At 35.1% G+C, this 111,243-nt stretch overlaps 13 protein-coding genes across 17 annotated transcripts in view; 7 read left to right on the forward strand and 6 right to left on the reverse strand.

Annotated features, from left to right (window-relative positions):
• The window catches only part of LOC104890552 (diacylglycerol kinase 2), a 7,289-nt gene extending 1,635 nt beyond the window's left edge, over window positions 1-5,654 (reverse strand). For 2 of the 3 annotated variants that reach the window (XR_007273604.2, XM_048643419.2), the window contains exons 1-7: window positions 5,361-5,654; window positions 2,675-3,873; window positions 1,721-2,093; window positions 1,558-1,634; window positions 1,289-1,408; window positions 988-1,152; window positions 355-492 (exon numbers count right to left, since the gene is read on the reverse strand). Coding sequence is in view for 2 of the 3 variants with exons in the window: in XM_048643419.2 (XP_048499376.1) it covers window positions 355-492; window positions 988-1,152; window positions 1,289-1,408; window positions 1,558-1,634; window positions 1,721-2,093; window positions 2,675-3,793 (1,992 nt within the window). In the remaining variant the exon portion in view is untranslated. The remainder of the gene's footprint in view (window positions 1-354; window positions 493-987; window positions 1,153-1,288; window positions 1,409-1,557; window positions 1,635-1,720; window positions 2,094-2,674; window positions 3,874-5,360) is intronic. The other variant, XM_010676081.4, reaches the window with a different exon arrangement.
• Window positions 5,655-6,685: 1,031 nt separating this feature from the next.
• On the forward strand, window positions 6,686-11,268 carry LOC104890709 (magnesium transporter MRS2-F). Its single transcript, XM_010676286.4, has 6 exons — window positions 6,686-7,976; window positions 9,021-9,308; window positions 9,390-9,518; window positions 9,877-10,028; window positions 10,137-10,272; window positions 10,909-11,268. The coding sequence occupies exons 1-6, from the start codon at window positions 7,611-7,613 to the stop codon at window positions 11,188-11,190; spliced, it is 1,353 nt and encodes a 450-aa protein (XP_010674588.3). The 5' UTR covers window positions 6,686-7,610; the 3' UTR covers window positions 11,191-11,268.
• Window positions 11,269-20,313: 9,045 nt separating this feature from the next.
• Window positions 20,314-23,354, forward strand: LOC125496780 (MADS-box transcription factor 2-like). Its single transcript, XM_048642355.1, has 3 exons — window positions 20,314-20,536; window positions 20,927-20,993; window positions 23,195-23,354. Exons 1-3 carry the CDS (start codon window positions 20,314-20,316, stop codon window positions 23,352-23,354), a joined length of 450 nt encoding a protein of 149 aa, XP_048498312.1.
• A 3,627-nt stretch (window positions 23,355-26,981) lies between these two features.
• Window positions 26,982-29,036, reverse strand: LOC125496781 (serine/threonine-protein phosphatase 7 long form homolog). The gene is made up of 4 exons (XM_057394150.1): window positions 28,654-29,036; window positions 27,659-28,556; window positions 27,492-27,579; window positions 26,982-27,407 (listed from the first exon to the last, which is right to left on the reverse strand). Exons 1-4 carry the CDS (start codon window positions 28,760-28,762, stop codon window positions 26,982-26,984), a joined length of 1,521 nt encoding a protein of 506 aa, XP_057250133.1. The 5' UTR covers window positions 28,763-29,036.
• Window positions 29,037-31,055: 2,019 nt separating this feature from the next.
• LOC104890708 (agamous-like MADS-box protein AGL23) lies at window positions 31,056-31,880 on the forward strand. Its single transcript, XM_010676285.2, has one exon. The coding sequence runs from the start codon at window positions 31,056-31,058 to the stop codon at window positions 31,878-31,880; it is 825 nt and encodes a 274-aa protein (XP_010674587.2).
• A 6,244-nt stretch (window positions 31,881-38,124) lies between these two features.
• Window positions 38,125-39,562, forward strand: LOC125496782 (uncharacterized). Its single transcript, XM_057394151.1, has 3 exons — window positions 38,125-38,278; window positions 38,383-39,391; window positions 39,487-39,562. The coding sequence occupies exons 1-3, from the start codon at window positions 38,125-38,127 to the stop codon at window positions 39,560-39,562; spliced, it is 1,239 nt and encodes a 412-aa protein (XP_057250134.1).
• Window positions 39,563-49,534: 9,972 nt separating this feature from the next.
• On the reverse strand, window positions 49,535-50,231 carry LOC104890550 (hypothetical protein). Its single transcript, XM_010676080.4, has 2 exons — window positions 49,904-50,231; window positions 49,535-49,750 (listed from the first exon to the last, which is right to left on the reverse strand). Exons 1-2 carry the CDS (start codon window positions 50,119-50,121, stop codon window positions 49,618-49,620), a joined length of 351 nt encoding a protein of 116 aa, XP_010674382.2. The 5' UTR covers window positions 50,122-50,231; the 3' UTR covers window positions 49,535-49,617.
• An 821-nt stretch (window positions 50,232-51,052) lies between these two features.
• On the forward strand, window positions 51,053-56,528 carry LOC104890548 (hypothetical protein). The gene is made up of 10 exons (XM_010676078.4): window positions 51,053-51,589; window positions 52,374-52,494; window positions 52,976-53,061; window positions 53,483-53,888; window positions 53,982-54,082; window positions 54,525-54,591; window positions 54,814-55,041; window positions 55,244-55,720; window positions 56,027-56,099; window positions 56,252-56,528. The coding sequence occupies exons 1-10, from the start codon at window positions 51,165-51,167 to the stop codon at window positions 56,497-56,499; spliced, it is 2,232 nt and encodes a 743-aa protein (XP_010674380.2). The 5' UTR covers window positions 51,053-51,164; the 3' UTR covers window positions 56,500-56,528.
• Window positions 56,529-56,595: 67 nt separating this feature from the next.
• On the reverse strand, window positions 56,596-57,380 carry LOC104890549 (hypothetical protein). Its single transcript, XM_010676079.4, has 2 exons — window positions 57,133-57,380; window positions 56,596-57,052 (listed from the first exon to the last, which is right to left on the reverse strand). The coding sequence occupies exons 1-2, from the start codon at window positions 57,261-57,263 to the stop codon at window positions 56,641-56,643; spliced, it is 543 nt and encodes a 180-aa protein (XP_010674381.3). The 5' UTR covers window positions 57,264-57,380; the 3' UTR covers window positions 56,596-56,640.
• A 1,374-nt stretch (window positions 57,381-58,754) lies between these two features.
• Window positions 58,755-63,012, reverse strand: LOC104890547 (hypothetical protein). The gene is made up of 3 exons (XM_048643420.2): window positions 62,713-63,012; window positions 61,469-61,647; window positions 58,755-61,245 (listed from the first exon to the last, which is right to left on the reverse strand). Exons 2-3 carry the CDS (start codon window positions 61,514-61,516, stop codon window positions 59,065-59,067), a joined length of 2,229 nt encoding a protein of 742 aa, XP_048499377.1. The 5' UTR covers window positions 61,517-61,647; window positions 62,713-63,012; the 3' UTR covers window positions 58,755-59,064.
• Window positions 63,013-70,625: 7,613 nt separating this feature from the next.
• Window positions 70,626-82,094, forward strand: LOC104890546 (hypothetical protein). Of its 3 annotated transcripts, XM_010676076.4 has the most exons (10): window positions 70,641-71,036; window positions 72,784-72,863; window positions 74,032-74,219; window positions 77,065-78,019; window positions 78,493-78,599; window positions 79,215-79,274; window positions 79,587-79,637; window positions 80,254-80,324; window positions 80,678-80,905; window positions 81,777-82,094. In XM_010676076.4, the coding sequence occupies exons 1-9, from the start codon at window positions 70,891-70,893 to the stop codon at window positions 80,883-80,885; spliced, it is 1,866 nt and encodes a 621-aa protein (XP_010674378.2). In that variant the 5' UTR covers window positions 70,641-70,890; the 3' UTR covers window positions 80,886-80,905; window positions 81,777-82,094. The 3 variants fall into 3 exon arrangements, with proteins under 3 accessions (XP_048499380.1, XP_019104490.2, XP_010674378.2); XM_019248945.3 differs by lacking the exon at window positions 79,587-79,637 and having other exon boundaries at window positions 70,636-71,036; XM_048643423.2 differs by lacking the exons at window positions 80,254-80,324; window positions 80,678-80,905 and having other exon boundaries at window positions 70,626-71,036.
• Window positions 82,095-82,417: 323 nt separating this feature from the next.
• On the reverse strand, window positions 82,418-90,384 carry LOC104890545 (CBS domain-containing protein CBSCBSPB3). Its single transcript, XM_010676075.4, has 14 exons — window positions 89,915-90,384; window positions 89,522-89,696; window positions 89,284-89,416; window positions 87,893-88,063; window positions 87,196-87,274; window positions 86,950-87,063; window positions 86,790-86,856; window positions 86,563-86,668; window positions 86,425-86,483; window positions 85,452-85,558; window positions 85,258-85,385; window positions 84,201-84,283; window positions 84,034-84,123; window positions 82,418-82,884 (listed from the first exon to the last, which is right to left on the reverse strand). The coding sequence occupies exons 1-14, from the start codon at window positions 90,049-90,051 to the stop codon at window positions 82,708-82,710; spliced, it is 1,626 nt and encodes a 541-aa protein (XP_010674377.2). The 5' UTR covers window positions 90,052-90,384; the 3' UTR covers window positions 82,418-82,707.
• Window positions 90,385-95,900: 5,516 nt separating this feature from the next.
• Window positions 95,901-97,814, forward strand: LOC104897505 (uncharacterized). Its single transcript, XM_048642358.1, has one exon. The coding sequence runs from the start codon at window positions 95,901-95,903 to the stop codon at window positions 97,812-97,814; it is 1,914 nt and encodes a 637-aa protein (XP_048498315.1).
• Window positions 97,815-111,243: the final 13,429 nt, after the last annotated feature.

Raw genomic sequence — 111,243 nt, forward strand, 5'->3', positions numbered from 1 at the left:
AGAAAAAGGCTAGTGAGTCCAAAATCCAAAGAGGTAAGCTCTTCAAAGGAACATGCAATAAACACAGTAAAGGAAAACAACCATGCAAGAAATAGGCCACGTAAAAGATAAGACCAAGAAGGAGAAAAGAGACGTTGGATATAAAGCTTGTACAAGTGGAAAAGAACGTTGGCGTTAAAGCTTCTAAGAAACCAAAAAGGGATAAGAAAAAAGTTTCACGTTATCATGGGCTGAAACAAATGGACTGGGAAGACATGATCCTATGATCACAGGTTGCATCGACCTTAATATGGTTAGGGTGTCCGTGTGACAGAGTAAATTAAAGTATTAAACTTACTAAATGTCAGAACATACCTGCTTATGGTGTGTTATTTCTAGGTAGCCAGGCTGTAGAATAAATGGTTCCCCATCTATCTGAACAGGGAAAGCGCTGGAAATATGTATTTTTATAACACTCCCTTGGGCCATCCTCCTGGCTTGAGAAAGACCAACCTGTAAAGCATTATGAATTATAAGGCTATTTAATGCACGGGCCATAATCAGATCACATGGGCAAGTTAAGGATGAAGTGAAGCTGGTTTAATTCATCTTGACAAAACAATACTACGTGACATAAACCCATCTCTCTCAACCCCCATACCCCATCCTCACTTCTGGCACAAAAAAACGTGTTTCAATTCTCTCAGCTAATAACTTCACATTACTCTTAATACTAAAATTGGGCTTTTTTACAAATGTATCTGAGGCTAAAATACAGAAATCAATTATAAAAGTGTCAGAAACTATAATAGCATTGTACGTTAAAAGAAAAAGAGAGCTATTGATTGGAAACTGTTAAAGGTCCTTATGCTGGGAGGAAAGAAGAGCTTAAAAGTTAGATAAACACAGCAATAACTTAGCAACTTGTCCATTATTTTATCCCTTCATTTTCTATATAATTGCAGGGAGTACCAAATTAAACAATTCAAAAACTTTTTAGACACAAACCTGCAATTTTCCAAGGTGCCATGCTCCGGAGACGCATACAACCTCAAGCATCTTATCATGCATCGATTGACGAGTGAAATGATCATCATGCTCACCATCACTTTGCCAAAGATCTACACCACCCATGTAGCTACTAATATTGAGAACTATCAGACCTTCCGCATCCTGAAAAAAACAAGTGGTTGCATCATTAATCAGACAGCAAATCCGTAGTTGAATATGGTAAAGGACAGATGAAGTAACTTGCACAACCAACAAGGAGTATGATATACTCCATTTAAGCTAAAAGGTTACCACATACCTTCGGAATCGGGATGTCTTTCCCATCTACTTCAAGCCAAACTTGCCACGGTAAATCTGCACAAGCCCTGTCCATCATGTCTCTGGCACCTTCCTTGGCGTACCGCAACTTGTTCACAAACTGCCAGGAAGTTTTAATCAGTTGACATGTGATGGAGTTACAATAAGTTCAGAGGTGGCCTTGAAGACCACCTTTGACAGTCAACAAAGACCAAGCGCACACATAGACAAAAAATTGCAAAATGCTATCCAGACTGGGATGTTTACTACCTGACTATAGTATTTCTCAGGATTTTCCTCCCGGTTCACATGAAATTCATATGCAACCTTGGCATCACATCCAATACCTGTGAATTTACAAGCAATAATTTAGAGTTCGAAAACAGAAGATACAGAACCACAAAAATCAATAACCTCTCTGTTACGGTGTTACCTAGATAGTTCATCATAAATTTTGAGCGCAATCTATCTGAATTGTCACTCAGGTTTTCTTCTTTAATATTAACTTTCCAGCGATCCACCATTGTAACAGCTGCATGATTAACTTCATGTAAACTATTGCTTAAACCAGGTCCATCAACTTTTGAAAAGCCCCCTCCCCATTGTAGGACCCTTGAGAGATCGTTTCCGGTGCCCAACGGAAGAATAGAAACAGGTGGAGGTGACTCGAAATTAAAATGCTCAATTACATCAAGAACCCATGCAACAGTACCATCTCCACCACATACTAATACTCTAAAATTTGGCACATTGCTAAACAACTTCAGACCAACCTCAGGACCCTGGGAAGAATTCAATTCAAACACCTGCAGTAGAAAGGAATATCAGCCAGGAGCCTAGAACCATAAAAGATGAAATGATGAATATAAAGTGGTAAACTGATATGTCAGCTAAAAATGAAAAAAAGCTCATTTAGTCAATAGCAGAGTACGAGGAGATCACACAGCATTCTGTAGATTTCAAGGCACCCTCTTCTTTTACAAATTTGTCATTACCCTATATCAATTAACAACTAAAAAACCTACATATATGAATCTATTCATAATGCAATACAAAGGTATGAACATTTGCAACAGCTAAAGGGGATGCAAGACAAAGCATGAAACACATCCACGGTTCACAAAATAAACATCTTATTGATGTAGATAATTGGAGATAGGACTAAACAGGTACATTTGAGCAATACAACATAAAAGAGGAAAAAAAATCCACAATATATCAACCACACTATATCATGACTTTTACTTACCTCTTCTTTCAATTCCTTTGTCTTCTTGCTAGTTAGTCATTAGTCAAAGTAAAACAGCAATAAAATGATAATCATGCTTATCAGCCTATGCATTATGCAAGTGAGAGATTGACAAATGCTGAATAGGTTATTAGTTACCTGTGCAGGATTTAACAGCATGTTCAGTCTCCTCCTGAGAGAAGGGCCATTTTGCGCACCACTTCTAGTATTTATAAACACTAAAATAGGTCTAGCATCCTTCGACAAGTCTACTAACTTGTATTTCTTGGTTTGGCCATATGTTACTGTCCCACCCTTTTTCTTTATCAATCCAAGATTGGTTCCCTTTGAGCCAGAAACTTTGCTAGTTCTAGACAAAGAGTCAAAGTTTTTCTCACTGTAGCATTTTTTCAAAGAAGTTATACCTTTAAGCACATAACCAAGTGGGGAATCAGAAGCCGGGACATCCTCAACCTTGCCACTAAGACTACGACTTGATCCATTTCTGTTTCGATGCCGCCTCCGCCGCATCTCCCCACGGACAGTAGATGCTATCATTTCTTCTCTAATTGAGCTTAAACTTCTCATGGATTTTATATCAGTTTCTTTCACACACAGAGGAGAAAGAATAATACCTCTGTGAGGACCCAGATCACAGATATCCCCTGATTCTTTGGACATCTTAGCATGACAAGTGACGTGTATGAGGCGCTGACACCACATACAGTGCCATGTAGGAGAAGCGTCAAGCAAAGGTACACCACAAGGCTCATCACAATAAGAACAAAATGCAGAAGTGTCAGGATTATCATCCATCTTAAACCATCTTTCTGACCAATGGTGTTGCACATGGCTATGACCAGCTTGAGCAAAACATTTACAATCCTTTGCTGCATACTGAGAGCAATAGAAGTGTGCGGCTACACCACAAACAGCACAACGATGAACAGGGGTGTGGAACACTGTCTTTGTCCCTAAATTCTGTGAAAATGACAAAGAAGTCAGGCAAACACAACATGTGGACAGCTGTTCACCAGAACCATAATCTTCAGCCCATGTATGATTTGAAAATGGAACTTTTAGCTTTTTCCATGCTTTTTTCTTTGCTCTAGCAGCAGCTTTAACCCAATTTAGAGATGTTCTTCTCTGCCATTTAAGAAGTGCAAACACAAGAGCTAAAAGTCCAAATGATCCAGTAACCAGCCATCCCAATACATCAGGGCCAAAAGAATCTGATATAGCTAATAGCCTTGAGATTGAAAAATCAAAGTCAAGCATTTTGTATCTGACTTGCACAAATCAGGCTTTGATTATAAAGTGTATATAAGAAAGTCTCCCATAACAGATTTCAACATAACCTGAAGAGAATAAATCATATATAAGAAGCATGGTAGCAATACAAAAAAAGAGCAATGGAATAGAAGAAACAATAAATAGAATTCATTCTTTCAACAAATCTAAAAGAAAAAACCTTATAAATCAAGATACAAAACCAAAGTTTTAAATTCCAGACTTTTAAAATTGATGCTAAGCCATAAGGTCAACAAACACAGAAAAAACAACACAAATTTGTTAAGTAGATGAAGCCAGGGCTGATGTCTCAGTCCTATATTGATTGGCCAAAATCGATAAGCCAATATGCTGATGTCTCAGTCCCACCCCGGTCATCGGAAAAAATTGTCTCGGCAGTAGCATGAACCTCACGATTCACAATCCCAAACAGCACATCTCACAGCTAGAAGTCTATGACCAGTTCAAGTTAGAGACTAAGGATTCAGAAGTTAATCATTTATCAAAGATCCCTAGCATCATACTTATGATATCTTCATTCAAAGTTTCGTAATAGAAAAAAAAGCAGGAGGAAATACCAAACTCAATAAGTTAAACTGACAGCTCTCTGATGTAAACAACTTAAACATGGAGCTCTAAGTTGCTAAATACATATCCAAGCTTCAAACATCTAAAAGAACACTCTCTCCGCAACTAAGCAAAAGCTCAAAATTCAGAACCCCTTCCCACTACCAGTAATGGTAATATCAAGTGCACAGAAATTTGCCGGATTCACAACACCTCTCGTCCATCCTAAACAAGAGCTTCATCCGAGCGATTTAGGGGTAACGACAACATATATATGGCTCCACTGACTAAGTTACGCATCTTCCTAATTGAGAATACTGATTCACAATTAGCTTGTGACTCATTGCCTATGATCTCTCATTCACTTACTAATTTCTGTTTTATTATCCCAAATCCATTGATAAATCGATTCTTTCGCACAACCTCCAACCTTCGAATCGCAATCCTACCGTCCTAAACTATTCAATTCATCAAAAAACAGATGTGTAATAAGATAGGACCAGATTACCTAATAATGCAATTTTGAATTCAAACAGCTGATATCACCAAAAACTCAATACATCATCATTAATAGCTTATCTTTCACCAAATAGCGGCGAGTTCCTAATAATTCCAAATTCACCATTAAATGACTCCTGTCATATAGAAAGGCTAGAATAACCTTAAACAAAGCAATTTCCCTAATAAATAGAATGAAGACGATTTCATTTCCTCCAAAAACAACAGAAATAATGATATCTTCAATATTTTTACAAATTCAGTATGTTCATCTCCTCCGAAAACAGCTAAAAAAACCTAATTACATTAACATTGCAATTTTACGAAGACAAATCAATAGAAATCGAAAAAAAAAATGTCATTGATCTCGAAAAATTCAAACGAAATTACTACGCAATACCAGCAGATCTAACGATTAATACAACAGATCAAACATGAAAAAAAGCAAGAATTAATTAAAAAATTAATAGCGCAGAAAAAGTAGACGAACCTGGCGAAGAATACGTGAGAAAGGAGAAGAAAGCGAGAATCTAGAAAGAGAGAAGAGAGAGAAAGCGTGAAGAGAAGAATATTAGAATGATATTTGAATTGGCGGTAAAAATAGTGTATTAAGAGTGTAAAATTAATAATATTTATAAAAAGTGCTTTGTCAAAAGAAAACGAAGGTTTAGTGCGCAATTAACACGGCAATATTTGAGGGAGGAGGACTGAGGAGGGCGTGGTGACTGGTGTGGTGTGGTGGTGGGTGACCTTCTATGACTTTTATGGCACCGTAATGTATTCGCTCGTTGCTTCGTCTTCCACACTTTTGCAACACGCCCTTCCCCCTTTATATATGGAGTTAAAATGCTATGTTTAGTTCACCTTATTTTTGCTTATTTCAGATCTAATCAGATCAAATCAGATTAGATTAGATTAGAAATATCTATAAATGTCATTTTGCTCAAGCAAATGACAATAAGCTTTTATCAATCAGTTAATTGTTACCAAACACATTTACAAAAAAAATGTCAAATCAACGGTCAAATCTACTGAACAAAAAGTTAAAAACTCTAACATCAAACTCTAAACTCTAACAGCTAAAATCTAAACTTTATTTGTCAAACAGGATCAGCATAGTCCCTCCATCTCAAAAAGAACTCATTTGTGCTACCCTAGCACAGTGCCCACATTTAGAGGCCCATTATAAGCCAAACACCCCCAACCCTTCTCTCTTTAAATCCTAAACAAATGTTTGAGAGTAGGATTTAAACCCTAAACTTTTTTAGGAAAGATAGAAAAACTCGCCATTTAAATCAATTCCAATTCTTACAAATTAATGTTTAATGTTAGAGGTCTTTATTATATAAGCAAATTCCCTTACATGTATAACTACGGTTTTGGGAAGCTTCCTTTTTCTTTTTGAAGGGTTTAGGAAGCTTCCTTGTGTGCATAAGCTTGCATAGAGTTGTCGACACTTGTCGTTCCCAAAGTAACTCATGTACTATAAAATTTGAAAGCATGCATGCATAATAGAATGCACAATAAACTATTTTACAAATTTTTGTCACCTTCTGTAGCTTGTATTTCTTTTCCTTTCCTTTATCAGAAAAAGATGGCAAAAAAAAAAAGTTTGTTAAAGATGATTTGGTGATTCTACGTTTATCAATTGGTTGATGTCTCGCTGATTGTTGTTGTTGGTTGTCTCAATTGACTGGATTGCCCTGTTGATAATGGTACTCCCTCTGTTTCGAATCACATGCAACAAATCAATTTTAATACATCATGAGGTATTATTTTAATCACAAATATTTATAATTATATATAAATAAAAATTATAAAAATTACATTTTATGAAAGTACGTCAATATATAACCTAAGTGGGGTGCCTAAATATATCTAATCAAAAAAATGAAACCCTAAATATAACTTAAGGGCCTTTTCTCCCAGCTTATTTTCAGTTCAGTTCAGTGGGGTGCCTCCCTCACTCCTATTTCTCCCTCTCAAATCTCGCTCCCAGCTAGTCGATCTCCCTCTTCCCTCTCTCTTATTTCTCCCTCACATCTCACTCCCAGTAATTAAATACTCGCTCCGTCCCAAAATATAGTTCCTATTTTCATATTTAGTTCCACATTTTTCCGTAATTTGTCTATGTTACAATTAATGCTCTTTCACCAATTATTCTCCACTCTCTCCCCAAAAATCATCTTTTCCCATACAACATTTATTTAAATAAACAAAAAATCTTTATTATCCCTCTTATATTTTACTTGCATAAATTACTGTGAAAAAAGGAAAATGGGAACTATATCTTAGGACGAACGGAGTACTACTTAGTGTGATAAGGTTTAAACCAATTTTTTCGTAGATTGCTACATCTATTTATTGGACAGACTAATTATTAAAAATACACGATTAAAAAAAAAAGTAATTCTGTTGAGTTGGACTCCATTGATTGTTAATATTTATCTTTAGTAGATAGATAACCCGGACAAAGTTTTATCCAATTTCTCCTTAGCAAAATAAATCGTAAAACGATTCAGTCCTCTTCTAAGAGGTGGAATCCTGTCTTTACATATTTACTTAATCACACTTTAACCGCCGCAAAACTGGCGGGAAGTTTTCCAACTAAAAATAACTGTCATACGTTAGTGTTTTGCAAAACAAACAAAAACAAATTTTACATAAATAATATCCAAAACATATAAAGTCCTAACATAAACTGATCCAAAAAAAAAATTATAGCACAAATAGTAGAAGAATGGAAGAAGAAGCAGGGGCAACGAAAACGACGCCGTACCATCATAACCAAGCAAGGAGAAGGCAGGGTATAGGGACCAGGGTTTGGCTAGTGGTCACAGATACAGGGGATTGTCACCTCAATGAGGTTCCAAAACATCAAATCATGCGTCGGACCGGGCTCCCGGCACGTGATCTCCGAGCATTAGACCCCGTGTTGTCGTATCCGTCGTCGATTTTCGGTAGAGAGCGAGCCATTGTCGTCAATCTTGAGCACATCAAGGCCATCATCACCGCCACGGAGGTGCTTATGGTTAACTCGTCTAATCCTTTGATTGTTGAGTTTGTTCTTGATCTTAGAGACCGGATTTCTGGTGCCTCTCAACGGGTATGTATCGCATTATTATGATATTATTTGTGAGATGTAAAATATTCAATTGGTGCAGTTATTGATAGAGTATAAATCTATTCCTGGGGTCTCAACCAAAAGTTTAAGCTGATGATTGAGCCCCGGGAATATATCTATACGCTATCAGTTATTGTGTTACAGTGGTTGTTTGTGGACAATTATTGGTGGGTGTTTGTAAATTGTAATCTTGTGGCTTGCAACCTTCCAAATTATGTGTGTTATGTCCAATCCACTCTAATACATTTATGTGTTTGTTTTCCTTAACAAGTTAACATAAAGAAGCATGGGAGGTAGAAAATTGTGTGAATTGTGATTGTTTTACTTTAATTTCTACAAAATGGAGAAAATCACTTACCTAATTCGGAAATTTTCTAGGCAAGTGCAACTTTCCCATGGAATTATCTACTTTCAGAACTTAACCAAACAACTACTTACACTACAAAAACACTAGAACGTCCTTGCTAAGGGAGACATTTAGATATGGATGAATGATGATGTAGTACACTTTACTAATCACCTCCATTCTTTAAAATTTCTGCATCCTTTGTTTTCGTACTGAAATAATCACTTTATTAGTGGATTAAGACCGTGACATATCTCTTAACAACTAACATACCTAGAAATTCTAATAGTTTATACTTCCCTCGGTATTATATTAATACCACTAGTAGAGAAAGGATGATTTACACCTGAGACTCTTATTTGTGTCGAACAAGGTCCGACGGCGCAGGACGGCGCAGGTCTCGACGCAAATGGCCAATGATTGATCTGCGTCGGACAAAGAAACGACGCAGATCTTTTAGCTATTTGCGTCGAACAGAGCACAAGGTACGACGCACATGGCAACGTTTACCTCATGGAGGATTAAAATTATTTTCCGCGCAACCAAACAGAGTCGTAATTAACCAAGCTCGATATATGTCTACATATGTAATTTTTTATTTGGCCTTTACTCCCCAGCACACTACAAGTTTAGTGACAAATCCTTGTTTAGTTTGATTTATTGGATTTTCAATTGTGAAGGCCAAGGAGAGTAGTGATCCATACATGGAAACTGGGGGAAGTAATACTACTTGGAGCACACCTACATCGCACCACACCGATGCTTCTACACAACCTTTGATTAACTATAAGAAATCCAGGGGACTAGGAAAAGCAATGGATGCACTAAGTGCAGCAATTAAAGGAAGCATAGGTAAAAATACAGTTGATGAATCTTTAAGTTCATCTGTTGATACTAAATCAATGCCATTCGAGTTCAGGGCTCTTGAAGCTTGTCTAGAATCCGCTTGCAGGTGCCTTGAATCTGAGGTATCTCTTACTTTACATCATTCTGTTTTGCTTTAATCTTCTGTGTGTATCTTTTTTTAATGTGTTGTTCGTCTTTTTTAGACTCGAACATTGGAGCAGGAGGCTTATCCTGCACTTGATGAACTAACTTCTCAGATTAGTACACTCAATCTTGAGCGTGTTAGGCAAATCAAGAGCCGTTTGGTTGCAATGTCTGGTCGCGTACAAAAGGTGATCTTTATTACTACAGTAGGAGGATGATCATGATTGTATACTTGAGAAATTCTGTATAGTTCCCTTCGTTTTATGTAACAAAAAGAGTACGCTTCTTAATTCTTATACATATGACTTGTAATTTTGCTTTTGTAAGTTAAATTAGACGTATACTATTAGAGTAACATTATATGTAAAGGATAGAGTGGACTTTTACTAATCGTAGGCCTGTATTATATACATTATATATATTGAATGCCAGAGCTAACTTAATCAGGTTAAGACAATTATTCTCCACACTTGTACCTATACAATACCACATTTCCTGGATCATTTGTTCCATAAATTGTAGCTTACCGGAATTTAAACTTCACAGGTTAGAGATGAGCTCGAGCATTTGCTGGATGACGACAATGACATGGATGAGATGTATCTGACAGAAAAGCTTAGGCTAACTATGGAACAGGTTTCCATGAGAACAGAACCAGATCAAAGTGCGCGAATGTATCAGGTTGAGGATGATGAAATGTGAGTGTTTGAATTGAATTATCATATCCTACATACTTCATCTTTAACTTTGTTATGTTAGGACTAATTAGTGCTTAATATACAAGTTACTTGCTAAAACTAATTTAGGGATGATGATGAAGATTCAAAATCTCATAGAGGTTCTGAAGCATTCACGTTTTTTAAGCCAAATGTTGAAGAGCTGGAAATGCTCTTGGAAGCATACTTTGCACAAGTAGATGGAATTTTACAGAAATTATCCACTGTAAGTCCTTTATTTTACCACTTCTTTGTTGCTAGACTTGTTGGAAGTCAACAATGTGCTACATATTTAGACTCACCCCTGATTCATTTTTTCTGTTTTTTTTTTTTTGTATGAACTTATGAGTTATGACGAACTATGTGCCTGCATATAATCTTCTAAGTTCTAGTTGCATATTGACATCAAATGTTACTCCGACTCTTTATTTTACCTAGTATTAGTTAGATTCTAGGCACTTCAACATATACATACAAAGTGTTTGACATTAACACCTGAGTCCACATATTCATTGTGTTTTGTAGTTGCACATGTAAGTGTGTAACTGAAACAAGAATCAGAATCAAGTGAATATATATACAAGAAGAAAAGAGCCCTGTACACTTTTGTCCAACGGCGTCAATTAAGTTTCATTCTGCATCCCTCGAACTCCTTAGATCAACCATTAGGCTTTGTGTTTGATCTGAACGTTATAATATTACAATAGTAGTGTAACATAGCAAATACTCTGAAATTTGCTTGTTTTTCTTCATGTGTAATTCTATATCACCACTATCATTTTCGGTGGTTGTAGTTTTTGTTATGACATCTCACTTTCGGTGTTAGAACTTATATGATTGCGCATCGTTGATTTAACCTTAGATGAGCGAGTACGTAAGAGATACAGAGGACTACATCAACATAATGCTAGACAAAAAACAAAACAAGTTGCTGCAAATGGGAGTAATGTTAAGTACAGCAAACATGATAATCAACGCTGGAATTGTTGTTGTTGGGATTTTCGGAATGAACATTCATATCTCTCTCTTTGATGGTGAAAACAGACAGTTCTGGGAAACTGCCTTAGGTACTACAGGAAGTTGTATCATCTTGTATTTACTTGTTTTAAGTTGGGGCAGGAAGAAGTATCTCTTGTCCTTGTGACTTGTGAACTTGTGAGTTTCATTTCCTCTCTAGACACTACTTAGATATATGTAATTTTTGGTAACAAAGCAATTGAGATGTCTTATGGACTTTTAATCTCTTTTTAACATTAAAAAAAGAAAGGGTTTTTCTACATAGAACCCATGTGTTTTACGAAATTCTATGTTGTATCCGACGTTTTTGAAATTTCCACGTTGTATACCTAAGATTTCTTAACGTTACACATAATACCCTTATACACGATATCAAACAATAGATTTTTGGACTTTCTTACCATGTGAGAATAGAGTAGGATTTTTTAGCCTTGTTCGTTGATTGAGGTTTGGGTAATGATGATCTGATAAATTGAAAACTAAGTAAGGTTTGGAGTAGGATTTTCTATTCATAAGGGTATTTTGTGTGACGTTTAGAAAATTTAGAGGTACAATGTGGAGAGTTCAAAAGAGTAACGTAAAATTTCGAAAAATATAGGGACATTACGTAGAAAAACCCAAAAGAAAAGAAAGGAGTAACTTTTTGTGTGTGTGGGAAAGGGGGTAACTATGAAGTAAACTAGTAATAATATAGTAACGTAGCTTATTGTTATTGTCATATCAAGGATCCTTTTCAGACCTAGTATTGCTTTTTGATGTGTATGTAATCCCTTTATATTTGGAAAAGGATAGGGTAATTTTGGAATAAACTTTCACTTGCTACTCAAAATTCTTTTGGATTATCTATCGTCGTTTGGACTAATTCTCTATCGTAACATTTCGTTAAATAAAAGATTAGTTGAGGTTTAATTAGGGTAGGGGTTTGCTTCGTTTTGCGTGCTTAGATTTGCACACCAGGAGAATCGATCGGCTAAAATTTGGGGGGATTTTTGCGCACAAGGGTTATTTTTTAGGTTGATATTAGAAAAAACAACCGAAAATGCTTCGGTTTACGCAATAGAAAATAACAACTACTCTTTCCTCATATGTAAAATGAGGTTTTTTGTCCTTTTTTTTTTCCAATTGCGACTTCAAGTCTAACCTATAGGCTGTAAGGGGTTACAATGACCACCAAAACCTTAATCGAGTTTTTTAGAGGCAACAAAACTAAAACATGCAAACCGAGACAAAATCCTAATCCTATTTGACCCACAACTAACTTTTTCTTTTACCAGTACAAACTACAATGGTATCATATAGAATACAATATAATTTTGGTTATCAAATGGAAAAGCCGAAAATTTAAAAGTATAGTGGACCTTACCATGTAGAATTTTCGTAATAAAAATTATTAACAGAGGCGATCTAATTTTAATATAAAAATAAACCTAGTCACTAAATGTATTAAGCTAGTCACTGAAACAAATTACCCTAGTCACTATTGGGATAATTCTCTTTTTAATATTGGACTTACCATTGCCTAATTTTAATTTAAAAGTAGGCGGTCTTTTACAAAACAAACTCTTTTTGTAAGTATATATTTTTCTTCATCTAATTTTGGTAGAAAATGAGAATAGTATAAAAAGGGAAAGTAATTAGTAATGATTTATTTCTTTAAGAGGCCAACAATATATGGCCATTTTTTAAAGTAATTAGGTATTTTGGACAACCAAAACCAGAATGATGTTATATAAAGCATAGAGCCGAGACATAATAATGTATTACAACAATTACAATTTACAAAGTGAGAATATAACAAAGAAGTCGAAGAATTCCAACAATGGGCTTTCCACCCTGTGAAAATCCTCTCAAGTGTCAGGATTCACCATGCTGCACTCAAGGTAGTAAAATCAGTTGTTAGCATACATTTGAATTCTTATGATTTTCTAAACCTTCTTGTCTTATATTTGTTAGTAATTCAATATTTCATTTCAAGTTTGTTGATTGTAAGCACTTTATTAATATTTATTTCTAAAAAATTTACATACGTATAAAAAACCTAGTAAAAATTTACTTTATACATTTGTACTCACCAGAGGATATAACAATTTGGTTAATTTTTATTCAATCGAGGGGGAGTTTGGTATAGTCAATATAAATAGAATAAAAAGAATTTAAATAAGGAGGGGAAATGGAAATAATAATTGGATGTTTAATAGTTGTTTGGTATCCTAGTGGAATGGAAACAATTGAGAGGTTTATGATTGAGGAAGGAAACATAATTTGTTTCCACTAGTTTGATAAAGGTAACGGGGGGATTATGTTTTCCTCCGAAAATGGTATTTGTTACTTAACACTCCTACCAAACAATTAGAAATGAAAACGCTTATTTGAATCCATTTCCTACATCAAATTCTCCCATACCAAACACCATCTCAAGTTTTGTCTCTTGAGCTAATTCAGTAGAGGTGGGCATAGGCCGGCCCGGCCCATTGTCCGCTACGTGGGCCGCGGGCCTGTCACAGTCAAAAAAATTTATTTTAGGCGCGCACCGGCATGAGCCCGCCTAGATGGCTCGTTGACCGGCCTGCTGGCCGAATGCTACTTTCCTTTGTTTTTAGCCTATAACTGTCAGAAATCCAAATAAAACAACATAAAACATGGGTCACGCCCGCAGGAGGCACGATCCCAGCCCCTGGACAAAATCCGTAAATTTCAAGCACGGCCCGCCACTCACGAGATTGAGCCCGGCCCTACCCATGCCCAGGTCTAGCTAATTGGCAGATCTCACTATGTGTAAGAATTAAGATCCATCACTCACCTATTTCTTATTTAGCTAACTAAAATTAGTCATAGAGTAATCGAAAGCTAATTAAATAGACTGGGATTTTTTTAACATAGTAAAGCATGAAACATTAAGTCTTGCGGAGCTTAAAGGCTATTCTATTTTGTAACTTCATTGACATTTTTTAATTTTCAAGAAAGCTTTGTTCAATAGTTTGATCATTGATGTATGTACAAAGTTCATCAATAGCTCATACATATGCTCTATGATTTTGAGTTTTTTTTTTTCCTTCTTGTGAAATATTGTAGGGAAAAAGTATGAGTGGCCCGAGTTACTAGGCAAACCAGGGACGTTAGCCAAGAGCATCATTGAACGTGAGAATCCTGAACTAACGGCTGTGATTGAGACTAAAGATTCTATTAACTTCAATCCTGACTTTTGTTGCAATCGTGTTATTATATTTGTCACCCATGGTTCTGTGGACATTCCACACCCTCGTGTTGGATAAACAAATTATAAGTGCATTGTTGTAATGCTGCATGAAAATGCTGAATAAGGATTGTTGTTTTCAGCCAATTTCCACACTTTATCAATGAAATCATGTACTCTCTTACAATTGGCTCTGATCTTTATTAATTAAACACTTGTTTTTATTGAGGGTAAGCCCAATTTTGTTATTTTCATTGCTTTAAAGATTTGTTAGTCTTCTAATTTTGTGTGTGTTAATAATCTCAATATTGAATTGTATAATTCATGTTTAGAGAGAATAGAGAGAAACGAGAGAAAAGAGAAAGAGATTTGATTTCAGTGAGAATAATTATGAATGAATACAATGAGAATCATCTAGAGTATATAACTAGTAGCTACTCGGAATAATAGCTTCAGACTTAACTAACTCTAACAAATAATAATGCAAGTTGAGATAAATAATAACAAAATCTTATGTATTGATGAATCAACAACATTGCTTTGATCAAGAGCTTCAGTTGAGCTGGAATAGGTAGTCTTAACATCCCCCTCAAGCTAGGCATGGGATAAAACATGCCAAGCTTGGATAAGAGCTGATTGAACTTAGCTGAAGGCAAGAATTTAGTAAACACATCTGCTAGCTGATCAGAGGTAGGTAAATAAGTTGAAGAAATGAGACCTTCCATACCTTTTTCTCTTGTGAAATGGCAGTCAATATCTATGTGTTCTATACACTTATGAAACACAAGATTTCTTGCAATATGTAATGCTGACTGGTTATCACAATGGATAGTAACATGTTGTAACTGATTAACTCCCAATTCATCCCACATTCTTACCAACCAAGTTACTTCAACGGTAGCATGAGCCATGACCCTAAATTCAGATTTTGAGGAATATTTTGAGATTGTTGCCTGCTTTTTTGACTTCCAACTGACGGGAGAAGAGCCAAACAAAACAACATAACCTGATATAGATTTTCTTGTGTCAGGACAAGCACTCCAGTATGAGTCTATAAAAGCCTGGAGAGTGAGCTTATTATCACCTTTCATTAAGATCCCTTGACTAGCAGTACAATTAATGTACCTTAAAACATGTGTGAGGGTTGTCATATGAGCAGAAGTGAGAGAATGCATAAATTGAGAAAGAGTTTGTACACAATAAACCAAATTGGGCCTAGTGTGTGTGAGAAAGTTTAGTTTCCCAACTAAGCATACACCTGAATCTAGTAGGATCATCTAATGGATGACCATCATCAGCAGCAACCTTAAGGTTAAGAGAGAGAGGGGTGACAACAGGTTTAGTGTTGTTAAGATCACAATTAGCTAATAATTCCTTAGTAAACTTGGCTTGAGTAAGAGCAATACCTTGGGGTAGGTAGGATACTTCTATACCTAGGAAGTAACTAAGCTCCCATAGGTCGTTGATGTTGAATATCTTGTCCAAATTTTGCTTTATGTGAAGAGTTGTGGACAAATCACTACCAGTCAAGATGATATCATCTACATAAACAACTAGGATGGCGAGGAGAGAACCATTAGGCTTTAAGAACAAAGAATAGTCATTTTTATACTGATGAAGCCTTGTTTAGTAAGTTCAAACACCAACTTAGCAAACCACTGCCTCGAGGTTTTTTCAAGCCATATATGGACTTATTAAGTCTGCATACTTGATTAAGAGGGTTAGGGAAACCTTCTGGTAGCTTCATATACACTTCATCATGGAGATATCCATGGAGGAAGGTATTGTTAACCTCAAGTTGGTAGAGTTTCCAACCTTTGTAAGCGGTCAAAGCAACAACACATCTGACAGTAGAGAGCTTTACAACAGGTGATAAAGTCTCTTGAAAGTCAACACCATATTGTTATGTGTAACCTTTTGCAACCAACCTGGCTTTATACCTTTCAACTGCACTTGTGGATTTCAATTTAATTTTAAAAACCCACTTGCAGCCAATAGGAGACCTGCCATCAGGGAGATCAACAACATCCCATGTATTATTGGAAGCCAAAGCTTCCAGTTCTTTGCCCATGGTTGCTACCCATTTGGGATCTTTTGAAGCTTGGTGATAAGTAGCAGGTTCTACTAAATCAGATGAGTGTATGAAAGAAAAGCTTTGTGTGTATAGGGAAGTGAATCATGGCTCACTATATTACAGCAATGTGTAGTAGTATTACACACATGATAGTCTTGTAAGTAGGCTGGAGGAAGATGAGTGTTTGAGAGGAAGAGAGAGAAACATAATCTGTGGGAATAGACAAAATAGTAGAGGAAGAAGAAGTAGAAGCAGGAGATGGATTGGAAAGAGAAATGTGTGAAGGAGAAGAAGAAATGGAAGTAGGATTATAAGTAGATGACAGGAGAAGTTGTGTTTAATGGTGATGTAAGAGTGGTAGATGAAGAAGGAATTTCAGGAGTAAGAGTGCCTGTAGAAACAGAAGTAAAAAGGTCAGTAAAAAGGTGATCATTATTAATAGTAGGTAGGAAAAACTGAAATGGAGAAGTAGTAGAGGTTGAAGAAATATGAAAGGGGAAACGTTGTTCATGAAAAACAACATCCCTGGATATGATAATCTTCTTTGTAGCCAAGTGATAGAGTTTATAAGCCTTCTGATCAGTGGGGTAGCCAAGGAAAACACAAGCTTCTGCCCTTGAATCAAACTTAAGGCAAAGCACAAACAACCAAGGCTTCTGAAATGAGATGTATTTAGTTTGTACCATACATTTTCTGATAAGTAGAGATCTTTTTAAGGATTGAAAGGATAGTGCACGAGCTATTTCAAGCAAGCATGTGCTTTCTCTCAATAGTACCATTCTGTTGAGGAGAATTAGCACAACTCTTCTGATGGACAATACCATGGGAAAGATAACATTGCAACATAGGACCTTCACACAATTCCTTAGCATCGTCTAATCTAATGCATTGAATAGAAGTCTGAAATTGAGTCTGAACATAAGAAGCAAAGTTCGCAATAATACCAACAACAACATCAGACTTAAATTGCATCAAAAGAACCCAAGTAGTTTATGTGAAATCATCTACAATTGTAAGAAAAAATATGCAGCCTTTATTTGTAGTATGAACATATGGTCCCCATGTATCAACATGGACCAACTAGAATGGCTTACAAGTAGTAGAAACACTAGAATGAAAAGTCAATATAGTTTGTCTAGCCTTAGGACAAATTTGACACAAGGATTTAGAAACATCTTTAAAATTGAACTGGGAAAAAGAGTTGTCATTTGTGAATTGAAAAAGGCATATGTCCTAATCTTAAATGCTAGAGTTTCACAACATTAACACTATAAGAAGTAGTTAGAGAAGTTGGAATGTAGGAAGGATGTTGCTTATCTTCAGAGGGAGCAACATCAGTAAAGTGAACAAGAGCAGTAGTAGTAGAGTTGGAAATATCTTCAACATAATAGATGTCTGAGTGCAACTTACCAAGAACTATTGGCCTTGTCAAAGAAGGGCCCTGTAGAGTGCAATTGTCAGAAGAAAATGTAATAAGCCCAGAAAAATCACGACATATAGCTTAGGGACTCCAATCAAATTAAAGTGAAAACCAGGAACATAGAGTACTTCTTTCAGTGTAACAAGATCATTCAGAACAACAGTACCAGCATGAGTTATTTGTATTTTTCTACCATCAGGAACAGTAATTATCAGGATCATCTACTACTTTGTAAGAGTGAAAAATCATGACAGACATGATCTGTGGCCCCACTATCAAGTACCCATCCTGTCTTGCTATGAGCACTTAAACAAAATTTACCTGCAAAACAGGCATTAGTGGTGCCATCATTATTTGCTGCTTCTTTGGATATCTCTTGTTGTTGAGCTCCTGACTGCCCTAACATATTAAGAAGTTTCTGATATTGATTCATAGTGAGAGTTTTAAATCATCAATCCTATACCTTAAACCCAATTATTTTACCCACACAATATTTTCCTACATAAATTCCTATGAATATAACTTCCTTGATGACTAACAAACAATTTAAAATAATTCCTATCTATGAATTTCATAGTAAGGGAATTATCTAACAAATTGTAAATTCTTATGGGAATTTAATTCCCATTGCAACCAAACAAGCACTTAATAATTTTACTTGCAAATTGCTATAGCAGTAGCTGAAAGTGAAATATAATAATCCGCGTGTCTCAATAATCGCGAATACAGTCTATATCTTTTAAATATAACACTTTAAATTTTTTGAGTTTAAATTCTCATAATATGTATGGTGATTTTTATGATGTATTATTATTTTTAATACAAGCAAAATATATCATATCTCTATTATATAAGGGAAGGGGGAGCAATGGTGTCCTCTTTTGAAATGCCTATTTTGCCCCCTTCTCTTTCTAAGTTACAAAAGGATTGTCAAAATCAAAATAGGCACTCAAAGAAAACTACCTTACAACACTCACTCACAAATCACTTAAAAGAAAAACTTTACAAATCACTCCTACATTGAGAAAATCACGCAAATCACTCAAATAATCAGGAAACTTTATTAAAACTTAAAATTAACTTACAAACTAAAACTAATAACCTAAAACGTCAATACATACAAAAACATTTACAAAAATTACTTACATATCACTATTCTCAAGAACCATTCACAATTAATGGTGGACCATAATAAAAAATAGAGGTGTATTTGTAGTGAAATCAGAATTTAATTAGAAGTTAGACAAGGAAAAAAATTATTTACTTTTTTATAGTGTTTCCTATATATAATAAAAAATTTACATATAAATGGACCTATCTTTTTCTATTATATAATAGGTGATAGAGTATAAATCTATTCTTGGGGCCTCAACCATCAGCTTAAGCTTTTGGTTGAGTTGGTCCTTTGACATGGTATCAAGAGCCAGCGTGACAAAAAGGTCACGTGTTCGAATCTCATCCACCTCTCCTTTCTCAGTGGAATATTTAGCGCCGGGTATGGGAGACCTGTGTTGCATCCACACTTCAAGCCCAAAGGGCTCTTGCGTGAGGGGGCGTGATAGAGTATAAATCTATTCTTGGGGCCTCAACCATCAGCTTAAGCTTTTGGTTGAGTTGGTCCTTTGACAATAGCGATTAATTATCAAGGTAAAAAAGTTCATGTAAAATATCATTCAAGAATTAAAGTACAACATATCTCTATTATATAAGAGAAAGGGGAGCTATGGTGTCCCCAAATGAAGAGACTATGTTACCCCCTTCACATTAATTCTAAATTACAAATTCACTTACAAATCAAATGGGACTTCAAACAAAAATACCAAAAATATAATTATAACAATCACTCACAAACTACTACCTATAAAAAAATTGACTTGAAATCAAAGTGTCCACTTTTTTTATAATTATTTATGAAGTATTGTACTTAATTCAAAAATCAACTAAAAAATTGTAATATTAGAAATCATAAATAAATTCAATAAAATTTTTATTTTGTTCATAGAATTTAACTTTGAAAATTAAAAAAAAGAAAAACAAAAAGAATGGTGAGAGAGACTTAAGTGACAGAAACTAAACCAATTCAATCAAATTTTACAACTAAAAACAATTATACTTTGTATGTCTAATTTTTAAATTTTGACTCTTATGCCGAAAAAAATCGAGTACCTATTTCGAAAAAAAATTCAACCACGCATCGCGTGCAAAAAATTTTAGTAATTCTATTAGTGAAAATAAACTTACAACCAATGTGTCACAAAAGGATAACAAGTTAAAAGAATAAAATCAAAGATAGATCTTGAATATGTATATAGTTTTGGTAACACTACCGATAATTAAGCATATTATTCCATACGTCTAAAATTTTCACGTTTTTTAATTTTTATATTCTAAAAACTTTCCATGTTCGAAATACTCTGAGATTTTCTGACACATTTAAGGATACAACCCCACCTCTCATTCTCTCTCCTCTATCGTCTATAATCTATATATACACAAACAAATTTCACTAAAACATAGTTTCCATCATTCAATTCATCACACGTTTTCCTTCAAACTAACATAAATGGCTAATCATGAAGAACCAAAATTCCCAGTATCTCATGAAGATTACAATCTTCAGCAGAAGAAGAAAACAGGGAAAAGAAAGATAGAAATCATACCCATACCAAGCAAAATAAGTAAACAAGTGACGTTTTCGAGGCGTCGAAGTGGGTTATTGAAGAATGATGCTAGTGAATCATCTTCTTTATGTGGTGCTGTTGCTGCTATCACTTTCTCTAGTGCTGGTAAACTCTTCTCTTTCGATCATCCTACTCTCGTCGCTACTATCAATTAGTTATGTTAATTTTTCGGCACAAAAAATCTGACGATATTTTAAACAATGATAACGATAATATTAACTATGATATGCTTCCTGAGCAATACAAAGAAGTTCTTAAAATACCAAGGATGTCTTGGCCTAGTGATTAGTATTGAGGTGTTGTGAACGATAGATCACAACTTCAAATTTTTTTTTTTTTTTTATATATATACTTCCTCAATTTGTTTTTACTTACAATGGTTTGAGTTTTGCACTGTTAACAATTCTACTTAGTTTGGTGATTTATGGTTAAGGAAAAACATATTTGTGTGGAATCTTGTTAGATTCGTTTTGATGTATAATGTTTAATTATCAGTACTTAAAGATATCAGTGATGACAAGCGTGAAAGTCAAACGGTTGCAGTTAAAAATAACCATAAGAAGTATGAGGAGACTTTTTCGATCCACTTGCATTATATATATATATATATATATATATATATATATATATATATATATATATAATAGCAAACAAAAGTAGGCCATAAACTAATTGGATGAAGTAATATTATTTCTTTTGTTAATTTAGAAATAGAGTAAAGTCAGTAGAACTTCACATAACTGATTGAAAAGAAAAGTGAGTAAAACTTCACAAAATAGAGAGAATACATACTTATTTTCAATATTTCATTTTGAGTTCATTAATTATTATTAGCACTTTTCTTCTTTAAAAATCCAATATTTATTTTTAAAAAGTCACATAAGTATATAAAATTTGTAAATTTTACTTTTTACATTTGTAGTTATCAAAAGGACAAAGGGTATCGCAATGTGGTTAAATTTTATTCAACTAAAGTTTGTCCCATGAGCTCATTGGCACGCATATTTCAATTACTTTGCGATGTGTAAGATCCATCTATATCTATATCTATATCTATATTTATTATAAATTAAAAGGTGTGTTTTTTTTAAAAAAAAACAGTGGCACGTGACGCTCTCACTTAGAGTGTTAACTTCATGTCATATAATAAAATTTTAAGTATGCATTTTATAAGATTTGATCTTATAATTTCAAATTTATATTAATATCTTAACCACTAAACTATGTTATATCCAGTGTTGATACTTTATAGTAAAATATTAATAAAAAATCTAAATATTCGAACGTAATTTGGGTCTAAAACTAGTTATTCACCTATTTCTTGTTTAGCTAATTAAAATTAGCCAAAAAGTAATCAAAAGCTAATTAATTAGATTGGTTTTTTTTTTACCATGGTAAAGTATGAGATAAGTGATGATGCCGAGCTGGCGAGCTTAGAAGTGAAATCTATTTAATAACTTTATTAATATTTTTTGAATTTTCAGAAAAGTTATGTTCATAATGACAATATGGTAAAAAAGTTAGCTTCAGTGACAATTTGGTAAATAAACTTAGCTTTAGATGACAAATTGGTAAATAAACTTAGGTTCGGGTGACAAATTGATAAAAAAGTTAACTTTTGCGACAGTTTGGTAAAAACAATTGAGCTCTTGCGACGTTTAGGCCTAAAAATTTTAAGTCTATTTTTCTTTTTCTTTTTATTATTTATTGTTGAATTTAGGGGTATCTCCTTTTAATTAATACAATACGAGCGAGAATCATTAAAATATTACTTCACTCATCACATGTGGAGAGCAAATGTATTCATGTATGTGTTTGATATTTTTGAGATTTATTTAGGGATAATTTAATGCACCATTGTCCCCAAAGTTGTCATATATCTTCATTACAAGATTGTATTCATCTTGAAAATTATCCACAGATATATTAAATACATATTGAATACAAATGTTATTGTTCTCAAATGTTAGTTAGAATGAAAATGGAGAGGAAAATATAGGGGATAATTGGGTAACATATAGAAAAAATAATAATGGTAAAATTAATAAATTAAAAATATTCTCTCTTCTACACAATTATTTTTCTCTTGCTTGCACTCTAATTAACATTCGAGAGCAACCTTTCTAAAAAAAACATTCAAAAACAATAACATTTGTATGCAATATGTATTGAAATTTATTTTAATATTTTTGTGGAATATTTCTAAGATAGATACAATATTTTAATGAAACTATACACTCCGGAGTAACAACTTTAGGGACAATAATACATTAAATATTATAAAAAATATTGAATACATTTGCACTTAAACTGTGATGAATGATATAATATTTTTTATTCTCATCTTGTATTAATTAGAATGGAAAGAATATATGGTAAAATAATGAGCGATAGTTGGGTAAATAAATGTGTGGGAAAGAAGAATAAAATTCAACAAAAATGGGAAAGCATAGAAAAATAGGTTTTAAAAATTTTGGCCTCAGCATCGCGAAAGCTCAATTTTTTTAATAAACTATCGCAGTAGTTAACTTTTTTTTATCAATTTGTCACCTGAACCTAAGTTTATTTACCAATTTGTCATTCGAATCTAAGTTTATTTACCAAATTGTCACCGAAGCTAACTTTTTTACTAAATTGTCGCCATGTACCAATTTTTTTACCAAATATGGTCAATTGGCCGTTTGATGTATGTATTATGTATATGTTGTTCAATAATTCTGGTCTAATGTATTGATTTTTTTGCTCTTGTTATGAATATTTTAGGGGAAAAGTAGAGTGGCCTGAGTTGCTAGGCAAACCAGGGAGCCTAGCCAAGAGCATCAGTGAACATGAGAATCCTCAACTGACGGCTATGATTATGAATAAAGATTCTATTAATTTCAATCTTGATTTTCGCCGTAATACTTCCTCCGTTTTGTTTTAAATGAAATATTGGGTGAAATGACACTATTTATTGATAATTTTTTACTTCAATTTATCGCTATTATATAAAGAAAAACATAGTTAAGTGGTATTTTGTGAAATTCGTCTCAATTCATACTATCAAATTATAACTTTTTACGTATGCACAACTAAAGACATCAATGATTAAAAAAGCATGTCAGATTCGGTAAAAAAACAAACATTTCATTTAAAACAGAACGGAGAAAGTACAATATTTGTCACTCATGGCGGTTTAGTTGATATTCCACACCCTCTCGTATTTTAATTCGGTGTGATAATGTTGCACGAATAAGGATCATTTTTCCAATTTCGACACTTCATCAACGAAATTATTTACTCAATTGCTCTAAACTATATAAGTGGTTCTACTCTTTATATTTCTCCATCGCATTTCTGAAACATTAGCCTCTATTGTAGGTTTTATTAATTAAACACTGGCTTTATTGATGGTAAGCCCAATTTTGTTATTTTCATTGCTTTGGAGATTTGTTAGTGTTATAATTTTGTGTGTCATAGTTCTCTCGCCTTTTATGAGCAGTTTTCTCCGGATAGATAGTTTTATTAGCTCATCTCTTCGAGAATTTTATTGCTTATGTGTTTGTAGGATTGGAACAAGAAAATTCCATTGTGATAGAGTATAAATCTATTTTTGAGGCCTCAATTATCAACTTAAGTTTTTGGTTGAGTTGGTCCTTTGACATGGAATCAAGAGCCAGCGCCCAAAGGGCTCTTGTGTGAAGAGGCGTGATAGAGTATAAATCTATTCCTGGGACCTCAACTATCAGCTTAAACTTTTGATTGAGTTGGTCATTTAACACATTGCAATATTTCTCCTATAAGTTCACTATATATACAAGTCAGATCTCCATATATATGGCTGGCCTAGGAATAATCTATGTCGCACAAGGCTATATATATAATTTATTATTTGTGCAATCAATCGATCGAGTTAATGTTGCTTTGAATATATCCCCCCCAAAGTGATTGCAGTTAGCTAGTAGTTGTAAATCTAAGGTGTATATGTGGTGATTATCGAAAATATTGGAGTTTAGGGTTTCAAAGTACTCATTATTTCGCTAATTAGATCACTTGCATTATTTGTATTTTCATGAGGAAGCTAGCTTATATTGTGCCATGGATAGAGAGTAGAGATTATGATAAACAAGCTCAAATTTCATTTAGCCAAAACTAACTCTATGTTAAAATTTCAAGCAAACTGGCACACATATATTACAACCTTATTATGACAACAAACAATCTAAAACAGGAGCAATCAAAAGCCGTCTCATAACATTGCGCATGTTGCTCCAGTGGTTCCAAAATCAATATTTAGGAGAATCATGTGAGAGTTCAATGGTTAGAGTTCTCACCTCCCAACCTCATGGTAGAGAGTTCGACTCTTATCAATCTCATATTTGCGCGTTTGTGTAGATATCTGCTTTTGGGTATAAATCCCCAATTTCCAATCTTTGGAAGTTTTTTATGGGTTGAAATCTCCTTCTTACCCCCTAACTCATGAGGGTTGAGCCTGCTTGGGCCACTAAATTACCGAATAAAAAAAGTTGTCCCATATATGCTTTGGACTATTATTTAGACACATTGGGCAACTTTCTCCAAGGGCGCAAAAATGTTACACAACAAATTACATAATTTTATAACAGTTTTAGGGACTGTTAATTCTCCCTATCTTATTTTCAATTCAGTTCAATGCAGTCAGTTCATTTCAGTCGCAATCAGTTTAGTTCAATTCATCAATTCCAATCAGTTCAGTTCAGTTCCTAATTTATTTTATTATCATTACTATTAGTTACAATTTAATTCATTTCAGTTCAGTGCAATCACTTCAGTTCAATTCAGCTCAGTTCAATTCAATTTAGTTCAGTTATTTTATGATAAGAGAACATGCTCGTAGTAGAAAGTGAATCATAATATTGTTCATGTGTCAATATACATTAACCAAAACACAATAATGGAGGCATGCAACTACTTACAAGAAACACTAAGGGCATGTTCTCTTCGGCATAAAACAGTTGAACTGAAATGGATTGAACGGAACTGAAGAACTGAACTTAATTGAATTGTACTAAACTGAATTGAATTGAACTGAAACGAATAATGATATGTGAGAGTAAAAGTATTGTCCAAAGCTGAATTGAACTGAATTGAATTGAACTGAACTGAATTAAACTAAACTGAACTGAAAATAAGTTGGAAAGAACATACCCTAAGTCTTATTTATGGCTGGCCATATTTATAGTTAACGGTGTGATCAGTGTACATATACAACCTATTATTATGCAGAATAACTATTATAAATTTTAGGTTTAAATTCTCACCAATATGTGCAAAAAATTTCCTAATTTATTACTATTTTAAAATATAAAAATATTTTCATATAGTTCAATTAGTGAACATAAACTTACAATCAATGTGTCACAAAAGGAATAACAAGTGAAAAGAATAGAATTTTTTCCTTGAATAATGCTAAAAAGGGGATTAATTCCCAAAATGTGCCACAAATTTTTTTATTTCCCTGCGTACCGTCCACGTAGGACGGCACGCGAAAAAAAGTTTTTTTTTTGTTTTAACGGAGATAAACCGCTACTCAGAGTAGCGGTTTACTTTAAAGAAAACCGCTACTCGACGTGTAGCGGTTCACTCACATTAACCGCTAGTCACGTAGCGGTTTTAATGAATGAACCGCTCTCTGAGTAGCGGTTTTCTCCCTCGGGTAAACCGCTACTCGAGTAGCGTTCATTCATTAAAACCGCTACTGCGAGTAGCGGTTTTGTACCCATTACACCCCACACTGCATTGTTTCCACATAACTGGCCAACTGCCAAAAGCCAAAAAAATTCCAGCAATCCCAAACAAGCATCCAACCTCCAATTCCAGCATTCCAAACAATATCCAACCTCCAATTTAACATTATCCAACCTGCAATTCCAAACAATTATCCAACCTCCAATTTCAACATTATCCAACCTGCAATTCCAGCACCAAATTCCATTCAACAACACCAATATAAGCCACACATTGATCACTCATCACCAAGTTCATACACATTCAAATGTATGTAAAAAAATTTTAGTTACAAGTTAGAGTGAGAAAATAATGTTAACTAACTACATAAACAATAAATGAACTTCTAAAACCCTCTCTTCTTTTTGTGAAGGTGTAGATGAGCTAGGTTGTGGTCTCATGAGTCTCTGCAATGGCATCAAGAGAAGGAGTAGTGTCAAACGTCGTCGATAGGCCCTCTGATGACTGGAGTTGAAAGCAAAAGCTGACGTGGTAGATATATGGGCAGCAGACGTTAGAAGATGTGAAGTCGATGTATATCCAGCAGAAGTAGGCACGCCCTGTACGATGTGCCATGTCCAGCTCGGCCAACAGCTCAACACACAGTCCCCTCATAGTCTGCAATGTCTGCGCATACAAGTCACGCACCATATCTGGAGGCAATGACTCAGAAGCCTCTAGCACAGTACCGCACCTATGAGCAATATCAGATAAAGTATGTGCCTGAATAGAAAGAAAAAAATACATATTATATAGTTGTATAAATAAATAAAAGTGCAACTAAAAATCAGTGAACTTACCAGTACTATATCTGCAACGCAGGCTGATAATGTGTAGAAGGTGGTCGCCTCGATGGATTCGTCAGGCGTAACCTCGTGATGCGACGAAACCATATCATATACTCGTCAAAGGCATGAGTACGACCACTAAAAGGAGTGCCCTGAACTATGTGTCCCTCGCGCTCATCCCAATGTGCAATGTAAGGTCGATGTCTGAGCGGATAGTTCTTGTTCTTCGACCTCCGATCTATGGCATGAAGGGTTGTGCTCGTATCAGAAGGTGCGGGAATCGTCTGCTCGAATCCAAACTGGCGCATAACTCGACCAGGGAAATGGAACTCTACAATGTCGAAACAGATAAGTGGGGCCACTGTGCGCCATACATGTCGATCAGCTCGACATATAGCAGGTAACAACGCCAGTCTCGCATCAGTATATGGCTGCCAAGTCATCTACAAAAAATAGAATCTTACAAATATTAGGCAAAAGAAGAGTCTACCAATGTATATAAGTTAGGCAAGTACGAGCCTATGTACCTGCTCGTCCGTCTGATGGTCAAGTGCATCCCTGTAGTAAGGAAGCCCACCTGCTGTGTGGGACCTAGTGATGTGTACTCGAAGCCAACTGAAAAGAAATATACGTTATTATCCATGAGAAAAATGAATCTAAAGAATGTCAACAAATGTGAGACATTGAATATTACCTGACAGCTAAGGGGTCAATCCCCGGAACATGCTGGGAGCCTAAAATAGGAACGGCCTCGTCAAACTGTGGAGGTGGGTCCCGCACCCTCGAAATCCGAGGTCTGCCAATGTGTATGTGCTCCCATGCCCAAATCTGTAACAACAACACAGGGCCACCTAACTCCCTCGCACCCCTATGTGATGCCCGACATAGCTGCCGATACAGGTATGCAAGGGTCGCACTACCCCAACTATATGTCCCTGCTACGTCGAGATCAGCTAAAAGTGGGAGATAAAGAACCTGGACTGCATCTCCACTCTTGTCGGCAAAAAGAATGGACCCCATCAATGCAAGAATGTAAGCCCGGGCAAATCGCTGTACAGTCACCTCATCAGCATCATTCGGCAACAAGAAAAAATGTTGCCGAAGCCATGTCAATCTCAAAGACGAACCCTGGAGAACTTTGGGCTCGTTCTCCGGTGTGTTGGGCCAAATCCCTAACAACTCGAAAACTAATGCAGCCCAGTTACCCTCGCCTCGACCAGTAACAGGTGCCCCGTGCACTCTAAGTCCAAGGATAACAGCGACATCCTCCAAAGTAATCGTCGCCTCCCTAACAGTCAAATGAAATGTATGGGTCTCCTGCCTCCATCGCTCCACTAATGCCGTCAGAAGTGGTCTATCAATCTCCAAACCTCCCCCTACCAAACGATGTATGCCGAGAAAACCAGCCCGCTCGACATACCGAAGAACCCTATCGTGAATCTCCCAGTCAAGATAGAGACTGTGATGATGCAACCGACACGATAGTACCGTGTCCGCTACTCCCCTCCAGACATCCTCACTCCGATGTTGGTCCTGGAGGGTGAGAACGCTGCGATCAGTGGGGCCGGGAAAGATGGACTGCGCCATCAGACCTAATAAGAAAAAAAAATATATACCGGTTAGTAACACAATGAGGACTATGAAAATAATATAAATTTTTGAAATTTAACAAAATATGAAAACATTTACCCAGATGTTCCTTCACCGTTCTTATTAGGACATCTTTGCTTATTGTGTCCTGAAACCTTACAAATGCTACATCTATATTTGCCAGACCTATCAGCTGCATCCATTTCATTTTGTATTCGAGTGGACCGTGGACGTCCAGCTCCACGTTTTAGCCTCTCATCAGCTATAATTCTCGGACCATCATATGGAGAACAATTATGCATATCAGGCACAGGCTTGAAAAAGGACATATAAGTAGATCGATACGAGCTAGTCAGAAATGAAGCGTCCACAAAACCACTATATGACAAGCTCCTGTGACGACATACCGCAAGGACATGAGAACACGGCAACTTATATATTATGACTTTCTCACATGTACATGTCTTCTGCATTAAGTTAACCGTGTGTTTCTTTCCACCTTTCCCTGCAATACGTGGGATACTTCCAAAGCATGTGAGTCATACCATTACAGAACTGTATTCATTTTTTCATACAATATGCATCAAAGTCCTAGACCCGTCGACCCTCGATTCCTTGCAGGCCAGAGTAGTTGAAACTCTATGCAAATTTGAGATGTATTCCCCCCCCCCCCGCATTCTTTGACATTATGGTCCATATTATTGTCCATCTAGTTCGAGAAATTAAGTTGTGTGGTCCAGTGTTTTTGAGGTGGTGCTATCCTTTTGAGAGATATATATGAAAACTTTGAAGGATAAAGTTCGGAATCCTGCACAACCAGAAGGTAGTATAATTCAAGGGATTGTGGGTGAAGAGATCAGTAATTTTGTTGCTGAGTATTTTGCTAGTGTTGATCCTTTGGACTTCCGACATCCCGACACGAGGGCAGACTTGAGGGCAAGGGTACAATTGGTTCAAAATTGATCACACCTTCCGTAGAAAAGCGTAAACAAGCTCACTTATTTGTATTGCATCACGTACCAGCTGTCCATCCTTATTTAAATGAACATATGGAGGAATTACGTGTTAACAATCCTGGAAAAGGAGTGAGGGCATTAACGCAAACGCATAACAAGACTTTCATTGATTGGTTTCATAAACGAGTACTGATTTGGATGAAAGTGTTCCTGAAACAGTCAAGTGGTTAGCATTTGGTCCTCGTGAAACTGTACGCTCTTATGAGGGTTATGATATTAATGGGTATACGTTTTGGACTGAACCTCAAGATCTGAAGTCAAGATCGCAACAAAATAGTGGTGTTTCACTTGTGGCGTCGTCTACACAATATGCAAGCTCGAAAGATAAGTCGCATGTACATGCTGAAAGCAACTATTACGGGCGAATAAAAGAAATATGGGAGCTGGACTACTGTACTTTTAATATTTGCCTCTTGTGTTTCAAGTGGGTTGACGATAACCGACGTTGTGTAAGAAAAGATGATCCTTGCGGATTCACTCTTGTTGACCTTAGTCGTCTACGTGAAACTAAGGAGCCATTTGTAATTGCGTCACAGGTCAAGCAAGTATTTTTTGTAAATGATCCTGCTGATCATAAGTGGTCAATTGTTGTACCTGGTAAAAGGAGTATCCTCGGTATTGGTGATTTTGATAATGAGAAAGAATATAATGCATTTCAGGACCTCCCCCTTTTACCTATCCTGAAATTAGTGTGGAAGATGATGTGAATATGTCGGAGAACTATATGCGTGTAGATCACACGGAAGGGATACATGTACTTGAGGATCCTAAGAAACGGCGAAAGGTCAATAAATCATGAGACATAAACTCAGGTCTGTGTGATTTCTCCAATTTGTAACTATTGTGTAGATTTTGAGGCCTATTTTTCGCCTTTTCGCTTCCAAATCGTACTTATTGAGTCATTTAACCCCAAATTCTCTTTGAAGATGCTTATATGAGGTATAATGTAAGCCGCTACCCAGAATAGCGGTTCATTAAAGAAAACCGCTACTCCGAGTAGCGGTTGATTTTAAATATAACCGCTACTCTGAGTAGCGGTTTTTATGCATTAACCGCTACTCTGAGTAGCGGTTTTACTGCAGTTTTAAAAAAAAAAAAATTTCGCGTGCTGTCCTACGTGGACGGTACGCAGGGAAATAAAGTTTTTTGTCACACATTTTGGGAATTAATCCCCTTTTTAGCATTATTCAAGGAAAAAATTCGAAAAGAATAAAAGAAAATCTTGTATATGTATATATTTTTGGTAACACTACCGATAATTAAGCATTTTATCCCACAAGTCTAAAATCATCACGTTTTTATTTTATTTTTATACTCTAAGAACTTTCCTTGTCCGAAATATTCTTCTAAGATTTCCTGACACATTAATTTAAGGATACAATCCCATTTATCATTCTCTCTCTATAAAATATACACATAAAATTTCAATAAAAACCTAATTTCTTCCATTCAATTCATCACACTTTTTCCTTCAAACTAACATTAATGGCGGCTAATCATCAAGAATCAAAATTACTAGTATCTCATCATGAAGATTACAATCTTCAGCAGAAGAAGAAAACAGGTAAAAGAAAGATAGAAATCAAACCAATAACAAATAAACCAAGTAAACAAGTTACATTTTCAAAGCGAAAAAGTGGGTTATTCAAGAAAGCTGGTGAATTGTCTTCTTTATGTGGTGCTGAAGTTGCTGTTATCACTATATCTGCTGCGGGTAAACTCTTCTCTTTCGGTCATCCTACTCCCGACGCTACTATCAATCGTTACGTTAAATTTTCGGCACGAAAAAGCGACGATATTTCAAACAATAATAATGTTAACGTTAACAATAGTATTAATGTCGATAAACTATCTGAGCAATATAAGGAAGTTCTTGGAAATATTGAGTTAGAGAAGAGGAGAACAGCAGGTGCTTCATCTTCGTCCAATGGGAATAGTCCACGTGGAAATATTAATAGTAATGAAAAATTAGGGTTTTGGTGGGATAATGTACCTACTAATGATCTTGGGATTATTGAACTTGAACGATTGAAGGTTGCATTAGAGGGATTAAGGGTTGAAGTTTCTTCGAAAATCGAGGCGGTTCATCGTTGTTCTTCTACTAGTTTGTTTCATCCAAAATTGGAATTGGGTTCATGTAGTAATGAGAATGGTGTTGCTCAAGGTTATGAAGATTTTGGTTGGATTAATAATAATAATAATAATGATCATGTTTTGGTAAGAGATCAAAGTATTCAGCCGTCATTGTTGATGCCTATGAATACTTGGTTTGGACATGCTTCTGAAAACTATGGCAATTTTTCTAATTAAGACTTAAGAGTAGTGCTAGATTATTATGATCTTTATTAGTTCTCTAGTGTGTTGATTTTACTTTCTAGGTTACTTTTATTATAGTGTGTTAAATATATTTAATTACTTTTGGTTAAATCAGATGTGGAAACATAATTGATTTTTTTGGTTGATTCTTAATTTATTGAAAGTATCAGTGAGTTTGCATTGATTTTATGTGTTGAAGTTAGCATAGATTGATCAGTGATTTTTATGATATCGGAGCTAGCGTGATATAAAGGTCGTACTGGGTTCAAATCTCATCCACCCCCTCGCTCCTTTCTAACTGGAATATTTAGCGCCAAGTATGAAGGAGACATGTGCTGCATCCACATTTCAAGCCCAATGGGCTATCGCATGAGGGGGCGTGATAGAGTATTAAACTATTCTTGGGACTCCAATCATCAGCTTAAACATTTGATTGAGTTGGTCCTTTGACAATCAGCAATTCACCATATTTATCTAAGAGATAATCCTATGGGATCTTTATGGTAATTTCGATTACATCATCTTGTTTTATAAACTTTACAACTGAAGATTTTTATATGATTGGTTGAATGAGTGAAAAATGTCAAAGATAGTATCTCAAAGAACCAATGGAGTATTGACCTTGTGGCTTGTAGGAACCAAATGAGCACAAAAGAGACCAAGGTTCAAGCATCAGTATGAGCATTTTTAAAGGGGGACGTGGGTGATGTATAATTGAATTATAGGCTGAGCTTTAATACTTCTTTCATTCTATAGTAATTGTAAGATACTTCATAATCATATATTTTTTTTTAAATCCCTATGTGAACAGAACAGAGAGATAAATAAAAAGTAGGATTCATGTAATGGGAGAGAGATAGAGAGAAGATACTATAAAAAAGAAATTGTCGCAATCAATTTGAAACTTACAAATAAGAAAAATATTGCAATTAGAAAAATAAACCCGGAGGAAGTATACAACAGACTCAATAAACTTCCTCGTAAATCTAGGGCATGTTCTCTTTCGCATAAAACAGCTAAACTGAACTAAACTGAATTGAACCGAACTGAAATGGGTAGTGATATGTGATAGTAAATATGTTGTTCAAAGCTGAACTGAATTGAGTTGAAACTGAACTAAACTAAGCTGAACTGAAAATAAGTTGGGGAGAACAGATCCTTAATTATATCCATCTAAAAATTAAAGGATACAAGAAGATGGTCTCATTCTCGGTTAATAATAAGTAACACATCAAATGAGTCAGGATTCAGGAAAATTAATTTGCTCACAATGCATAATGAAGTATAACTACCATCTAGGGACTAGAATATCTATACAGGAGAGGAAAAGAGAGATAGAGAAACTTGGTTTGGACATGCTTCTGAAAACTTTGGCAATTTTACTTAAGAGTACTGCTAGATTATGATCTTTATTAATTCTTTAATGTATCGAATTTATTTTCTAGCTCACTTTTATTAATAGTGTGTCAAATATATTTACTTTTTGTTAAATCAGATTTGGAATCCTAATTGTTTTTTTGGTCGATCCTTAATTAACTAAAAGTACCAGTGTACCAGTGAGTTTGCATTGGTTTAATGTGTTTAGGCATAAATTCAGTAATTACTAATTATATTGGAAAAATTGATTCTAATAATCCAACCTTTGGACCGTTCGCTCAAAATAATCCAACCTTTTGATTATTATTTAATAATCCAACCTTTTAGGACAATTCGCAAACAATGCACCGTGACCTGTTGAAACAGGTAGGTGACCATTAGAATAGGTTAATTGCACACGTGTCTTGCCCTGATTTGTTGTGATCTAATTAATCAATATTAATCTTAATTAAAATAACCAAACAACACCCCACCCCCACCCCCACCACTGCCACTCCCAACAATCTCCATTTCACTCCACCACCACCACCACAACCGCGGTACCAACCACCATTGCCCACCGCAGTACCAACCACCACTGCCAACCGCATTTCACCCACACCACCACCACTGCCAACAACCCCCATTTCACCCACACCACCACCACTGCCAACAACCCCCATTTCACCCACACCACCACCACTGCCAACAACCCCCATATCACCCACCCCAAATAACACCACCACCACCATCAGTAAGAAGAAGAGAGAGAGATTTGAAGGGGGGGGGAAGGCGCTGTTGCGGGATTCGATGCGGGGGGAGCGGGAGGGGGAGGGGGAGTGGGAGGGGGATTTGAAGGGGATGCGGGGAAGAGGAAGGGGGAGGGGATTCGAAGTGGGATGCGGGGGAGCGGGAGGGGGAGGGGGATTCGAAGGGGGATGCGGCGGAGGGGAGGCGCTGCTACGGGGGAGGGGGTTGGTGGGGGTGCTCAAAGTGGGGTAGGGGAGAGCACGGGAGGGGCGGGGTGCTCACATGGGGTCGGGAAGGGCGGTGGGGGAGGGGTGCTAACAGTGGGGTCGGGGAGGGAGGGGGGTGAGGGAGGGAGGGGAGGGGGGTTCCTGGTGAAGTGATGAGTAGGGTGGTAAGGGGGGAGGAAGAGAGATAGGAAGGGAGGGGCTAGAGAAGAAAAAAAAATGGAAATTGTTTTTTTTACAACTTCAACAGGTTACCGATTTCATGGATCATTATGAGCAGATACAACTAAAAGGTTGGATTATTAAATAATAATCAAAAGGTTGGATTATTTGGAGCGAACGGCCCAAAGGTTGGATTATTAGAATCAATTTTTCCAATTATCTCTATTATATAAGTCAAGGGAGGAGGTGTGGTGTCCTTTTTTGAAGTGACTAGAATACCCTCTAATACTTTAAATAATGTTTTTCTTTTTATAAAAAATTGAAAAATGAGAATCAATGAAACTTGCCATATAGGTCAAAATAGAATATACAATACCATTAATAAGTTGACAAACTAGATTGACACAATCAATTCACGAAATCAATTATCAATTAGAATCTTCAACCAAAAAAAGTTAGCAATATATCGTGATAACATAATATTTCACATTTACAAAGTTCAAACAATATGATTTAGTAATATTTATAATTGTTATAGAATTATATTAAAGTCGCTGAAAAGAAATTATTAAATCATCGACCAAATTTTTCAGTGAGGGTATCAAACAGTTAAAAATCATTCACCTTTAATTTAAAAAGATAATAACATCTACAAAAGAACCTCAATAATTTACATCACTACCAAAATAATTTTAGATAAAAAAACATGTCCATTTATATATACCTACATAAGATTGTCGACGCACGCATCGCGTGCATATGCAACTAGTATTTATCTAAGGAAAGATGATCTTATGGGATCCTTATGGTAATTTCGATAAAATCATCTAGTTTTACAAAATTTAGTGCTACAACTAAAGATTTGTATATGATTGGTTGAATTTATAAGTGAAAAACGTCAAAGATATTATTTCAAAGAACCAAGGTTCATGCATTAGTGTGAGCATTTCTAAACGGGGAGGGGGTGGGTGATGAATAGTAATTAAATTTTCGGCTTTAGGCTGACCTCTAATTTAGAATAATAGAACAGACCCAATTAACTTGCTCTTAATTAATCTCTAGACCCTAGTTTTACTCTCGCCTCTGCTCTCCTCTCCTTCCGATTCTTTATCAGTTAGGGACTGTTATGGATAAAATCATTCGTGATAGGACCCTTTTTTCTCTTATTTTCAGTTTTTATTTTATATTTTTGTTTGGTTAAAATAAATTATTCTCTTTTTATGGGTTGCTTGAGCTCTGCTATGGGAATTTTAGTCTCTGCTATACATATCTTCTTCTTCCTTATGGGAGTTGTGAGTCTAGCTAGTTTGTTTGTTTTTAGGTATGGGAAATTGTTCACATTGGTTGAATTCAACATGAAGGTATTACAACATGGCTCGATCAAGAACATTCGTCCCCATACTATGTTAGAATGATAGACTTACTCATGAATAGCGGTTTGATTCTGCTAATACAAGGAGGTTGCACTATATTACTCGATCTGGTTCATCGTAGTTTATCCGATAACAAAATTGATTTGATCTTTTTTAATCGTGTCTTGTTTTTTTAATACCTATTATTTAACTTTCAATTAATGAAATTTCTCTTTTAAAAAAACTTCTAATTTAAATATATTCATCTGAAATAAAGTGATCCAAGAAGATGGTCTCATTCTCTCTTAATAATAAGTAACAAACCAAATGAGTCAAGAAATTTAATTTGCTCACAGTACATAATGAAGTATAAGATATCAATCCTTAATTATTATGAAATCAAATGTGAAATTAACAATACAAAAGAAATGATACAAAATCATTAAAGGAAACAACCAATCTCAATTCTCAACAAACAAACAAACAAACTCAATCCAATCAACAAGTTTAATGAGTTCTATCAGGCATTACATTAAACTTTAGTGCAGTCAACATCAGGGCTAATGCAGCTGCGTTTAGTTCTTTCAGGGACACCTCTGATGAATTTGAAGATTTCGTCGTTAGCAAATGGGTGGTTGCTTGACATGAGGGCACATGCACATTCAGGATAAGCAGAACTTAGCCTTTCCAACGCATTGCAGCAGGAGAACGCCATGCTTTGATCACCAGCATGAAAACACGTATCATCATCAAGGTTGTTGCGACAAAACTGTAGAAATTCGGGGTCCAATGTTTGGGAGAAAATGGGTTTAATTTGGACAAAAACAAGCATGATGATAACCATCATCGATATGTTAACTGAACTTGAACTCTTCATTTTTACAATAATGAATAAATAAGGTACTATTATATGCTGTGTTTTTACTATAGTCTATATGACTATATGTATATGATATGGCTTCCATTACATTTCCCACGCCTCTATTTATAGACATATTGCTTCATAGATCGTATACTATTCTATGATATATAATATGTATAGTTTGCCTTTGTGGTGTCATATACTATGAGTTGTACATATTATGTAGTACTAGTACCCACGTCTACGTTCAAATTAATTGTGTATTATATGAATTAGATTGAGATTAATTTAATTGGTAAATCATATATGAATGACATATGGACATTAAGGCATGTGTGTCCTTTCAACTTGCATCAGAAAAGATCATACTCCCTCCGTTTCACAATATAAGGCACGCACGATGTTCGAGCAGGGGCGGATTCACTGGGGTTACAGTGGGTACAGCTGTACCCCCATTTTCAAAAAAAAAATTGAGGGAAAAAAAAATAAAAAAAGGGAGAAAAAAAAAAGAAGAAACGGGCCCCAAAACTGACAAAAACGCTCCTCATTACTCTCTCAGTCTCTCTCTCTCTCTCTCACGCGTCCCTAATTACTCCCCTTCTTTCTCTCTCCTCTGGTCAGTCTAAAGAATAAAGATAACGTTTCTTTTTTCTTTTCTCTCTCCATCTTTCTTTTCGCCTGCTGGAGTGCCGCTGTGCCGGGCTGCTTTCAGTCGCCACTTTCACACTTTGTAGCCGGTGCCCAGAATTGTAGACGTTGTTCGGTTGTTGTCGCCATTTTGCCCTTTGCCGGGGTTCTTCACTTTCTTCTTGTCGCCACGAGCCACGAGCACGAGACGCCACCGCCGGCAGTAAGAAGCAGAACTCACTGTAGTCTGTTTCTGTAACTCCCGTCGCCACTTTCTGTTTTTTTTTTTTTTAATTTTTTTTATAATTTCTGCTAATTTGTAAAGGATAGATTACTTGAATAGTTGAATTGAACTTAGAGATTTAAATGTTGAATTGAAATAAGAGATTACTAATTACTTGAATAGTTGAATTGAAATTAGAGATTACTTCATTACTTGAATTGAAATTGAGATTACTTGAATTGAAATTAGAGATTACTTCATTACTTGAATTGAAATTGAGATTACTTGAATTGAAATTAGAGATTGTAAAATTGAAATAGAGGTTGTGAATTGACATTAGTTGAATTTGGAATTAAATGTTTGTGAAATGTAATTTTGAAACAAGGAACTTTGGTATTAATATCTAATAATATGTTTACTTATACTAGATTTGGAAGATGAAAAACAAAATTTAGAATCTTTTTGGAAGAGAAGTGGAGGAAAATCACAAAGTCTTCAACTTCATCTTCTCCAACATCAAAGGAGCCTCTAATTGAAGAAATGTAATCATGAGGTTCCAATAATTGAAGAAACTAATCATGAAGCTTCTCCAATTCAAGAAGAAAATGAGGATGAGTTGCCTAATTCTTCACCGTTCGAAACTACGCCTCAAAGTAGCTTTAGAACTAATGCTTCAAGTGTTATGTATGATCTTGATCTCCTACCACATGATCCGGGAACTAGGAGGCCAATTACATCATATCCTCCTAATGATCAAGAGGCCGTGAGAAGAGGATACATTACTAAAAAGCCTTGTCGACCAAGGACACATGATTTTCCTCAAAGGGAAATAGGAGGTAGTTGCGTCGTTTTAGTGTTTCTTGGTTTGACAAGTATGATTGGCTTGAATATAGTGTTGAAAAAGATGCAACTTTTTGCTTTGTGTGTTACTTGTTCAAAGATAAAACTAGTTATCCGGGGGGTGATTCTTTTGTCAATGGAGGATTTAGGAGTTGGAATAAACCCGATAGGTTTGAGAAGCATATTGGAGGTATTAATAGTGCCCATAACCAAGCTCAAGAGAAGTATCGCCTTTTCACTAACCCAAAAGCATCAATTAATGAATCTTTGAACCACCAAAGTGCCGAAGCCACGGCACTTTATAAAGCCCGTTTAACTTACTCACTTAAGTGTTTGAGGTTTCTTTTGCAACAAGGTTTGGCTTTTCGTGGACATGATGAGAGTGAAGTATCAAGTAATAAAGGAAACTTTCTTGAGCTTTTAACATGGCTTGCTAAAAATAATAAAGATGCTATAGATGTTGTGATGAAAAATGCTCCTGGAAATAATCAAATGATTGCACCTTCGATTCAAAAGGAACTTATTAATTCTTGTGCCAAAAAAACTACTAAGCTCATTCTTGAAGATGTTGGTGTAGACTACTTTGGGATCTTAGCTGATGAGTCTAGTGACATTTCTCAAAAAGAACAATTAGGCCTTTGTTTGCGTTATGTGAATAAAAAAGGGAGTGTGTGTGAACGCTTTTTTGGTATTGTTCATGTTGAAGATACTAGTGCTATGTCACTTAAAAAAGCAATCGAGTCTTTACTTATAGACTATTCGTTGAGTTTGTCTAAAGTTCGTGGTCAAGGTTATGATGGAGCGAGTAATATGAGAGGTGAGATAAATGGACTTAAAACTTTGATTATGAATGAAACTCCTTCTGCTTACTACGTTCATTGTTTTGCCCATCAACTTCAATTGACTCTTGTTGCTGTTGCTAAAGATAATGGTGATTGTATTTGGCTTTTTGAACAACTTGGATATTTGTTGAATGTTATTGGAGTTTCTTGTAAGTGTAGAGAAATGCTTCGAGTAATTCAAGCTCAAGAAGTTGTGGAAGCATTAAATTTGGGAGAAATTGAGAGTGGGCAATATTATTATAGTATATTTCAAGATGAATCCAAACGGTATAACTTTTATAATTTTTATTTATTGTATTTGAGACATATTTGTAGTCAAAATAAATTTTCGTAAAGCGTGAATGTCTTATATTTTGAAACAGAGAGAGTATATCATTTGGGTATAATAAAGAGGACAATTTTGTGCTCAATATCTATCTTTGGTTTGGCAAAATCTGAGAATGAATTACGCAAACTTTTTACAATTTTATGCCCCATAATAAGAAGAATGGTCTGATTTAAGAAGGGGAGGTGGTTTTTGAGACACATAGTGATGGTGCTTCAGTTAACAAGAATTGAGGGTTAAAAGAAGATTGAAGGGTCAATGCTATAGTTGAGAAAAACGACACTAAAACATGGGAATAGGTTTCTAACAAAGGTTTAGGGGAAAGAATAAGGCTTGGCCTTTGCTTTCATTATACTTGGCGTAATATATAACCAAGAAGGCCTCATAAGGGAGGCAATCATAAAAGATGAGAAAGTTTCCTAAAAGATAATACAATATAAAGGAATCGATTATTATACTCTAACAAATCAATTCCTAAAATATCTTAGGGCCTGTTCTCCCCAGCTTATTTTCAGTTCAGTTCAGTTCAGTTCAGTTCAATTCAGTTCAGTTCAATTCAATTCAGTTCAGTTCAGTTCAATTCAGTTCAGTTCAGTTCAGATCAGTTCAGTTCAGTTCAGACCAGTTCAGTTCAGTTCAGTTCAGCTCTTGACAATACTTTTACTCTCACATATCACTATTCATTTCAGTTCAATTCAGTTCAATTCAGTTCAGTTCAGATCAGTTCAGTTCAGTTCAATTCAGTTCAGTTCAATTCAGTTCAGTTCAGTTCAGTTCAGTTCAGTTCAACTGTTTTTTGCCGAAGAGAACAGGCCCTTAATAGTTTCATCTTGCAAGAAAAATTAATTTTGTGGTTTTTTTCGCAAATAATATTTTTTTTCGTAAAATTGAACTTTTTATTTGTTTTCGCAAAAAAAAATTTTAAAAAATACGTAGTCCTTTTTCATAGCAAGTGCAAGTATGTAGAGTTATATATCTTTAGAGTTCCAACATATAACTTTAACCGTACCATTGATAGCTTGAATCACTCCTAAAATTATAAAAAGATGATGGTTTTAAAGTATATAGAAGTATATCACAACAAATCTAACAATTGGGATGATCAAATTATAATAGATGGTCAAATGAAAGTGTGATCTCAAGTTTGTGATTAACATAAAACAAAGGAAGTATACATACATATTTATAATGCAATGCACCAAAAGAACATATTCTATACTCCCTCCGTTTTTATTTAGATGTAACATATTGACTTTGGGCACTATTCATCCAATACACTTTGACCACTAATTGTTATTTATACATAAGAAAAAATATAGTCATGTGGGATCTTGTTTGATTCGTCACGGTATACACTTTCCAAATATATATTTTTTACAATTTTTACTTTTATACAATTGGAGATATTATCGGTCAAAGTTGTGCCTCGGCAAATGTGAAAAGTCCAATGTTACATCTAAAAAAAACGGAGGGAGTAAATATTTAAGATTTTTTAACAAGATAATACAAACTTTTGTTCGTTCTCTCGCAATAATACAAACTTTTGATTATTTTCTAATAATACGAACTTTTGATCAAAATTCCTCCAGTAAAACAATAGCGGTTGTTAACTTGTTGTAAAAGGTAACAAGTTGAGGTGATTCAGGTGAGTGGGGGGTTGGAGGAGGAGGCGGAAAGAAGAAAGATAATTTTGTAATTTTTTTTTGACCTGTTTTACCGTTTACAAATCAACTTGACCTATTGTGGATGAATTTTGATGTAAAGTTTGTATATTAAAAAAATAATCAAAAATTTGTATTATTGCAAGAGAACAGGCAAAAGTTTGTATTATTGTAGTTAAAAATTCCTAATATTTAATCATAACCAAAAATAAATTTCTATAATACAAAATTAATTTGTGCAACTCTCCTACATTCTCTCGCGAGAGTTTGTCATGTAAGAGACTGCCTACTTTAAATTAAAATTAGGCAATAGTTTGTCTTGTAAGAGACTGCCTACTTTTAAATTAAAATTAGGCAATGGTAAGTCCAATATTAAAAAGAGAATTAGCCCAATAGTGACTAGATTAATTTCTTTCGATGACTAGTTGAATCCATTTATAACATGTTATCTTCGACATAAAACAGCTGAATTGAACTGAACTAAAATGAATAGTGATATGTGAGAGTAAAAGTATTGTCCAGAGCTGAATTGAACTGAACTGAATTGAGCTGAACTGAACTGAAAATAAGTTGGGGAGAACAAACTCTTAGTTACTAAATCTACTTTTATATTAAAATTAAACCGTCTCTTTTAATAATTTTTACTCTCGCGAAAGGTCGACAAATACGTACGTGCAATTCTCCTGCATTTCAGCAAATATTTTCTTGATCCTACATCTTATTAAATACATAGTCTAAATAATTCTGAAACCTACAGTTGTATTTTTCTTCCTCAAGAAGAACATGAGTGCGTTACTCGTTCATGGCTTCATGGGTAATTAGCCGTCCGTGTTTCGGTGTTTGGGGATATAACACCTATTTTAATCCATGTACTCCTACATTATTGCGTGTGATTGTACTATGTAGTTAGATTGTGATCTGAAAAATAGTAATTTAGCTATGCTGGAAGCGCCTACTTATTCTTGACAAATGACTGAAAACGAGTCATGTGATATCATGTCTTGCATCAATGGTTTACTATTATTAAATTTATGGCTGTGTTTATATTTTTATTTTAAAATGTTTTAAATTATATTAATGCAATCAATTTATAGCTGTTAACTCCCTCCATTTCTTCCAATCAGGCAAACTATTCAAGGTTAAACCTAAATCTGTTTAGAAACTGGTCAAAGGAGTAAATATTGCTGAGAGTCTAAATCCCAAGAAGATTTGAAACCCCGAGGGTCTTGTCACCGGAGATCTTGCAAAAATACAACCAAATTGATAGAAGTTTTTTCGAGAATGCCCCTCTGATCCGATGCTCAAGTCAAATGTAATTAAGGTAGAGAGAGAAAGTGAGTAGAGAGATGTTATGGCTTGTAAAGAAGTGTTTAGGGTTTAATTGCTTGCCTTTCGTATTGATCTCAATCAAATATATATAGTACATCAAATAGGAAACCATATAAACATAGGACTCTATAGATAAGGAAATATATCAAACATATCCTATACAAATATCTCCTAACACCCCCGCTCAAGTTGGACATGGGAAGGATCCAAAATGCCCAACTTGGACAAAAGTAAGTCAAACTGGGACTTTCCAAGAGCTTTGGTAAATATATCGGCAAGCTGAGTCGAGGTAGAGACATAGGAAAGAAGAATAAGACCATCCTGAATAGCATCGCGAACAAAATGACAATTAACCTCTATATGCTTCGTAAGCTCATGAAAGATAGGATTATGAGCAATATGAAGAGCAGACTGACTATCGCAAAACAGGGGAACAACTTTGGGATGATGAACACCCAAGCTGAGCAACAATGCTTTCAACCACTTCAACTCACAAGTGATAGAAGCCATAAAGCGGTATTCTGCCTCGGCAGAAGAACGAGAGACAGTATGCTGCTGCTTCTTGGTCTTCCAAGAGATAGGAGAGTGACCCAAGAAAACAAGCTAATAACCAGAAAGAGAGCGGCGAGTGAGAGGGCAAGTCGCCCAATCTGAATCACACCAACCTTGAAGAGAAAGATCATTGTCAGAGTGCAATAAAATGCCCTGTGCCGGGGTACCCTTCAAGTACCGAACGACTCGCAAGGCAGCTTCCTAGTGCTCAATCCAGGGCTCCTGCATGAATTGAGAAAGAAAATGAACCGAATAGGCCAGATCAGGGGGAGTGACCGCTAAATAAATCGACCGACAAGGCGTTGATAAGCAGCGGCATCACTCAACAAAGAACCAGAAGCAAGAGCAAGGCGATGATTCTGCTCAATAGGAAAACCACAAGGCTTGGAACTCAATAAGTCAGCCTCCGAGATAATATCAAGAGTATATTTTCGCTGACAAAGAAAAATACCAGATGCATTTCGAGCCACCTCAATGCCAAGAAAGTACTTCAAGGCCCCCAAATCCTTCATCTTAAAACAATCACTCAAATAAGCCTTGAAGGAAGAAAGCGCAGCGGAATCATTACCAGAAATAATAATGTCATCAACATACACCAAAACATTAAGCTGCACAGAGGCACAAGTGAAAGTAAAAAGAGAATAATCAGAGTAAGATTGCAGAAAACAATAATCTTTCAAAGCAGTAACCAATTTGGCAAACAAACAATGGGGAGCCTGCTTCAAGTCATAGAGAGACTTGCAGAGACGAAATACAAGTTTGGGATTAGAGCATTCGAAACAAGGAGGAAGTTTCATGTAAACTTCCATTTAGCAGCGGCAATAGCAAGAAAAGATTGTACAATAATCATTTTAGCAACAGGAGCAAAAGTTTCTGTATAGTCAATATCTGCCTCCTGATAATTACCGAAAACAACCAAGCGAGATTTAAGGCGCTCAACCGCACCAGTAGACAAATACTTAGTACGATAGACCCACTGACTCCCTAAAGCACGTCCCGAGAGGCAATTCCTCCAAGGTCCAAGTACCATTATCCTCCAATGCTTGACTTTCAGCCTACATAAACCTCTTCCACTCTTCACTCCTCATAGCCTCAATAAAGGACCGCGCTTCAGTAGTAGATACAATAGCTGCAATAAACTTGAAATAATTAGCAGAAAAATTTGAACAATTTATATAGTCAGCTATAGGATAAGGAGTACATGAGGAAAGAGATGGAGAGGTAGTTGGAGAAGATGGACTTTCCGTAACAATAACATTAGTGACATAATCCTTCAACAAAATGGAGGGAATTTTATCCCTCATACCACGGCCCAAAACAATGGGAGATGGAGAAACGGGGGTAGCCGAAGAAAGGGAAGGAGAAGCGGGCTGGGCCGAAGAAAGAGAAGGAGAAGGGGGAGAGGAGGATAATGCGCTGAGAGAAGGGGAGCCCGAAGAATATGGGCTGGACAAAGAGGCGGGGTCAAAGGGAAGGGAGGCGCGCGCGCCAGTAGGACTAGGCTGCGCGTTTGGGCCAGGAGGGAAGACTGGGTCGGAAACAGGAGAGGAGGGAGATGTGTTTGTGGTTTGATTTGTGGAGAGAGAGGGAGATGTGTTTGGAGGGTGATTTGTGGAGAGAGAGGGAGATGTGTGTGGGCCAACAAAAGGGGCCGAGGGAGAGAGAGAAATTGTGGAATGTTTTGTGGAGGGAGGCTCAAGTATGTCATCAAAATCACGATGAATGGGAGAGGTACAAGGAACAAGGGTAGGAGGATCACTGTTAATATTTTCGGGAGACAAAAAGGGATACACATCCTCAACAAATTTGACATCAAGGGAAACAAAGAATTCTTTTGTATATCAAACAATCACCACGCACCCTTTCTTGCCAAAAGTTATCCAATAAAGACACACTTTCGACTACGACTAGCAAATTTATCCCCTTTAGTCTTATGATTGTACGCAAAGCAAAGACAACAAAAAGTACAAATAGCATCATAAGCAGGAGAAAAACCAAATAGAAAGTCAAAAGGAGTTTTGTTTGAATAAGAGGAGAGGGAGTACGATTGATTAGATGAGCAGCAGCAAGAACATTTTCACCCCAAAAATAAATAGGAAGATGAGCTTGAAACCTTAAAGCACGCCCAACATTAAGAATATGTTGATGTTTTCATTCTACCCACCCATTTTGTTGAGGAGTAGAAGGACAGGAAGTTTGAAAAATGATGCCAGAAGAAGAGAAGAAATGAAGCAAACAATTAAAGTCAGTGCCATTATCACTTTGAACAACTTTAATGGTCTGAGAAAATTATCTATTAATCATGGCAACAAAATTCATAAACATGGGAAAAACCTCAGTTTTATCAGTCATTAAATAAACCCACAAAGCTCTAGAAAAATCATCAATAATAGTCAAGAAATACCAGGCCCCACGAGAGGAAGCATGTCTGTAAGAACCCCATAAATCACAATGAACTTTCTCAAAGATCCAACTATCATTAGTGTTACTCAATGGAAGTTTTTCTCTAGAATTTTCAGCACGAAAACATATTTCACATGCTTTATTCAAACTGCCCTTATGACCACATAAAGGGGGAAGTAACTTCACTACTTTCTCCGAGGGATGACCCATACGACGATGCCACCACTCAAACTTCGTAGAAACACCATGAATTAAACAGATGGCACATCATCACCTCCGTTGAAGTAGTAAAGTCCATCCTCTCTACGACCCGTTCCAATCATCTCCCTCATGTGATCTTGTATAGCACATATAGAAGAGTTAAATTGAACAAAGCACTGCAAATCATTAGTAAGTTGTGTAACAGAAAGTAAACTACAGCTGAACGAAGGAACTAAAAGAACGTTAGTAAGAGTAATGGTGGAAGACAAGCGAACCGAGCCCTTTTGAGTAGAAATGGCCTTGCTCCCATTAGGAAGACCAACCGAACAGGGAGCAATAGAAACCAGATCAAACATAAACAATCACTCACCAGTGACATGATGAGTAGCACCACTATCAATAATCCATGAAGAAGGAGAAAACACACCACTTAACCTGTTATCCGAAAGCTTGGAGGAACCAAAAATACCCGCGAGCGCTTGCCATTACTCGGGGGAAAAAAGAGTCGAAGATGTCGGGGAGGAGTCGGGAGAAGGCGAAGAGGCAGCAGCCCTAACCACAGCCGTGGTGTGTGCTTCCACCGAACTGCGGTCACGGCCAGTCGAGGGCTTAGAAGAACGGGCCTTGGGATCCGAACCCTCAGGATAACCAATCAATTCATAACACCTGGAAATTTCATGACCAGATTTTTTACAATGTGCACAAACATGAAGAGACCAACATTGAGAAACCTCGTGCCCCACCTTACGACAGTGGGAGCACGTGGGCCGTTCTGTAGAAGAACGACCACGAACAGCGGACCCGGTAGAAGGTGACGGACCACACACGTGAAAGCCGAGGGCATCAGGTGGCCGGTCGTCGGTGGGGGGCTTGACCGCGCGAACTCGCTCCTCTTGAACAACGAGTTGATAGGCGCGGTCAAGCGAAGGCAAAGGATAACTAGACAAAATCTGAGTACGCAATCGGCCATAAAAGTCAGAATAAAGACCCATCAAAAAATCAGGTAGTCGTTGATTTTCACGACGTTTAGCATGAAGAGAAGCGGTCGAACAGGGAGTGGCGCAAGTACACAAAATTAAAGGCTCGTGCTTGAAGAGTTCTTGCCATAAAGCATTCAATTTACCATAGTAAGTAGAAATACTCATGGATTTAGTTTGTTCACACTTAGCAATGGCGGATTTTAATTGATGAATTCTAGGGCCATTAGTGGTAGAAAACCGAGTTTTCAAATGATTCCATAATTGATGAGCCTCATGGAATTTACTTAATGTACCTTTAACCTCAACATAAATGGTGTTAAGTAACCAATTCAAGAAACGATCATGGCATTACCGTGATCCAATTTGCGTCAGTGAAAGGAGAAAGAGGATTGCGGGTCGGGCCATCAACAAACCCGAACTTCCGGCGAGCCTCAAGCGCAAGTTGGATGTCACTCGCCTAATCATCATAATTATCCGACCGCAGGCGAGTCGAGGTGATAAAATCGCCCGACCGATCGCCGCTTCCAAGGAAAAAGGGGTTGCTGATATCAATGCGGGAAACAGATTTCGGCGGCTTGTCGGAGTTGCCGACCATGAGGGAAAAAAAGCGAGAGAGAAAAAAATTGATTAAGGCTCTGATACCATGTAAAGAAGTGTTTAGGGTTTAATTGCTTGTCTTTTGTATTGATCTCAATCAAATATATATAGTACATCAAATAGGAAACCATATAAACATAGGATTCTATACATAAAGACATATATCAAACATATCCTATACAATATCTCCTAACATGGCTTCTCTAGGTGAGAATTCAATACATATTCATTGATGAGACTGCTACCTTTTATATCGTTGGTGGTTTCCCACACAGGATGACCTAAGCAGGAACATCCCAACTTTTAGGAAGTTGTCTCCCTTTTATGGTAAAGGTCTTTTCAGCTCAAAAAGGTTGATGGGTCGGGCTTTCTTTAAGTGTATTTTTCTGACCAGCTGATGGGCTTCTTTGAGATACTTTATTTGACCAGATGATGGGTCCAAACAATTAGTCACATATTGGATGAACGGGAAAGGTAGCCACATTCCTTCTCGAGGCGGTCGTACAGCGGAACAAGAGAGAGTATAACAAACATATTCCAAATATTTGAACCAATATTTTAGTAACTAACTAGTGAGTGTCCGCACGATGCTCCGCGTTGTTTCTTTTCTTAAATTTTTTTCTATCTTATGAGGAAAAAATTGACCTCATAATTTGAAGAATACAAGAAATTGAAGTTAGAGTTTATGTCTACAATAGTATATTATCATTACCATTAATGAGTTAGGTATCTAACTACTTGTATAGTCTTTTAATGAGATATAATTACAAGATCTTATTATATTTTATTTTGAAATATTAATCAATAATGTTATGTTGGATCAATGGTTAAGGTCTGACTTTTCGTTTTAAAGGTTACCTGTTCGATACCTTCTAACCACATAATATCTATACTAATATATTAAAAGGCGTGCGTAAACGAGAAACGGTGCCACGTGGCGCTCTCCCTAGGGAGTTTTAGTTCATGTAATCCATGTACAATAAAAAAATTAGAAATTGCATAGTATAAGTTTTGATCCCATGACCTCAAGTTCATGTACTAAAGTTTTAACCACTAGACCAAGTTTTATTTAGTGTTATCATATCAAAGTACAATATTAATAAATGAACATTTTTCTTACCCGGGGCATAGCCCGGGCCTAATAACTAGTTATTTTTTTATTTGAAGGGTTTGACATTAAAATAGAGCATTTGCATTAGAGTCTTAGAGGAGAATGCCACATGGCACATAAACATTCTTATGAACGCCTTTTAATACATCAGTATAGATAGATTTGAACAAAAGTACTAAACATTTATTTTTCCATTACATAAATAAATTATATAAATGTTATTAGTAAAAAAATTGTAAAAAAAATAAATAATAAGTATTTTTGAAATAAATTAGAACCAATATTTTTGTTTATTGCAATATTTTTTCTTATCATACAAATGATCTACAGATAGTGTAAAATTTTATATTAAGGTGCCAAAAAGTAAATTGTAAAAATTGTTTTTGGCGCACATACATATTTCAATATATATTTGATCCGCGAGTGGAATTTACACACTATAAATGAACTGTTTACGTTAGAGCCAATAGATTATGTAAATGTGTATACAAGATACTCTCTCCGTTTCCTAAAGATCTTCCCACTTACTGTTCCTACAGATACCAAGGAAAATCAAGTTGTGTGGGGCATGTGAGTAAAGTAGGAGAGAGAAAGGGGTTAAGATAAATAAACAAATATAAAGGGGTTAAAGTAGGAGAGAGAAAGGGAGTAAAATTGAATTAATAATGTAATGGTGGACCATATGATAGTGACATGAGAGGGTAAATAGGGAAATTTGTTTTGCCAAATAAGGAATAAAGCAAAAGAGGAAAGATCTTTTGGAAACACCCTTAAATGAAAAGAGGGAAGATCTTTAGGAAACGGAGGGAGTATAACTTTAAAACTGAGATTGTGTTTAGATTTCATTTTTTAACTCCTTTTATCCTACTAACATATGGCATAAATCAAATTTACTTTTATTACTCGTCAAAAAAAAAAAATTTACTTTTATTACATTAGCTATTTCTTTTACTTAAACCGTTGAACTAATAAAAAGAATTAGTAATATTCGTACATTATACAAAACTTAACCTAATTTTATTATAAGACTGTCTTACATAAGACTTAATATATTACCATAGTGTTATAATTTAGATTTCTTACGAAATATTTTCTACCCAAATCATTCAAAAGAAATATATTTCTAATAATAACAATATTATTACATTAAATTAATTACATTTACTTATTAGTAAATAAAAATATTAATGATAAAAATTTTGCGTTAAAAAGAAATAGAGACTATAATAAGGTTTGGTACTTTTTTTCCCGTCAAGAAAAAATAATAATTATCATCAAGATTGAAAAACTATGAAAGCTACAAGTATGAAATGGTAATCTAAGCACAAAATATGTTACTTATCTGGGTTTCTAGCAAGAGAAAATATAACAAACAAACAAAAAGGAACCACTAAAAAAGCTGCAATCTTCAACACATCCTCTGTTTCTCTTGAAATCACTCCAATTCTTGACCAATCTCCACTATATCTGACCAATTTAATGATGCAAATTATTTTCTTAAATAAAGTTAGGAACTTCAGAAGTAAGATGAAAATATACCTCAAATTTCAATCAACATTCAATAGCAAAGTTTATAATATGAAGTAAAATTATAAAAAGTAGGGAAGAGAGAATTATTACCCTGCATCAACAAATCCTAATCCCAGTATTGCAATTGCAGATTGAGCTATTATCTTGTTGGAAATCTTCAATTCAAAATTGGGTTTATCTTTATTATCTGGGAAATTAGAAAATTCTTGCTTTTTGGCAAATATTGCTGTTGACCTTTTACCCTTATTTCTGAGGAAGTGGTGGGAAGTTTTGGTTGGCATGAAGTCCATTCCTGCTGAAAGCAGCATTGTCTTATCCTGTGAATTGTGATGCTATTGGAAATCTTAAAAAAAATCTGTGCTAGTGATAGAGAATATAATAGTTCTAAGATATTTGGTTTTAAGGCACTATTTTTCGGGTTCAGTTCACTTACTTTTTTCTCACAATTTTACTTCCGTTTAAACAAATGTATACAGACTTAAATTCTAATAGCAATAAAAAGTAAGTAGATGTAGATCCATGATTACGCAATCCGGTTTGAAATAAGTGCATTTGCATTTGATCCGATTTGGGAATCAACTAGGTTGGACAAAAGTGATTCATGGTTAGAGGTGACAAAATGGATCAACACTTCATATTCGACAGAAAAAAAAATATCCGACACTAGACCCGATGTTCACATGAAAACAACAATCCGAGATAAAACCCTTTTTTAACATGATTTCCTTGACAATGTCGGTCAATAGGTAGGAATTTAAAAAGATTTAGGTCTCATTAAGCAATTATCTAGAAAAATGAATATACAAGGTGGTTATTTTGAAAAAATTGGTTTATAATATGGTTAAAGTAAAAAAAAAAAGTTAATTAATAATTGAATTATGCTAGAAGATTTAAATTGTTGAGGATGTAGGCCCTATTCTTTAAGGCACAATTTTGTTTCAGGTTAGTTCAATTACTTTTTCTCACAATTTTAATTCAGTTTATCAGATCAGACAAATTCATTTCGGTTCAGATCAGATCGGTTCAGCTCAGTTAGTTTACTTTCATAATTTTCAATCATTTCAGTTCAGCTCAGATCATTTCAGTTCACATAAATTCAGTTTAGATTAATTCAGTAAAAAACAAAGTGTATGTAAACGAGTGTGATGTGACATTCCTCACAGAAATCGCATCAACAAATTTCCACCACAAAAAACAATAGCAAAATTACCAACAAACCCCCACAATCAGACCACAAGTTCGTTCCTCTACACTGTGCGCCAAAATCACCAAATTAACGGTCCCTAACAACCTCTCTAACACTCTCTTTCTCCACTACAAAAAATCTCAAAACTCCATTGTTACAAACTCCATGATCTCCTACGACGCACCCACATCAATCATCTTCAACCCTCTTTCTCTCCCCTTCAATTCAAACCCTAATTCCCAATTTCCCTCCAAAAACTACACTTTCTTCGCGCGAAACGTTTCAATTGACAGTAACAATGACCTGAAATTGAACCCTAGATGTTGCAGGAAACAGGGGAGAGTAATTACGAATGCTTATGCAGTCAATGGAGGATTTGAGAGAGCAGGGAATAGAGATGTTGTTGAAGAACAGCATCAGCAGGAGAGAGAAATTTGGGATAGAAAAGTTAATTGTGAGGTTGAAGTGATTTCATGGAGAGAACGTCGGATTAAGGCTGAGATTTCTGTCAATGCTGATGTCGAATCGGTTTGGAATGCTCTCACTGATTATGAACGCCTCGCTGAATTCGTTCCTAATCTTGTTTGTAGGTAGTTCCATATTATCTCTTCATTTTAATTTCTAATCAGATATACTACTATGTTTTACTATTACTGCTATAGTAGTGCTTAGCAAGTTATCATAGGAATGCGTAGATCCTAGACTCGGGAGCATGATTCAATTCGTGTTCGCTTCCTTTGCTCTATATTAATTGCAACATGGAGGTGAGGCACAAATGTTAAGGAGTGGTAAGATGAAATGTTGCTAAGATGAGTGGATAAACCGCTGAATTTGTGTTCTATCTTGGAAAGAGGATTTAATTTTGGTTAATTGTAAGAAGTTTAAAATACTAAAATAGTTTGACATCTTTGGAGTTACAACTACTTGTGATATGGAGCAATTTAATAGTTATTGGGTATGTTTGACATAAAGGACAAGCATGAGGTGTGGTTGTGAATTAGATGATAACAAAAAAACAATTAGGTTGTTTTTGAGTTTTTGTTCTTTTTATTACTTTTCATGATTGTGAACATTACCCTGTAAGTCAAGTTGGAGCGAAGTCCAATTTCACCATGCTATGCCAACTTTTTGTGTCTACAAAATGTAGTAGGGGGATCAATAGTAGATTTCAGGAACAAAGAATAGTGCTTTGGTGGAAGAAACTCATATGCTGCTATTAGCATGATGCTCATGAGAATTTGATCATTTCCTTCACCCTAGTGTGTTTTTTGTAGTTAGTAATGACATGAATTTTGCGTGTTATATTACATGATCTAGATTTCAACCTGCTGAATGTTGATGCTTTTGATTGACGAGTTATGGCTTACTTGTCAGTGGAAGAATTCCTTGTCCATATCCTGGTAGACTATGGTTAGAGCAAAGAGGCTTCCAGAGGGCATTATATTGGCATATTGAGGCTCGTGTGGTCTTGGATCTCCAAGAATTTCCGAATTCTGTAAGCACCTAAACTTAATATCCGTACCTACGGATGCTAATCTTGTGATGTATAGGGAGGATGGGGGGATAAGTAGACCTGGCTTGTTTTGCATTTCTGTCGTTCAAAGGCTTCTTCTTTCGAGCTGTTTGGAAATTTTTATGAGAATCATATAGCAACAGAGGTCGAGTGTCTACTATGTCCTTCCTGGCTAGCTAACTCATGGCAATCTTTGAACTTGTAATGGTTGGTTGTGACAGTTCATGTTACATCACATGTTAGATCTATATTATAACGTCAATAGCATACTTTCATACCTTTCTTAGTGTTCTTGATTCCTGATTTCTTGTGTACCAATAATAGCTTCACATCTATAAAGATAATTTGTTCAAATACTTCTTATTTATGAGTAATGTGGTCTGGTGAACTATATTGTACGCACTTATTTTCATCTCTTCTCCTTGAAATATTTTCTAACATCTAATTCTTGCTTCTCATGCAGACAAATGATCGTGAACTCCACTTCTCCATGGTGGACGGAGACTTTAAGAAGTTTGAAGGGAAATGGTCGATGAAATCAAAGAGAAGGCACGTTAGTTGTTTCCATCGGTTCTTTTTTTTTTGGGATTTGCCTGATTACATGCGTAGTTCTGTTAACTTTATTAGGTTCTCAGCAACTAGTGACTCAGTATAAAAAACTTCTTCTTAAGTGCTTTAAAGGGAAAAGGGGGGAACAAGGAACAAGTAATCTATGTTTCACATGTGTATGAGTGTAAGGACTCTATTTGCAAACCTCTTTGATTATAGAGACAAGATTGCGAAATTAGCAGTAACAAACAAAATTTTGTAATATAACATCTCTTTCACTTTGAGAAACTCATATATTTTTATGCAATTTGTTCCATTTGAAATATCTTTGCTGAATTGGATGGTGTTCCTTTATATTATGAGAATCTGCAAGTTCCAATATCATAATTCATGAACATACTTCTATATTGCATGACTACAGGTCTTCATCAACAATACTATCTTACGAGGTCAATGTCATACCAAAATTCAACTTCCCTGCAATTTTTTTGGAGAGGATTATTCGATCAGACCTGCCAGTGAATCTCCGATCCTTGGCTGGCAGAGCTGAGAGCATTTTAGAAGGGAGTCAAAAGATGCCTATCTCAGTTAGCTCAAAACCTGAGACTTCTGTAAATTCTGGCAGCACAAGTGTGTCCAGTACTTTGAAGGAGAAAGATATGTCTACTGGAGAGCTGAATAAGAATTCTTCCAGTTCCAGTCTTGAGACCTTGTCCCAAGCACCTACTGAGTTGAATAGTACCTGGGGAATATATGGTAAAGTATGTAGGCTCGACAAGCCCTGCTTGGTGGATGAGATTCACCTCCGTAGATTTGATGGTCTATTGGTAGTTATTGACTATTAACTTTTTCCACTGGCTTTCCTGATGAAAGAATTTCACTGTTGCTATAGAAAACTGACTATAACTTGTGTGCTGAAGGAAAATGGTGGCGTTCACCGCTGCGTTATTGCTAGCATTACAGTAAAAGCTCCTGTTCGTGTAGTCTGGGATGTTTTAACTGCTTATGAAAGTCTTCCAGAGTAAGTAAAGCCAATTACTTGCATGATTTAGAATGTTTGCTAGTCTTTTCTTTGCAGTTTGACTGAGCTTGACGGTTTTATCTAGCATTACTTACTAGGCTTAAAAATTGTCCACTCTGCTACTTGTTTCAACCTTATCTTTAGATGGACGAAACTTAGCCCTTGTAAACTAGACCGAAGTGCCTGGCTTGGATGAAGTTACATACCCTTTGGTGAGATATGACTTCATCATCTATGACCCTGGGGAAAGATCACTGTGTCAGCATTTTGAAAACTTCTTTGGCCATTTTTTTATTCTTATGGTTACCATGTAGAAGAATCAGGCCATTTAGTCACGAGATTGTGGATGGACTCTCAAGGAAACCACAGCGAGTTTAATTTGATTTCAGATAAATGATATCCTCTGTAGTTTTTTGTCCTGATAGAGGTTAGTCTTCTGCAGAATTGTTCCAAATTTGGCAATCAGCAAAGTTTTATCGCGAGACAACAATAAAGTTCGCATCCTCCAGGTAAAAACACGATATATTTCATACTAGTTTGTAGATAGACAATGTTCCTATATCCATTTATTCACTATCTTTGATGCACCTAAATCACTAACTGATCTTCAGAATCATAAACCTAAGAAATTATATGAGTGTTTTCCTAAATACCTAAATCACTAGCAGGATTTTGTTGCTTGTTCAAATGGCCTAAATTGAGTAAGATTCTTATTGCGCATTTATCCACAGGAAGGATGCAAGGGTCTTTTATATATGGTACTCCATGCACGGATTGTCATGGACTTGTGTGAACAGCTTGAGCGAGAGATTAGCTTTGAGCAGGTTGAGGGGGATTTTGACTCCTTTCAAGGCAGATGGCAGTTTGAGCAGCTTGGGAACCATCACACATTGCTGAAATACTCTGTTGAGTCAAAAATGCGCAGAGATACCTTTCTTTCAGAATCAATAATGGAAGAGGTAGGAGGTTAAGAACTCAGTTTTCAGCTTCTTGCATTGCATTCCACTATTGCTTATGTGCTTTGTCCAAGGGGTCGGGAACTCAGGACTCAGGAGTCAGGATTCTGCAAGGTTGCCGCTTGTGTCAATAAGTACTTTAGTGCTTACTCTTAGATGATACTGTTATTTGCCTTTAAAATGAAAAACAAATCCATGTGTACAGGTCATATATGAGGATCTGCCATCAAACTTATGTGCCATTCGAGACTACATCGAGAAGAGGACAGGAACACATTCTGATGAATATGATGAACCACATATAGAGCTGCAGAAGGATGAAACTTACCAAGAGCATTCTACCAAATCAGTTAATGAAACCAACATTAATCAGAGAAGTGTGGAGGATAAGTCCAGCAGTGGAGGTTCAAGTCCCATAAAACAAAGGCCTAGAGTGGCTGGCTTGCAACAGAATATTGAAGTTCTTAAGTCTGAGCTCCTGAAATTTGTTTCTGAGCATGGGCAGGAAGGCTTCATGCCCATGAGGAAGCAACTCCGTTCTCATGGCCGGGTTGACATTGAGAAGGCAATCAACCGGATGGGTGGGTTTAGGAGGATTGCAACATTGATGAACTTGTCTCTTGCTTACAAACACCGGAAACCCAAAGGTTATTGGGACAATCTTGAAAATCTGCAAGATGAGGTAAATTCTGGAATCTTGCTCAAACATTGCAGTATATTTCAGAAAGTATTCCCCACAGTCATTGTAAATTCTCTGTGGTACAATTAAACCAACCAATCAAAATGATCAAGAGTAATGTTCTTTTTTCATGAATCCCCCAACCCTCCCTTTTTTTTCCGGGATTATGAGAGGGTTGTATTTCACCTGGTGCTATGTTTTATGAGAAATCTTCCAATTTCCCTCAAGGTTGCTCCTCAATTTCATCAGAATTATGAACCATTATGTAATTGTTTCATGTCTAAAAAATATCTATTCTGTCTATTTCAGATTAATCGATTTCAGAAAAACTGGGGGATGGATCCATCATATATGCCTAGCAGAAAAGCATTTGAGCGCGCAGGTCAACCATTATTAACTTCCCAACATTCTGTATAGTCATAGATTCTTGTCTCCAGAAATTTCTCTCCCATATAGATGAGCTTTTTTGTTTAGGCTTCCAATTCATTCCATCTTTAAGATCTCATATAAACTGAGAAAAATATATTCTTGCAGGACGCTATGACATTGCTCGTGCCCTCGAAAAATGGGGCGGCCTACATGAAGTATCCCGCCTTTTATCACTTAAATTGAGGCACCCCAACAGGCAACAGGCAAATATTTCTGGCGAGAAGAAAATTGATTTTGCTTCATCTGATAGTGTAGAAAACAAAGAAAAGGCACCATGTAAACCTACTGCTTCTGTGAATACTCAAAAATGGCTTACAGAACTGAATGATTTAGACATAAATTGGGTTGAATAAATATAAGAACACATACACTTCTGGTATCATGGAATAATAGCTAGCTATATCAGTATAGCATCAAAAGCCAAAAACATAAACAAATTTGAATCTTCATTTGCAAAACCAATATAAATTTATTGAAATTTCATAGATAATAATTCATATCATGTTTGTGAAAATATTTGATTCATCACAAGAAGAAGGCTGCAGAGCGCGAATCCGGATGTCATAGGTGATGGCATCAGAAATCCCATCCCATCCCCAAGAAGTAGTGGAATCAGGGGATGTGTCTTTGTGTTTCAGAGACTGATACGTGGTAAATTTATGAGCATTTCCAACATATTTACCACATTTCCTGCAATAAAGCCTGGTTCTTCTCTGGAACAAACCCCATGAACGAGCTGAATCGAAGAAAGGCTTGCACCTCAGCTGCTCGGTTCGACTAAATCGTGTCTCATCGATGGAGAAGAAAGAAATGATGCCCTTTTTGATAGATTTTCCGTAGTCCTTGGAACCAGATGTATTCCTATTGCATGAATTAAGGTTGAGCTTATACCCACAAGAACCACAGCTGCAAAAACACCCAAAAAAATGGAAATGAATGTTGAAGGAATAACAAGAAAAGAAGGTGGAGAGAGAGATAGAAAGAACCTGTAGTCGACGTCGCGAAGAGAGGAGGAGGATAGAGAAGGGTGGGGGAAGCCATCCGAGTGATTTTGATCAACCAACATCATATTATGTTTGGATGTTGGGTGAGAAGTGGAAAAAATAGGCTTTTGCATATTTAGATTGTCTGTTAAATGGTGCCAGGCTACCACAATATCTAGTTACCGTTAGCTTAACTTATTTGTTGAAAAAAGAGGGGGAAAACAAACTAATATTTAATTCTAAGGTTGCCAACTTGGAGCCTTGGAGGGAGACAATGGACGCTCCTACCCTTGGGTATTATGATGTTAGAACTTTATTGGAGGATGAAAATGTTGTTAGAACTCAAATAATGTTCTTATTTTATTCATCTTTATTAAGCCACCAGTACAGATTAGAGCTAATCATTTTGGCCCGGTCCAATTTTGGGCCGGATTTTGGGCAGAATTTTTCGGTCCGACTCGATTTTGGTCCGAAAAGCCCGTTCATTTTGGCCCAAAATAACGGGCTTTTGGCACAAAATTTTGGTCCGTCCTGACCAATGGGCAAATTTTTTTATGCGCGGTCCAGCCCGACCCATGATCACCTTTAGTATAGATGTATGAAAAATATAGACGATCTAATATTTAAAACGAAACCCACAAATAATAAATATTAATTATAATCTAAAGTTAGTGAACTACACATTTGTGCATTGCATAATTTGCAATTGGCTAATAACTAGTACTAGTATCTATACTAATATATTAAAAGGTATTCCTAAAAGAGAGTGTATGCCACGTGTTACTCTTCTCTAATGCTAAGCTCTAATGCAAATGCTTATTTTTCAATCAAACCCTCAATTAAAAAAATTAATGTTGTGTAGTTATAGGGTATCGAATACATGACATTTGAAACAAAAAGTGAAAACTTAACCATTAATCCAATATAACACCATTGTTTGGTAATTCAAAATAAAATATCATAAGATCTTATAACTTAAGTATATCTCGTTAAAAGATTTGCACAACTAGTTAGATACCTAACCTTTTATGATAATAACAAGACTATTATAGACATAAACTCTTACTAAGTTCACCAAAAAAAAAAAAACTCTTACTACAATTCCTTGTAGAAAGTTAAACTATTGATTTCATCCCCAGACTTTAAGGGTTTATTTTCCAAAAATTATGCAATTACTTATCATGTCATTACGTCAAATTTTCATAACCACGTATAAATTGATCATTATAATTGTTAATTACTCACCAAATATAGATCATACAGACATGCGAAACATCGGTCAACCACTCATTAATTTTTCCTTTCTTCTCAAATTGTACTTATACCTTAGGAGTGAACAAGGATCCCAAATGAAGTTTAACAACTACCACAATGTCCAACCCTGGGAGGGAGAGGTGGTAGCTCAGTGGAATACCACCTCGAATTTCAGGGTATTGTTCAGGGTTCGAATCCTCATCCCAACAATATGTTGGGCATTTAATTCTGGACTGTTAGCCTTGTACCCAGCCTCTGAACTGATGTATCCTGCAAATTAGCCTAGCAGGGGTGATCTTCGAACCAATTATCTTTCCTAATCAAAAAAAAAAAAAAAAAACAATGTCCAACCCTAGTAATTGTCTAATTGGTAAACTCAGTAACAATATAATTCAAGATTTGATCTAACTTGGAATGTACAATTCTAAGATCTATTTTACATGAAGAATCTTACTGTAATCTATTGGACCAATTACCACAGTATTACTCCTCCAGCATAAAGCATCAATAATTAGGTGTTTTAGAGTAACAAACTTGAACCACATCCTAGTTCGAGCTGTGTCCTAACCTAGTTAGTAGTAATATACAAAACAAGAAGCCAACTCCAAGAAACTTTTACTAGGTAAGGTTTAGGTACTTAAGTATAGACCTCTCTATTTAGCAAGAAGAAAAAAGAGGTTTTCATTTCTTCAGAATCATCTTGGCTGCAGCCAAACTTTTTGTCCTATAATAATTTCCAAGCTGAACCTTTCCCTTGTTGGGCATTTTCACTCCACCTCTTCCTCCCCTGTGAATCTTTGGCCACCATGGCAAATTTTTTCCCTCTTTTTTACCCCCGTGACGGCGATTTCCATGCCCCTTACTGCCAGTCTTCACCTGTTTGGGGTTCTTAGAATGCTTCATGTGCTTTATTAGCCCACCTACAAGTGCATGAAAATGTCCTCCTTGTTGCTTCCTTTTCACCAGAGCCTTGGTCCCGTTTTTTTTTGGCTTCTCTGCCTTTGGTTTTTGACGATGATCAGTACCTTTCGTGTGATGAAACATCTCCCCAAGTACTTTCCAAAATGACCTAGCATGATGCACATCAGGCTCATCCCCATCACTATTGTAATGATGGTGGTGGTGATGGTGGTGATGGTGAAAAATCATCCCAAGCCTCTTCTTAAGTCTCCTTAACTTACCTCCTCTTTTCTTAACTCGTTCCTTCCGTAGTTCCCAGCTATGGCATCGCGCTGAACTCATTTGGCTTGAGGGACCTGTATCTGAGTACTCATCTTGACTGTTGTAATAGGAAGAAGTATCAGCATAACCTGAAGCACTACTCTGGGGAACTTCAGGTTCAGGCTGTTTCCTTCTTGTTGACCGGGATACTTTCTCACGTGGTGGCTCACTTTCATCACTGTCATAATAATCAGTTCCAGATGATTCATAGGTCCCACTTGAAGAAGATGGTGAGCCACTTTGTGGAGTTGTCACACTAGAAGAAGCGCATGAACTCCAGCTCGTCTCCTCTGAAATTCTTTCCTGAGGTACAACCTTGCCATGCAAATCCCCATTTTTATTTTTCCTCGTTACAGTATTTCTATTAGAGGAACCTCTAGACTTGATCATATCTGACTGTTTGCCTTTTTCTTGTGCATATCTTCCACTTGTAGGAGTCTGACTCCATTTCTGATGAGAAGTACCCATATTATTTGTTCTGTTTTGTCTCATGAAATTTGTGGATCCCACAGATGAAGATTGTGTGCAGGGTTTCAATGTCACATCTTTTTCAATGGCCTTTTGACAATAGGACTGAGGTGGCATGATCCTTAAACCTTCTATGTGCTCTGGGTTATGACTTGCAAAAGATCTGCCCCTACTTGGTGTACTTTCTAGTGACTTCTCCATGGCGGCCTTAAACTCAGGCCTGGGAACCTGACTAACTCGAGCATTGAGACTCTTATCCAACACAAAGTTCCTCATTCTACCATCATTCTGACCTGATAACCAACTTAGCGGTTTATCAGCCACATTTGGAGTCATATTTACATCCGAACATCTAATCTCTTTATCCTTATGATCACCAGCTTCTCTCAGATAGAGAGTTCGTTTTAGCATATCATCGTCATTAACACACTCAACATTCCTGCTACATTTTACCTTGGGATAAGCTGGAATTTTCCACTTTGTAAGCAATTGACTTGCTTGTTTACTAAACATATTTTCACCAAGTGCAGCTGACTTGTCAGTGAGGCCTAGCTCATTCTTTGTGATCACTCTATCTTTTTCCTTTCCTGTAGAAATTACTGGCCTTGAAAAATTGGGCAAACCCAAATTACCAACACTCTGTTGCTTGGGTGAATGAGCTGAATAGACCAGCTTTTGAAGTGATGGAATGAGGGACTCGATTCTGCTAATTGCATCCTCAATTTCCTTTGTTAAATCAACAGATTTCACCACATCTTCCCTTTTCTCACTTCCAACATGATTTCCATGTAAAGCGAATAACCCAGCATTGCTCAAGTTCTTTTGAATTCCAGAGGGTGATTTCTTTGCCAACTGACCACAATTCTTACCCAAAAAAGAAGACTGTTTTGATTCAAATCCTCCAGCAGACTTATTCAGCCCAGTACTTTGGAAAGTAAAGTTTTGTGGCCAACTGACAAGATTCTCATCTCTATCTAGTGATAAGATTTTATCACTCGGGCCTGAACTTATCTGGTTAGCAGCAAACTGCTGAATAAAGGGTTCTTCACAAGTTCGACAGCGTTTCCTTCTGTTTTCTAGCTCGCTAGGGGAACTGTTTGATGTGTTTCCAAAGCTTAGCTCCTTGTCCGGCAGCAAAAATGGGGTATTTATACTGGATTCCCCTGCCATGCTCTATAAATTTCACCCAAAATGACGGCAACAATAAGATTTAGTTACTAAGTCACATCTGGTAAAATATGCACATATGACAAATTATAACCCTCTGAAAAATCATCATAAACTACTATACTCAAACGAAACAAACTACTGATTCCATAAGGTTCAGAACATGGACAAGAAGACACCATGGCTATTATAGTAAACTTGAAGAAGTAACAAAGCAAAGACATCATACCTCTGTAGTATATGCCTCAAGACCCCTTTCAGCAGCAGCACCAAACATTTTCAGAAAGCGCCTTGTATTTCATGGGCGCAAAGGCGAACAGGAAGTAAAAGAAATTCATATAAAGTTCCAATGAATCCCAATGGCTAACAAAAATTGGGATTTGACCATTACTAATATCGTGTTTCCAGCTGAAAAAGGCAGGTGAACGAATAGATTACTTCCTTGCAGACGATGAAAAATAAGTGAATACATAATGAGCTTAGACCAAATGGGTTGCACTAGTCATTTTGAAACAATAAGCACGAGTCACGACTATCAGCCTACTGTGAATTGTGATGTTTACAATTACCACTTAAAAGTTTAAGACCCAACAGGCAACAGTTAGTTAGTTCGACAGTTAAAAGGTCGAAAACTAAGGATATACACCATGTATAACGCAAATAAACCAAACCAAACCAAACCAAAGATCCAGCAAAAAAGTTCTAACTTCTAGAAACTTTTAAAAGACCTTAAGTTTGTGTATCTGATTGTGTATAAACTACAAAAGTAAACAAGGGCAGGTTGATCACTAGCCATTACCAGTCGAATACGAACATTAACCAGACCAAGTTAGCAAGGTTAGTAATTGCATACTGAAGGCATGTCTATTGCTATCACAGATTCAGAGTACTGCTGATTAACCATATTATTCAGTAATCAGTACCATCACCAAGTATTTCGGAACCATCGGAATACCATAAACCTTCATAGTAGTACGATTCTTTGCCCAAAAACATAAAATTGTTCATACCATGCCCAACTTAAACCAAATTTATACAACATTAATAGTTACAACAGACGAGGTAGGCGAGGGTGGATGTGGACATTAATGATGGAACAAGGGACTCGATTCTGTTAATACATGTTACAATCAGGCCCGTCCCTGAGCCAGGGCAGGAGCCCGGGGATGACAGGTCATTCATCCCTAATTTCCAGCCACAACACTTAAAAAATTGATCTGATGAATGAATTAACAAGTTATACCAGAAATTCATTCGAATCATAAGTTTATAGCATATAAATTATCCACCCTAAAAACATGAAATAGCATATATGAGATAAAGAAAAAACAAGTTGAATTCATAGAACAAACAATAACAACCGCATAAAACCAATCGCATGAATAATCACATCAATTAGATCTTAAAAATCGCAATTCCACACCAAAATCCGCAACAAAACAAGTAGATTCATCTAAGGAACAAAACAACAACCTGCAATTGAATTTGCGTATGAGAGGTTTTGGAGGTTTTTTTTTTTTTTTTTGAGTGAAGTGGTTCTAGAGTTCTAAAGAAATTGAATTTGCGCCTGTAAGATTTTTCTTTTGATGCAAAATACCCGAAAATGTAAGACTCCAAAAGATTTAAAAAAAAAAAATTGAATCAACGAGTTTATAATAACTTATTGTGTATCGAAAATTCGTTATGACTCTAAATATTATTATATAGATTATAGATACGATTATTATTTTTAAGACATGTTCTTCCCAATTTATTTTGAGTTCAGTTCAACTCCATTCTTTTATATCTATTTTGTTAAATATTATTATTATGTTGGTCTAATTTATTTTTATTATGTTCTCCCCAAGAAATAAAGGGACCCATGTGAGAGGAGAGAGAGAGAGTTAATTGTCCAAAAAGAAACTGTAGCAACCAATGTGAAACTTCCCGCAATGAAAAGTGTAGTGAGTATTACGAAACAGATTAATTATTATATTATATTATATTATATTATATTATATTATATTATATTATATTATATTATATTATATTATATTATATTATATTATATTATATTATATTATACTATACTATACTCCCCCCGTTTCCTAAAGATCTTCCCTCTTTCCGTTTAAGTGCGTTTCCTAAAGATCTTCCCTCTTTTACTTTATTCCTTATTTGAATTTTTTTTCCCTTTTTACCCTCTCATGTCTCTATCATATGGTCTACCATTACATTATTAATTCAATTTTACTCCTTTTTCTCTCCTACTTTAACCCCTTTTTATTTGTTTATTTATCTTAACCTCTTTCCCTCTCCTACTTTACCCACCCCATACCCCCCACACAAATGGATCCTCCTTGTTATCTACTCCCTCCGTTTCCTAAAGATCTCCCCCCTTACTGTTCCTACAGATACCAAGGAAAATCAAGTTGTGTGGGGCATGGTGTGAGTAAAGTAGGAGAGAGAAAGGGGCTAAGATAAATAAACAAATAAAAAGGGCTAAAGTAGGAGAGAGAAAGGGAGTAAAATTGAATTAATAATGTAATGGTGGACCATATGATAGTGACATGAGAGGATAAATAGGGAAATTTGTTTTGCCAAATAAGGAATAAAGCAAAAGAGGGAAGATCTTTTGGAAACACCCTTAAACGGAAAGAGGGAAGATCTTTAAGAAACGGAGGGAGTATAAGACAGTAACAAATAAAAAAGATCTTTAAGAAACGGGAAGTATTATATTATATTATATTATATTATATTATATTATATTATATTATATTATTTTCTTTTGTTCTTCAATTTGGTACCACGTATAATTAGATGGGTCCGGCACTCTTCTCTTATACATCAAATCTATATATCTCTATCACCTTTTCATTATCTTCAATATATATAAAATATAACTATTAATAATATGATAATAAATTTTTTGATATAATATCCATAAAAATTACATAAAAATATTGTAAAATTAAATTTTATATAGAAGTTATGTAAAAGACAAAAAAGAAAATTATCGCGATCAAGAATGAAAATCAACATCTCAAAAAATGCGGACCAAACAACTAACGCTAAAACTAATATGAAGTAGTTAAAATTAGTCTTAAACAAATCTTCAAATTTTTGGCATCGTCCTAAAAATCCTTCAATTTATTTTCTCGACGACTGAATTAAATTGATGATGGATATCGAACATTTTAGATAGAAAACAAAACTCGAATGAAATTTGTACTCTATAATATGCAGAAACAGATGGAATGGAATTTCCCTTGTAAATTGTAATCGCATCAAATCCTAGTATTGCAATTTGGAGGGCCACTGGTTGAATGAAGATGCGGTTATGGTGGCCGACGGTGATGTTGGTGGCGGAAAGAGTGGCGGTTGATGTGTTATGCGGTGAAAGAATGACACATATGAAAGGATGGGATGATTTCCGAACGGTGGTGGTGGGTAGGAGGGAGGAGAGAGAAAGAGAAAGATGATTTGGTTTTGTATTAATTTAGTTAGGAAGTATGATAAGCTTTTTTTAATAAAGGTTTAATTAGTTTTCATTAGATATAACTAGTTTTATAGGTACACTATGTGTGCGAAGTCGATTATGAAGTTAAATTATTTCATACTTATATCTAGCTCTTTCTATATAAGTTTTAAGTTTTATGTATATGCATGTGAAATCGTTATTGGAATTAAATTAGTTGCGAAATTACATATAATATTAATTAATTACAAAATTTAACTAAGAAAAAAACTATTTATAATGTAATAATATAATAAGTAAATATCTAGATGTAACTATGCAACTAATTTACTTTCAATAGCGATTTCACACGCGAAATCATATGTTTTTGAAATTTGTATCATACTCATGTTTTCCAATTTATGTTGTTAACTAGAGTTCACCTCGTATTTGAAGAAAAAAATTGGATTTTTGAGATGGCGGCCTCTGTAATTTGGCTTGACGGTTAAAGGTGATGAATGATAAATTTGCCTCACTCAAGCAGAAAAACTAATCATTTTGCATAGCTTATTAGTTTAATCTTAGTGCATATATTTCTTTTTCCTTCTCTTACTTTACTTTCCACCATACTTTTTATGTTTCTTTTTAATTATTACTGTAATACTTTTTACGCATGTCAATGAAAAATTTTGAAGATTAATATCTATAATTTGTATTTGTAAAAATTATAAAAAGTGCATATTAATAAAATACATACTAAAACGAATCTAACAAGATCTCATATGAGTATGTTTTAATTTTATTCACGTATCACAAACGAATGTCAAAGTGATATTTGTGAATAGTGTAAATATCAAAGTGTAACAATTAAAATGAAACTGAAGTAGTAGTATCATAATAGTGGTGACTCAAATGCATCGTTCTCCCTCTCCTTTTTTCTAATGTGTGGTTTCGAGTTATGTTCGGATGAACAAAAAAGCACCAACATTTGTAAATTATAGTGAAAGAAAGACAATATATTTTTAATAATCAAATTATATACTTCCTCCGTTCCGTTTTTAATGAAACATTTGCTTTTTCACGCAACCCAACGCGCTTCTTTAGTCATTAATATCTTTAGTTGAGTACACGTAAAAAATATAAAAAAGTTATAATTTGATAGTATGCATCGAGACGAATCTAACAAGATCCCACTTGACTATGTTTTTCTTTATATAATAGCGATAAATTGGAGTTAAAATTGATCAATGAATAGTGTCATTTCATCCAATGTTTCATTTAAAACAGAACGGAGGAAGTATATTATATATATATATATATATATATATATATATATATAAGACTAATAGATAAATAGAAATATAAATGATCAAAATTGTGAATTAATAAATGTGTAGAGTCAAATTATAACATCTATTAAAACATGTAAAAATAAAGTCACATTTTCTAAATAGTTCCTCCAAAATTTTATAAACCATGATATGTGATTACACGAAAAATGTTGTCCAATAAATGATATGCATCAAACTAATAAAAAAGCATAAAAAATGGAAAAATCGCACAAAAAATGTAACGGAAAACAAAAGAAGGAAGAATATTGTCATAATTATGTCCACTAATGAAAAATCAATAATCCAGTCATTAAATTTAAGATGCCCAACAATCGAAAAACAATTCGCATTATAAAAATGAACAGTATACTAGTGGCATTTTTTTATGCTCGTAAAATCAACATTTTATATATCCAATCAAATTTAATAAATTCGCTTGATATAAGTTCAGGTGAAAAAAAAAGCGCTAAAATACAATGACATTACAAAATTGATCATATCTTTGAATCATTTATTTTTCTTGAAATCTTTTCAATTCTTATTTCTACACGTGTCTTTTTTTAAGAAGTCTACACCATTATGTGGCATAAGGTTTACGTCTTGTACGAAACTTAATAACATACTACAGGAAAAACTTTATCTACCTAGTGGGTCAACAACCCACTGCAAATAGAAATAAATAAATAGTGGAATCCAACTCGTGAGTTTTAATAATTTTTTAATTCTCTATTTCTAGTGGATTGACTACCCATCGGTAGGGGAGTGCAGTTTTGGACCGGGATAGGTTCTGATCCGGTCCATGAAAACTTGGGATTTCGGGTTTTCAGTCCAGTCCAAATGTAATCCCCCACATTTTTAAAGGATTTTCATAAATATATTAAAGTATTTATGTAGTTATATTTAAATCCAAATGAGTTTGGAAAATGATTTGACTTTTAAAAAGGGTTGACTATTTTAAAAGTCAACTAAAAATATTTTCATAGCTTAATAAAATTGAAAATGTTTTAATTAAGCATGTCTTAATAAAAGCTTTAAGTATTAAAAGTATTTATTGAAAAAGAAGTTTAATGGAATCGAAACTCCTAAAAGGATAAAAAGGAAAAGAGTCATATTGATGATTAAAGTCCTAAGTTGATCATCTTATTAGTCATCAAATCTTTTTAAATATTATCTCTTTTCCTAAACCTAAAAGGATTAGCCTTTATGTAAATATCCTAAAACCCAATTATTTTATCCCACCCAATTATTTTATATACATCACGCCATTCATATTTTCCTCCTCCTCTCACTCGACATTCTCTCTCTCCTCTCTCTTTGTGCGTGAGTTCATATTTTCCTCCCAAAGATCGTTTCTTCTTCGCTAAGTAACGTTTCTTGTTGAACAAGAAACGTCACAAATATTTTTTGAGTCACGACATTGCTGCCGCCGCCTCCTTGCTGCTGTCATTCAGTTCCGGCGCTCCTTTCCTCCTTGTTGTGGTTGTTTTTCTTTTCTTCTTCTCTAAGATTCCATTAAAGTATTAATTTTTACATTATTTTATTGTTATTAGCATGTTTATGATTTAAATTATGATTTTATATGAACAATATATTTTGGTTTTCATATGTATAAAAATAATAATTTCAGATTTATTATTTTCAGTTTTTATTATGAAAGATATGGTTTTTAGGGTTTTAAATCACTAGAAACTATATTTAAAGTATGAATATGAGTTTTGATTGAATATATTTTTTATGCATTAAATATATTTTCAGAAGGTTTATAAATTTTTATAAATGCTGGAATTTCAGAAAGTATGTATTTTAAAGGTTTTTAATGATTTTTAATCACTAGAATAGTTGTACTATATCTAGGGATTAAAAATAATGAAAGTTTAATACATAAAAACGATTTTAAAGACGTTTAAAAGGGTTTGGGACGTTTTTAAAGTTGCTGTAAATTTTTAGTTCAAGTATTTACTTGTTTATTTATTTTATCTAGGCGGAGAATTCATAGTAGGGGACTTTTAGAGAGTAAAAGTGGCCTACCGTTTGTTTACACAAGGTACGTACATAGTCTACGTGCTATATGGTTTAGAAACATGCTTAGGGATGTTTTTATTTATTAGTATCATGTATAGGACTTTGTTGTTCATATATATGATTTACTGAAATTGTTTTACATGTTACTTGCCTGTGTGCTACATGTAAACTAAGAATATTTATGAGTATGACTGTTTGTATGGAAGTTTGATGCAAGCAGATAAGTTCAGTTTTGGTATTAATTCGTGAGTGAATTAATGTAAGTAAGTTGGAATCATGTGTTACATAGATTTTTGGAGATTATTTATTTATCTTATAAGAACCGTGGATCTTATTTGGTAAGTATGAGTTATACCTATATAAAGGTACGATTTCTGTTGGCTAGGTTCAACAAAGGATAAAAAGAAATAAAAGGAGTCTTGATTGATAAGTTGTGAACACTTGTTAATCCAAAGATAAAAAGGATTTTGTATGATTGTGTGATTATTATTTATGTGTTATTTGCTTGGTTGTGTCAACACAAGTAATAAAATATATTTAACGTAAAGTGAAACGAGAATAAGTTATAGACTTTAGACTGGTGCACGTCTAGAGTTGGACACTAAGGGTTGGGATACATAGTCCGCCGTGATATGTATTTTTCGAGGATTGGATTGATCACCATTTCTTTAGTTCAAAGGTTCCTCGATATCGCAGGTCATTTGGTTTACGAGTCATGATCGTATTTCCTATTTTTGGTTTGGTCAACTCGTCCAATAACTATTCCATTAAAGCAATAAAAGTTGGGTCAAGTGTAGTTCAGTAAAAGTTGTCTGTAGAGTATTATTTACTTATATTATTATTTATTCCCGCAAGTTATGTTTGTAGTATCATGCTTAGGATTATTTATGTCTGATATGTAGTACTCAGCTTTGCTGATTACGTGTTGTTTTGTGTGTGATCATGGCTTTGCCTATTGATCCTGTGATGATCCTTCTGGTGAGCAGAGTCAGTATTGCATTGACATTACAGGTTCGCAGATGCATCATTGGGAATCTGGACTGGAGAAGCTTATACTTAGCATAGTTTAAGTTGTTTTCGTAGGGACATCTTTACCTAAGTTTGAGGTTTATTTAGTTGGTGTGTTTTAGTTTCCAAACATTTGTCATTTATTTAATGGGTTTCAATAAAGTTGGTTTTTAGTAAATTGTTTTCCGCTGCAAAATTCTGAGTAAGCCGAAAGGTTATCACACGGGCGATAATGCCTGGGTAATTCTCTAGATTTGTTATGAAAGTATTTTCTAGAAAGAGAGAATTATCGGGGTGTTACACCAAACCCGGAATCGATTGGATTTTTTTTAAGAAAAAGATTTGATGGTTAAAAGAAAAAAATTTTAAAACTTAAAAAGTTAAAACCTCATCTTTATTGCCTTTAAGTATTATTAGTTTTAAATCTATCGAATTTTTTAATATATTTAAACCTTAACCAAAAAAAGATTTTTTGAATAAAAAAATACAAATATCAGTCCAACCTGTCCAAAACTAGACCGGAAAATTATTCTAATCCGGTTCTAGTCCAAAAAAAAAAAATTTAAATTCCGTTCCACCGGTCTTGTCCGATTTTGGACCGCGCATACTCTACCGACCTAGTAAATGTAACATTACCTATATACTACTTCTACGAATAGTCCGTAATATAAAAAAGAACGTAGTTACACTAATTACAGAAAAAAAAACCCTAGCCTCCCCTCTCTTTTTCTCTCTCTCAAACCCTAGCCTCCTCTACCCTTCTTCATCAATTAGGGGTGCTGGATGTTTTCGTCATGGTAAGCCCCTTTTTCCCTTTTTATTTCCAGATTTTAATTCATTTTCTTGTTTTTGTTCAATAAATTAGTCTCTCTTTATGAGATTTTCTCAAACCCTGTTATGGGGTTTTTAGTTTCCGTTTTGGAAATCTCCTTCTCCCTATGGGAGTTGTGAGTATGGTTCTTTTTTTTTAGGTATGAGAAATTATTCTCATTGGTTGAAGTTCGAGACTCAACATGAAGGTATTGGAATCTCGGATGCGGGCAACCTGACTCGATCAAGAATGTTCTTCCCAAACTATATAAGAATGATAGACTTCCTCATCAATAGCTGCTTGATTCAGCAAATACAAGAGGGATGTGCTGTATTGTTCGATCTGGTTCATTGTAGTTTTTTCGAAGACGAATTTGATTTAGTCTTGTTTAATTGTATCTTGTTTTACTTTAGTACCTATTGTAGATGTCGTTTGGCCTTCAATTAATGAAATTTCTCTTTCAAAAAATAAAATAAAAAATAGCCCGTAATATTGGAAAAAACTTGGTTAACCCACTGGGTAGACTACCCACCCCATAATATAAGGTTGTGGTAAGTATGATAGTGGAATCCAACTAGACTTAAATAATAATATTTTAATTATCTATTAGTAGCGGGTAGTCTACCCAATGGGTTGATGTAGCAATGTCCCGAAATATTGCATCTGAACCAAATCCCTATAAGTACATTGCAAAAAATAAGACTAATCCGTGACCTCAAAATTAAGGAAATATTCCCCCCCTAAAAAGGTAAATAGATTGCTAAAACCATAACATAAATATCTCAATTATCGAGGGAGAGAATCCCAAACCAAATGGCAACCTTCAATCTAAATTACATTGGGTGCGTTACATTATGACCTAAGAAAACTCAAAAAATAGGAGCAAAAAGAGGAGACTTTGGTCTTATAATTCCACCTTATTAATTATTCAAAATAATAAACCACCTACTACTCTCTCAAAAACCCAACTCACAAGAACATCATCACTCTTCACTCTCACTTTCTCTCTCCTCTGCCCCTCTTTTTCTCTCTCAAAATCAATAATGGTGAAAAGAAAGAGAGATAATAACAAGCCAAAAAAAGAACAAAAAGTTGTTCAACAAGTAGTAGAAGAAGAAGAAGCAGTAGAGTCTGAAGACTATTGTTTTGTTTGCAAAGATGGTGGTCTTCTCATGGTTTGTGACTTCAAGTAAGAATCTTTTCTACTTTTTTTTTACCTCATTGATCATTTTTTACTGTTCCAATGTAGCATCTTTTCTGGGTTTTTTTTAATCTTGATTCTGCTTGTTTTTTTACCATTTTGTGAAAGAATGTAGCATCTTTCTTATGATGTTATTTTTTCTGGGTGTTGTTTAATTTGGTAGCTTTTGTGTAAAATTTCTGATTGTTCTATGTTTGTTTATGTGAAATTGGAGTTGAACCCTTTTTGTGTTATTGTTATTCTGCTGTCATGAATGATGAAAAATTTGATCTTTTCTCTGTGATGTCTCTGAGTAGGTGAGTAAGTATATAAAAAAATATATATTAGAAAATTAAACTTAAATGACTTTTTTATTTAGGGGAAAATTAAATGACTTTAGTTGAGGGAGGAAAAGCAAAAATAAAGGAGAGAAAACAGGAAAAGAGATTTTCTAAATTAAAAATTATTATTTGGGTTAGTAAGATTTTCTTTTTTTCTTTTTTGGTGAAAGTTGAGTAAGATTTTTTGGTTGGTCAATTATTTAATTTCCTGAAGAGTCAATAAAAATAGGGTAGGGGATGAATGATGAGGAGACTGAGGCTTTGGTGGGCTGCACGTGCACTGCAGATGACGTACATTGATTGCATTATTTGCAGGAGATACAAATTTAGTGAACTTTTTTTGCTATGTGCTAAGCCCTTTTGTCCCTTTATACAAAAAAAGATGCAATTAAAACACAAAATATTGCTATTACCTTTAAATCATTAGTACTTCTAGCATGTTCTTCCCAATTTATTTTCAACTCTGTTGTGGTCCGCTGGTCTGCTGGTCTGCTGTGCTGTGGTCAATACTTTTTACTTTCACATATCACTATTTATTTTAGTTCAGTTCAGCTGTTTTATGTCGAAGCTTTTTTTGCTATGTGCTAAGCCCTTTTGTCCCTTTATACAAAAAAAGATGCAATTAAAACACAAAATATTGCTATTACCTTTAAATCATTAGTACTTCTAGCCTGTTCTTCCCAATTTATTTTCAACTCTGTTGTGGTCTGCTGGTCTGCTGTGCTGTGGTCAATACTTTTTACTTTCACATATCACTATTTATTTTAGTTCAGTTCAGCTGTTTTATGTCGAAGAGAACAGACCCTAAATTTTTGCTTGGAGTATTGTTTTTTTTGGCTTTTTGTAGGATAATTCATACTTATGTAAACTCACTCACAGTTTTTAATAATTATTATCCCCAAAGGATTGGCTGCTTTTGAAAGTCAACTTTGATCTTTTAATTTTACTAATAGATAAGAAAATGAATATTAGTAGGCGAAATCTTGTTAGATTCATTTTTAATGTATTATTAACAAATTAGTAAGTTTTTTATAACTTTTTGTTATCATGTAATGAAAAATCTTGATGGTCCAAATGCACTATTACTTAGTAATTTATATTTTTCTTCTTTTTTTTTAAGTTGTTTTTTTTCCATAGTTCCCAATGCACTTGTCGACCATGAATATCTGTAATTACGTATTAGTAAAAAATTTCGTTTAGAAAAATTTCCATTAACTTGCTGTGCAGGAGTGGTTTTTTGCTTGGATTGTGTTGAAATATGATTATCATACGTTTTTGAAGAGCTCAATTTAGTTACTTTATATTAATATTATCAATCTTTTTCAGGAATCACTAACTTTTTTAATGACTGGGGACTTGGGTAGTTGGGGTTGTCAGCCTTGGTTCCTTACCTCCATAGTTGTTGGATTTTGCAGGGATTGTGTGAAAGCCTATCACCCTGAATGTGTAGGAAAGGAAGAAACAACTGAAGATACTGAAGACAAATGGTTTTGTGGTAAGTTTGTCTATAAGTCTTGACACAGTTGTGATATTAATTGTGATGTTTTGAGGTAATTTTTTTTGTATATAGTAAGGATATAATTCTATTAGAAACACAACAAGGCGGTGTCACCCATGTACAAAAGGAGGAACAAGCACCAAAGATACATGCCCTCGAACTATCATGAAGCAATTTCGGGTCCCATCTAGCTCATTCAGATACCAGCATTATATATGTTTCATGTTAATACTTAATAGTTGAGCTTATGTTCATCTTTAGGTTTATCTGAATGCTGGTGTTAATAGCTGAATGTCAATCTAAGACATCATCCTCATGATCCTGCTGAATGAAGTACTCCTTCTGTCCCATAACTCATCACCACGTTGACTTGTCAGAAAGTGAAAGAATGATCATTTGACTTGTCTTTTTAGTTGTGTGATACCTATGATGCACTTCACTTTATTGTATACTTACATGATGGTTAAAAAAGTAATGGTAGCATGGGAAGTTAAACAAATAAGAGCTTCATTTTGGACATCCCAAATTGGACAAGTGTACACTCATTCTAAAACGAAGGATTATTTCAGTATGGAAATTAGCATGGAATGCACAAGTACAAACTTGCATATTTAACAATGCTTAAACTTATGTCTTCTTTGAGACTAGTCTTATACACACGTGATGCATACGGAAGCATATAAAGTTCTTCATAAAAAAATAAGAGTTATTGGAAGGGAGAAGAGGAAGAAGATTGTTGAAGGGATTAGAGGACAGATAGTTTGCTTAGGGTGCTTTGTATTTGTAAAAACATAATCATGGAGAGGGAGTTATGCCATATTTTAGGGGGGAAAAAAATTAATGTTTATTTTTTGGTGTCCCCCTCCTCTTCACTTATAGAATAGAGATCTTCCAACTTTGGGCTCTTTTTTTGCGCTCCATATGATATAATAAGTTAATAAGACATTCCAAATTAGCAGCTGCCAAGGTGCACTTGCGACTCCTGAAGTAATTCTCATTATTCCATGTGATATTATGAGATTTAAGGTTCTGGCAAATTCAGCCTTCCCATTATTAAAGTTACGATATCTTGTGTCCCTTATTCTGCTTCAATCAATTTTAGGGTCTTCTTGCTTTGTAAGAAAGCACAAGTGAGTTAATTTGACAAATGATTAGTGCTTTTCAGGCTGGCATCATTGCCTTGTTTGCAAAAAGAGTTCGAAGTATCGGTGTTTCTGCTGTCCCAATGCTGTCTGCCAAAGCTGCTTCAAGGAAGCTACATTTGCCCAACATGGTGGTGGCAAAGGGTTCTGCCATGACTGCCTTAAGCTTGCATTACTCGGAGAGGAAGGAGTGGATATTGACTCAGACGGGGTATGGGGTAGTTTCTACATTAGTGTTGTATGAAATGATCTAGTTTGATGCAAATCTTGTTCATGTCTCTATTCCTTGCAGGTTTTTTTCTTCTTTTTTAAGTTGCCAGTTTATAATTTAATTTTAGACTTCTCTTTTGGGATGAATTATGGAGATACCCTTGGTCGTACAGGAGCACAAATTGCTAGTATTGTTTGACCAGCTAGGATTCTTACCTTGTGTGCATACACTGAGAACACATATCTTCTGAAGCATGGGTGTCCTTTCCCATTGTCCTACTTATATTAATAGACTAATCATGTCTGATACATTTTTTAAAAATTTTCTCTCTTAAAACATTACTGAGGTATTTGCTTTGCTCCTCTCTTCCCTCATCTTCTGATATGTTCCCCCTCTCTGCCGTTTTTCTTGACATTTGTATTGCCTGTTTGCCTTCCCTAAAATTTTTACTGATTGTGCAGTGATAGAATAGAAGAATTGTCTTAAGTTGAGCATCCAATTTAATGACATACTAATTTTAGTTGTTTGAGACTTTCATATATGTTTGGTGGCTTTCACTCGCCTCCAGTGCCTCGTTTGTTGTTTCCGTCGATCACTACCAACAAAATCTTTCTACTGATTGCCTCATTTTCAGCAAAGCCCTCACCTTTTTTAACTAAATCACCGGTGAGCAACCTCATCAATAGAATGAACATAAGGAATTAGTTTGGCTGAGTTTCATTCACCTTATGTGGTGGCGCTCATTGATCTCAATAGCAACATTTGGTAATTTAGGAACAAAATTTACAAACCTGAGGTTAGCCATACTTTTGATTGTGAGGGAAGTTCAAAGACTGGTCACAGAATCCTATTTCTGGACCTTAGTGTTTGTAGGACAATGAAATTGGGCTGCTATGAAGCTCTGAGTCCCTACTATTGGGAAAAGTAAAAGGATGACATTAGTGAAAGGTAAATGCTAAACGTCTAGAGCATATGCTTACCACAATATGTTGTGAGTAGACCTGGTTATTGGACGGGTCGGGTCAGGGTCAGTGCGGGTCGGAAGCGGGTCGGGTCATAAGAGGGTCGTCTCATAAAGGGTCGGTAGCGGGTCGGGCCAAATGGGTAGAGGGCTTATAGCGGGCCGATAATGGGCGGCGGTAAACTAGCAAGAAAAACAAGGAACAAAAAGAGCCAAAAGTAAGTATAAATGAATGTGAATCCAAATATGTAATTGTTTTTACAAAACTTATTTTATTTTTTAAAATTATTGGGTTTCTTTGTTGACCCTATAAGGGCCCTATCCAATAATGACCTTGTCCAATAAAACCCTGTCCAATAAAAGCCCTGTAAAATTGACCCTAACTCTTTAACCATTGGGCTACCCTGTCCAATAACCACCTCTAGTTGTGAGAGAGGATTAGTGATGAGATCATAAATTCGAATCCAAGTGGACATAGATGAGAATTGAGATAATGGATGATTTCGCTTCAAAAGTATAGTATGGTAATCTGATGGTCTTCAACGCTAGAGCTTTAAAATCTTCACATGTAAAATAATTCACATAGGGTATGTATCAAAACAAAAAAGGCACACAAGATGTGACTAGATCAACAAAACAAGTTTATTAATTTATATATTTATTATGGAGTGTATCTGAGACCAATACAGATTAAGAGAGGATCGGATGCAACGTGGGACTTAAAAGTGGATAATATGATCCTAACCCATCCGAAAACATCGATATTAACTGAAGATGGAATTACCAAATTAGTGAGCCTTATCTTGTGTTCTTCCTGCGTATGGAGAAGGTTTACTACTTATGCTATACTTCAAACAGAAGGCAGTACTGTGCCTTCATATAAAATAAATGTTTGAAGGATTTTCGGACCATTTATAGCCTTATTGTTGGATTTTGGATTTTGGATTATAATGGACTATAGGTCTTCTATTCAAACTCTTTACCTGTATTTGTTTTTTTAGAACTTCCTTAATTTTTTTTCTGAATTTTCGTGAACTTTTTTAATCAATCAGTACTTCTTTCAAATTATTCTGTTTATATTTTTTCTGAACGGTCCTGAACTTTTCTTAATTAATTTTAACTTTTTTCTATTATTCTGAGTTTTCTGAAAATGAGTAAAAAAAAAGGTTGAACAATTATTGTGGTTTGTAAACTGTTTCTGCTTCCTTTTCAATGTAATGCAAGTGGTGGTTGTGTATCACATAAGAGGTCTATTGGAATAAACATGAGGGTGAGGCTGCATATGTAAGATCCTCTTACTTTGCCCAGACATGAGCCTCTATATGGGGAGAGTTGATGTTGATGATGTTGACAGTACTGAATGTATTGCATAATCTCTATAGAAAATCCGATAGAGGCAAATTTGTACAAGTTTATCATCCTTGTAACATCGCGTAATGTTTGTATATAGATGGTAGTGTTGATATCCTATTGCAATGACCATAATGAAAAGATAGAAAGACCTGTCGAACTATCTGAAGGTTCTTTAATGGCTTATGTAATTTGACAGAAAGAGAAATTTCAGATCTTCATAACAACACATGCTGCCTCCTACGCACTCTACTTTTGGTGTTTAATGTGTCCTGTATCTTCCATGATTTGTTTTAAATATTTGAACGCAATTCATTCCATTGATAATCATACCCAGTACTTGCCGATACCAGCTTTCTGCTGGTCCCAGGTATACTTTTTTTTTCTTTTCTGCAATTGCCTAGTGTATGTCTACCTAATTTTGGCCATTGATTCTTTCTTTCTTGAATAGAGTCAAGTAGTGTTTACTTGACTTGTTGGATGACAAATTACATTTGTGGCTTTTGTAGTTGACCAATTGTTCGTATCTTCCAGGAAAAGGTAGATTTCAAAGACCGGGAAACATATGAAGGCCTTTTTAAGGAATACTGGGATATAATTAAGGAAAAAGAAGGGTTGACCTTAGAAGATCTACACAATGCAGACATCCAAATCAAAAAGGGAGAAGACTACAAGTCCCTTCCCCGTAAGTCACAACAGTTTCAGCAGGCACACTCTGACTCAGATGAATCTGTCAAGGAAGAGGAAAATAAAGAATTGCCATCTGATGATCATGAAAGTGATGATCAGCCTGTACAGCCAATTGTAGTTCGTGATAAAAAGAAGCCCAAAAAGTTGGCCAAAAAGCGCAAAGGTCCTAAAAAAATTGAGTTTGTAGGTTGGGCTTCCAAATCCCTTATAGGGTTCCTGGCATCTATAGGAGTAGATACAAATAAGAAGCTAACTCAGGATGATGTGGCTTCACTAATCAATAAGTATGTCCATGAAAATAAGCTTCTTCATCCAGAGAAGAAGAAGTTAGTTCTTTGTGATGTTCGCCTGCGAAATGTATTGGGAAGAAGGTCAGTTAGTGTATACAAAATAAACGATCTTTTAGAAGCGCACTTTCCCGAAAACCTAGAGCAGTCAGAAGATGAAGGATACAGTTCAGGATATGAGGAGAAAAAGGCTTCTGTGCCTGAAAAGAAGCAGGCTTGGTGGAGAAATGTTGGATCCTTTCAGCATAAAGGATCACTTCTGGAAAAATATAAGAAAGATGACATTCTAGATGAGCCTAATAAAGTAGAGGTGGTCCCTGATGAATATATCTATAGTAGTTTTGCAACCATAATTCCAAAAAACATGAAACTCATTTACCTGAAGAAGTGTTTAGTGGAAAAACTGTTGGAGCAGCGTGAATCTTTTGAGGGAAAAGTGGTGGGGAGCTTTGTGAAAGTCAAGTCGGATCCATTTGATGCCAAACTTCCATATCAACTCCTTCCAGTAATAGGTAATGGATAGATCTGGCGATGCCAATGTGTAAATTATGTTAAACATTATTTATCTTTCACCACAAACAATGTAAATATTTCTAACCTGGTGTCTTACTCCAAAAAAAAAATCTGCTGTTGAAATGTTCTTTGTCTCTCTCCATTTCTATTGTTTAGTAGTTAAGAAATAAATTAGGTACTATGGCAGTTATTTACAACAGGAACATATATAATATTCTCTTAATTTATAAGTATAATTGTATTATATGTACATAGTCTTTCTCCAATTGATTGTGTTGGTTACCGATATAGTATGCTTCTTGTCATTCGGTGTTTATTGAAGACTATTGTACCACGCCCGAATTATAGATAGATGTGTGATACAATGTTTTTCCTGAAACTAGCAGGACGTTCGCGATTAGAATCTATAGTTTCCTTTAGTATCTTTCTTATTTTCTCAGTATACTGATTGTTTCCTATGGTAACCTCTCAGGTGTCCAGAATTCTGGTTGTGAGAACAACGGAAAGGTTCTACTTCAAGTATCTAATCTACCTAATGATATCCGCATTAGCTTGCTGTCAAATGATGATATATCTGAGGTACCTGATCTATCAGATACTGATTTCTTTTATGTGTCACTTGAATAAGTCTTTTTTGAAGAAAATAATTATGCGTCGTTCTATGTTTTGAGCTTTAATTTTGATTAAAGTTCTTATTTTACCCTCTAGATACTCCGCATCTCAATAACTGATTGTACCTGTAAATGTTACGCCTTTTACTCAAAATGTTAGCTGAACCTTGACAGTATGGCCATATGGGGATATGATACCCAGTGAGGTCCTGATAACTGATTGTAGCTGATCTGATATGTTTGACAATAATAAAAGCAACTTCGAAACTGCTATAACTCACTCCCCCCCCCCCCCCCCCCCCCCCCCCTATGGCTTGGATAATTAGGATCTGCCTGTCCTTAGCTTTTTATTTTTTCTCCACTTATGAATTATGTATACGTTCCTGAGATATTCATCTCTCATTTTAGGAATGTAGTATTCGGTCGTATGTTTTTTTGCTTGTTCTTTATGTCGTTCCCCTGAAATATTAAGAGATTTACCCTGTTGCTGATTATCGTAACTTATTTCAATTATCTGTTACTGTGCTTCAGAGTAGGGAACTTTTAGTAGCTATGGTAGCATTGAATTGTTTGTTATATGCAGGAAGATTGTCAAGAGTTACGCCAGAAAGTGGACAAGGGACTTCTTCCAAAGCCTACTGTTGTAAGCCCTCTCAGCCCTACTAGGACTTTCTAAGATCTTATAAGAAAATGCTCGTGCAGAGCTATGGATAGAAAAAGAACGCAAAGTTTTGCACTTATTCTTTGATAAGAAATTAAGTTGTTAACATATGAAATTAATAATATTTGGATCTTTTTTCTATTTCGACATATATGCAACTATAATATATTAAGATATCTGCATCCTATTACTCTTCCTTCTCCAACAGAAGTTTTCTGATGAATTTCTTTGATACAATGAAGATATTTTGTCTGATTCTTGATTTAAGATTTAAGAATATTTTACTCCACACAGGTAGAGCTTGAGAAGAAAGCAAAAGATCTCCATGTAGATATTACAAAACATGTGAGTAATTCTATTACTAATACTGGAATGTACTGTGATAGAAGTGCCAAAAGGAACTTGTATGGTCTAGAAAGCCAAGAATAGACTCTGGTGTATCATATTGGCTGTAGTAATGTGTTTTCGAGGTTACATCTACTCATCTGTGTCCCTGCCAAAAAGAATTTGTATGGTCTAGAAAGCCAACAATAGACTCTCGTGTATCATATTGGCTGTAGCTGAAATAATGTTTCGTTGACTGCTGTACTGGAACATGGAAAAATTTACATTTTTTGTTGTTTGAACACAATGTTGTCGAGGTGTCATCTACTCATCTGTCACCCTGCCATCTCCTACGACCGGGCATTGATCATTGGCCTCAGCACTTGGCTGTTGAAGGATATAAGGAAAAACTGCGTTCTTGTTAATAGATTAATTGGGCGTTGTTGTTTTTTTGCTTTTCCTTATCATTATGTTTTTATCTATTTTTCTTCAGTTCCCTTCCCTCTTAGCATGGTTGATGCATTTATCTTGTGTATCTGTGTATTAGTTCTGAGTTTGTGGTTATGCTTCATTTCTTCTTCTGGCTTTCTATACATTGATTTTGATGTTAATGCACTCTCTTTGCAATTAACTACAGTGGATCACCAGAGAACTGTCTATTCTACGGAATCGCATTGATTTAGCAAATGAAAAGGGACGAAGAGCTGAATATCCTTTATAACAGTCATATTTGGATTCTTTTTCCTCCATTTTTTGCTGATAACTTGTAAGCAATAAACTGCATCTCATTGTTTTCAAAAAGGAAGTGCATTTTGAAATAAAATCTTTTTTTTCTATAAACCTATTAAGATATATGCACACATTTAGTAAATTATTAAATTCATATCAGGAAGGATAAAGATACTTTGCTTTAGGAAGCTTCTCAAAGATATTTCATATATGTGTCCATGTGAATGCACTTGTATCTTTAATAGGTGCTACACTATAGCAAGTTTTGACTGACCTTAGCACTAATTATTACTATGTTGAGGTAATTATCCTTAACCTTGATGTCTTTTCACATTATATGACTATCGGAAAAGGAGAGACCTACTTCAGTCCGAGGAAGAGCAGTCACGCTTACTAAATGAGGTCCCTAAAGTAGATGCAGAAGTGATCAGTGTCAAGTCTGCTTCTGACGAGACTCTGCATAATGATAATTCTGAAAATATAAGTACTCCTGTAAATTCTGGTGAAAAAGCTGAAGGCAATGGAAATATTCCTGCGTGATTGGTAATCCATGACCCCAGGTAACTTTCTTGTATAACGCATGAATATATGATGGATTATTTATGGATACCATTCTTGACAACTTTAAATAATACATTAGTTCTTTTAAGTAAAATAGTTGAACAGTTTATTTGATTCCCATTCACATGGAAAAACAATTCAAGTAAAACAAACGTACTAATTTATAGTGATGTATGACTTACTAGTAATCTTCTTTTTATACTTGTTTGCTTTGTTGCCTCGTCACGAAGACGAAATTATAGTAACATTAGAGTGTTTGCGTCAAGATCTTCAACCCGTTTAAGTAAGTTGACCTGACTTGGCCCTTTCATTATATGGGTTGGGTACTTGGTTGAAGCTAGACGTACAATACTTGCCAAAAAAAAACAGCTAGATTTTCAAACACAAACTCAACATGACAATTTGTTAACTTGCTAAACTTTTTATCAGCATCAATTAAGTTTTGTGAGGGTCATTATATTTGCTTCATGAGATCTGTACTGAGGAAGTGCATTAATTGAGTTATCAGACTAATCTGTTCAGTTTATGTTAATGTATTTGAAAAGTGGGTTTTATAAAGCACTTGGGGTGTTATGATTGAGTTCGCATGTGAACCGACACTAAGTGGACTTGACCCGGCCTGTTGGCCAGCTCTAGTAAGCACCTCTTTTTGAGCATAGATAAATGAAATTCTAAGTGCTAACAACTTTAGAAATTTTGCTGTTCTTATCAAGTGGGTTTCAAAGCCATAAGAAGCCGAGGACTGGCTTTTTAGTTGTAACAGTGAATTCTTTCTTGATCACTATTGAACATTTTGTTTGTCTCTTTTTTCTCCTGCACTGCTTATAAGTTAACGACTGAAGCTGACTTATATCCTTTGTTTGTGTGCAGATGCTATAAATAATGCTGAATTCTGCCTGCCAGATTATGCTACATGCCTGCAGACGATCCCAGTGCAACAGTCTTATCTTTCTCAACCAAAAGCTTGCAACTCTTTTTCGGTTGTGGAAACGTTTTCTGTAAATACAGTTAATTTTCAGCAAAGGCTGTATTGTATCTAGTTCGTGATTTGTCTGTTGATGAACAAGCTAAAACTTACTGTAGAATATAAGATGATTTCTGTGATGTCAAACTCACATTAGTGAACCTTGAATTAGGTATGAAGTAATGATATGAGCTCAATTCTTGACAGCTTCATTTTACTTTTGATGATGCTTTGTGTTGTATTGTTCAGTCGAAACCCGGAATATCCTCACTGCAATTGTGTTTATCATTTGGACCTTCTATCATACATGTTTCCATGGGCTAACACATCATTTTTTATGCAACGTATAGACACATTTCATTGAAAAAGACAAAGATGATAGTGATCCAAGTTCATTTAGAAGCCAAACTGAGATTTGAACTTTTATTTTTTGAAGAGATTTGAACATCAAACATGCAATAAAATTATTACCTTTACCACCCAAAACCAAGGATAGTCGGAGAGAAAATTATAACGTTGGTTGGTGCTTTTGTAAGAAATACAAATGTTATGAGAAGATCCAAACTTTTCTTGTTTGCTCTGTATATATCAATTTACAGAATATGGGGGAGTCTAAATGTCGGCTTTGGCCCCAACAGACGAACAAAATTTTATGCATACCACATTATGTTTAGGAAATCTAACCATTTCCCAGCAAAAAAAAAAAGCAGAGCATCCACTGAAGCCAAAGCATCATTTCGTTTCTACACCAAGCTCAGTTTGAGCCTTGGAACTAAAAGTATGGTAATTATGTTAGGACGCCAAACTTTCACAGCCTCATTGATATCAAGTGAGATCTCAGTGTTTTGCACGCTTCAAATAGACGACGACACCAACAGCTGTCAGTACCACTGCACCTGCGAAAATCCCTGAATGAAACAATGTCCATCCTGATCTCTCAACAATATCAACAGCACTAGTCTCGGAACTTGTTTGCTCGGCAGCTTCAGGGAACTCCAGGAACAACCTTATAACCTGTTCAAAAGAACATTAACATCATAGAGATTAAAAAACATATACCAGCTCCGCTACTATTTATGTGTTAAACCAAGATAAAATTGCGACTATATGTTGCTCTAAATCCAATAGAGATATTATAAAGAGATAGTTTATAGTTATGTTCTACCACAAGTTCTTTCATGCATGTAACCACATGCACAAGTGCACAAGGTGAGTGCATGAAGCACAAGTGCACAAGGTGAGTGCATGAAGCACAAGTGCACAAGGTGAGTGCATGAAGCACAAGTGACTTCCGCAGTTCCACCGAACCCCCAGGACCATGACATAATTTGCCAGAATGAAGAGAATATTTTGGTTCAATGGTACCAAGCATCAATCCTCTTCTCCAAATTTCCACTTCCCTTCTCCTCCTAATCCAATAGCCATAAGGACCAACAAATCCCCAGACTCTGGCACTTTCCAGCAGCCTCAACCAAATCACTTCCATTGATGAATTCATGGCAGCCTCCAGCATCTCTCTCCTTTACTCTCCCCAGTACTGGGTTAATACCAGCATTAGAGGCCTGCATGTCTTCCACTGCAATGGTTAAATGTTAACATGGATGCTTATTATGACTTCTTCGCTGCAGCTTGAAACATCATCATTTTGGACGACCATTTGTACATTTAGGGTATCAAGTCCTCGGAGTCTACCACGGCACCATGTCTGGATGGTCACGACTGCTACAGGTTCGTGGATTGCAGTGCCAAATCTAGCCAAGGTAGACAGACATCAGATGTCTTCGTACACTGTTTAGCCGAAGACATGGTGACAACTGAAGGCCATGGCGAAAAGGGCAATCTGATAGGTACAATGAGGATGATTGTAGTGCTTAACCTAATGGTAAAATGTCACCTACAGACACTGGGATCATATTGGATCATATTTGATAGGTAAACATATCTTGAAAACTGGAGAAGTCAGTGTGTCAATATGCCAGATAAATTAACCTTTCTGACATAAACCAGTCGAGATCAATGCAGTAGTGTGGCAGTGGTACAGCAAGCCAACAGTAGGACTTATATATTTATAAATACTAGATGGAGATTTAGAACTCAAAATGCAGTAACAAAAATGTACTAGTTTGCAAAAAGTTCGCCTGCAAAATGAGTAAACAGTAGTACCTTTTGGTCTACTGATCTAGCATGAAGAGCAGCACCAATGAGATCAGAATCACATGTGAGCAATATTTTATCACCTTCATCATCTTCGTACTATAATTAACGAAAATTAGTTCAAAAACAAAGCATATGAAGATGTAACAAAAGGCAATATGACAATGCAAACTTACTAATAATTGTGGACGGTTGGCGCTGTCACTAGACCCTATTCTTTGCATAACAGCAGATACAAGCTCATCCAAATTCTCAGTTGCTTGTAAAGGAAAAGGAAGAGATATATCAAATATATATCCACAAACATAAGGCCATGAAGTATTAGCAAAATGCATATTCTCAGACATCTTTTCCTAATAATAATACATGGTGTGACTAGAACATCTCCTTGTCACCAACAATCACTACATTTGCGGATGTCAGGTTTGCTAGACATGCATATTGTCAATCACCCAAAGGATAACTAACTTGAGCAAATAATTACCTTTTCAACAAGGTGAAATATCTTCAAATCATATTCCTCATTACCCACTGAACGCAAAGGTCTAGCGGCATGAGAGGCTAACAAGAAATAAAAGACTAGTAACCAACACATTACGTAACCAACCAAATCTAGTTGTGCAAAACTTCACCAAAGACGATTCCCTCTGTTACTTTTTAGTTTACTCACTTTACTTTGGGGGATAACAAGGAGAACGTCAAAAGTATGAGAGAGAATTGAAAAGATTGAGAGAGAAGCTGAAAAGTGAGAGAAACTAAAAAGGTGGAATGATTTAAGCTGGGTTATTATATCAAAAAGTGGACCACATGGGTGGAAAAAGAGGATAAAATAGCTGGAGCATGTTACCAAAAATAGAAAAAAGAACATTGTGTAGATTGAAAAGAAACGCACCAAAAAGGAAAGTGTCTAGATTAAAAAAAAAAACAGAGGAAATATATAATAAAGGAATTACACACCAAGAGAAAAAAAAAACACGGTTTAGCAAAGAGAAGACAACAACTCAGCAAAGCCTGCCAAAAGGAATTTGTATGGGTTCGGCTCTTTATCTGAACATATTGGACCTGATCAACCCTGATCTCACCTTATATTACACCTGATTAGACTTGAATAGTCCTAAAAAAAATTATTTTAAGGTGTAGAGAACACACCCTAAGAGATCCCAAAAGGCAGTGAAGCCATATATCATAAGTAGTGTCCAAGAAAAATAAAACCAGGTGTAACGTGACACTTACCAAAATTAAATCGATGAACACGGCCTTTAGGGTCCTCAAATTTAAATGAAAATGAGCTTCCAAGACCAAGAGATGGATATTTTCCCAAGTCTGTTCCTTCAGAATTCATTAGCGCAGCTGACATTTCACTGTGAGAAAAATTTAATAAATGACAAAACCATAAAGCTTCAAGCACAATCCAATTAAATCAATACCTATGGGTATCCGAATCATCTGGTGGCTCTAGTGCAAGTGCCGAGTCCCAAAATCTTTGCATCATTGTGTTTGCCATCTCATTCATAGTTCCAGAGCTACTCTCAACCTTAAAACAGTAAGAAGGTAAGACAAAGTAACAGTTAAAACTTCAATAGTAATTACTGAATATTCAATATTTATACCAAAAGGATCTAATCCTGATGTTTAATAAATCGATTGAAAATTTAATTCTTTTACAAGTAATAATTATTCAGATTAATTGGCAGCTACTGTAACTGCATCGGGATTTAGAGATTCTTGGACAGTTCTTGTCAAAGATCAACAATAAAAGTATACAAGCAAATGCATTGTTGACATTTAACTCATTTCCTGCAGCCTCTGCATTTGATTTATTCAAAAAATTATAATTGCTTTACTCTTTACTGGGAGGTTTGTGAAGGCTTCATGAAGGTCCAATACACAGAGATCAGTTCCTGACCAAAGTATCAAGTACAACCCGCTACACTTGTGCAAAGACCTTTCTAAGTCAGCAAACTGATCTTCCATAAACGGCTTAATAATTCGCAAAAGAGAAAAAAAAAGGCTCACAATTCAATCATCCTTTAAATTACAAATTTTCAAGACCTAGCCTTTGGAGGCCGGATAATAAAAAGGCAATGAGCAGGATGATTATACCTGCTACAGCCATTTATAACACTTCAAACTAATCTCAGGAATTTAATCAAAATGATGCCTTCTCATGACAATTGATAACAAGAACGATATCCAATAAGCGAATAGAACATAGAATGGAAAAGAATCTTATGGCCATTATATCCATTTTCAATTTTTTAAAGCAGAAAATATCTAATACAATGATAACCAGAAAGTAATTATTAAATCATTGAAAAGCATACAAAATAATTGATTAATTGGTCCACAAACTGAAAGAACACGGAATAATAACAAAACAGAAAAGCAGAAAATGATTACCATGGATATAGCAGCATGAGTCAGCATTAAAACATCAACACAAGCAGCAATAGATCCATCTGCAACACAGAAACAATCAGAGGAACATTCCATAAACTCTGTTCACCTGCTTGTGAAGGCAAATGCTTAGATTCTTACCTTTCTCCATAACAGGAAGATGAAGGAATTTTCCATCGTGCATTATGTGCAGCGCTTCAAGGATTGTTGAATCCACATTCACACATTCAGGATTGGGTGTCATCACCTTGGAGGAGCACATGCAAAATTAGACCGAAACCAGAGAAGAGAACAGAGGAAAGTGTCTCCTAATCCACAGAATTGAAACAACTATTCTTCATAAACATTGAGTTGATGAGTTTCCAAACCTTTTCCACTAAAGTTAGCTCAGGTGATAGGTTCTGTGCTACAACTCGCATGAGTAAATCCTTTGACCTGAAGAACAGACAAGATGCACCTTGAACTTAAATACAAGTACACCCAAGAAACGACAACATAAAAAATAAAATTAAAATCAAAGAATCGTACGTCAGGATCCCAAGAACTTTGGTCACACTTGTTATGACTACTGAATTCACACGAAAGTCCCGCATCTTCTTTGCAGCAACATAAACGGGGTCTGATGGTGAGACTGTTGCTACCCTGAAAGACCCATAACCATATATCTTAATAACAAAAATTCTCAGCAAGCAATGCCCACAACAGGAAACGGATCATATCCATGTTGAAGTAATGCACGCGATTCAAAAAAAAAAAAGAAATTATAATGCATACTTCATGTTTTCAGTAATGATAGTTGACAAAGAAGGCTTAAACATCCGTTCTCTTAATGTCTCAATAAACGCCGCAGGAGCTGGAAAAGAAATAAAGAGAAGAAAGTTACATAGTTTTCCATCCAATACGACAATATCCTGATACAAAGTTGTAAAATAAAAATTATAAAAAAACCAGCCAATGACATCCAACATACAGATAAAGTATGAAGATAAAATGTAAAGATCTACAAATCTTTAAAGAGATGAATCAAGTATGACGATTCTCAGTCGCTAGCGGAGGAAGCAACAGAACACATTTTTAAAAAGTCTTTGCCTTGGCATGATTTACAGATATAATAAGCATTGCAAGCCGCCAAAAGCAAAAGAAAGATATAAAAGGCGGCATACGTCAATAATAACCCCAATCAAGTTCGTTATTCCAGAGAGAACTCCACTATCTACCGGCTCTGAGAACAAGAATGTACTAGAATGAGCTGTACAAACTACAAGGAGGAAGGAGCACTTTGATGCATGCTAGGGAGAACAATTCATATTTTGAATGTGATACTAAATGGTTAGCCTTGTAATTTCCCAAGTTCTACTGCACCAAGTAATACTGATATTTTACAGACTAAAGCTAAGCATGCCTAAGAAAGGACAAACCAACAAGCCCTATCTCAACCATAAAAGACAGACAGAGTGCGTGAATAACTAACCACTAAAATTATTTCCCATCTGACGCTCGACTCCCTCAACTGCAGCAGCAATAGCACTACCCTGCTCGGCAGCTTTCTCCATTCTTGAAATGGCATCATACAAACACTTCGTGATATCCAACAAAGCAATCACTTCACCATTTTCTACAACAGGAAGATGCCTGAATTTTCCTATAAAACAATATAGAAGGTATCAGAAAGTTTTGAACAGCATTTGAACAAAACACATAACCTGCATTGAAAACTATATTTGGACAATTTGGCTCCAGGCCTCCACTATATCAGAAGAGAAATCCGTTCTTCCAGAAATATTACTTCGTCCATTTTATTTTAGTTGTACCATATTGACTTTTGACACCATTCACATATTTCACTTTGACCTTGTTTAACTATTTATACATATAAAAATAGTCATGGGAGATCTTGTTAGATTTGTCTCGTCATATAGTTTCATAATGTCAACTTTTTATAATTTTTTACTTTACATAATTAGATTTATCTCGTCATATAGTTTCATAATGTCAACTTTTTATAATTTTTTACTTTACATAATTAGACATATTAATGTTCAAAATGGCGTTTGGCAAACGTGCCTCAGCCTTTGCATACAACTAAAAGAAAACGGAGAAAATAATTAATAAAAAGAAAAAAATTTGGCGCTAATCCAACAGCTTTGTTGATATATACTTCTATTAGAGAGATGATTTAAGGTATATGAAGTTAGGAACACAAGACGTCTTACATGAAAATGACTTGCTCCAAATTTTATAGAAGTAGATAAGTTCAATTTCAACAATGGTGTAAATCCTTTTCATGAAACATTTCACAAGATATAGAAAGACTACAAACAACATGAGCCTTCCTAAATCCTAATCTTCCACCTTTTCTGGTAGCGTGCAGCCATGCACTAAAAAGTTCCCATTGAGTAATCAGCCTATGGCTGAAAACAAGATATGTTAAGTTCCTAATCTGCGTCATAGCTTACTACTCTAAGCATCAAAATTCACACGCCAAACTTTTCTATAATTTTATAAGATGCAGAAAGGCCTGTACAAGAATAGGGAAGGTGAAACCAAACCTATTTTGAGAACAAATCAGGGCCCTTATGCACTCAACATACACTCCAAACGTCATTAGAATTATATGATGCATAATGCATTTGAACAAAGATAACAAGTATAAGAAACAGTGTACTCCCTCCAAGTTGAAGTAATTATCCTTTTCCGATTTAGCGTGTTTCAATTCGACTGTCCAAATAAATGAATCATTCACAATCCTTCTACACATGTAATGCACTAGTCCACTAAAACCAATACTAACTAGTTCTTTCCACTCTCGTTAACATGTGTAAAACTCAACCAAAACAAACACACTAAAACTAAAATTCATACCTTGAACCATCTTCTGAAGGGCCTCAATAGCTAATGTATCCGCAGTCACAAATATCGGATTCCTCGTCATGATTTTCGACACAAGAGTCTGTTCCGGCCTCAACTCCTCCGCTATAACCCTAGTAGCAATATCCTATCCAACATACAAAACCAATCAATCAATCACAAAAACTAACCCCATAAACCATACAATACCAATATACCATCATCAATAAACCAAAACAAAACAACATTAAACCTTATCAGTAACAATCCCAGACAACAATGCATTAGAATCAGTCAACAAAACAGCATCAACACGACGAGCCGCCATCCTTCGACACGCATCCGACACCGAAGTTCCCTCCGGAATCGTTAATGCCTTCGACAACCTCAACTTCTTCACCGTTCTCTCTCCTCCCACCACAGATGACCTACACATTTTTTTCATTACCATTTTCAATTCTTGTCAAATTCACCAATTCAAACAAAAACCCACATCATAATCATATATATCCATTTCAAATTCACCAAATTAACAAAAACCCATATCATAATCAAATATACCCATTTCATTTCCAACAATAATTTCAAGAAAAAACATCATTTCAAAACAAAAATTCAAACAAAATCAAAGTAAAAGAAATATTACGGAGGTGAAGTAGGCTTTGAAGAAGTATTTGTGCCACCATTTTCAACAGGTTGCGTTGATTTTTTAACCGTTTGTGGTCTTTTCTGATTCAAACTATTTCTTCTAAGAGGTGGCGGTGGTACAACTTGAGAACTCATCTTTTTTTTATCAAATCAAATCAATTTGGGGGAAACCTTTTTTCTAGGGTTCCAAGATCAAATTTTTCGGACAAAAAAGTTCATGATATTCGGTTGAAATTATTGGGTTTTTAAAATTGAAAAAAAGGGTATGCGAATCGTTATTGAAATTTGAAAATTCAAGAGGAGAGAGAGAGAAAATTAGGGTTCTTTCTTTTAATTTTTTTTTGGGTTTTCTTGAAATTTTCTCTCTCTCCTTCGTTGTAAGTGGGTCCCTCTCTGAGTATTGTATTTCTGTCTCTGGTGGAAGAAATTTAAGAAAGATTTTCTCTCTCCTATTTTGCGCCAAGTAATTGGGGGGAAAAAATTATTAAAATGGAGAAAATATTTTTTATAAAATAAAGGGAAATCAGAAAAAAAAAAAAAAAAAAAAACTTTTTTTTTGGGTTTTGAAATTTTGTCTGTATTTTGCTTTTTTTTGTGTCATGTGTTAGGTAAACGTGGAGTTTAAGCTACCTTTGATTATGGGCTAAATTTGGGCCTGCAATGTGGGGGCCTTTGAGTCAGATTTTGTAATGTATGGGCCCATAATGAGCCTGCTTTGTGTTTGGGTTGAGTCATTGAGGGATGACTTTTATGAGTGTAGTTGAAGTAGTGTCCATAATGTCATGATTGTAGAGTTGTTTCATTCCTAATTAATGGATCTGCTTCTTGTGCAATTTTTGGGTTAGACATGTGTGTAGTAATAGATGTATAATGTCATAAATTCATGATTGTGATTGTGGATGTTTAAGTTTTAGAACAAGAGGGGTCATGGATCTGCAAAAATTATCATTGTGCTTGCTTGAAAAGATTATGATAGATCGTGAATGCAGCTTTTGCGTTAGAAACTAGTTATTAGGCTCGGGCTATTCCCCGGGTAAGAAAAAATTTCATTTATTAATATAATACTTTATGATAATAGTACTAAATACAACTTAGCCTAGTGGTTAAGATTTTGGTATATGTACTTGAGCCTTTTAATATAATTGTATAGATTAGTTATTGGTCTTGGCGTGTCCCCAGTCCTTGTAAGTTGTACGTATTATTATTACGTCAAAGTTCAATACGAATAGATGTCAATTGAAAGGAATAGAAAAGCATTTATGTAATAATTGTACAGTAACAACATCACAATAATAGTTAGCTCAAGGTGTAAGGGTCTAAGTAGTTTACCTCATTTGTATGTGGTGTACAATAAATTCTATTAACCTATTCGTTAAGTAATGGATAATTAATTCATGGTGAATAAGTATTCCTACTTTATCCATGTGATTTCATCCTCAATCCTTATCGGTAACATGTACTTCCTTCGTTCTTTTATTACAAGAATTAGTGCGAATACGATATTTAAGGAAGTGAAAAATATAGGTAGTTTAGCATAAAAGTAGCTCTTTAATTAACTAGAGTAGAAGAGATACATAAATCCTTAATTAAGTAAACGCAACTTTATCAAGCAAAATGACTAATTAATGATGTTTTCAATAAGATAAAGTAAGGACACTATTATCAACAAAGTTGCTTTTTTTTTTTATCAGAACTGACATTGTTGCAATAAATTTGAAACTACTCAAAATATCACTTGTTATAGAAAAACAATAGAAGAAGTATGTATAACTTATGTAGATTACATAATACTCCCTCCGTTTCATAATATAAGACACGCACGATGTTCGAGGTCGAACTTTGACCGTTAATTACTCTCAATTTATGTTGATAGAAAATTTTAAAAAATAATATTATTATAGTATTTTTCAAGACGAATCCAACGCTATAATTTTTTTAATTTTTATTTATCGTATTTGAGAGATATTTGTGGTTGAAAGCAAATTTTCATAAAGCGTCAATGTCTTATATTTTGAAACGGAGGGAGTATTCTGTAAGTGCTATTGTGAGGATGATATGGAACATTTCAATTGCAAGAAGTTAAATGTGAGCCTTGTCATCGGTCAGTAATTTTATTGGTGGTTAGTTGGTTTATTTTACTTGTTTCATTAATTGATATTATTAGCTATTAGTATGGCTATTTAACTTATTTCATTCAATTTACAGTAGGGTCGGCAAAAGCTGATGTAACTTGGTAACCCAATTTGAAATTGATCTGAAAATTCCAGATTTGAGTTGAGATTTTCGACCTAAAAAATTGGTCGATCCAACTCGGCCTAAAAATATAATAAGTTATGGGCAGGTTGACTTCTTGAAACTGAAAATAACTCGGATAATATGATTTAGAAGTCGGATTATTTTCAGGTCGAGTCAACCTAAAATTAACCCAATTTCATAACTTATACAATATATCTTTTGTTATTCTTATTTGTATTGGGCCAAGTCCATTTCTTGGATCATTTAAATTTCATTTCAGGTCATGAACCCACTTTCATAACTTAAAATGTATAATTAAATTTTTGCTTACTTTGTACTTTCAAAATATCAATAAGCAACATCTCTATTTCCCATTCAAATAGAATGGAAGTTTATAAAGACATTATCAAATTTGAACCGACGACTTACGCCTTACCACGACGTTACTCTACCAGTGAGTTAAAAGGGTCATTTTAGCCAATTCTTAGCTGATTCACTATGTACATATATTACATACACTAAGTTACTGTATATTATACACAAGTAGACGAATAACAGCTAGTGACTTATTTCAAAATGGGGTAATGGAGTTTGTTTCATTTAAATCTCATTTTTTTTCTTTCTAGTAGACAACTGAAAGGATTCTTTAATTTCATATTATCTCGAGTTCTATAATTAATATTAGATTTATTTTATTTTATAATTTGATATTCTATAATTCAATTTATAGCAAATGATTACAATGAATAATTCGGAAATTAAACTGAAATTGACAAAAAAAATCTATGGAATCATGTAAGACGAAAATATTTTTTCGACCTCATAATTTTATTCAATTATATTGACAATTTTATTCATTTCAGGCCATATTGGGTTGGTTCTAGGTCAACCCAAAGTCCGCAAGGACGAGTTCAGGTTATCTTTCTCGATCTCAAATTAGAATCAAATTGCGTTTGGATTAATACCTGAAAAATAAATCAGGTCAACCTAAAATTGACCCAACCGACCTGATTGTCAGCCTTAATTCATAGTGGTCTTGATCATAAATCAGATTGGACATTGCTTATAAAAACTATAGATTATTTATTCTCTTGCTTATTTGGACCTCAAATAAGTGTATAGCAAATTTCTTTGTTAAGAGTTTAAAACTACAAAAGTCGGTTGCATAAATGATTTGTACAAAATAATAAGCAGTTAGATGAGAATTATGTAAGCAACCAATTTCTTCAATTTGCCTACAAATGTTGGCCAATATCAATATGGATCAATTTTTCATGAATATCTAAGTCGGTCGGAAGCTAATTATATCTATATTGGATAGAACATCCTAATGAAAGATCATAAGCTATACTCAAAGAACTTTACAAACACCATTAAGTATAGATTTTGTTTTTATCTGTACACAACTTTAGATGTTGGTCCATAACAACATAAACATAGATAAAAATTGAACCCGATGTGACACCAGTAGATATCTTATTTCTGATCCTATACTTTGGAAAACAAATTGTATAAGCAATTGGGAGAATCTGTTATCATCATGTTCTAGTGACCACTTTGAATTTTGATACAAAATTGTATTGCTATTTTTCAAGATAAGTAAGATAAAGGTCATATTAAATTCAAACCTGTTTACGATTTACCTAGTCGGGATTACAAGGTAAGACATTTGAGAATTAGGAAGAGGATAAAGGAATTCTCTATTCAAGAAGAGAAGTGGACACTTTAGGATAAATTAGCATTATTATGAAATGAACAATGATATTCTTTACAAGTTTACACACAAATTCATTCATATTACCACCATTTATAACCAACTACCAAACGAACGTAATAGTTTTTAAATCCCTTAATTTTAATATTGAAACTTTAGAAGGTTTTTTGTTTTTCATTACTTAAGACCAAGCTAAGGATAGGATTTAGCTCAAGTCTCCTGAGGTCAGGGGTTCGATCCTTGGCATGTTACGCATGTCTTACCAACCAATGTATTGATGTTTCCGACATGCTAGTAGTCTCGTAGGGATTATCCCTTGAGCTGACTTAATTTCCTAATTAAAAAAATTAATTAAGACCAAGCTTACTTTGATATTCAATATCGCGAATATAATGGAGTAAAAAAGTACTACACGGACTCTAGTACTCTACTATGTAGCCTTCAATAATTTGCTTGATTTAAGGACCACTTGGACCATCATGACTCTTTGAGACTTTAACACACAAAATAGCACTGGTATACTCCGTCTGAATGGGTCTATATATAGTTTGACTTCTTTTGTTTAGATTTTATAGGAACATTTATTTTGATTGCCAACTCGATCTGAATTCAATCCGAAATTAACGGGTTTGTATCAAGATTTTTAACTTATTATGATAAGTGGGTTGATCTGACACGATTCGTACGTCGATTAAATGAGTTGATTTAGGGATTAACATTTTAACCTGAATCTGATACGATAACCTATTTAATTACGTACTATTCTACCATAATTTTATTAGTTGGCAGGGCCGTCCCTAGGGCGGGGTAGACGAGGCTCTTGCCCAAGGCCCATAAATCTGAAAGTCATCAAGGGGCCGTTTGGTTTGACGTTTTCAGGAAAGGGTAAGATAATCAACTAGCTTGATACCCTTACTTGTTGTTTGTTAAGATATATCAATCATTCCCTTTAGCTTTCCTTTCCTCCAAACTCCTCTACTTTCATTCCCCACCCTCCCCCCAAGATTTCACTTACCTTTTCTTTCTTCTACCCCATGGTGGCCTTGACCAATCATTGACCACTACCCCAACCACCAACCGAGCCACACAACCACCACATCAACCACGGAACCCAACACCCCAACAACTGAACCACCACTCCAAGCCCCCACCTTGACCGCCGCTGAAACCACCATGACCGCTACCTAAACCACCATTACCGCCAATAAAACCACCACGTTAATCCCTAAAATTACCACATGCCACCGAAACCACTACCTCATGCACCGAAAACCACCAACACAAGGTCGAAACCACCAACCCACGCACCGAAAATCACGTACCCATGGTCGAAACCACCACTCGATCCAAATTCACCCAGACGAAAAAAATCCCAACCCAACTAAAAAAATCCAACTTTAATACTTGATTACGGCTTTAGATGGTCAAATTCAACTATGAAAACTTGAGATCTGAAGTTTTGACGGTCGAATTTGATCTTTTAAAACCTCAAATGTGGCCTTCAATGGTGGTAAAGAAGGAGGGGGGAGGGATTGGTGAGGTGGAGTCGGTGAGGTGGCGACGGTATGTGGCGGCGGTGAGAGGCCGAGTTGATGGGCGATTGTGAGAGGGCGGTGGGAGCAGTGGTACTTAGGAGAGAGAGGGGGAAATAGTGAGATATTCTCAATCAAACAACATTCTGAATCAAAGGGATTTCTTTTCCTTTCTCCTTGTTTGTCTTTCTTAAACTCTTACCCTTCCCCCTTAATAAATCAACACCCGCTAAGTACTTAATTCAACATTATTAACGCAAATATCTTGTTTTGCAAAGATGGTAGATGTTATCTAGGAGTGTTGAAAGTGCATGACTTCCCAGGTTCGATTCCAAGCATGGCAATTCTCTTTTTTTTGGTTCTTCTTTTTTTTGGTTCTTGAACGTTCTCCTTTGTTACTTTCCTTTTCTTTTTACAATATCTCCAACTTACTTCTTATTATGTGATTTCTCTATTGTTCAATAAAAGAAACCCACCAACTCATAACCGCAAACCATTTGTCTATGTGGAGTAGAAAAACTTTTGGCAATACAGCAAAGGAGATCCGAAAGTGCCAACAACAAATGAAGGAGTTGATGGAATTGGAGCCTACTCTGGATGTGGTTGAGAGAATGAAGGCTACCGATGCCCGTATGGAAGAACTAGAGCGTAGAGAGGAGGTCTACTGGCACCAACATAGTAGACAGGATTGGATAGCAAGTGGCGACAAGAATACCTCCTTCTTTCATCAAAAGGCAAAACAAAGGGAGCAAAGGAACCGTGTGCAGTGTATAAAAAACGAGGCTGGGACTATTTTCGAAGATGAAGATGAGATTGCAGACTGTTTTGCTGATTACTTCGATAATCTTTTTCGCTCAAATCTAGGTGGTGAGACAGACCCGGTGGTGAACTTGGTTGAAAATATGGTGAGTGATGATATGGCTGCTATGCTGGCAGCTCCTTTTAGGAGAGATGAAGTCTTGTTTGCTCTTTCACAAATGCACCCAAATAAGGCTCCCGGGCCGGATGGTATGAATGCGCTTTTTTACCAGTCTTTTTGGAATATTATCGGGGAAGATGTGATTGATAAAGTTCTGTTGTTTTTGAATAATATAGATGATATAGGTGCTGTAAACCATACTCATTTAGTTCTTATTCCTAAAAAACAACATTGTGAGTCCCCTGTAGATTTTCGCCCAATTAGTCTGTGTAATGTCTTATATAAACTGGTGTCGAAAGTCCTTGCTAACAGAATGAAAAATGTTTTACCTGATGTGATCCATGAGAGTCAAAGTAGTTTTGTGCCGGGAAGGTTAATTACAGACAACGTTTTAGTGGCGTACGAGTGCTTTCATTTTTTGAGGAAGAAAAAGACGGGCAAAAAAGGCTTTTTGGGGTTGAAATTGGACATGAGCAAAGCCTATGATAGAGTCGAATGGAGATTTTTAGAAAAGATGATGCTAAAGTTAGGCTTCCCTAGAGGCTATGTCCAGCTGGTGATGAAGTGTGTTTCCTCTGCTACATTTTCTGTGTTGGTTAACGGTCAACCATCGAGGAGGTTTACTCCATCTAGGGGGCTCAGACAAGGAGATCCTTTATCTCCGTTTCTTTTTGTTCTGTGTGCTGAAGGCCTGTCTACTCTACTTAGAGATGCGAAAAAAAAGAAGTTAATTCATGGTGTAAAAATTGGGAGAAGAGTGAGTCCTATATCTCATTTATTTTTTGCAGATGACAGCTTATTGTTTATTCGAGCAACTGAAGAAGAGGTGGATAATGTACTTGATGTACTTTCAATCTATGAAGCTGCTTCTGGGCAGAAACTGAATATGGAAAAATCGGAGATGTCTTATAGCCGAAATCTTGAGCTGGAGAAGATTAATACGCTTCAGATGAAGTTAGCTTTTAAGGCAGTAGAGGGACATGATAAGTACTTGGGTCTTCCTACCTATATAGGAAGTTCAAAGAAACGAGTTTTCCAAGCTATTCAGGATCGTGTCTGGAAGAAGTTGAAAGGATGGAAAGGTAAATACTTATCGCAAGCTGGTAGGGAGGTGTTACTAAAAGCTGTAGCCCAGGCAATTCCAACGTATGCAATGCAATGTTTTCGTATTCCGAAAAGTATTCTTGATGGTATAGAGAAAATGTGTCGAAGCTTCTTTTGGGGGCAGCAAAATAACGAAAAGAAGATGGCTTGGGTGGCTTGGGAGAAAATGTTTTTACCCAAAAAAGAGGGAGGTCTTGGCATTCGGAATTTTGAGGTATTTAATCGGGCTCTTCTCGCCAAGCAGGCATGGCGCCTCCTGTCAATGCCGGAGTCTCTAATGGCTCGAGTCCTTAAAGGTAAATATTTCCCTTCGAGAAATTTACTTGATGCCACTATTAATTCTAGCGCCAGCTTTACATGGAGATCTATATGCTCTGCAAAGACGTTTTGCTAAAAGGTGTGTGTAAGGTAATTGGTAATGGAAAGGATACATGTATATGGAAGGACCCCTGGGTGCCTAGTCTGGGGAATTCTAGAATCCTGCCCCGTGAGGATGAAACGATGAATGACCATGATCCTTATTTTGTTAGTGACCTTTGTACCGAAGGGAGATGGAAAGTTGATGTTTTAGATAGCCTTTTCAATCCATGGGAAGTTCAAGCCATTAAGAAAATTCCTTTAGCTATGCATGATATGAGTGATTCGTGGATGTGGAAACATACAACCTCAGGGCACTTCACTGTTAGGAGTGCTTATTATTTGGAGATGAGTGAGGAGCGGAAGAAAAATCCAACGCCATCGTCAAGTGCAAACTCGCAATTATGGAAGCGCTTGTGGTCACAAAAGATTCAACCAAAAATAAAGATGTTCGGATGGAAAGTTATCCATAGCGGTGTTCCGGTGCGGTTAAACCTTGTTAAAGGAGGGCTGAATGTAGACCCGATTTGTCCCCGATGTGGAGAAGCTGCTGAGTCCTTAGAGCATATGATGATGTTTTGCGAAAATAGTCGTAGGGTGTGGTACCTTTCCCCTCTCAGATTAGATGTATCGAAGGTGAGAGGGGGGACGGTGTGTGAATGGGTGGCATCCCTTGAAGCTAATAAAAAGGAGGATGAGTGGTGGGCTTTGTTTTGTATGTTATGTTGGAGCATTTGGCTGGCAAGAAACGCTTGGGTGTTTGAGGGAGTGTTGCGTGAGCCTAAGGTGATCATCGAGAAGGCTGTGCAAGGCATGATGGAGATAGCGAAAATAAATGCTGAAGTTGCGAGGAGGGTGGGAAGCCCAAATTCTGTGGTGCGCTGGATTGCCCCGATGGAAGGAATGTACAAGCTCAACTCGGATGCTGCTATGTTTGGTGGAAACCAGATTGGGTTGGGGAGTGTGGTGCGTGATTTTGAAGGAGATGTGGTGATGGCTATGTGCGACAAATTGGACGGCATCACTGATGTCGCGATTGCTGAAGCAGTGAGTGCTCGTAATGGTCTTAAACTTGCGTTGGAGGCTGGATTTGTGAACTTGGTTCTGGAAGTTGATAACTGGCGCCTTTACAAAAGTCTCAAAGATGGCAAGGCTGAGCCATCTCATTTTGGTAGCATTCTCAGTGATATAAGGCTGTATGCAAATAGATGCTCTCATCTATCCTTTTCTCATACTAAGAGGGGAGGGAACTCAGTAGCACATTGCCTAGCAAAGCTCAGTAAACAAACAGAAGGTCTGTTAGTGTGGTTAGAAGAGGGTCCTTCTGAAATAGCAAGGCTTGTATCTGCTGACAAATTTCTTGAGTAATAAAAGTTTTTGTTGTTCCTGTCAAAAAAAAAAAAAAAAAGATAACCATATTACAACTTTTCACCTTGAACTACATGACCCAACAAGTGTTTATATCTTTCTAACATAGAGGGAGTATTTTATATATATATATATATATTAATTCATATAAAAATGATTTTTTGTTTTGAAGAAACAGTTGCTGGTAACACATTAGTTATTCGATTATCGGTTAGTTTTTATCGTATAAACATGCATATACTTTATTAAATTTCTTATGTGTTATGGGACTTTTTTCATATATTATCTCGGGCCTAATAATATTCAGGAATGATCGAATGACCCTGTTAGTTGGGCTTGAAATAATTTGAATATTTTTTTATAAATATATAAGATTTATCTTTGGTTGTTCGATTAGGTTTACTTTGGTAAGATACTAGCTTTCTAAGCACGCGATGTGTGCAATGACAATTTCTTCATTATGATATTTTGTAATGTCGAGTAGCTGGTTTTACATGCAGCGACAACTCATTATAGTTGACAATTTTATTCAATAAAAGGCTTTGTTTTATTCAACTTATTAAAATTTATTTTCAACAAAAATAAGTTTAGATCAGTTGATCAGATAAGCAAAATAAGTTGAATGGAACCAAAGTAGTTAAAGAAATCATGCACTTCTAAGTTCTAATTAATATTTTTAACATAGTACTAAAAAAAAGTCCATAAGAATATTGCATAATCACCTCGTTTGTCAAATTTATCTTATTGGATTAGCAAATTAGTTCATATTTATAAATATATTTATCTTTATTATTTATTCGCGGAAATCAAATGAAAAAAAAGAGAGAATCTTGCTTTTCTATTTTTTGCTTTTTTAATTTCTAAATTTGATTCAAATTTATGTTTCCATAATTGCCAAAATTACCTTCATATTTTTCTACTTTTCATTTTAGTTGTGAACTTATTTATCTATCATTGATAGTATAACTAAAACTTCAAATGTAATACATTGTCTTGATTTGACTTTATTATCATTTATGTAATTGACTTACACAAGTTGAATTCATATAAATCCATTAAAATGATCATTTTTTACATGACTATATTATTGTGGAAGTATATTGCTGATTTTCTATTTTTATAATGTTTCCTTTTGATGGAAGATTTTGATAATTTGTTATCTTTTTTTAAAAAAATTTATTTCGTCTTTCCTATTTTAAAAACCTAAAATTTTAAGATATTCCAATTTTAGTTGTTTAAAATGACAAATATTTTGATTGATTGATTACCCATTATTACTTTAAAAAATTGAACAAAATTAATGTAATTTAAAAAGTAAGGGTATTCTAGTCATTTAATTGGGGGATGCCATGCCTCCCACTTCACTTATATAATAGAGATTAGTATATAAAACGCGGGTTAAGAAGTATATGATGTACATTTGTCTAGTTAATGTATATATGCACGCTTGATGAACATGGTCAGGATTGATTGTTGTTGTGGTTGATCGAGATTGTTCAACTCGTTTACCGATGGATCCGACACGAATTTGACATAATTAACAGGACCGTTTATCAACTGTAGTTTTGACCAATATAAGTATATCAGAAAAGAATATATAATTTAAATTTGAAAATCTTTTCAGATTTACCTCAATGTGTATTATCAAAGTATTAATTATTCTAAATTTTATTCATATATAATTGGAGATATATATAGTCAAATACTTTTCTTAGAGATCAACTTAAATTGTGTATGCTAACGAAGTATAAGACTAGTGATGTACGTGGATTAGAAAAACAAAACACATATTCTTGTAGAATCTAGTCCAAACTTGTTGGATTCGAGTACGCTTAGAAAATCATTAGTATGATTAAGCCTATATAAACAAAAATTTGACCTTATAAGACTGGGTTGAAACTTATTGAAGTTTATTGGATCTAATTGGAACTGACAAGACTTGATTAAAACTGATTGCACCCGATTTAAACTTAACTAAACTTGTTGAACTTTATATACCTATAACTTATTATTTTTAATGTGAAGAGAATGCTCCCTTAACATCATTTCTTTGAATTAAACTGAAACATAATTGACGTTATTTTATAATGTATATAGATTTATTGAAACCTAATAGAACTTATTGAAACATATTGGAATTTAACTAAAAGTATCTAAAATTATTGAAACTTATCAAAACTCGTTATTCCTAAAACTTCTTTTAAGGTAATAAAAATGCACCCTAAAATAGACTGAACTAAAACAAACTCTAATTATCTTACTCATATTCATCAAAAAGTGGATGCACTCTAATAACTTGGAATGAAGCTTGTTAAATGTCGCTCGAAAAATTCTTAAAATCGCACCGGGTACACTTTTAATAGACTATTTTACCCCTTCTTTTTTTTGAGCGCAGAACATATCTCAACCGAGATCCCCTTAAGATTCCCTTAAATAACCTGACCATTTTCAACATTCGCATCAAGTGAAATCCACAAGACCTGACACAAGTTCACGTGGTTCTAATTCACCACCCATCACCCGTCACCTTCTACCGCAAACATCCACCTCCCCCACCACCCACCCAACGAATTTTTTTTATATAATTGGGCGATGGGGAGGAACGTTTGGCCAGGACATTCCTCCCATGGCCAAACTTTTTTTCTCCCATCGCCCAATTATTAAAAAACATTTACGGGGTGGTTAGTGGTGATTTTTGCGACTGCTAGTGCGGGTTGCAGAGGGGTGGGGGTTGTTGTGGGGGTGGGGGGCAGCTGGCTGGCATGGAGGCCAGGGAAGGTGGGGGATGCTGGTGGATGGTGGAGGAGGTGGTTGTGATGTAAATGGTGGCAATCGGGGTGGTGGTGGCACGAGGTGGTGGTTGTGGTGGTTTGGAAAAAGAAAAGAAAAGAAAAAAAAGGTAAAGTTAGAAATATTTGATAAGACCGGGGAGATTTTAAGAAGTTTGAGACGATATTTAACATTCTAGCGTTCGAGCTTGGAATGAACTAAATACGTTCATCAAGATAAAGAAGATTTTGTATTGCATAGTGCAACCACGAAAGCACTTTTTCATTCACGGAAAACTGAAACTACATTTTGAATTCAGTCTAAAGTCTAAAATATTTTGAGCCTGACAACTTGCAAAATCCAATAGATAGAGCACAATTTAGTGAGTTACACCCTTATGTAATACAAATGGCGACAGAAATCGGAAGGGATGAATTTCATCAAGTCTCTATCATCTTGCACAGTCCATACAACGATACAAGTATAAAAGTACACTAACTACATCTCTACAACTCATGAGGTATTGAGGTCCCTCGGAAGTCTATAATTGCGTTGCGTTCACGAGCCTCTCGTCTCTCGAAAGAATCCATTTTGCTACTATCCACATGATAGACCACAATACTTCCCCAGACCCCAGTTCCCGCTTACAACTTTACTTTCTATATTGTACTTTTCATGTTTCAAATTACTACATCCGATCTTTATTAGTTTACCTATATTTTTTTTTTGGAAATGTCTTTTATTAGTTTATCTATTTCTTTTATTTCTACTTTTGAAATGAGATCACTAATTTTTCATCATATATACATTCAATTTTAATATAAAATAATAGTTTCTCTTTCTTTATGTATCTCACAACATTGTTTCTCCTAAAAAATTGTGCAAAAGAAACGGGTAAACTAATAAAGACAAGAGGGAGTAGTTATCAATTGTTTTTTAGAAGTTATAACATTTAACATTACTTTATCTATTACAATCTCCTTTTTTTTTTCTATATTTTCCTTAAATTTCATTGCTTATTTTGCGATAAAACATCACATTAATACTCTACTCGTTGTTCCAGGCATTTTGGTACTAACTTTGATCAATTTTTTTGCCCTTCAAAAATTAGGGTTCATCTGATTCCCGAGATATTTTCTTCTCTTTAATCTGTTTTGTGGAATAAGTTTAACTCTTCTTTGTTACTAATCGCAATCGTACTGGTGTAGGAGACCTTGTAAGAAGACTGATTACGAAAAACCAAAATTGTTGTATTTAAAGGTTTTTAAGTCTAAAATAAAGAACAAGAAAGAAACAAATACTGCCAACTTGTTGTGCCATGTTAAACAAACCACTGCCTTGAAATGAGATTCGATGTAACCGGAGTTCACGATTGTAATCACCGGCTCGTTTCCTAAAGTTTACACAACACACAACGGCACTCTTGGGAGTTGGGTGTGAGATTGAGTCACTATAACTTATGCCCAAAAGGAAGTAAGAAAAGAAGAAGAGAGATAATCAAGATATCTCCCCAAAATCAGAAAAATGAAGTGGATTTATAGTAATAGAGGAGAAGTATTAACATCCCAAAGAAATCAAAGGACTCCAAGGAATCCAATGATAAGACTAATCCAATCAAACTCATGAAGATGAAGAATTGAAACTCCCATCATCAAGAGAAATAATGGAATAGAATAAATTATTATCATAAGGATGTAAACCATCCTTAAACCATGTAATTAAAACGGGGTTTACAAAAGACGTCCAAAAAATAATAAAAAAACCAGGGAAATAACGTCTTTCGGCCTTCGCCTGATCGAGCCCGAGACAAAAACATCAAAACTGCACAAGGGTCGCTTGATCGGGCGAATCCCGCTCGAACGGGATCAATCAATGATAGTGAGACGGCCGCCCGATTGGGCGGCCTTTGCCCGATTCCATCGGGTACCTGACTTTTTCCCCGTTTTTCCAAATTTAATTCCAACAAAAGCAACCAAATTTTTGGCCGAAAATTTTATTAGACAACAAAGGTAATCAATAAAATCAAGCATTTCTCAATACAAATAAGAAAAACAAAAGATAGGTTGTATAAGTTATGAAAGTTTGGGTTAAGTACAGGTTGACCCGACCTGAAAATAATCTGACTTCTAAATCGGGTTATTTTTAGGTTCAAAAAATCAACCCGAACCTAATCCATTATATTTTCAGGTCGGGTTGAATTGACCCAATTTTTATTTCAAGTCGAAAATATCAACCCAAACCCATAATTTTCAAATTTGTTTCAAGGCAAGTTGTCGGATTAGATCAACTTTTACTAGCCTACATGTAACTATGTGTAAGTATGTAAATACGTAACTATATTTAAACATGGATATTGCATTGAGGACTATTAGTGATAAGAGAGTGACATACATGACTCCAAAATAGTTCTCATTTCAGTTTCAAGATCCCCACTTGAAAGAACTTGGTGCAACGTGGGGTTAACATGATGGCACACTTGTCAGGAAACTCCAGATCATATTCACTAATATAATCAATTTCTTACTAGTTTTACAATAATCAAACACCCTTTAACATGTTTTTTTCTTATCAATAAAACAAATCCAAATGTACATTACCTTATGCAACTATGCAAGAAGAAATCAAGATAAAACCAAAATAGTTCTATAAAGTTTATGGACCAGCAATGTGGACCTTCTCCACTATATGAAATCAAATAAATAAATAAATTGATGAAAATCCGATAATGAGATATCAAGTTCTAGGTACATGCAAGTCTTTGTCAAATTATTTGTTCTCATCCTAAATTCAAATTATTACAAAACACATATTAATACCATACATAAATGTCATGTACTTTTGGTCTTTGACATGACCGACAAATTATTTTCTTTTATTTGGATTTTATTGTATACGAGTCCTTAATCCATGCATCAATCCCAATTTTTTTTTTCTTGAATCAAATAATTAGCAAGGAAGAAAAGTATCCTAGCTAATTGATTCCTTTGTTTCAATTAAAGTAAAAGCTAGATTTGTACTACGTACTTTTCTTTGAGATTGTCTAACTTTTTGGTTAAAAGTATACTTTTAAATAACTTAGTATATATATGTCGTCGCTACTCGCCCACATGGTCAGAAATACATGTTATAATTAACTAAAGTATTTTTTTCTTTTAATGAATAATGATCCAAAACATTACAATTTACATGCATGCACGACAACATACACGAATGATCCTAATTAAATCGTAGTGCTATAATACAGATTGTGCAATTAACATAACTAAAATGGTAAATAATGCAAATGGTGAGTTCACGACAGTTACAAAAAGGCATTTGGTAAACGTTTTCGAATAGTTAGAGGTAGAGATGGTAATGGATAGGATATGGATAGGGTCCTCTAAGATTTAAATCCAGATCCGTTATCTAGGCAATGATCCAGATCCTGCCCGGATCCATTGGGTAATAAGAACGAGGATCCAGATTCGTATGGATCCTAAGGATCTGGATCCTAAACGGATCTAAAACGGATCCTTGCCTATTTGGTTCAAACTATCCTAATTTTCACAATAATTAAAGATTTTAAACAATAAAATAATCTAATATCAACTAAAAATTACAATTAATTTCTGAAAAATAACCATTTACAACTATTTAATTATCAAATCCCCACTTAAGCAGTTCCGTGATAACAAAGTGGACCAAGGGGTGATCCGGACCCAGTTGTTTTTGAGGGGCGTCAGGGTCTTATAAATGGAACCAGTTGAGCCTCTTCAAGAAAGTTTTGTTTTACGGTAGATTAATCAACTATTTCTAAAAGATTAACAATATCAATCGGTTTTTCGAACTCAATAATCCAGCAAATTCGCACATTAATTAGAACAATAATTCGAAATTCAAGCAAAAATCCCTTATTACACGTAGTAACTAATATTATAATATTAAATAATAACATTATCATCCTGTCAAAAATAATAATAATAATAATAATAATAACATTATCATAAAAACGGATAAACGGATCTGGATCTGAGTACTAATTTAGGACCCGACCCAAATTCGTTTTTTTCCAAGGAGGATCCAGATCCTACCCGGATCCATAGGGTCCAAATTTTGAGGATCCAGATCCGTAAAAATGGATCTGGATCTATGGATCTGGATCTATGGATCCGGCCATCCAGGCAGGACCCATTACCCACTGCTATCTCTAGTCAGAGGTATATGGTGAATGTTTGAAACATTGAGGGTATTTTGTGAATTTTTTAATTTATCAGGGGTATTTGGTGAAAAAACCGTATGTTTTTGCTCATTTTCGTAAACTTTTTGCTCATTTTATGTTGTAGTTTTTCAGTTTTCAACATAAGGAGTGTTTTTCACGTGATCTTTAGGTCAGGGGTTCGATCCTTACTCCCAGTATTATGCTGGGGTATTTCCTTAGCATGATATGCATGCCTTACCAGCCAATATGTTAAGCATCTACAAACTTGTACACATCATTTTTCTTTTGAGTTGCTAAGATTAATATGCTGAATTGTAAATAATACCATTTTTTCACCATACATGCATCCATGACAAATTTTTTTATTCACAATGTATCTTTACTTTTTTCAGAAGTCACTGTATACCCTTAAGTTTCTAAGGTTTTTTTTTTTTTTTTTTTTTTTTTTTTTACAAAAAGTAACCTTTTGTGAACGTTAAATCTTCATTAGTGTATAACCTAATTAAACCCTCTAACCCTACTAAACTCATCTAACCCTAACCCCTAACCCTAACCCCCTAACCCTAATCCTAACCCTAACCCTAACCCCTAATCTATTAACTTAAGCACCCAACCACCATCCTTCCCTCATCTCACCCATGCATCACTACCCCTTCCCCCCCCCACAGACCCACCACCCCCGCAACCCTCCTTCCCCGCATCATAAATTGACGTAGTTGGAGGGTTTGGAGGTTTGATTTCTGATTTTGGGGTTGGCTGCCTCGCACAGGACACTCACCCAGATGCCTAACAAGCACTCCAACCCCCTCCCACCACATTGAAATTTTTGCTTCCACCAAGATTTGAACTTTGGTCTCCAATTTGGAAAATAGCAAAAAATACCATTGAACCCAAGGGTACTTGATACTAGAAAAAAGTTATACTATTTAAAAATTATGTGTTTAATAGTATATGGATACAACTGTAAAATAAATGTATATGTACGTATAGCTGTTAAATTTAGTCTTTATAATGTAATTTCAGATTTTCTTTATTGATTTTTTGTTTAGGAAATTGATTCTTGTAACTTTAAGTTGGTGCTAGATGTCTAGCCTATTGAAAAACAAGAAATGTGCAATATATTCATGTATTTGTTTTTTTTAGAAGCATTAATACATGTATCGTTTATCTAACATTTAATTATTATTTTTTTCAAATTTGTGTTGGCTATACAGTATGCAGATAACTATGCTCTATTTTGGGTGTTACATGGTCAAAAAATAAAAATGGCAAAACAAGAGCTTTTAGATAAATGTAATCCAAATGCAAATGTAGGCTACCGCTATGATTTTGATATTATTAGGGCGTTGAGATGGCGAGACATGATGTGTGTTTGGTAGTTGATTATCCAACCAGTGGACGCGCAAAAAGAAAAAATGTCCGTCAACAGGCCGAGCAACAAATTAAGCCATCAATTTGAGTTATATTTATTTATCTATCTTCTATAGTATGCAGCCCCATTTATTTATTTATTTTTGAAACGAATGCAGCCCATCTTTCAGATTTTAATTTGGTGGCATAACGTGCACTTATATGTTAATACACTAATTTCATCTTTTAATTTGAAAAAATAGACCGATCTTTGGTCCAAGATTTTTAAGTTTTGGTCTAGACATAGTTTTTTAATTATCATTAATATAAATTTAATTTAAAATTTATCTAATTGTTTATTGATAATATATCTAAAAATTATAATTAAACTATATTTTGTAGAAATAAAAAGAATAGGTATAAATCATTAAATCAATATCAGACTACCTTTTATTACTAAATTGATATTCATTTCGGAAAATTTCGACTTCTTCGATCCTCGGTTTGGTCTTGGACCAATGGACACCACACTCATCAACAATAACATGCTGGAAAATTGAAAAAAATCAGGCAATACACAACAATTATGGAAATACTACTCTTGGGTGTAAACTGGTTGGTTTCCATATTTACACCACTCATCTCTATTATATAAGCAAAGGGAGCTATGGTGTCCCCAATGAAATGTCTTTTTTGTCCTTAGCTAAATAAATACTTAATTGGATATTCAGATTTTGTACAATTATATCCTTTCCTAATTTAAAGATGGGTAAAAGTTCCAATAATAAAATAAATAATCATTAACAAAGTAACTTGACATAATGAGAAAAATGGTTACTCAATTAAATAAATTACAAATTCAATTTGAGTATAAAACTTTACTAAATGTTTATCTCAATTTCTAAACGCTTTAGAGATTATAGTAGTTTGTAGAACAATAATTATAAATCATACTTCTATAATTATATTTTGATGCAATTTATTAATAATAGACCCAAACAATAATCGACGCACGCATCGCGTGCATAGAAGACTAGTGTGCCCAAATTAGAGGCGCATCAGCATGCGTAAAAGTCGGCATACAACGTAGCAATTTCGTATGGAGAAGAGACTCTTCACGAACCACTTGCAAAAAAATATATTATGTCGAAATTTTTCGAAATGAATATCAATTTAGTAATAAAAGGTGGTCTGATATTGATTCAATGATGGAGTTGCTAAACGCAGCCTCACTTTACTAACGCAGCCTAAAAAAAATACAAAAAACCCTTATTATCATATTCTTTTAAAAAAAAAACCCTTTCTCTCTCTAAAAATATTCTCTCCTCGTTTCTAACCATTAGATTAAAAAAAAACTTCATAGAAGATCTATAAATTTTAATTTCATACTCAATGGACGATAATTTTGACCAAATCGAATTTCAATCCGATGTAAGTTGTTAATTTTTTTTCGTGATTATGATATCTCGGACGATAATTCATGATTTGTCTTATTTCGTGCAATCTACATTAACGTGATTAATCTGTTTCATGTGGATTACACGAATCATAGTCGATTCCGTTTCGTGCAGATTGCACGAAATCATCGAGTCTGCTTTTGTACAGTTTGCATGAAACCATTGATTCTACTTCTGCGACAGTTTTTCATAAACTTTCCAATCAAGTTATTGAGGCTCATAAATTAGATTCCAATGGATTTTCCCATTATGCTACTGTAATTGATTCACGTCCGAGGTGAAATTTGTGCTTGTTGAGAGTGAATTAAGTTGTTGGTTGCGAAGTTGTCACCCTTGCAACTGATGGAAGTTTAAGACAATGGGACACTTTGATTTGTATTGGGAACCAAACAATTACGTGGGTTCTTTCGGAATATGTCATGTTGTGTATGGATGTGTCGATAATGTTAACCTTCCTCTCGCTAACGACAATCAAGATTTAGGATTTAGTCATAATGCCTCTAATTAATTACTTTTGAGGACTCCTTTACAGCTTGATCACTTCACTACTTATCTATTCTTATAGTAGCATCAATGGTGAGTTACATTTAATCGGTACCCAAGATCTGATATCAATAATCAAATCACATCTATACAGCTATATCTGAAGAGGACGAACAGGGAAGATGGAGAGAGAAGTGGAGAGAGGAGTATTTAGAGAGAAATGGGTTTTAAGGCAAAGGGTATTTCAGATATTTTGTAGGGTTTTATTAATAAAGTGAGGTTGTATTTAGCAAACATGTTTAAGGATTTGTACCTGTTCTTTTTATTTCTACTTCAAAATAGATTATCTTAATGTTTGTAATCATATTTATTTAATATTGAAAAATACAGTTAATATATAATAATTATAAGTTTTAGATATATTATCAATAAACAATTAGATAAAATTAAAATTAAATTTATATTAATGATAATTAAAAAATTATGTCTAGACCAAAACTTAAATATCTTGGACCAAATAAAGATCGTCTATTTTTTCAAATTAAAAGATGAAATTAGTGTATTAACTTATAGGTGCACATTATGGCACCAAATTAAAATCTAAAAGATGGACTGCATAATTTAGAAGATAGATAAATAAATATAACTCATTGAAATTGGTGCCTTAATTTGCTCGGCAAGTTGACCGACATTTTTTCTTTTTGCCCGTCCATAGGTTGGATAATCATCTACCAAACCCACACCATGTCTCGCTATCCATTTGATCGCCCTAATAATATCAAAATCATAGCGTTAGCCAACCTGTGCATTTGAATTACATTTATCTAAAAGCTCTTGCTTTGCCATTTTTATTGTCTGATCATGTAATAGCCAAAATAGAGCATGGTTATCTGAATACTGTATAGCCAACACGAATCTAAAGGATAAAAAAACAAATTAAATGTTAAATAAACGATACGTTTATGAATGATTCAAAAAAACAAATACATTAATATATTGCACATTTCTTGTTCTTCAATAGGCTAGACATCTGGCACCAACGGTAAAGTTACAAGAATTAGTTTCTTAAAAAAATCAATAAACAAAAATCTGAAATTACATTACATAGATTAAATTTAACAACTCTATGTACATGTACATTTATTTTACATTTGTATACATATATACTATTAAACACATACATTTTAAATAGTATAACTATTTTCTAGTACCAAGTATCTTTGGGTTCAATGGTATTTTTTGCTATCTTACAAATTGGAGACCAAAGTTAAAATCTTGGTGGAAACAAAAATTTCTATGTGATCGGAGGGGGTTGGAGTGCTTGTTAGGCATCTGGGTGAGTGTCCTGTGCGAGGCAGTCAAAAGAATTTTTTTTCTTACCATTCTTAGAAGAGAGCCCAAAAAAAACTATTTCTATTTCAGTGCAAGTTTATTTTATTGAGTTAAAAAGGTACAGTTGAGACTTAAGTTAATTTATCACGAGATATATAATTTGGTTTAACAAAGATGTACTTCTTCCGTAACAAAAAAAAAAGTACAACATTTGATGTAACACAAGAAATGCAACAATTTGAAATTTATTAATTTTAGTAAAAAGATTTCAATCTATTTACAACTATGCCATTACTTAAACAGTTAAACACCCCAAAATCTGATTTAACTTCCTAACGCATATATTATAGTCTTAAGTTTCTTGTTTAGTGTGTGTGTTTGTTTTTCTCTCTCCCCTCTCTCCTCTCTACTTTCAAAAACCCTAGCATCCATTGTTGATTTTTAAAGGGGCTTCCATCGGTTTTTACCGTTGGAAAGCCCCCACCTTTGCTTTTTTTATTTGTTTTTAG

This window comes from Beta vulgaris, chromosome 4, assembly GCF_026745355.1.
Source record: "Beta vulgaris subsp. vulgaris cultivar EL10 chromosome 4, EL10.2, whole genome shotgun sequence".
Lineage (NCBI taxonomy): Eukaryota > Viridiplantae > Streptophyta > Magnoliopsida > Caryophyllales > Amaranthaceae > Beta > Beta vulgaris.

Excerpts from the sequence above, each read along its gene's own strand:
- LOC104890709 (XM_010676286.4), top strand. The coding sequence starts at position 7,611 with ATGGAAGAAGAAGCAGGGGCAACGAAAACGACGCCGTACCATCATAAC. Across the intron at positions 7,977-9,020 it reads TTTCTGGTGCCTCTCAACGG|GCCAAGGAGAGTAGTGATCC; the intron begins GTATGTATCGCA and ends TCAATTGTGAAG. Across the intron at positions 10,029-10,136 it reads CAGGTTGAGGATGATGAAAT|GGATGATGATGAAGATTCAA; the intron begins GTGAGTGTTTGA and ends AAACTAATTTAG.
- LOC125496780 (XM_048642355.1), top strand. The coding sequence starts at position 20,314 with ATGGCTAATCATGAAGAACCAAAATTCCCAGTATCTCATGAAGATTAC. Across the intron at positions 20,537-20,926 it reads TATCACTTTCTCTAGTGCTG|TACTTAAAGATATCAGTGAT; the intron begins GTAAACTCTTCT and ends TTTAATTATCAG. Across the intron at positions 20,994-23,194 it reads GTTAAAAATAACCATAAGAA|GGGAAAAGTAGAGTGGCCTG; the intron begins GTATGAGGAGAC and ends TGAATATTTTAG.
- LOC125496781 (XM_057394150.1), bottom strand. The coding sequence starts at position 28,762 with ATGAAATGGATGCAGCTGATAGGTCTGGCAAATATAGATGTAGCATTT. Across the intron at positions 27,580-27,658 it reads ATTGACCCCTTAGCTGTCAG|TTGGCTTCGAGTACACATCA; the intron begins GTAATATTCAAT and ends ATTTCTTTTCAG. Across the intron at positions 27,408-27,491 it reads ACCATCAGACGGACGAGCAG|ATGACTTGGCAGCCATATAC; the intron begins GTACATAGGCTC and ends TATTTTTTGTAG.
- LOC104890708 (XM_010676285.2), top strand. The coding sequence starts at position 31,056 with ATGGCGGCTAATCATCAAGAATCAAAATTACTAGTATCTCATCATGAA.
- LOC125496782 (XM_057394151.1), top strand. The coding sequence starts at position 38,125 with ATGTATGATCTTGATCTCCTACCACATGATCCGGGAACTAGGAGGCCA. Across the intron at positions 38,279-38,382 it reads TCCTCAAAGGGAAATAGGAG|ATAAAACTAGTTATCCGGGG; the intron begins GTAGTTGCGTCG and ends ACTTGTTCAAAG. Across the intron at positions 39,392-39,486 it reads TTTCAAGATGAATCCAAACG|AGAGAGTATATCATTTGGGT; the intron begins GTATAACTTTTA and ends ATTTTGAAACAG.
- LOC104890550 (XM_010676080.4), bottom strand. The coding sequence starts at position 50,121 with ATGCTGCTTTCAGCAGGAATGGACTTCATGCCAACCAAAACTTCCCAC. Across the intron at positions 49,751-49,903 it reads TTAGGATTTGTTGATGCAGG|ATATAGTGGAGATTGGTCAA; the intron begins GTAATAATTCTC and ends TAAATTGGTCAG.
- LOC104890548 (XM_010676078.4), top strand. The coding sequence starts at position 51,165 with ATGATCTCCTACGACGCACCCACATCAATCATCTTCAACCCTCTTTCT. Across the intron at positions 51,590-52,373 it reads GTTCCTAATCTTGTTTGTAG|TGGAAGAATTCCTTGTCCAT; the intron begins GTAGTTCCATAT and ends CTTACTTGTCAG. Across the intron at positions 53,889-53,981 it reads GTAGATTTGATGGTCTATTG|GAAAATGGTGGCGTTCACCG; the intron begins GTAGTTATTGAC and ends TGTGTGCTGAAG.
- LOC104890549 (XM_010676079.4), bottom strand. The coding sequence starts at position 57,263 with ATGCAAAAGCCTATTTTTTCCACTTCTCACCCAACATCCAAACATAAT. Across the intron at positions 57,053-57,132 it reads CTTCGCGACGTCGACTACAG|CTGTGGTTCTTGTGGGTATA; the intron begins GTTCTTTCTATC and ends GTGTTTTTGCAG.
- LOC104890547 (XM_048643420.2), bottom strand. The coding sequence starts at position 61,516 with ATGTTTGGTGCTGCTGCTGAAAGGGGTCTTGAGGCATATACTACAGAG. Across the intron at positions 61,246-61,468 it reads TTGAGGCATATACTACAGAG|AGCATGGCAGGGGAATCCAG; the intron begins GTATGATGTCTT and ends TGAAATTTATAG.
- LOC104890546 (XM_010676076.4), top strand. The coding sequence starts at position 70,891 with ATGGTGAAAAGAAAGAGAGATAATAACAAGCCAAAAAAAGAACAAAAA. Across the intron at positions 78,020-78,492 it reads TCAACTCCTTCCAGTAATAG|GTGTCCAGAATTCTGGTTGT; the intron begins GTAATGGATAGA and ends GTAACCTCTCAG. Across the intron at positions 80,325-80,677 it reads GAAAAGGGACGAAGAGCTGA|ATTATATGACTATCGGAAAA; the intron begins ATATCCTTTATA and ends ATGTCTTTTCAC.
- LOC104890545 (XM_010676075.4), bottom strand. The coding sequence starts at position 90,051 with ATGAGTTCTCAAGTTGTACCACCGCCACCTCTTAGAAGAAATAGTTTG. Across the intron at positions 88,064-89,283 it reads CCTTCAGAAGATGGTTCAAG|GAAAATTCAGGCATCTTCCT; the intron begins GTATGAATTTTA and ends ATTGTTTTATAG. Across the intron at positions 85,559-86,424 it reads CTCATGCTGCTATATCCATG|GTTGAGAGTAGCTCTGGAAC; the intron begins GTAATCATTTTC and ends TACTGTTTTAAG.
- LOC104897505 (XM_048642358.1), top strand. The coding sequence starts at position 95,901 with ATGTGGAGTAGAAAAACTTTTGGCAATACAGCAAAGGAGATCCGAAAG.